Below are 144,179 nucleotides of genomic sequence, written 5' to 3'. Positions count from 1 at the left end.
TAGGATATGAATTAACCCATAAAATAATATCATAGAAGACGCCCCTTGAGCCTGTTACCCTGAGCCGTTGTCCTTGTCAGGCTATAGGTTAATATACTGCGATGTCGAAGCTCATTATTGTCTGGCAAAACACCAAGTGTTACGTCTACCTACACCCCTTTTGAACTCATCATTAAATTAAACTATGGTATTTTCAACCTTGTCCCATTGTCTTAAGAGTTCTTAAAATTTTGATTGACTACTCGACAGTTGTTTTCATAGTGAAGTTTTGATACGAGTGTAACATGGATATTCGCAGTTGGTATTTGTTTAGGGACGATCATTTAATGTCTCGACTATTTGTTTGTTTTGTCTTGTTATGGACGTATTGAATTTTGTTATTATAGAATAATTTATTTTAGCGAGCGTCATTATCGGACGTATATATCATCATTTCGTGGACATCATGGACGCTGCGATACAAGCTTCGCTTAGTGCCAAGTACACAGCCAAACAAAAATTTAAATTGTCAATTCTACATACTACCTTAATGTATCTGTAATACTTTAATTATGTTGATAGATAATGTTTTATTTATTTATATGTGTACATAACATGATGGTGTAAATATAAAACTTACTTACAAATAACTTATAATAATAAATATAAATATATAATACATATATTAGGACAAATCACACAGATCGTCTCTGATACATAATATGAAGCATCTTCATATTATGTATCAGAGTTTGCATTTATTAACATTCCAGAAATATTTTCTCATTTAAAAATATGGATGTAATATACAATAATTTCACAGCTGTTCAGAGTCAGAGCTTATATAACGCTGATTAGGCATTTATATATAAGCATTACATAAATTTAAAAACATACAACGTGATTATTTATTTACTTATGTTGTATTATGTAAATAAGAACACGAAACAAAAAGTATTAATATTAAGTATTAGTGCATGTGTTGAATAGTAGAAAATATATTATTGAATATATAATAATAATAAATATATATATATTATACAAATCACACAGATTGAGCTAGCCCCAAAGTAAATTCGAGACTTGTGTTATAGGATACTAACTCAACGATAGTATATTTTATAATTAATGCATATATAGATAAACATCCAAGACCCGGGCCAATCAGAAAAAAGATCATTTTCCATCATGACCTGACCGGGGACCGAACCCGGGACCTCTCGGTTTAGAGGCAAGCACTTTACCACTGCGCCACCGAGGTCGTCAATCATCTGTACATGTTCAGAGTTTTATGAAATGCTACATCCTAAATTGGGATGATGTGTTTAATAAAGGTTTAGCTTTAGACATCATATAGTATATAAGCTTGCTTATGAAAAATGTTATCTTTCAACACAATCTCGGTGCCAAAACAAGTTTTTCAAATTAAATCGTCAGTCAAAGCATCCTAATGGGTAACCATGGAAATACCAGGCTCCCGTTATTGCTACTCCACTTTATCCGTCCTTAATCAGAACATCTGAAGAAATATAAAACTTTCAAGTGTAATTTCGACGTGGATTTGAATTTATTAATGTTGTTCTTGTTGACCCCCGACTACATAAGCAGGTATTAGTTTAACGTATCTATATAATCTGTATGTCTGTTTAGTTTTCTTTATTTGAAAGTGATTTTAATCGAGAGTGTTCCTTACTACGGCAAAATGTATGTTAAGCTGTTTGGAAACCGTCAGTTCTTTTCTAGCGGATGAGAGGATGCCAGCAACTTAGAAGTCAGGGGTTTTTAAAATTTCTAATTTAATTGTTATTTATTGTCACATTATTTATTGCATCAGAGAAAAAGATAATATTTTGAGTAGTGGATCCATGGTTCCGACGTTCAACGGCTGAGGAAGTAATCGGGAAAACGCTCAGATGAGAGATAGAGAGGAAGAGATAAATAGAAAAGATAAAAACTTATTTACTATGGTTAGAAAATTTTAAAATTTACCCACGCATGTCATTGTTCTATTCTCAGTAACATACAATAATATAAATAGTAGAAAGTAGTCCCGAAATTAATAATTAATTTAAAGAGAAAATCAATTATTTGCTATACGCTTGAATCAATCGAAATTTATTTAAAATCACATTGATATTACAAACAAATATTAGGGACTACAATTTATAGTATTAATTTGATTATTGATCATGCTTAATATATGTTAATTAGGCCGAAATATTTTCAATATCATTGTAATCAATCACGATAATTTTGTAGCTTCGATAACAATTTCTATATGGCCATTATAATAATGATATTTTATGGGGGATTAAGTTCAATAACTCACGAGATTAACATCATTGGTACAGCTACGTTTTATTGATTTGTACTTTTTAATTCATTTCATATGGATTGCAATTACTTTAAATTTTTATTGTTTTTGATGTTACGTTTGATACATTTATGGATAAAAATGTTCGTTTTCATAGTGAAACTAATTCGGCTTTGATTTTTCGAAGTCAAACTAGAAACTAGTGATTATGTATTTGTAGAAAGAAACTACCGATTGTGTTTTATAAGAATGAGATCGTATGTTGTTGTACGAGGCGACTAAGGGACGAGAACAGCCGTTATTACTGATAGGTAAAAAAAGCATTCCTTATCCATTCTCTGATCTGCCTGATTGATATCGGGCAGAGCCGAATCTGCTCAAATTTAAAGATTCACTTTTACACGGACCCGGCCTTTATTTTCCAGGATTTGTAGCTTTAACTAATTTCATAAATTGTTCTTTAAACTCTCGTTACTACCTCAGTTCGTAACTCGTACATTTTCTTTAGGAAATTGCTGACAAAGATGTGTGACGTGAAAATTCCTTGTTTACTGCCCCCTCACCCAAATTAGGTCCCAAACGGGTGTCCCGAGTAATCAGCGCCCTACAAACAAGTCAATCTTAAACCCTGTTTGCATAGATTAGCGCGACACTCGCTTTTAGAACACATTAGACTATGGTACAAGTTATGAGCAGATTATCAGTAATGTTCTAAAGGTATAAGAAATGATTATTAGTTATACGGTGTACTTGTTATGTTGTTAATCTATACTATTATTATAAAGAGGTAAGCGTTTATGAGTTTGTATGTTTGAGGCGGGTAATCTCTGAAACTACTGGACTTCAAAAATTATTTTATAATTAGAAAGGTATATATCAAAGATTGCTATAGGCTATATTTTATCTCAGACTTCCCACGGGAGCGAAGCCCCGGGCAACATCTAGTAAACTCCTAAATGTAATAATAATATCGTTTGGCGAAATTTAACTATGTTAATATGTGAGTAATTTTTGTAACTTTTCGAAACTATCATTTCCAATTTATTCAGTAAATGTCAAGTGAGAGTGGAACTCGTGCACCAAGTATAAAGTTCTTTTTTTTGTTATACTACTTGAAAATTTACAGTTTCGTAATTTTTTCCCTTAATTCTTATCTAATTTCATATGTTACTGATGGTCATATATTTCGATCGTGTTTACTTCCAAGTTTGAGTGTCCACTATAAATTGCAGATGCGATGTTTCACCTTTTGAGATAGGAAACCATAAAAATGATTGAATTGATATTCTTCAGAGAACGCACAAGCTGAGCGACAGTAAAATTTATCAGAAAAATCGCTGTCGCTCACAACACGATCCTAACTCCTTAGTCGTTACGAGACGTGCCAATTTGCATAATACGCAGACAAACTGCTATAAAAATGGTAATGCAACAACTCGGCTTTCTGTACAGGGTAATAGGTCGCACGTACAGCCCTTGGGCTGCGCAGAATTATGCAGAACTTATCACTGTGATAGAGAACACGTTTAATTGTTAAACACATTAAAAAACCCCCGACTTTCAATATTCATTTCGCTACAACTTTGAACGGCTGAATCGATTTTCATGAAACATGGCTTAGAACACTCGGGATAAAATTATAGACGACACAAAAAAAAATTACGAATTTCGGTTCATCCGTTTGGGAGCTACGATGCCACAGACAGATACACAGATACACAGACAGACACGTTTAACTTATAACACCCCTCTTTTTGCGTCGGGGTTTAATAAATAGTTGTCCATATGAAGATACCACAAATACTGTTGTACTAGCTTTTGCCCGAGGCTTCGCCCGTGAGATTTTCCCACGGGAACAGTATTTTTCCGCGATAAACACGGTCTATGACCTACTCCATACTTCAAATATGTATACAAAATTTCAAGAAGGTAGATAATATAATTATAATTGCTTTTATTTAACGCAATGAAAAACAATCAAAGTATGCCGAATCCGTCAAAGTTCGGCGAACTTTACCACCACTCTCTTTTTTTGTGTTTTATTCCCTTTTTTTGTGGAGCCGGTATTACAAATCATCGACTTGCCGAGTCGATATTCTTTGAAGAAGAGAAAAAAACTATTTTTTTTTTTTACATAAAATTACCATTAACCATTAATATAAAATATCTTAAGCGCCTACTACTTCAAGACAGTCCATTTGTTTATCGCAATATTAATTGAGGCAAAAGTTACTGCTTCCACATCATTAGGTGCAATGCAAAACAAACTTAAGTATTTGATTAATGACTTGTTGTTTGAACCTGCTGATATCTAAGTATTTTTCATGATTGATGATGAACCAATGATTTTAGGATTGGGTGAAAGAGTTGCTAATGAATACAACATGGCGCTTTGCACACTAACGCCACCATCACATATTCATCAATTTGTTTTATTACGAAGTGAAAAAATAAAAAATAAACTTAACAGATTATACCACACTGGATTCACAATTTTATTAGAAAGTACCTATAGTAAAGTACCACATTTTGTTAGGTTCAAAGACATATGTTACATGACTTACGTATGAGAACACAAAATACAAGAATAAATATTCGTTGTCACACTAACAAGCTTAACACAACAGTTCAATAAATTGAAATTATATGTTTGGCTAATTGTTTCTTGAATACATCGAAAGAGTTAATATTATCGATATCAAAGATCGACGATCGACGCGCACCTTAGCATTTTATTGTCGACCGGCCGTAGCATTTTGTCCGTGTCTTAGGCAAAACTTAGGCAAAACAATTTTTGTTATAGAAAACTACCTATAGGTAAGGTTGGACGGGACGAGCGTCTTTCCACACGAAAAAAAAAGGTAATAAAATGTGGACTAAAAGGATTTTGAAGGTCACCGTTTTCGATTTAATTGTGGTCAACAATGAGTATATTGTGTCAATGAATAACTTTCTTCTTCATAGTCGTATTCCTCATGGCTGAGGGTCGTGGTCATTACGTGGAATGAAACACACACAACAACTTTCTTGGCATTATTAAAGGAGTGGTTTGCCATTGCCTTCTCCATTTCATGCACAAGTTTATAATAATCAACTAGTGTGCAGCTTTCCTCACGATGTTTTCCTTCACCAGAAGCAAGTGGTGGTCGATGAAAACTACTATATAAGTTTGAGTCAGATTTGAATACAAACTCATATGGCACGAGTAGGATTCGAACCTGGGACCTTTAGATCTATAGGCGGGCGTCTTAACCATTACACCACCACCGCTTCCACTTTAACTGTAATATTTTATATTTTTTTTTAATCTAGCGTGGCATTAGTTAAGAAATAAAATAAATTGATAAAAATGTGATTTTGGCGCTAGTGTAAGTGTACAAAGCGCCTTAACTAAAATCAATACGGGAAATAAAATGTTTACATAAAAAAGTTGTTTTGCCTATCAACTTCTAGAAAAAAAAATATTTTTGTTTTGTGTTATTGTGTAATTATATAACTGTGTTATTCATATCCTCTATTAATATCCGACGAATTGTCGCTAGTTAAACCCATATTACGGCACTTTCCAACATAATCCGGCCATTATAAGCATGTTTACAATAAGACGACCCGTTATCATAATGTTCTCGTTGGTACTATATTTTAAATTGGTTCCGTAGTTTCAGAGATTACCCGCCATTCAAACGATTCAAACATACAACGCTTACAAACGCTTATAATTTATGATCGACCGCTGTCAGACGTCAAATCTCCTCGGGAACGCTATTGTTGCCAGGGATGTTAGTGCTCTTTTCCCTTAGTCGCCTCGTACGACATCCATGGCAGGACATGGAGTGGGCGTATTCTAGGGCGGAACCACACACCGATACATCCTTACCTTTTTTGTGACTCGAAAGTTCAAACACCCTAATCTCTGAAATTCAGTATAGAACAATTCAGTGCAAGAGTCTCTTTTTAACCCCCGACGCAAAAAGAGTGTGTACCTATCTATCTGTGCCATCCTATTTTCGTTTAGTTTTTCTTGTGTCGTAGATAATTTTATCCCGAGTGTTTTTAGCCGTGTTTCATGAAAATCGGTTCAGCCGTTCAAAAGTTGTAGCAAAATGAATATTGAAAGTCGGGGATTTATAAATTTGTCTAACATATAAACTTGTTTCTTTTCTAAATTCTAAATACCAGTAGTATATTTAGTAGAAAAAAAATTTTTGAGAAAAATTTCAAATTTAATCACATTACCCAAACAATTCAAATCGAGGATGAAATTTTCGAAACACAAATACAGGAGTCAACCTAAAAGATCCAACAAGAACATCGAATGACATGTACAGTACATCTATTTGATACAGTGTGACAAGGGTGGGTATTTCCCATTATTTATAGCCTTAGGAGAATTTATGGAAGCCACCATGCTTTTATTAGTGGGATTTAGAAGGACTGCGAGTGTGTCATTGTGTTAGTATACTAGGCTAATGTTATGTTAGGCTGTGGATCGAAAGGTCTCAGGTTCGTATTCTACTTGTGCCATATGAGTTTGTATACCAATCTCACTCTGAATCTGACCGGTGAAGCAAAACATCGTGAGGAAAACTGCACACTGGTGGATAGTTTAGTTCACTAGTGTCTATGCGACTACCTGCCACTAGATGGCGTTAAGTAGTAGTAAGTCATGTCAGATGTCCCAATAAAATCTGTCACTAGTGTTAGCAATAACACACTCGATATTGATGATTAGGCTAATGTTATTTTAGGATGGCAGAATCACACTTTCTATTAGTGAAAACCGCATTTAAATCTGTGCAGTACTGTTTGAGTTTATCGTGAACAGACAGACAGACGTGGTAAGGGACTTAAACAATAAATAATACAGAGTAGTAAAGTTAAATTGGTTTTCTGCTATCAATAAATAAGATAATCTCTGCCCAATAGTATATTTCGTTATGTCTATTAAAAAGCTCTTGTAAAAATATCACAATATTGCTTATTTTTTTTGTAACATTCAACTGTTTCAAATTTAATTTTATTGCGTCTCAATAAGAGCTATGTACTATTGAAAAGCATTTTCGGCTCAAAGTTAGTAGAATGGACACCAAAATCTAAATTGTACAGACGTTGATGGCCCCCAATTGCATAATATTACAATTACCAGCCATCGCAGCCCGGGAAATGCAACGGAAGCCGTTACTGTTAAGAACAGTGGGAACCGGAAGGAAGTCAATAAAGATACAAACAAAACGGCACTATAACAAAAGCGGGGATATTATGAACAAAGTTCAGATAATAAAAATAAATTACAGTAAGCTAAGCTGGCTAGATTTTCGTAGCCGTGAAAATTTCTAGGGAATTTTTACTGACAAAGCATGTACTAGTATCATCAAAATTTAAATTAGTCCCTACAATTAAGAGCCCTGTCCCATTGTTCCGTTGTTTTCTATAGATTTTGATATTGACGTGCTTTGATGTACGTCGAAACTTCATACAATAACTGCGTCTGCATTGTCTGTCGACGGACCAACTGAGCAATGTGACATAGCCCTTACTAGACGATTTACTGTTTCTGGTCACGTCCTGTTTCAAAAATGGTATTTTTGTTATGAGTATATTTTTGTGTTTAAAAATTTGTGTTTAAAAGTTTGTAGTCGCAATGAACGCGAAATGGATTATTTCAAGTCTGAGGCTGTTGACGCTGTCGATTCTCTGTTGTCGGACCTCATGAACATTCAATGAAGACCCGAAGACCTGGCCTCAGGCTGGACAGGGAACTCGGGTCCTGGAGGAAAATAGCTGAAGGGAATTGGGTGGTTGTTTTGATTTTAAAATAATTTATACAATAACGCAGACGAGAGGAAGACATCGACAAAATTTTCCTTTTAATCTTAATTTTTAGATATATAGTAGATAGATATTTTAATCGAATTATTTAAATAAATTGTAGATGTCGTGCGAGACGATTAAGGAGCACTAGCTTTGGCGGAAGATAGGCAATAATGACATTACCAAAGAGGCGGGCAGGCAGGCGGCCAGTTGTAAAAACACACAGAAAGATATACTTATATAGCACCTAGAAAATTAGTGAATTAATGATACCTTTTTTCTATATCTACTCTAGTGTTTTCATATATTGTATTGAGATCTGACGTTTTACGAAAAACCGTATAACTATTTTTACAAAATGCTACCTACTAATATTATAAAATGCAAAAGTTTGTGACGATGTGTATGTATGTTTGTTACTCTTTCACGCAAAATCTACTGGAGCGATTGTTATGAAATTTAGTACACGGGTAGAATATAACCTGGAATAACACATACGGTTTATATGAAATTTCCACGGGAGCGAAGCCCCGGGACTCAGCTATTAATATAACTTACATAAATCATGTCAAGTAAATGTTAAACAATCTTGGTAAAAACAATTATCTCAAACACAATCCAGCTAAATATAAAATTTGCAGCATAGACCTGCACACAACATAAAAGAATTAAAAGCGACATCCACGGCTTGGCTTAATATGAAAATAACACTTGGCCGCAACTCAGAAGTAAGCCGTTGCAAATAAAGCCGCTGCAGGATATTTGCAGCGCTTTATGATTATTGCTTCCTTAACTCTGCGCTTGTTCAAATGGAGTTTGAATTGCTTATTCTATTAATGTCTTTGAACAAAAATGTTGAGTATTTCTAGTTCATGAATTCTTCTTATACAAATGTTAGCTTAGGACGGTTTTAAAATTCAAATTAGGTTTTAAAATCAGTACGTATAAACTGCCTATATTTTGTAAAAAAAACTGATGATATGAATAATGAATTTAAATTTTGTAAAATATTTAATTAAAAAACTGAATAATATTGCCGCTTACGTTCAACAAAATAAAAACTTGTGCAGTAAGTAGGTACGAGTGAATTAGGAAAAATAATACTAGTTTTAATATATAGTATAGATAGAAAATACGATTATAAAACATAAAAGGTTAGTTCCAATAAATAAATAGGTATACAATATTAGTAAAGGGGTAGTTCTATTCACGACTTCAAGAACTGTAAGCTTGTTAGAAAATAACGGCTGTTTTTTCGTTTATGGATTTTTTCACTTATGATGTCAATGTTTGAGCAAAGTTTTTATATTTACATAAATTATATTTATATAATATGTAGCTTATAGAAATTTTTATCAAAATTCGCCCAACAACGGTTTTCACGTGAAAGCGTGATAGAAAATATTTCGTATCTAAAAAACTAATAAATCTTAGTAATAAATCCGAGGGATATAACCGTGGCAGCTCCGGCAACAACAGCATTCTCAAGGGAGGTTGACGTCATGAAGGCGGTCGTAAGATCACAGAAATTATTACTATCTTTTTCAGATTGACCTTGGTATTGAATATTTATCTATATAAGTATTATGTTAAAAAATATAATATCGCTGAGTTAGTATCCCATAACGCAAGTTTCGATCTTCCTGTGAGACTAATTCAATCTGTGTGAATTTTGTTTCAATCTATGCCCTCAATTTTTAGATGTAATGAATCGGACCCTTTGCTACTTGTCCGTGTATCGCTCCCACACTCGAGTCGTAAGGGCTGTTATCGATAATATGCGATCCGAATACTCGATACGAGTGGATGTATCGATGCATGTTCGATGGCACGAGGACTGCCTTGATTAGTAGTTAATTGTTAAACCGTTTAGTCGAGCATGTATTAGGTAGTCCTAAAACAAAGATTTTATGATTTTATGGAAACTTCCTCATTTCTTAGTATGTTAGAGGAGTATAAGGAGGAGGAGAGAATAAAGAAATAACTCGATTTAAAGGAGGCCATCCTTTAAATCGAGTTATTTCTTTATTCTTATATAGCTTTATAATAATTTTTTTTTATACTATTTAGCAAGAATACAGACATGCAGCTTACTTGATGGAAAGTGGTCACCACAGCCTATGTACGCTTGTAAAACCAGGTGTATCACGTGCGCGTTGCTTGCCGTGAATGAATTTTTCATGTCTTTATCGAAGAGCTTCATGTCTTTAGGGAAAATCATACCATGTTGTGTTAAATTGTTTATAAAATTGTATTTGATTTATTCTCTGATCTTTTGTATTGGTTTGTGTATCTTGTTAGATAAACACAATTACTAAATTGTTTAATTGGTCTCATAGTTGAAATGAAATGAAAAATGATATCAGACTGTGCGTGCATATATATACAACACAAACCCATATTATACTAGCTTTTGCCCACAACTTCGTATGTGGGTAAACATCTGTTACCCGTGCATTTCAAGAAATTAGTGCTCCCCTTCACTGTCCTAGAAACGTACACACCAAATTTCAGCTTTCTACGCCCAGTAGTTTTGGCTGTGCGTTGTTTGTCAGTCAGTCACTCAGTAACACTAGAGTTTTATATATATAGAATAGTAAAGAGACTTAAACCGACTTTTTGTAAAATTAAAAATGCGAGTTATTATTTTAGGTACTATACCTACTTACGTACCAAGCAAAGTATACTATATACTGCAAAGATCTTCGGCCTTAAAATCTCCAAATATAAAATTAGCAGTTTTTATGAGCTAAATAAGTACTAAAAAGCAGTGCATATTTGTGCGCAGCGGAATGACTAACAAAACGCATTATCCTAGACTGCATTTATCACAAGTTGCATTAAAAAGCAAATAAACAGCCACCACCGACCATAGCCAATAAATTAAATGCTGGACAGTGTACCAGTGCTGTAAATTAGAGCTTTAATGAACCATTAGCTAGAATTAGGTAAATAACATGACGCCCAGCGCGTTTAGCTGGCCAACCCACTACAATGGAACTTTATTATGCTGTGGCAATATTTGGTAGCTTGGGTAATGTGCGCATGTTGTGTTTTTAGACAGGTAGAATATGACTTGACTGAAAGCCTGCGGTTTTCTACGAGAACAGTTCTTAAGATAAGCTATTTGTCTTCCAAACTCTTAGGAGTTAAATTAAAATTAAAATCTTCTTAAATTCTGGACATGATGACGTCATAATTTCGCCTAGTTATGCATTCTTCGAGAAATACCCGTTCGTGTTTTGTTTACTTTATAAATCATTCTCCCCAGTCAACACTTCATTAGTTTTTCATCCATAGACTATACTTACCACAGACCCGTCACTTGTAATTACAATTTACATGAAAACCGCTTTGTTTCCGTCGCAAACAGTGAGAAAATGACATTTGATGTTTAAAACTGCATGAAGGTAAGCAAACGTACTGTAATGAAACGTTTTATTAAAGTGAGTCTCAAATTGTAGGGCTTGTAAGTGGAAGCTAGGCTGTGGTGGAGGTATACTTAGGAAATTAGCAGGGGAAGGCTTCTTTAGAATTGTTGACCCTTTAATAAGACAATGACCTCTTGGTAAGAGTGTTTTAGAATTTCTTAATAATAATAATTTGATGTGAATGCGATCAGATGAGAGAAAAGTGTGAATTTTTTATTCCTATAGCTATACTTCCTTACAAAATGCGAATTTGGTTTTAAACACATTAAAAATTTTATCTACCTATATACCTAGGCATTGTGAAAATATTAGATACTATTTTAATCCTAAAAATATACATTAGCCTTTTGTCTAATGTCTTACATACATTCGTGTTTTGTCTATAATGTGCCTATAGGCTGAAGAAACAAAGAATAAATTCTTGAATCATAAAAAGCGGGAAAACGACAGCCGGTACTCAATAAAATACGGAACCCTAATAAATGAACTAGTCTATCTGCCGGGCACCGGATCGGATCCGGTTAACATAATCCGGTTAACCGTGTCACCGCCCGTGCCGGATTCATTATGTAAATTGATGATGTTCCTATCTTGCTTTATATTAATGTGCTTATTAAATGTTTTATAAATTATTAAGGTATTAATGTTTAATGATCACATATTTGTTTCGCTTCGTCTACTCTTGTTTTTCTCGGCAAATTTTTATTTGTCATTCCATTTGAAGTCGATCGCTGACACATGTAAAAAAAAAATATTATCGCTGAAAACGTTCGTAACTAGTTTGTACTGAAAGTCGTTGAAGAAAAAACTTTGTATGATAAGTTTTTTTTTTTTTAATAAAAATATCTCTTTTGAAATACAAGCTTTTATTTTCGTCAAAGGAATTATGTTACATTCAACTTCTGATAAATAATCCCTCTTTGAAAGTCGATGTTGGTCAACTATCAGGTCCAAATCATAATAGTGCATTTCAATCGGAACTAAGGCCACGTGTAAAATTGCATGATCGTGTTATTGAGGAATTCCCTAATCGGGAGCTGACCTTGGATGCATCATCAGGTCATGCATATCATTAGAAAAGATTCCACCCTAACAAACATAGTTAACCTTATACATAATATCGCAAGTTGAATAAAAGCATGTAAAACATTTAATTTGAATTAATTTTAAACTCAGCGGAGTTTAAAATTAATTCAGTCTCATAAAAAAATCTTGGAAAAAAATCTTGTGAACCAACTCAACCGTAGCAGGAAAACCTCGCAATATTTTCTTTGAAAATAAACCCGGAGCCAATCAATATCTCCCCTAATTTCAATTAGTCTGAATGCACCTTGCTCACGCCGAAACCTCCCTACATCTCCCGGGTTACCTTAAACGATTGGGGATTCCCCACTAAATGAAATCCAGGGGAGTAATGACGATTTAATATAACACGGGCTTTGAATGGTAATTTATATGATGGATTCGATTTGATCACAAAAATATTGCTTGTCTCCGGTTTTGTAAATTTAGTTTTCCATTTTTGTATAAGTTTTATTAACTGTTTTATCCTTCTTGTTATCTTACTTACTGTTCGTTGGAAACTATGTATATAAAAATATATTTGGTGCGTGTAAATTACCTGATTCAGCTCGTTGAGTATTTTATATTTTACCATTAAAATATAAACATCTAAACGTACATCTAAACTTTTACAATTGCAATACTAACTACCTAGTGTGACGAAATGGCATTATGATAATGCTTGGTCTGACAACTAGGATCGCCCACGTGCGATGTGGAGAGGAAAAAGTAGGAAAGCGTACCCTGGGCTTCGACGCTCAATGGCTGAGGAAGAAACCGTGACATCGCTCAGAGAGAGCGAGTCGGCACCTCTAATCCAGTAAGTCATAATAAGATTAATCAATGGCGGCAAAAATGGCGGAGTCCATTCAGCATCAATCCTGCGTGTAATTTTCGTGTACACAAAGGCGTCGGTGTGAGGTGCGAGATTTGGCAAGCAAATTGGAGAGTGGACTTAATCGGCTTATGACAGCTCGGACTCGGAGATATATGAGCTTGGGAAGACTAGTATATAGTATAACGAATACCTGTGTTTCGCGGCGTGGCTTGCCTGGAAACGTAGGTAAATTGCATATAATTGTTGATATGATATTTAAATAAAAAAGTGGCCTATGTTTGAACGGGGATATTTAACTACGTGCATACAAAATTGATCCAGGTATTTAGCCGTGAAAGCGGGGCAGACTGACTGACAGACAGACAGAATTTTTCGCATTGATTATATTACTTTATAAAGTTTATAATATTAGTATGGAAGAATAAATTTGTTATTTTTAAGTAATTCTAGTCTCTAAATAAATCACAGAAGCCTTTAATAACTAACTAATCAATTTCCTGGACAGTACCTAGCTTTATCACACAAACCATGTCAATTTAAATTACGTATCATTACGAGGTCATCACGCGACGTTTCAAGAATCACTCTGAAGACATCGACTCATTAAATAGGTACCTATCTATTTTAAAATAGCTAAGTATATACTGAATTAGTATAGATCCTATCATTTTTGGAAACATCAAATTAGAATAAATAAATATATTAGGACAAATCACACAGATTGCGCTAGCCCCAAAGTAAGTTCGAGATTTGTGTTATGGGATACTAACTCAACGATACTATATTTTATAACAGAGATACATATATTGATAAATATCCAAGACGCAGGCCAATCAGAAAAATATCATTGTCCATCATGACCCGACCGGGGATCGAACCCGGGTAAAGTGCTTGCCTCTGAACCACTCGGTTCAGAGGCAAGAACTTTACCACTGCGCCACCGAGATCGTAGAACAGATTAATATTACGTTAAAGTTAGTTGAAGTTAGCTAAATAATTTAACAAGCTTTTGTTCGCAGCGTCGCCTGCGTCCACTCCAAAAATGCAGTTTTAGCAAATGTCACCTTCCTGCTTGAACCTACCGGGGATCGAACCCGGGACCTCTCGATTCAGTGGCAAGAGCTTTACCACTGCGCCACCGAGGCCGTCAATAGATATAGATAATATAAATATTTTAAATTAATACGATTAGATAATATAAATAAAGCTAATTTCAAATTTGTTTTGAAAACCCTAATTCTTTATAAAATAAATAATATTTACGACAAAATATTTCAAAACAAATAGTTATGGGAGTGAGCCATTTTAATTTAATGCAAAAACAATCGCAAATTTTATCTTTGTTATAACTTGATTAAAGTTGATTTTCCATTGGCTTTAGTTAATTTACGTTTATAATTAACCTACGTTATGAGATCTATAATTAACTTGCACGAATTCGCTTCAGTTAGTTCAGTTTGGAATGTGCTATAATTGGCTTATGTAGTTATTTAAAACAGATATTAAATATTTTAACGAAAATACACAGGAGGTCTTATCATTACGCCACCAACACTTCCAAAGAAAGATAGTTTATTACATATCAAAAATTTGACAAATTTGATAACTTCTATTATTTAAAAAAAATTGTCTGATCGATAGCTACAGAATATACCTACTCTTCAACTTTACAAATATTAGTATTAGAAGTACATATATGTGACGTTCCAAGCATTTAGGTATTTAGATAAATAGTTGGTTGATCATATGGAATAAAAAAACAATTTACTTTATTCACATCTATTGAAAGAAAAAGCCAAGTTCACACTTACAAAAATCTAATTGTTGGGAAACAGACATTTAAAGTTTAAACTGTACTAAACTTTACAAAACATACAATTGCAATTTTCCAACATTGTTTACATGATTTAAAGACGTTTATTGTATGAAAACATAGCCCTTCGCAAAATGCCAATTTACCACATCTCGGATACTAGAATCTACCAAGTGGTACCGTTTTGCTTGGAACGTTACGTATATTGTCGATATACTGTAAAGTGTCTGCAGCTAAAAGATTATCTTTCACAAAGAAAATATGAGCAATTTGTCAGGAAACCCTCCCGTCGCTATAATCCTGCCACGTGAGACAGAAAGCTGGACACACCGACGTTTCCTAATAGACGTAATCCGCAATTTGAGACAATAAAATAATAATAAATACACTGTTGCTCAGCTTCCATGATGGAGACCAACATGTTTAAATTTCTTGTAACATTTTATCTCAGATATGCTGCAAGTTTGTAGCTTTGATAAATATCATTTTTGGAATATGACATGAAAATTGCCTGTGAAGGTGTAGTAAATAAATAAATGGAATAAATGGCTACCTTATGTATTTTTATGTTTGGATATATTTAAAGTAGGATCAATTTAACAGGTCACATATGACACTTCGTCAAAATTCATAAATGTAACCTTGTAACGGAGGGCATACAATATTTATTGTTACAAAATCAGAACTACAAAAACTATTAAATTACTACCTATATAAATTAATCAAAGATTTTGGATAAGGCGGGTTTATCCAAAAATCTTTGAAATTAATAATACTAACAAAAAAAGATTTTTTTTGACAATTCTATCTATAGACAGACAGATGTCAAATGTGACTTATTAAATTGGTCCCACTTTAAGTAGGAGGTAATGCAGGAATCAGAGTAGAATGGAAAATACTCCATCGGCAAGAACCTCGAAGAATTTATTGATGATGATATTTATGTGGATAGTGGATATATTTTGGATATATTGAAGCGATGGTGGTGTAATGGTTAAGATGTCCGCCTGTGGATCCAAAGGTCTCCGATTCGAATCCTACTCGTGCCACATGAGTTTGTATACCAATTTGGGTCATGTATAGTAGTTTTCATAGACACTTGCTTCCGGTGAAGGAAATTAATTATAGTTTAAATTTTATTTTAATCAAGTAAATCATGTATTTGATGGTGTATATAAGTATGAAAGTTTTGAACAGAATGAAAAAGTTGGAATGGACTATATTTTTTTATTATACTTTAAAATATAGCTTCTCAGAAATGCATACAATAAAAATAACTACTACCTAATAACATTTTTAAAACCACACGTGTTTTATGACACACACATAAATGGTGGCCAGTTGAACTTTATGGCCTACCTTTCATACATTTTTTTTTAAATTGTATACTATAAAGTTTTAAAATATAAAATGATATACTTGTAAATTGTAGACATTTCCTTCGAGACAAAGTTTGTAAGGTATCATGATATAAAAATTAAAAGCAACGATTAGCTTATGAAATTGTAACTTAATTTCTTATTCAAAGAAACGCGGAAAAACATGAAAATTAAAAATACGAAAATGCAATTTGCGAAACAATTTCATAACGAATCGGAAACTCAAGTTTCTCAGAATATAAGAACTTTAAAAGGTGACAAAAGAGCTCATTAAGAGTACTAGTAAATAAAACGGGAGATAAATTGCCAACAGGCGACGAAATATTAAAAAGAGGGTGGATTTATGAACGGCAAGAAGACGGGACCTAAAGTATCAGTAACACAGGGAAAAAACTTAAGGAAAAATGTTTGTGTACGCTGAAAGATTGTGTCTTATCATGATAAATTTTATGCCGTCTGAAAATAAAATAGTTGTTAAGATATTATGAAGGACAATTTGTATGGCTATTCTGGCCGCATATTTCCATATAGTATCTTCTCAGTCTAACTAAAATAATACGTACTAAAATCACAGCTGAATCTTCAAATTTAAGTTTTATATTCCAAGATGACCTTGGGACTTGGGGTGTCATAAAAATTTTTTAGCAGTTTTTTCGGCATTATGCAGTAGCTCTACAATTTTGAGGTTTAAACGTAAAAGGATAAAGGTGAAATTCGCCAACGCGAAAGTCCGACGCAACGTAATTATTACGGGCTTTGGAACACAGCCTCTTAATATTATATTAATATTAAGATTATATTAAATTGAAATTTGTCACCCAAAAGATATGTTTTACTCATGTTTCAAATATTTACCGAAGAAAAAAATATCTTGTAAGACTTTCTCATTTTCGTAAGAAAAACGTTATAAGACAAGATTTTATTTCATCAGCTACGAAGGAAAAATTACCAAGAAAAGTGATGACACTCAAGTAATCCGATATTTTTGCCACGAAATGGAATTATTTGTATATATTTGCCCATTCATGCTAACTTGTTGTTTTATATTATCTTTGTGACATAATTAATGGTCGTATTTATAAAAATATGTAGAATGCATACTATTTGCGTTTCAAATCATTCGTTGTTTTTATGAAAATAGACTTATGTTGTTTGTATTACTAAATATAATTATCATATTTAAATATAATTACGTGGCATACTTAGGTGGAATTGCACCGTCAAATTAATTTGACATTGATTTTAACTGACCGTATACCATGGAACCTACTTATTCCATGCCGTATACCGGTCACAAATTGGCGTATTTTGCGTTTTACTGCGCAGGTTAAAGTTAACGTCGAAGGTGCGAAATGCAGTTAAACTTGCCCATTGAGAGTTCCGAAAAATAGCTTTTCTTTTGTTTTTTTTTGTACTACACTTACACATTTACCGTTATGAGTAATGCATGTTCTGCAAGAATAGGCTTCTGATAATTCTTACTCAACAGGATGTACACTCTATATTTTGATTCCCTTGATATTTAGATCACATTGATTTTTTTACAACCAACAGAGACCATTGTATATTTCTCATATAAGTCCGAAACCCATGTTTGTTCACATTATGAGTTACGGAACCCTGAACAGAAAAAGGCAATAGCATTGACAGTTTACGATTGTTCAAACAGTAACAGAAGTGATGTAAAATGAACATTGTCTCTGCAAACGGACAGGGAGAACTGTAACTAATATATTCATAATCACGCTCCTATTCTGAAACTCAAATGAGTTGTTAAACGGTCGTGAAGGGAAAGCTGCTATTAAATTCACAACGCCTTTTCATGACATTATTAATACAGTTTTTTAACATTTATGTTAAAAAAATGTACCTACCGCGATTATTGAAGGCTTTCTGTCCGTGTTCTTCTTTTCGAGGTGGTCACTGGATACTGGTGTCAGATTGTATTCAAATCACCTAAAGTCATCTGACATGACTTTTACGACTACCTACCGCATCTAGTAACAAGTCGTCGCATACACACTAGTGAACGTAAACTGTCTGTCTGTCAGGTTTCCTCACGATGTTATTTCTTCACCGTTTTTTGTCCATTAGACGCCTCATACGACAACCACGGTACATTATATGGATTGGTCCTATTCTATGGCGCCACACGCCTCGACAAACGCTCTATTTATGAATTTGAATTATGATTCCGCCATTTTGGAAAAAAACGTTACACCTCCACTAGCGTCACGGCGCAAATCAATTACGCGCGGCTGCCGTTTAATACGAAACAAATGGAAATGTTAGCAGATTACATGCAAATTTATTCAATTAATCCGCCAGTCTGTATTGGGTGTCGCTGAGCCCTGATTGGCGTTAAGTCGCAGGCGAAAGTGGTTTGGCGTTTGCTGTCTAGTTTACAATTTACGATCATTTCACGATCACATTAACGTGAGTTTCCAACAAGAACTCTCACTTCTTTACTTCCCATAACAATTGGTAATTTGGGTAATTTGCAGTTGGGCCTTTCGATTGGAGATCCTGTTTACACGCGACAACCAAACACATTGAGGCGTTGTTATCGGCGCAATATAACAGTGATTGGTGAATGTGTGTGAATTTATCAACATGTCTCTTTATTATAATTATTTCATATCTTAGGTATAATCAATTTCATGGATATTTTATTGAATGTAATAAAAAATATATTTTGTATGTTTTATAAAGCAAATGTACTCAATTTAAACAATTCATTTTAAACATTATCTAAGATATTCTTGAAAATACATAAAAACCGTTTACGTCATACTTGATTCAAATTTATATCATTTTCTCCACAATATTATAACTATACATATAATCAGTAAAGGTAATTTTTTTTAAAGATTGTGAAAGTATGGTTCCTGAACTATGCAATGCAGTGCTTGTATCTCAGTACACCAGAATTTCCTCACATAGTGCAACAAAATAACCAATAAGATTTAACAGATATTGTAAATTTGAAGAGTAAAACGTGAAAGCGTTAATGGCAGTATATTAGTGATTGACTTTAAGGACTACAAGAACCGAGCAATGTATTGCTACGAGCGCTACAGTCTACGACACTGCTACGGTCTACGAGTGCTACGAAAACTTATTACGGGTCGAAAATTAAAAGTAGTATCGTCGCATCTCACAGCCTTGTTCTTATATCCGTGTCGTTTCTATGTCGAATCGTACACTATAAATTAAACCAACAAAGATGCGGATATGATAATGTCCCGGTGCATCCCAAATTTGTTTGCTTATTATTGGAATTCCCGTGCATAATGTGTCACTGCGTTTGCTAAAACCTTATTGAGTTGGGTGTAGTGTTTATATAGGCTTTTGGGCGTCAGGGCACGCCTAGTTTTATGTGTTTCAAAGTTAGTTTCGAATCCCTCATAAAATAATTTAGGGTGTCTTTACGTATATAGCGTATGTAAATACGTTGGTACTTTTTGATGCAATAGGTATTATCAAATTTGCAATCTGTTATTTTATCTATCAACTATTATAAATTACTCACTAGCTGCAGTTTGCGATAAGATTTTATTATGATTTTGATTTTATTTTGGAATAAAAAAAAATGTTTTTTTTTTGAGTTTTGAACCTTGATTTAGCTTTAAAAGGGATTATAACTAAAATATATATATATATATAATTTACACATGCTTGCATTATGCTTATGCTACATGAAATGCTTTTAGTGACAAACCATATAGACGATACTCGGTCGACAACGGAAATTTTCATCTCTTTTTGAAGTATTAAACTATTTTATTTACGTTCTCTCCGTATACTATACGGGAAATGTTGCCCAATGGTCCAATTCACAACTTATTGTAGTTTAAAATAACACAAACTTTATTTCAGTAAAAAAAGAACTATTTAGTCATAAATATTTATCTGGCCAGTACCCGGTCCAAAGGTTTCTATTACACTGCCGCATTTCCTATCCGAATAGCCTTGGAATAAAAAAATATTTTGACAACTAGAATTAGTAATTAGTATTAAGTTAATTTTATTGAAAGAAACGTATTCCACCAAAACACACGTCCCAGAAGTAATTATCAATATCGTCTTCCATCTACGACGAATATTCCATATTTTATGGTACAGTCCCGATCTCTGTCATCGTGCAAATAGGAAAAAAAGGCAATATTGTAACAATATTTAACACCCAGATAATATTTATATAAGTATTGAATATTTATATAAAAACTGTATCATATATAATGTCATAAATGTAAATTATGTGTCCTCGATATAAATAAATAATTTATCTATCTATCTATCTATTTATTTAGTGAATATTTATATATTCAAGAGAAAATTCTCTTATGTTTTAACCCACAACCAAAACTCCGACGTCTGTGCAATTTATGACGTCTAACTCGGACGGACCTGTCCTTTTGTGGCACAACTATATTTATACATGTATATGTGCATTTAGACATCCAGCACTAGTTAATAACTCCGTATATTGCGGTTATAACTCGCTTTTCGTAGCTTCGCCTTTGTGAGTTGACACTTTAATTTAAACCACCATGCATGTGATGCAACCAGTCTTCTCATAAACAGGAAATATATGAAAATGTTATGAATTTATATGAAAACGTTCGCTATGATTACGATTTTGCATTTTGAAGTTTCTTTTAAAAGTCGAAGCATTTGTTTTTGTCTGGATTTAATATTGAATATTTTTTTATGTACCTATCAGTAAAATGGCTTAATCCACTTTGATCACCTGTTGACGTCAATATACATAAATAATGTTTACAATATATTTTTTTTTAGCAAATTAAGTCCCACTGCTGGACAGTAGTTATAAATTATAAAAATAATACCTAATAAACATAAACATTTCAGACAATAAAATGAACAAATTAATGGAATATACTTCAAAGTGTAATTCCATCAAAAAGAAATCTCAAACACTGGCGTATTACAATTTGGCTTTGCGGATCTGCGCAGGGTGATTCTGCAGCAAATTATCCTCGATGTAACGAACCGGATTACGCCAGTAATATCTCCGAGAAAGTGATTTTTTGCCCTTTATCCTGCCTCCTAATTTGAATATATTACCGTGTGGTTTTCGTCTCTTACATATATATATATATATATACGAGTATACATGTCGTATTTTGTACTATTAACTCTACCAACGCCAATGTATTTTTTACGAGCATCTAGATAGTTTTACTTTTAAGATTTAAGAGTGCGTTGCCCCAGTCAAGTTTGACGTTAACTTTAACCTGCGTGCCACCATAGTTTCGATAAAATGGCGTAAGTGCATTGCGTTGTTCTGTTCAGGTGAATGTTTAACGTCAAAGTAAACTGATCCCGAACTAACCGTGTTTATTTTTTTTTACAAATAAATTTTCATACATTTACAACAAATTTTTTTGGCTCAACCGTATAAGTTTAAAGTTGTATTGTATAATATATTTTGCATGTATACAGTAATGCGTAAATGAGTTGTATTTATTATATTATATTTATTTAAAAAGAACAGGTTATGAAAAAATAACATACGGCACTACAAACACGGCTTGTTTGATTCAAACACACCTCTCTCGTGTGTCAAACGGTATTTTTACACGACTGCTCAAAAAAGGAGTGTTACATTTTTTTCTCTTTACCGTCGGCACGTGCCGAAACAAACTAGACACGATTTAACTTCTGAATGTACACAATTGTCGGACTCTCCCCTGCAGGCTGCATTGACGCGATGCACAATGCGTCCAAAATTTGCATACAGATACAATCCATGTTTGAATACAGACACACAGGAACCCTTCCGATACGGCCGTATATTGCGGAGACAATGTATATCATATCGTGTCTTTTGTGTCACATTGTTGCTGGGAGATGGAAGTACCCAAGCGATCAAATCGACTTCGCAAATAAATTAAGTACAATTTTAACAGTTGTTTAACTGCCTTATTGATGAGACAGATGCCAAGATTAGCACCGCCTGTACGCATTCGTCATGCAGTGGCGAAAGTGCACTAAAGTGTATACTTTCGTCAATAACACAAAAGTGACGAAAGTGGTTTAAATACTGATTTGAAAAATAAGTAGTTGGGGACGTCGGGAGGGATATGTATTTATAGTTCGTATATACTTTATAGTGCGATAATAGACTGCATTGGGTCCACACCGTTGTTCATGGTCCATCCTCCTCCATCCATATTAGAAGATCAGTGGGGACAGGGTTCATAATCAGTTATGATGATGAATCCATGGACTCATCGGGATGAAAATATCTTCTGGGCTAAACCAAAAATTACAACATTTTATCAAAAATTAATACATTCGATTTTATAAAAAGTAGCTTACAATTATTTTAACTACTGCACGAATTTTCATGCGGTTTTCACCAATTGTTAATGTGGTTCCTGAGGAAGGTTTAGGTCTATAATTTATTATATTTTTACCCGAGCGAAGCCGGGACGGGCCGTTGGTACTTTTATAAAAGCAAATATTATTATTTGTCCGTGTAAGAAAAGCTTTACTAAAAGCAAGCATTATTTTAAGCGTATTTACCAAAGTAACCTTGTTTTCTCGTGGCTAAAACAAAATACAGAAAACAAATAGAGAAAGCAGTGCTTCTTGCGTGAGACACTCAATCGTATAGCACCAACGCCCGTGGGACCAAATGCAACAGTAACCACGCTTTGTTCCATTTACAACTTTAGATTTGTCCCAGTTATTTTATTATTATATTAGTCTATTTTATAAATAAGGACGCTCAAGTTTTTGCCACGTATGAATTAAAAGGATAGGTAGGTATCTAGAAAACTCTTTATCAATATAATGAAATAATTTATTACTTGAAATGTGTATGCGTCGTATGCATAGAATGAGACAAATTAATAATCTCTGACATGCAACAGATTATATAACAAAAACAAAGTTAAAAAACAATTCATACACTCTTTAACATTTCATAACATTTTTAATCGATTGTATTCCTTTTAAATAATTTAAGGCTACTTATGTTATACGCGGTTTATGACAGATATTTTGACTAAAATTTCATGTGTGAAATTTTGATGTTTATAATAGATACAGCTGGAATTGAGAGGTGCGTGAGAGAACATACCAAAAACAGAGCCGCAATCTACTAGATTAAACTGTGATTAAATGTGTTTCAGCGAACAAAACTGTAGGTGTTTTTGCAATCTTTTGTTTTTCATAATTGTTCTGTCGGAAACACCTTTGCTCGGAAAAATGTTATTTTGAAATTGTTGTTGTTTAAACTTTAATGAAATGATGGCTAAGAAAATTAAAGAGCTTAGTTGTTAGCTGGAACAATCGAGAAATAAAGTTTTCAGCATTTTAATCGAAGTGGAAAGTTTTAAAATTCAAATTAATGTTATTTGCAGAGAACGTTTTAAAAGTTAACACAATATTACAATTTTACCAGTATGTAATTGTAAAGCTTGACCGATATTTTCATCTTTTAAAAATTTTTAGTTTTAATTCTTCTCAAAGTCAATTTACAATTTACTTATTTTTTTAATTGCTTAAATATGGAGGAAAGGCCTATTAGATAAGACCACCAATATTTCAAATATTATAATTACATGCGTTTGGGTATAAGGATTTAGTTATTTAAAAATGGAATTAATAATATAATTTAAAAAATATGGTATAGGTACTTTAATTTACAAAAAATCCATTTCGTATCTCTCTGTCATGTGAGTGTTTTCCCGATTTCTTCATCAGCCGCCTCAATTTCGAATCTTATAGTATACTAGCTATTACCCGCGGCTTCGTTCGCACGAATTTATAAAGAACAAAATATTGTATAAATATTCCTCTTTAAGAAGGGATGAAAATCACGTCACTCAAAGGGCATTAAAGATGGAAGTAAAGGGTTCCAGGAGTAGAGGAAGACCTAAGAAGAAATGGATGGAGTGTGTCAAGGATAGTATGAACAGGAAAGGAGTATCAATGGATATGGCAAATGACAGAAGGAAATGGAAGGAACTTACATACTGTGCCGACCCCACATGAATGGGATAAGGTTAAGAAGAAGAAGATTCTTTCGTAGGTCTATAAGTGCACGATGGCATATATTTTTATTTGATGTCGGATCCACACTATCGGCAAACAGTTCGCCAAAATTGTTATTTAAGATTAAGTTTAAGTGTTCAACTAGCAGAGTATGACGCAATGGCCAAGTTCGCGAATTCAATAAAATCAAGAAGGCGAATTTCGCAAGTGAAGCGAAATCCAATAAACGCAGTGCTACGTCCCGGCTAGGAATGCGAGGTACGCCGTTCATTACGTCACCAAATAAAGAAACTACAGAACGGGAATCATTGCTGGCTATAAATTATCGTGAAACAATTGCTCGAACTTTGGCGGATTCGGCATACATTGCTGACTTTTCATTGCGTTCGAATGCGCGACGTTCAAGTTTAGTTTGCGTGTAGTTTGCAGACATTTGAGAATTACATTGCGCCATTGTGACGCAACGACAACCACACTGCAATGTGATTGGTTAGCACTGATAACTATCAGTGCTAACCAATTCAGCCGTTTTTTAAAGAACACAAAATTCTTACACTTCCGTCACTTTACATACTTGAGGTAGCAACATTTGTGAAAACCAATGCTCATTTATTCCCTCGTCTTGCTGATGTTGTATTGAGGAATCATCGAGATATCTATCGATTATGCATGCACCCATCAAAAACTGCTTTACTCGATAATAGCATAATATGTATGGCACCGAAAATTTACAACAAAATTCCAAATCAATATAAAATCTTAAATTTTAATCTATTTAAAAAGCACCCCAAGCCTTTATTAACTGATAAATGTTATTATACTTTAAATGATTTCTTTAATGATAGACTCGGATAGAATTTGGTGCTAGTATACATTATAATTCTTTTTTTTGTTATTTGTACTGGATAGCATGCTCCTCTTTATTTATTTATATTTGCATACCTATATTCGGTAAAACATGTAGGTTTCATTCATTTTGACATCAATTTGTATATTTGTACTCATGTTTTTGGCAAATAAATGTTTTCTTTCTTTCTCGGCAGAGTACTTTGTTTTATAATAAGTAAGCATGATATTCGTTATTTACCCTTCTGTGTATGCTTTAGTCTCTGGTCACGCCTCAGTTCCTACTTGTTACCTATCCAATTTATATCCGAGTTTTAACTATATATATATATTAAGAATTCGGAAGCCGATTTATATGAAATTTCTTGGAGTTTCGAGGAATGTCCGGACGGATGAAGACAAGATGTTAGTACCCAAATTGTATATGATTCATTTTGTTTATAGTTTTTTTTACATACTTATATCGAATTTTGTTCCGAAAACATATAAGGTATCGATTAGAACTGTCGACTCGACGAAGAATAAGAAGACATAATATATGGAACATTTTATGTTGGAAAATAATATAGATATGTTGTTATCATAAACAAAATTTAACAAAAAGAATAAAGACCTTACATAATAGGTACTGAGTTAACAACATTATAATCATATCCGATTTAATTGGGATAATTAGGTTTAATTTTACCATCATCAGTCTACATATTTCTACAGATTTGTGTACCTGCTGGAAATTACATCCTTGTTTGTTTATTGGGTCGAAACTCACAAATGAAGTAGGCTTTGGATGTGTTCACACTTGTGGGACGCACACAATAATTAATAACATCATAAACTATACTATATGAATACATGATGATTATAAATATTTGTTTATTCGTACATATAATGAAAAACTAATGTCAGTTCCACATGGTCGTTGAATAGTTTGGCAAACTTTGGCGGATTGTTATATTGTTAAATGTTATACTAACCTGAACCTCTTCGTTTCTGATTCTTTATTTCCATTTAACTATCCGCCAACATCATAATAAGAATACACATACATTAATGAACAATTAGTTATAATCTTAAAATTTTTCGCAAATTTAGTATTGTTTTTTTTCATATTTTTGATATTTAAACCAAAAGTTTCTTCGTATATGAACAAATAGTAAAATTTCGTTCAAGACGATTAGGCAGCACTGAACTCAATTACCAATTTTTATTATCATGATGTCATACAGCTAACGTGTCCTTAGAGCTTCGCAACTTTTGACTCTGTCTAGGCCGTAAGGGAGATCGATTTGATTCGTTACATATATTTGAATTCATAAAATTAGGTGTAGTACCAATTTTTTTTATAATCTGGAGGTTTTTTTAAAGTACATTCGAAACCGACCTTTCTGTGTAACCTACACTTTAGTGTCATCACAGCCGAGGTATTGTGTATCCAATTAAAATTTCCCCTTTACCCCGCGAGATGTCGTTTTTTCACGCGTCCAACTTTTCTAATTACGGTGGTGTCCCCGATCTTGTCTTTTTTATGGAAAATTCTAATGATCGTGTACATTAATTCTAACGAATGTTTTTTTTATTATTCTGTATTTATTAAGGTGTTCCTTAATAACAAAGTTAAAAAAAAACTAAGGCAATAATGTGATGAGAAATATAAATAAAAAAATGAAAATAAAATTCTAAGACCGAAATTACTTTCACTTTCACACTAACTTTTCTAAAACCCTGGAAGTTCGAAAGAGACCATTTTCCATCTCTATTCTATAACGACTATGAAATAAACTATTGAGGAACGGATACAAAGAAGTTAGGTAAGAAATAATAAGATACTAAACACTAAACTAAGACTCTAATTTTATTCTGTGATTCGCTCTTGTAGAAAATTTGATACCAAAAGTTATAAATTATCAGGTCTACCTGTGTACTTCATTCATAGAAATCCTTTCACTGGAATCGAGGACTTAGGTAATAATATTCACAATCACTTTACTTTCTTTATTGCCTTCAAAATTCACTGTGGTGAAAAAACTCACTGTGATTTGGTCATATTTTTGTATACATTCTACGCAGGTGATTTGGTTACCTCGATAGGTGGTGTAAAAGTAGTGAATAACATACTCTGAAACAGTTACTTGTGTAATAATTTTAGAGAACAAAGCGACAATTTACCCTTATGAGAAATATGAAGTCGTCAAAGGAGGAAAATTGCGCGACAGCACAAATAATGCGCCAAACAACACGGCAATAAAGATTTATTGGTGTGATTTTTTACGGAGCGTAGTGTGGTGTAAGTTAGAAGAGTCGATGTTCATTGAAAGCTTGATATTAAATGAAATTGGGCGTTCTAAACCTTATAATAGTAGCACATTTTTGTTTTATGATACCAACACAGATTTGTGTATCCCAGAGTTGGTGTCGTGCAATAAAATTAAGCTATATATTTAAAATTTTGAATGACATAAGCCCAATTTGATACAGCTTGGGTAAAAATGCCGATTTTCCTTTTCGAAGAAGATTATCGTTTAGTTTTTATTTTCGTTCAAACTAATTGAAATGAGTTGGGCAATATAAAATTTAAAGAAAAATTTTGCAAGGCCAAAATGGGTTCAAGGAGTAATTACAAAGAGGTTAAGACGATGTAGTGTAAGTGAATACAGGAAAAATAACAAGATCATTGCACTTAAATGATAATTTTGATGAGTCAATGTGCGATGTTACAGAACTTCATACATTTTTAGTCGATTTTGTAAAACTCTGAATCTGCTTCTGACTTGGGACATACCTATGGAGTGAAACGAAAAAAGTTAATGAACTGACAATAGACGGCGCACTCGTCACCATGGTGATTTGCAAGGAAAGATTCTCATGTTTGATTGAAGTTAAGTTTTATTGAGCTGATACAAGACTTCAGTAAATAGCAAATGATAGATAAACAGGTAAAAGCGTTTATTTGATACATACATATGTATACATACATACCAAGAAATTATACAGAAAATATAAGAAAAGCGTGAAAAATAATATTAGTGTGTGTTGCAGCAACATTACAATATTTCAAACATGTATACACCTACTATACTCTGGTATATCCGGGAGTAATAAATGACAATTAAGGACCATCTCAACATACAAGCAAACGCATTCGAATTGCACCGGAGCGAGTGGCAGAGGCTAACGAGGAATTTATGTCCTTAGCCCTCGTTGGGAAGAGCTGGGCTGTGGATATCTAGGTATACTCAAATGTCTGCATTAGCTGGTCTGCTTGTCTATTCGATACAGTTCTACTACTTCAGTACAGTTCAGGATTTTATTAATATTATAAATGCAGGTTGTAAGGATGTGTGTATGTTTGGTTACTCATTTACGCAAAATTTACTAGACCGATTGTTATGAAATTTGGTACACGGGTAGAATATAACCTGGAATATTACATAGGGTACTTTTTATTCCGAAATTCCTACGAAGCCCCTGGGCGCAGCTGGTTTTACATAAAACTAATAGTTTATAATTAAGTTATAATAAATTATTAATCATCAAACTAACATCAGACAGAAAAAAACATATAACGAATTTATGAATTAGAAATATCAATGTTGAGATTTCAGTAATTTATGTTTATTATCTTTTTTTTACATTAAAAAATACATAAAATTCCTGGTGGGGAAGCTAAGTAAGACCATAGTTGATCAGTGATATGAGAAAAAGCTTCACTTGTTTTCCTTCTTCACATAAGTTTATCGAATAAACCTAATGACAACTAATATAAAAGTGACTTTATGAAATCCTTGTATTATTGGATTATGACGAAAGGACACAGTAGGGGTGGGGTACCCATTACGTCCACAGTATACACACAAAATTCGCGATTATATAAAAACAGAATTATTCATATTTATGTCATTCAACTAGACAAATGTCCCTGGCACATAAGTATATTTATTTAAGGTACGCACATACGTTACGGAGAACAAAAGCATCGCAACCCAAAGTAAAGTCTTATGTTTAGATATATTTCACGTAAATACCCGTTTCTTGCACAATAACATGACTGATTGCGTGTTTCTCCTAAACAAATGGTGAGGCGTTACCGCTGGAATGAATTGTTTTTTTTTTGTTTATTAAAAAAAACATTTCGGTATTCTAAGCAATGATAAATTAATTTTCACACAGCAAGCTTAGTAATTTATTATTGGTAATTATTCAGTTGACTTTCTATTTTAATTGAATATCAATTTGCATAGCAGTAGCAATAGTGAGGTTATTATTAAAACATAAATATTTGATTCGAAGTCTAGAAAGCTGGCTTATCTATAAAAAATGAACACAACGAATTATTTTAATTGCATTCGTTTGCTACTATTTTAACAATATTTATAAACATTAAAATGAGTTTGTTAGTTCATTTTTCACGCAAAACCGAAGCAATGGATTGTTGTTCGGAGACTGACTGGAGGTTGTGTGTGGTTCCGCCCTAGAATGAGGTTTTATAATTAATGTGTGGAAATCGTACGAGGCGACTAAGGGCGTAGGCAGCTGATATGTAAGAATAGCAATCCCAAGGAGTTGTAAGATCACAGCTGAATCTTCAAAATGTTAAAGTAATATTTTACTCTAACTAGGAATTTGTGCGTGTAACGCGGAGATAAAAGATATTGTTCTGAATATAAAGTGATTTTTATTTTTTTATTTTATTTGGAAAACTAACAGTTCTATAGAAAAAACAATAAAATGTAACTATTACAAAAACCAATCAAGGTTCTAAAATACATTATGTTGAATATTTGTTATTGATATAGGCTTTTACTCCCGACGAAGTTGCGGGTATCAGGTAGTGAGAAACGACTTAGAAACCGATGGTAAGGTCCTCATACGTGACATAATAAGTAAGAATTTCCACCGCGCGGCCGTCACGTTTTCGATAGGAACAGTTTTTGCCGTTTGACAACACATCAAAGTGTACAGAATGTTTGATATTCGTAATTTACATGTCTTATGAAGGCACTCGTAATATGTCAAGTTAAACTGGCTTCCATGTCAATCTTTATCAAAGTTATGTATGAATATGCCTTGGAAATATGCGAGGTAGCAATATAATGAATTCGAATAATTTTATTAAAAACGTACACAGATATATAATTTTTTTTTTCAATAATTTTGTTAACTATCGACCTTTATTTTATACAAACTTTTATATTTCACACACATACGCATATTAATTACACAGGTATATCGTGATAGTGACTGACTTTTTTTTCAAATGTATATTTAAGAAATTAATATGCCCAATCTCTGTATAGGCTAAATTGCATTATTTTTAGGAACTATAAAATATTAAAATAAAAAGTACATGTAAGAATTATGATGAAGAAATAAATATTTTGATTTAATAAATAATATAAAAATAAAAAATATTAATATCTATATGTCGTCATGCGCGCCAATGGTCTGACAACTAGGGATCCCGACCACCGAACGAAGCGGAAACGAAAAAGCAGGCAAACGGAGCCTGGGCTCCGAAGCTTAATATCTCAGCAAGGAACCGAAAAACGCTCCAATCAGAGATAGAGAAAGAGAAAGAATGTGAACATCTATCTGTATGCAACTAGTAAATCCTATACACTTTGACCTCAGATGATTTTACGATTTACGCCGTGTAAGCCGGATCTGAATTGTAAATACAGGTTACAAGCCTACGTGTAAGCTGCTGGATTTTCATATTAATCTTTGGGGCTTTGACACAATTTGTCTCTAATTTAATATATAGGATAGGATGATCTATCATACAATTTTCATAGACAACATTATATCGATGCTGAACACTCGTAAATGCCTTTTTTATCATTTATTATTTTATCATTTATTATTTTATCTCTCTTTCTTGCATTATTTTATCTCTCTTTCTTGCATACTTTTGTCAACTGCCAAAAATTTATATGTTTAAGCTTTATATGTTCTTGTGAAAAGAACACAATAAAGAAAAAATATATTAAAACGTATTTCTTTAAAATCTTTTATTTGCAAAAATACTTATAAAAAATAAATCAAATGTAAGAATATAACGAAATATAAACCAATTATCTCGTCAATGAAATCCTTTTTGTATTTGCATCAACAACACTATAGTGCAAAATAAAGTAGCTTCACGTTGTCTTTCTGTCTGTCCCTATGTACTAGATCTTGATACCTATGCCACAGATTTTGATGGGAATTTGTAAAATAGGTTTTATAATGCACCCGTGCGAAGCTGAGTCAAGAAAGAAAGAAAACATTTATTTGCCAAAAACATGAGTACAAATAGACAAATTGATGTCAAATTGTATTAAACCTACATGTTTTACCGAATATAGCTATGCAAATATAAATTAATAAAGAGGAGCATGCTATCCACTACAAATCCAAAACAAAAAAGAATTATAATGTATACTAGCCCTAAATTCTATCCGAGTCTATCATCAAGTCGCTGGTTATTAATAAAAGATATTACCTACTAATATAGAAAAATTTTATGTGTGTCTAACTTGTCACTAAATGACAATAAAATTCACTACACAAAATATAAGGCTTATTTCATATGAACTAAACAAAGCCAGCTTTTGCATACGCAGTTCCTGTGACGCCAGAATCGCGTAAGATTGCCAAATAGCCGGCGAGTTGGCGTTAAGTGCCAAAACAACTGAACTGGATGCCAAAACCAGTGCCAAATATTCATGTGTTCTCGCCCTAATGAAGGCTGAGTATTTGGCGTCTCTTTTTATGAGTATGGACGACGGTGAATATTCGTAAATACCTTCTATTGTTTTCTTCATGTCTTGGATTCGATATCGGTACAGTGATCGAAGTTGAAAAGGCTAATAATTAATATTGTTTCAGGCTATATCATGTGTGTAATTCTTTTTACTTGATATTCAGTTCTTCTTCATAGTCGTATTCCTCATGGCTGAGGGTCGTGGTGATTACGTGGAATGAAACACACACAACAACTTTCTTGGCATTGTTAATGGAGTGGTTTGCCATTGCCTTCTACATTTCACACACAAGTTAATAATAATCAACCGGTGTGCAGGTTTGCTCACGATATTTTCCTGCACCGCGGAAGCAAGTGGTGGTCGATGAAAACTAGGTACTGTACTCGTACATCAGTCAGATTGGTATACAAACTCATGTGACACGAGTAGGATTCGAACCGTGGACCTTTAGATGTGGATCCACAGGCGGGCGTCTTGACCATAACACCATCACAGTTTCGATATTCAGTTACAGAAGCAAAATAGATTCATGCCTGGAAACTATTTTAAATACATTTTGAGTTTAGTCTATTCCAATTCGATTGCTGTGTACCTGCCCATATAAAGAATTTATAGCATTAATCAGAAATGTTCTTCTTAAACCATATATTATTTTGGGGGTTGATTTTAGAAAAAATAATTGCCTATGTTTAAACGGGTACTTTAATTTTTAGCATTGAAAGCGGAATTTTAAACATGGCCACACAGACAGACAGATAGACAGACAGATATTTGAATTTATAATATTAGTATGGAAGTAATGGATAGTATCTATTAGTGGGATTTATAATAAATAGTACAGTTAGAATCCCCTAACACAAGTCTTCTCTCAGTAGTTTGTCATATTTTATAATAGATTCCCATATACTAGAAATTGCCGTAGGCTTGACCAGCTTATAGAGCTTACAGGATTCAGACTAGCGTGATATCGGGATCCTACAACAATAAACAGCTGACGTATTCAGAATTCTCATTTACATACTATACGTATAGTACATATATCTGTTTACAAATATACGAGAATCATACGTTAAATTTCCATAATATATGTACATATTTCCTTGAGACCGTAAGCAAATTAAGCCCATATTATTCACCCCACAGAATTGGTGCTAATAACCGGATCTCGGATCGAACACGGGACCTCGTCCCGGTGGCAGAAGGGACAATGTGTTTTTGGTCTTTTTTTTGTTTTGTGTGGTCACGCCCTAGAATATGACTACTCTATATAATTCTGCGATGACTACGGGATATAAGAAAAATACCACTCCATTTTTTTGGTGGAAGTCGCATTAGGCGACGAAAGGACAACTAATAGGTAAAAATAATATTCGGATTATGTTTCATATCGGGCAGGCATGGTTTATTTTTACCCCCACTTCGGTTTTTACTTCCTCACAGCCCCGAATGCGAGAATGAATAAATAATAAAGACTTACTTTCGCTCAAGGAAAACATCGTGAGGAAACCTGCACACTGGTTGACAATTTAAGTTCACTAGTGTGTAAGCGACTACTTGCTTCTAAGTTTCGGTCGGTAATTAGCCGTAAATGTCAAGTCAAATGCTTGTTCATGTTTAGGCGACTTGAATAAAATTGGACACCAGTGTTAGCAATAACACAATCGAAAAGAAAAATGAATAGGGTAAAAAAAATAATGACCTTGACCCTGACTTGAGCCATGAGTAAAAAATAAATAAATATGTAATGGTCAAATCACACAGATCGAGTTAGCCCCAAAGTAAGTTCGAGGCTTGTATTATGGGATACTAACTCAACTATAATTTTATAACATATAAGTACATACATAATATAGATAAACATCCAAGACCTGTCCAAGTTGACCTGACCGGGGTTCGAACCCGGGACCCCAAGTGTAGCAGTCCGGCACGGAGGTCGTCGAATCGAAACATTAGTATGCCGGGATACAACAATCATCGCCAACAATACAATACAGCTATCTCATCATCAACAATGCAATATCACAAAATAACATCAAAAGGGAATGTTTTACATGATAAATAATTATAACTTGGACAAACGCAAAACTTCTCCACCTCTCGCCTTAAATCAAGGCGTCGCTGAAACCGCTTCTAACAAATTAATTTTGAAAACTTTCTGTTTGCTTCCTTGTTTTTGTGCCTGAATGATTGTTTGTTTTCATTTTTGCATAGTTTTTGTTCGTAGTTAGAAGTTTTAATTAATATTGTGAAGTTTAGTTGTGACGTTTTGTTAGAAACTAGATTTTTGTTCTTGTTCCTGTGTTTTGTTTTTGTGGTTTTAAATTTGCGTACTGCTGTTTTTCTGCTTAAAAGAGAAAAATCGGAAAGATTTGTAAATACAAAATATAGTTCATTGCTTGCACATTACAGGAAAATCTATAAGAGTTTTATAAATCGTACGTAACCCTCTTCACACGAGTTGAACCCGCACTTGACCGGTTTTTCAATATATAAAAATCGGTGCTGACTCTCAACAATTAAACCGATCCAATTCAATATCAACTCTTGGAGCAACAAAGGAAAAAGCAATAACCTTTCTCTTAACCAAAACCTTCATAATCCAGCATCCACGACTGAAAAAAAAACTATTTGCCGACCAGCACCCTGCGGCGATAATAAACCCACAACTGCAATAAAAAAATCGGCGACAAATCTCTAAATCCCTCCAACAGCCAACTAGGCACGCCTTCAAAATTATTAAGCTCTTTAAATTACACAAAAATAAAAATATAACCTTAAAACTATTTAGCAAAAGATTCAGATTCCTCTGAAGAATTAGACGTGAGTTACATCCTGTTAATTTTAAAACCACGTTTATTATGTCATGGAATTTTACGCTGCGGGATTTAATAGTCGACATGTTTTGTGCGTCTCTTTCGTTGCGAATATTGTTGTCCCGCTCTTCAGTCCGTCTCATACGATCTGACTTCGTATAATCCAATACAAGACTGGACTGAAGGGATTTGTGAAGCTATATGGGACTTGAAAAGCGGATCATACGTTGGTCTCGGCCAGGCGATTACGCTACAGTACTTTATTGTTATTTCTTTTCAAAATATTCCATCATACATTATTGCTAAATTGTATTCAGAGAATACTAAACTTACTTTATGAGAAGCAATATTGATTCAATGTGAATGATATTAAGTTCCGTCTATGATTTAACCGTCTTGTCGAGCCCGGAGATAATAAAGACAATCAAATAACAATAGGATCGCAGTCTGATCGGGCCGAGATCGTGCGAGAACTGACAGGTCAATCTCTCGAATATTCTAAAGGGGTATAATAACCTATATATATATCGTCTCGTATCTTACCAATGAAAATCTTCGAAAATTGGTATATTTAAGTTTCTTCGTAATTTTAGCGTCCTGTTTTTTGTAAGAACGACAGGACCTTTCCTAATATCAATGATTATAGTCATAAAGATATCTAAGAATAATAGATGATTTAAAAACGATACTGCATTGATGCAATTTGTTGCGGACAAAGCTACCGCCATTGAAAAATTCATCTCTAATACAGTTGTGTGACAAGTTGGACATAATCCTGTGTCCAATTGAAACAATAACGGTTGTTCATCATCGCAGTGTCGGACAAACAGCGTGATAAATCAATCTGCACGTTCGACAGTGTAATCAGGATTAAAGTTATAGACTTAGATTAATGTTCTAGTAACGTTGTTGTATCGAATATTGCTTTAGGCGTTTTTGATGGAAAACAAACTTGGTAAACCACGAATATTGAACCTAGAGTATCATTGTAAACACTTCTTACAAAAAGGTCATTTTTGCCACAACTTTTTTATTGTCGTCAGAAAGATCTCGTTTATTCGTGACAAAAAATCATGTTCGAGCGGTTCGTTGAGGAGTTTTTTCATCGGTGGTCGATCCAGGGTGCACCACCAGACGATGATTATCATAATAATGCATTGTCATAGAAACGGAAGAAAAGTGAAAGATTTCAAATCTGTCGGACAAGCAAAAGTAGGTAACTTGCAAAATTTGATTACAGCAAGGGCCACACAGGTAAATTAAACGAAAAATAAGGACACTGTCAGTGTCTATTGTGACGGTACTTGGCGGAGAAATAATATGGCGGTAGAAGAAGATTCTACCGGACAGACGGCGTCGCCGTAGCCTGCTGAGTCAGTCGCCCAGTGACCACGGACATTTGTAACAAGGTCCAATACGTCTAGGAAATAAAAAGGTATGTGCGCGTTTAACCAGGTGTTAAACGCGCACATATCACTAAGTATATAGATAGTTACAATAATATGCAATTCTTTGTGATAGTATTTTCTCACCCGTGCGTTTTTTCGTACTAGGCCGCGACACATTTGAAGACATCAAAAACAAACTGCTCTTGTCAAGTATATTAGTACGTTCACTATGTTATTATCTTTAAATTTAGAATCTTTTGATTTAGTAATTCAAATGCAGTTTTTATAATATTTTATAAAAATGTTATACAAAGAAACTAATAATTTTGAAATGATTTTTTTATCGCAATGAAAAAAGGCCGGGGCCATCTCAATATTTACATTACAACGAATCCAATCATTGTTTTATTCCTCGAAAAGAAATAGAGAATTTTCCTTTAAAATTCAATATTGTATTTCAGTTCATAGCAATCTGTGACGCCATGCAGTAATCCTGTCATGGCGCGAGCACATCGAAGGGATTATAGCTTCTGTTGCAGTTAGGTAGCCTCTGTCGTACACTTCTATCGTATGTATGACATCCTAGTATTTATTATATTTTTGTTTAACTCAAAGTTTGACTGTTAGATATTGCTTATAGCAACCACTCTATCCATGTATGTTTACATGGTATTTTATATAATATAGGTTAAATAAATCAATAAATCCTAACTAATATTATAAAAGTTAAGTTTGTTTGTTACCTCCCATACAGTATCTGATCAACCAATTTTTTTGAAATTTTGGATACATGTAGTCTCAAGTGTGGAGAAGGACATAGGGTACATTTTCCAGTAAAAATTAATTACGCTATTTTATCTTCAAACCTTACAGTTAAAGTCACATTTTAAATTTTAATTTTGAATAAAAAAAAATCTTAATCTGCTTGCACAATTGATTTATGCTTGTAGATGAAAAAACCAACTTCATACTCTGAAAAATTCAAAAGACGTCGATGGGACGTAGAACTCTGAAAATATTCACGCGTGACGACCATCGCCATTTTTAACCAATCATAAAGAAGGCTAAATTAGGCCCCACAAAATAGCAAGGATGATAAAGAATATTCATAAAATATGTAATAATAAGTATCAGCACAGTGATTATGATAATCAACAAACAGTTTTGTGCACCCCGTATGATATCCTAGCTCGTTAGTGTCACGGAGAGAGCCCGAATAAAATATATACACAAATCTCACTAATAAAATGTTTGGAGACTGCGGAGGCTATTTTTAGATCGCTCGAAATTTTTTAAAGAATATTTGAAGAGATTTAGGAGTTGGTAAGTACGATTATATTAATTATATCCCAAATTTAATGGCTAATTCAATTGGTTAAAATATTGATTATAGTCACTACACAAATTAAATCAGTTTTATATTTACAAAATTCTTACTCTACTAAATCTAGGTACGAGATAATATATTTGGGTTATTCCATATATCATAAACTGCGTTAAAGCTGTTAAAGGTTACTAACAGCTTTTAACGCAATTTATGATATACCTTATATAATTTTTTTGTGAAGCACAGACTTTTTTTTTATAATGAAAGAAAATGTCTGTGTCTACGGTGTTTGGTATTTTCTTATCAAAAACTGTATAATACGTCATTACGTATTATACAGTTTTTGATAAGAAATTGTTAGGTTATGGTGACATTTCACCATAACCTAACAATTATAGAGAGTGAAATTATTCATTATTATTATTATTTTCAGCTTACATCTACCCACTACTATAGGCTTTTTTTTTTCACGCCATTTCCTAGGGTCCTGTACCAGTCTCATTCATTGCTTTCCCGTGACTCAAACAATATGATCTAAACAGTGGAAAATAGAAATATCGCACGGTAATTTCGAACACTGAAATTAGAGTATTTAGTATATCATTTTTATTCGGGGATAAAAGCAGGATTTGGACAGTATCCAAATTAACTCTTACGCAGAGCCGCAATTATGTGCACCGAAACTATTATTGCGAGTATTTTTGTGATTGTTTTAGGATTTGTGAATCTGAAAGGACGGAGTTTTGTAGTATTTTTACAATCATTGTTTACCATTCAATGTTTCACTATTTTTATTTAATTACTTCACTCTGGGCCTGACTTCCTTTGTCCTGCCGGTTCGGACCGGCATGAACTTTTTTTCTTTTTATAACTTGTGTTAAAGCGCAATCTTATACATCTTGAGGTTGGATAAAGATCCAATCAGTGTTGTTCAAACTGTCACCTGTCAAATATTAGAGGAACTTGCAGAATATCAGCGCTGCAGTGCACCGTTGTGGCTTTCATCTGAGCAAAGCCCTATTGGCATCCATTGCGACATGCATTTATGTATGAGAATAATTTATTATTTATAGGTTAAGTCTTTATTATCTATAGGTTGAGTCACAATATATGCATTGTTGTTTATCAGACTACAAGGAATTGCAATTTCACTATAACCTCCCGATCGGGCGACCCTCCTATGACCAGCTTGAACATATTTACTCAGGATGTTCAATTATGGCGGAACCGTACTGGCGTACGGTTCCGCCATAGATTACGTGGTTGAACATATTTACTCAGGATGTTCAATCTATGGCGGAACCGTACTGGCGTACGGTTCCGCCATAGATTACGTGGGTCGTACGAGGCAACTAAGGGACGTATAACCTTGACAGCTGATAGGCAACTACCGCATTCCCAAAGAAGCTTGACGTCAAGCATACGGCGGATCATAAATTCAGAGCCAACTCTTCAAAATTTTAAGGTTAATTTTTTTATCGGTTCCCAGACTTTAGACGTCACAGTCCCGAATGAAACTGAGAACATGCGAAGAAGAGAGACAGCAGTTATAATTACTATACTAACATGTCCCATTTACACCGTTCTCGTGCAAGCCTCTAAGCCTTTTTGACAAGGGTGCTATTATTTATAGCACCGTAACTTGAAACACTTAATAAATTAATCGTATTTAATACCGTTTGGCAAGGTATATTGTGTATTAAACAAATTGGCTATATGTGAAATAGGCTACTTGACAAATGTTTGTTTTGATGACTATTAAAATACCTATTTATATTAATAGAAACACCAGTGAAAAAATTACTGTGATAATCACAATGCATTCAAAGATATGAAAAATAAGATCACACATCCAATTATTATAATAACACAGAATTACTGAATGCTAATTAATTAACTAGCTGTTGTCAGCAGCTCCACCCATGGTAGCCTATGTTTGAACTCTTGTCCTTAATTGCGCTCGGGCGATTTAGAACAGATAATAGACAAATAGACATGAGATCACCTCATGAGAGAGAGATCATAGTCATGACACCCCTACTCTTGAAATATTAGTTACAATAACCAGCCAGTGTTTTTTTAAACAAAAAAAAAACACTAGTCGATTTTTAATAAGAAATAACTGAAAAACCCGCCAGTATTTTTTCATACAAAATTTTTAAATTAAAATAATCTCTGGTCGATTTTTAAAAAGAAATAACGGCAGTTCTCTTTACTATATTTCCTAGATGCAGGAATTGCAGTATTGCAGGTGGCTGGCTTACATCCAAGGCTATTGTCGCGAAATATTATTGCCTTTTGAGATTGTCGCATTGATGAGATTCGCTGTGATCGACATTTTGCTATTTGGATATATATATTAAATGGAAATAAATAATCTTATTAATATTATGAATGCTAAAATATGGATTATGTGAATGTTTGTTCTCAATCTCGTATAAACTTCAGGATGGATTTCGATGAAATTTAACATGGAACAGGATATAAAGTATTTTTTTTTTTGAAATTTTCAGAGCCAAGCTCAGAAACTTAGCAAGTCTATTATAAAATATTGCTTAGTATCTACTTAATTTTACATAAATGTATATTTATTGAAGATTTCACTTTATATATGATCACAGACTAATATATTAACCTCAATTAGATGGTATACATAAGTCAGATTTGAATATAAACTCATGTGGCAAGAGTATGATTCGAATTTGGGACCTTTTGGTTTACAGGCCACATCTGGACCAGTTCGTAGTGATTACGTTGTTCAAAGATTTACATAGCAAAGTAAACAGGCGTTCATTTCTGATTCAAAACTTAATTACATTAGATTAATGAGTACGCTTGATGATTAAGCCAAACAACTATTAATTTGAACCGACGACGCGCGCATTTGTAATTAAATTCACTACAAATTAATGACAAATTACGCGAATTGCTTGAAATGGTTTTGACGAAAGTGAGGCCTGGGCGCAGTAGATGCGATCGAAAACCTTATTTTTTAACCTTATTATAAAAAATACTAATAATTTAATTAAAAACTAATCATTACTAATCCATACTAATGCGGATGTCTGTCTATATATCTGTTCCGCTTTCACGGCTAAACCGCTGGACGGTTTTTGATGAAATTTGGTATGTATGTAGTTAGAGACCCCCGTCCAAATATAGGCAATTTTCTTTCAAAAATCAACCCCCCCCAATTGATTACAATGGGAGGTGAAAGTTTGTATGAACGGGCAGAGAAAGCGGACGAAGCCTCGAGCGAAAGCTAGTAACATTATAAAAAAAATAAATAAAATATATATAAAATATCTATATCCTCACACAATCTTACTCAGTGATGGCAGATGGCAGTTTAGGATAAATAAAATTATTTTCAACAAACATACTTATATCCATAATATCTACTATTATAGGAAAATCATTTTTTTCCATTAATCCATAAAGGCATTGAGTTATTATTTGTACTGTTAACTTAAACTTGTTTATATTTTCTGACTTTTACCCACCACACAAACAGTGGGGTGTTATGAATTTGACGAGCCTATTATTTCTGTATCATGATAATTCCTGAACAGAAATAACTGATTTTAATCTAGTTTCCTTTTTAAACACATTAAATAATACTAAATTTAAAATTTAAGACACTTCCCTCCAAAGTTGCTGGCATCCTCTTGTCTGCTAGAAAAGTGCTAATCGTTTCCGAACGGCTGAATACACGTTTCCCAAACATAGCTAAGAACACTCTTGATTAAATTGTCTTTCAAATAACAAAAACTAGATCAAAATCGGTTCAGCCGTTTGGCTGCTACGATGCCACGGCCAGACATACACATTCGCGTTAAACTATATATATAACTCGTCCTTCTGTCGTAGGGGATTAAAAACAACATGTTTCAAATCTGTATTTTATTTTTTTTCCGCTGACACAGACACTCGACCCTTCGCCAAAGGTATTGCGATGTTGCCATGGCAACCAAACTTGTGGTTTATTCTATTAATCTTAATTATGTCCTGATTCCAGCAACACTTGTAACTACCAGTTTCGATTGTCAGGTATTTTACACGCATTTTATAAAGCATGAAACTTAGTTATTTCTATCATGTTTAGCATTTGAATGACCACCATGGCGTAGTGGTAAAAACGACCGCCCGCTATCTGGAGGTCCTGGGTTCGATTCCCAGCACGGGCAAACATCTGTACTTTGATCACACATTTTGTCTACGGTTCTGGGTGTGACGTCTCCCTTTCAGTGTATGTGAAAAATCGGACTTGTCATACAAGCTTAGTACATAGTGTGGGCCGTTGAGTTGTCCATTTATTTTATTAAAATTATGTATTCCCAAGGAGGCAGGCGACCGGTTATACAATCACAGCCAATTCTTTATAGTTTTATGATTTATATTTTACTCCTGGCTTTGCGGCGTAACGGTCCCGGATGATACAGGCAACTTGCAAAGTTGCGATAAAGAGGGTTATTATATGTTTTTGGGATGAGAATTTCGGGATAAATAGTAACCTATATGTTATTCCATTATGCCAAATTTCGGTCCGATTTTGCGTGAAAGAGTCACAAACATACACACATAGAACCTCACAAACTTTCGCACTTCTAATATTGGTAGGATCATATTTATTTTATCTATGTTTTTAAATTTATTAATACTACTTACTAGTTAAAGAATTTTGGGAAACTGTTGAGTATTTACAACGCACGAATTTCAAAATGTATTTACGAACACATTCTCCTTATAATATTAGTGTAGAAGCACAGTCAAGTATAAAATTATGTGGTAAAATAGCTCTCAAAGGGTATGTGATTTCTCTGACATCGATCTACTGGGAGACCAGAAACTTTATGATTGATTTCAAATTATCCCTTAGTTTCGCTGATAAACGGACTTAATCAACAAATATTTTGATTTACAATACGGGTTTCTATTAATTAGATTATAAATTTTCCATTTCAACCCCTACTATATACGTATTAGAGGTGATATTTCTATGCGTCTTGTTAGTTATCCGAGGCCTTTCATTAAAGTGCTCTGTCAAGGACCTCTAAAGTTTAATTGAGTTGTGTATTTCGCTCAACAACTATCGGAAACTAACAAAGTGAATTAAGAAATTTTACGTTTAAATATAAACAAATATTACAATTAGGACAAATCACACAGATTGAAGTATGTTCGTGACTTGTGTTATGGGATACTAACTCAACGATACTATATTTTATAATAAATACATGTATAGATAAACATCCAAGACCCGGGCCAATTAGAAAAAGATCATTTTCCATCATGACCCGACCGGGGATCGGACCCGGGACCTCTCGGTTCAGTGGCAAGCACTTTACCACTGCGCCATCTAGGTCATCAACTGGTCCAAAACAGTTATCATATGCAATGAATTATACCTATTTTAAATATATTGTCCCAATTTTTAGTTTAATTAGGTCAAGAAAAGCGTATTTTCTTTAATTTTAAAATCTACATGCCACCAGTAACAGTAAATGACTCAATGAGAAAAGTTTTTTACAAAAAAATATATTTTTGACTAATTTTTTATTATTGTCAGAGAGATCTTATTGCATTCATTCATTGTGAGACAAAAAAAACATGTCAGTACAGTAAACCATTGAGGAATTTCCAAGTTTGGAGCCGTTTCCCGGTGCACCATCAGGTCATGCTTATCATAATAATATATTGAATGACAATTCAAACGGTGTGTAAAAATTTCAGCTCAATCTATTGAAGATATATGCTTCAAAATTGAGTTGCAAGATTGCACCCAAGACATAATGACGTAAAAAAATATAATATGTGTATAGTGAAATATATTTATTATAGATAATTGATTGAGTAAATTGACGAGTAGATTGAGTAGACTCAAAATACGTCAAAAGTGCTAAATCATTTAATTATTTTCAGTGATCAGCGTAACACAACTTGGATAATTGAAAATTATTTTTATCAAAAAAAACAAATCCACTTTAGTAGTTGGCTAAGCTACGACAAAACCAATTACTAGTCACCATTTATTTGCTACGACTTGCTACGAGCTACGCCGTAGCTCCAATCCTTTTAGCGGCTCTGCAAGCTACGAAAATTTTAATAACGATCTACGATAATGGTATCGCTTTTGCGCTGAAAATTTTTATTTGGAACAAAATATTTTTTTCTTTGTGTTATCACATGGCCACGAGTGAATTTTACTTTTGTCTACCAATTTAATTATATTTCTATCATTAATAGATTTATCGATTTAAAAAATATGTAAGATTAAATTTAATTCATTTTGTAATATTATCTTCTATGTTATTGTGTCAATCCTACACTTGAGACCAATAATAGTTTAAAATTAATTTGTATTTGCTATTATCGTAAAAAATTACGTGTTCCTACTTTATGCGTAAGGATAACGCCTTAAAATATTTTATATCTTAAATTTATATTTGATTAATATATCTCAATAAAATTACAGTTTTCTAGTACTAATAGTCTCTGAGTTAAGCCGGGGATAGACGGACGGATAGATATAATGAAACTATATGTATAATTTTACTTCAGAACCCTAAAACAAAGCGAAAAAAAATCTTAAAAATTAAACATGAAAATTCATTTCATGAAAATACAATCATATTAAGCTGTATAATAACGACCCGCCGCCATCTTGAGAGTTCAACTCAAACATCTGCAATCTGAGTTTGTTTTTCTCAAATATATTCAAAGGAAACAGTTGACTTGGCGCAGACAAGTCACTCAAGAAATAATAGAAATGCAGTTATTTCCAGAAGAATGCTGACTTGGGTGAATATTTTCATTTCAATCATAGTATTTAAAAACCCACGTGTACTGGCACGAGGATTCAATGCGGATTGGATTGGTAGTTTTTAAATAATAATTATCATTACCCATTTTTGTCATTTTCCCCACAGTAGAGGTACTGACCTCAACTGGGTAATGATAATTATTACAAATAGACTATTTTCTTTGTAGTGTTGCATATTGGCGCTCACCCGTAATGAACAGATAAAAATATGTGTGTTCCACTTACGTAGTGCTGGAAATAGTAAACGAAAAAATAAGACTGCTGACAGAAATAGAAAATAGAAGGGGAAGAATGATTGGCCACTTGATACGACACGACGCCTTATTTAAAACTATTTTTGAAGGAAAGGTGAAAGGAAAAAGAAGCTATACTAACGGAAAGTGTAGCTGTAGTGTAACTATGTAACTATGGATAAAAAATGAAAAAATATTTTTCTGCGTCTGCGTAATTACATACCGGTATAGTCAACAGCACATCGAACTACCCAAATTCATTACAAATTCGCCGCCGTTACCGCGCCATAGAGGTTCATGCAGGGTAAGTGTTGCTGTTGACTGTACGTGATTTGATAAAGAAGGGACCCTTCACTGAAGCTTAAGCTAGGAAATACCTTTTATAACTCCAGGACATTCTCTCACATTACGTATGATTTAATGATTTTGTTGGAAAATGGTAGGATAGTTTGTTATATGTTGATGATTTCTGTGATACCTATCACATGTGTCAATTGTTAACCCTCTTTGGAAATGCTGTTGATGCTTTTTAGCTGTCAACTTTATCCCATAGTCGCCTCATACGACATCCACGGACGGTAAAATATAGAGTGGTCCACACTTCAAATTATTAACATTGTATAACCTAAAAGTATTTGTCATGTCGACAAAGACCACCGAAAACCTTAATTTTACGTTATAGCGTTATAAAAAAAGAAAAACTTATCTTTGCACAAGAAGAAGGCTTTTAAGGAGAATTTGCTGACACAGTTTCCACAAACAACGAGCTGATGGAAATTTTAATTCCATCCCGGCTGGTATTTGTTTTGTGAAGAATGGAGTGTTACGATATTCCACGTGATGCTGTTGCCAAGGAATGTTTCAATTTAAGATATCTTTATGGATGTTAGATTTTGAGAAATGGAATGATTGAATATAGTAATCTATTATATATAATTTATTTAGAGGTATTTGTTATTTTTAACATATTAGCTGCGCACCGGGGCATCGCTGCTCAAGCTAACACAGCTGAACCGTTGGCCAGATTTTTCAAAATCAAAATCAAATCATTTATTCAGAAATTAGGCCTTTACAGGCATTTTTTCCACGTCATATTATAAATTAAATGATATTTGACAATTTTTTGAATATATAATATGTGACCGGAGGCTAAACATAAGCTAGCTACCGCGTGTGGAGCTGCTCTAGTGTTATATATGGCCACAAAGTAGTCTTACTAACAATGCGCCTCAACTTGCCTACATTCAATTATATGCCGGCAAATAAGGAGCGGAATAAGCAGAGAACTACGGCTAAACAGCGGAACCAATTCCGAACTCATCCGTGTTTGTCAGAATGCTTCCTGGATGTTACTAATGTTTCAAATTTATTTTTTATTTTATTTATTTCATAACCAGCTGCGCCCCAGATCTTCGTTCTCGTGGGAGTTTCGGCATAAAAAGTACCATATGTGTTATTCCAGGTTATATTCGAACAGTGTATCAAATTTCATAACAATCGGTCCAATAGATTTTGCATGAAAAAGGTCTTATTTCTGAATAAATGATTTGACTTTGTTCTATTTAGACGAAAAATAAGACCTAATATTGTAAGAAGCTTTCGAGAATCCATTGTACTGCCCACGAAGGTACAGGGCGTCCTACCGCGCTTCTTTGAAACTAAAAACCGGAAATTGCGTCGCGTGGTGACGTCGTTCCCTAGCTGACGTTGTTCACTAGATGACGCTCTCTTCATTAGTGGCTGAATTAAAACGCTGTGAGCTTTTAATTTTAATTGTTGTTGAGGAAAATTGTGAAGCTTCAAGCTGTTTTTGGAAGGTGTTTCTCGTAAACAGATTCCGTAATTTTTAATGTCGTTTGGTTAATTGTGTTCTTGATTCAGTTTACGGTGAGAGAAGAGCGATAAGAAATGTTTTATAGGACACTAACGGCCTATCCCAGCTTCGCTTGTGTAAAAATGTAATGAATTATTCACCTACACCCATCTCAGGAATCACCTATCTATTGGTGAAAGGCGCATGAAAATCTATGCTAGACTTAGTTTTATGATATGTAAGAACAGGTGAAGAAGCGGTGGTGGTGTAATGGTTTAGACGCCCGCCTGTGGATCGAAAAAATGTGACTCGTATATAGTAGTTTTCATCGACTACCACTTGCTTCCGGTGAAGGAAAACATCATGAGGAAACCTGCACACTGATTGTTTATCATTAACTTGTGTGTGAAATGGAGAAGGCAATGGCAAAGCACTCCATTAATAATGCCAAGAAAGTTGTTGTGTGTGTTTCATTCCACGTAATGACCACGACCCTCAGCCATGACAAATACGACTATGAAGAAGAAGAATAGGTAAATAATGCCAAAATGTTTTTGCCAAAACGTCGAAGTATATGACTTCGACGTTTATTTGTTTAAAAACCTCCTTGTAAAATAGAATAATATTTGACACATATCAACCAAAATAACTTAATTATATGGATGTAAGTGTATAAAAATAAACACAAGCGCCGGCATAAATATAAAAACGGGAAATTATAAAACAAAAAATAATCTTAAAAGTTCAAAGGGATAAAGGGAAAAATATATTATTAAACTTTACCTAATGTCGAAATTGTATCATGTTACACCAAGTTAAACATCGTACGCTTTGAGAGTTAATAATAAATCTGACATAAAGCAAACAGACATTACCCTTCGAGCAAGCGGGCGGATATCCGGCCTTTTTAAGACTCCATATTTCCAATAAGTCAATAACAATTGTATGTCGCTTGATTTCGCGTATCTAAAAGGAAAATTAAGCGGAAGTCGTAGCAATAGAATCTTCGAGGTTTCCACAGAATAAAAAATATCGAGAAGGCGAGCTAGTTGTAAACTGTAGTTATGGTTCCTATACAAAAATAAGTGTTGCAGCTCAAGTCATTGCATAAAAAAAACTGTTCTTCGTTCTGTTTCATCCATTTCAATTGATAGATGGTGGTATCTTAGGGTGGCTTGCACCGTCAATTTTTACTTTCACTTTAACCAGCGTGCCGCTGTCGTACATTGCATTTTTCAGTGCACGTCAAAGTCGATGGTGCAACCCATCCCAATTCCCACCCTGATTCCAAATTTCAATGGTGTCAACAGATTTAAAAAAACATTTCACACAACAGATGTATTTTCTATACAATCAACAGTTACCCTGCGTGAACCTCTATGGCGCGGTAATAGCGAAGTTTAAGACATAATAAATATTTTGAATTCCTAATTCAAAAATATTTTTTCATCTTTTAAAAGTAATAATCAAAGAAAAAATAATAAACAAATAATAGACCTTTTTTCTTTACCCTCTCCATGCTGTGGCATCTTGAAGAGGTCGGTAATAGGAGGAATGATAAAAATTGGCAACGTCTCTTTGTTTTCCATTTCAATCTGAAGGAAATCGATCGCCCCGGGCGTCAAGATTACAAGGGGCGCTGTATCGGGTGAAACCCCTGTTTTTAATAAATGAGAATTGCCCAGGGCAACTCATATTGCCGATCAACGCTGATTTTGATGTTTATTATCACATTGAAGTGGCCTTGGCGGATAGGGTTTTCGAATTTTGTATACGAAATTAAAGCTGGTTAGAATCTCAGCCATTCTAGGTAGACCAAGGAATGCTTACTACACATTATTACGCTGTGCATCAGTGAGTCATTATGGTTTTTATGTTGACATATAGCGTGACGTTCTGCCTAGCTGTATTTGTTGCTCACCTAGGACATCGTAGAAAGGGTTACGTGCAAAACACAACCCATAGAACTAGGAAGCAGATATAATAAACAACGCTTGTTCTACGAGTTATGACAAAATACATTAGATAAAAAAATATATTTTCAAGTTAGGTGATCTGTCCCGACTCTCATTCGTTTGCATTAGACCTTTGATAAGGCAATTTTTATAAATGTATCATTTAGTTTAACGTGTAAATGATGGACTATGAACTAGTCAGAATAAATTGGATTTTATTTTATTTATTTATTAAGCCATCGAAAGAATAAAAGAGAGATCAACTATGTGTATATTTATAAGTAATAGTATATGTGAGCGTCACGTATTAGGCCAAAAAAATATCCAATAAACTATTTAATAGAACCATAGATAACTATAACGAAAGAATAATTAAATATATAACGGTACAAACAAACTTGTTATTCAGTCAACACAGAATATTGATGAAGTTAAAAAAAAAAAAACAATTAATTTTTTGGGACTAATTGCTCGAATATTCCAGTTTATTGAATATATTAGCATTAATATTTTATTAATATCCTGTGGTTTTCCATCTCGTCCCCCAGCGAAGTCTGTATCGAAAATTTCATTAACCATCGAATGAATGGAATGAAAGCGAATTTTACACTTGAAAAAATTTCAAAAGCTCGCAACTGAATACTCAATATTGCGATAAAAAATACCGCAGGATAAAATTGTTGCTACTTTCTGGACGACAACTTCTTCTTAGGACTTATATTTTTTGTTTAAGATGTTACTCGATGTCCTTACTGAGCGACAAATACGTCAAGGCACCGCCACGTAATGTGTCGATGTCTAATAAAATTCATATTTACCTATATCGTCGCCGTAAACTACAACAAATCATGCGATGCGGCGCGATACGTCATTATGTATGTGCTTAATTTTGGTTTAATTTGTCTCGTTTAAAAACTGGTAAAATAGTCGACGAGATCTCTCTCGTCGACTATTTCACCAGTTGCGAGAGAGAAGTGTACCTACTACCTAATTACAGGACATTCTCCGTCGCGTTGTGCAGCATTTGGCCATCACCTAGGATGGCAAAAGTAGACGTGGCTGGTTATGTTACAGCAGCACTGTATATACTGATTCTTTGGGGACTGTGTAGAGGAGCACTAATAAATGATTTTCCAAAATTCGAAACGGAAAACAGCGTGTATTATCACGTTGTCAATTATTCTTGTAATTGGTAATGGACATTAAGATTTTTGAAACGAAAACTTCTTTAGCGGCGTTATGCACTTTTTGTGATGTGCCAAATACAGTCAGAAAAAAAATCATATAGCTCAAGAAGAAACCATTAATGCACGCAGATTAGAGAGAAACTATTTATTTTACGAAAACCTATGTAAGATTTAGTTTTGTCGTATTGTCTTTATTCTCGTACCCTACTAAATACTAATTTGCGTGAAATGCACATGTGTGGTACCAAACGTCCACATTCAAATCCCAGTTTGATAGGAGTCCGGTAAGTTCGGTAATATCGTAAGGAAGACATGTGGCGTTTCTTTCCACAACTTCGCAAATGCTAATGCTGGGATAAACCGTTCAGATGTTGGGAAACTTTGTGCCTATCCAACTTTTCTGGCCTGGATTTATTGGCTTTCGACTATTTTATAGTTATACATGACATTCTAATGTCCTTATTAGGTACTATTGAGTTTGTAAGAGAATTTGTAATGTTCATATATCTGTGGTTTTTTCAATCTGAAAAAGCGGCGTGAAAATAGTCTATGGCTACTGGCCATATTGGCCGAAAATGATGACTATTTTAAGCAGTAACTTAACGTAACTTGGCTTCGCACGATCTAATAGTTGTACCTATGTGAACAATAATTTATATACTCGTACAACAGGGAAACTTGTATACCGATAGCCGCAACAACTTTGTTTTAAACTATTTAGAGTGAGATGCACCGTAAAAATTGACGTTGAGTTTAACCGTCGCATCAGCTGGTGTTTAGACGAAATGGCGTACTATGCGTTTTTCTGCGCACGTTAAAGTTAATGGTGCAACCCTTAGTGATTAGTTATTAATGAATCAAAATATATAAATCTTAATTCAAGCTGATAATCTCCAAAGTCTTATCGATATAGTGAGACCTATTAGAAATAGAAAAAACGTTATAGTCAAAGCTAAGAAACAACTTGAGTATTCATTATTTCTTACGTCAAGATCTCTCGACGTAAATGAATAGCGATGTTTTTAACAAAACACTGTTTATTTACACAAAATAGGTTGCTGAATATACGAAATCTAAAACAAACTTTCCTCTCAACGTTACTAAATTATTATAATATTGAAATGAATGGAAATGCTTTTAAATTGTTGTTGCAAGATGACGCCCATGAATAATTAAAACTGGAAGTTTTGGCGAGTTATTAACGGCGAACAAGTAAATAATAAACAATGTATTATGAAGATTCTCAGATTTATATATTCCTAGTAATTAATTTGGCACTTTAGGAACAATTTGATTAGATTTATTGAATGGGATTTTAAAGCCAGTTTATCTTCAAGCATTATAATTTTTACAGATAAATTTAGTTGTGTCTAAGAGAGACATATAAATGTATATCTGTCCTTGTCATTACTCCCAAATGGATGAACAAATTTTCGAGATTTTTTGTCAGCAATGATGGTGGTTTAATAAAACGAATTAAAGGTAACCACTGATAAAATAATCAAGTAGTCGCATGACGTAATTTTAATGATGTGAAACGGATTAAATTTATTTAGTAAATTTAACGTAGTTAAAAAAGTAACGTAATTAAAAAATAAATGTCTATTTTAATTCGTATTACTATAACAACCTATAATAATAAAAGTTTCGTTAGATGCGTATGAACTAATGACGTCATCATTAACCTTCTCAGTATTAGCACTATATTATATCAAATTCCTCGTTGTTCCGTTGCAGAAAAACCCATATGCAATATCCCACTACGCAATTATTACATTAAGCCATCCGATCGGGTGACAGACAAGACAAACAGAGAGAGGGTCGTTGTATAAATTAAGGAGAAAGCAGATGTGAAGCATCATCGTCTATATCCCCATATTATCGCCGAACTCGGACTGATGCCAACGCGAACGCAAACATTATATAGTTTGTATGAGTGCTTTTATTTACCGCAATGAAAAATCAGCAATGTATTTTGAGTCCGCCAAAGTTTGTCGAATTCTTTGCGGAAAATGTTGTATGTATTAGGAATTTAGGAAACGTTAGGCGATCCACACACTGCTCCGCGCAACCACGCGAAGTAAGTGTGCAATTTTCTTAAAGGGCCGTGCGACGACGTGAGGCCCGCATTGTGCGGTCGCGCGGCACGTAAGAACTTCGCTTTACATGCTCAGAATTTAGATTTTTGGGTTTTATTTCAAAATAAATAACAATAAATATATTAGGACAAATTACATAGATTGAGCTGAAGAAAATCAATGAATGCAAAAGTTTAAATACCACAAATTAGCTTACCCGTAATGACTCTGTCAAATGCATGCCACCTTTCTGAGATACACTATATAATTTAAAATTTGGCATGAAGCAAAAACAGTGAAGATCTAATTTCTGATTAATTTAACGCTGGTACAGCCGCGACTTGCCTAGACCGGCAATTCACGTAGGGAACAAATGTCTGGCTATGCCTCTACCGCCTGGCCCAGGCAGAAGGGGCAAAGGGCAACAGCGATGCTGGCTTGATATCAAGGATGATATGCGTACCAATGGTCTGACAACCACGGTGCGAAGTAGAGACGAAAAAGTAGGGTCCCTGGGCTTCTATGCGGAGGAAGAAACTGGGAAGACGCCGCTCTATCTGAGCGTTTTCCCGCGAGAGAGAAAGAGAGAGCTTTTCTGTAGTTTAAACGTTTTGTGTCTGTGGACTCTCGGTGATTCATCATCACGCCCCGCTGTTTGACGACGCCTTTGACTTGTCATATTTTATACGTAGATATCACGTTGTATACAGGGTGTCTGGCCAAATGTTTTAATGACATAATGAGGGTTAAAAATTAAGGTGATGTTTTTGTAGAAAATAACAAAGTACCTAACTTGGTAAAACGGCATTTGTCTTAGCAAAGTTCAATTGTGAAAAAATGTCGTTTCCATAATATTATTATAAATGCGATATATTTTGCCAAGAACCCCTTCAAGTCAAATCAAGTTTATGGGAAGTTTCCTGGCTCTCTCAATGGCTGATGATGTAACTGAGAAAACACAGAGATTTTTTCATCAAGTACAAGATTATATATAAATGAATTGCTTGCCGTTCTGATAATGCGTGCATTTCTGATAAACTGTATCGCAAAGGAAATAATTAGATAACATTCCCAAGGACGGTTGACGTCAGGCAGACGACTGGTTGTAAAATTACAGCCGAGTCATTAAAATTTAAAGGTTTCTTGTTTACGCTGAAATCCTGAACGCATCCAGGATGCCAGAGCAGAGATGAATATAGAAGAATTATTGCTATTTCATAATGCATTTCTGTATACAATACAAAAACATGTCACGAACTAAATCGATTCTATAATACAAAGTTTTCTTAAACATATTCTCGACGAGTATATGGCTAAGTGGCTATCTGGACCACGGGAGAAGTGCTGTTGTGGACCCAAGGTAATGATATTTACCCAGACCAGTACCCCTGAAACTAAAACATCTTAAATCCACAAAAATGTCAAAGGATTTTCGACTTTATTTCTTGCGCGTTAAGTACCAATTCGAGTATTTACGAGCTGAAACAGTGCATCGCCTTAGTACCAGCCGTGCACTTTAAAGATTTCCCGAAGAACTCTACAATTTACTTGTTTGAAATTCATTCTGATAACTATTTACGTATTTTATTTGATAAAGTGGGTTTTAATTTTACTGGAATGGATTTGTTGAATTGGTTTTCGCGATTGTGTCATTCAATTCAGTAACAACATTACGTTATAGTATATAGTTGATAAAAATGTATGAAAATACCTGAAATAGTTGTTAAAATCTAATCGAAATTTCAAATAAGAGAAAATACGTTTACTTTAACGTTAAACAAAATAGTACTAGAAACCTATGTACTAAAATTATAAAGGCGAAAGTCTATCTATTGTCTGTCAGTCAATGTTTCACAGCTCGTTTCTAATAATATACTTTTAAATTGTTATAAGAAATAATTGTATATAAAAATATTTAAAACAATATATATGCTTAATCTAACTACAATATTTGATTAATAAAAGTGTTACACCTTCGATCCTGGTGATAATAAAAACAATTGAACAAAAATAGGATCCACTCGGGATCCCATTGATGGGTTAAAGAAATACTTTGACATTGTTAAGTTCTTTCTTACGCTCCCTTCGTGTACATAAACACTTAACACGTCGTTTACCAAAAGCCGAATTTCCTATTCAGCCAGCATTATTTATTTAAAAAACTAACTTACAGACCCCACTATTATCCGGCCACGAATAGAGGTGTCGGCCTCTAACGACTTCCGTTGATGTGGTGTGATATTTTAAATTGCCTGATGTGCACTCATGTCGATGTTGTTTAGCTAGAAAATGTGAAATATTGTTTTTTTTATCATACTCGTATAACTCACATCAAGTGGGATAAGGATAGGCTGATGATGATGATGATTCCTCATGGCTGAGGGTCCGTCTTGGCGCAAAATGTCCTTTTCTCACAATGTCCTTTTCTCGAAATGTCCTTTCTCAAAATGCCCTTTTCGCAAAATCTCCTTTTCTAATAATATCCTTTTCTCAAAATGTGCTTGTGTGTTTTTGATGATAATTTAGATAAGCAACTGATTAAAACAGTTTTTTTATTAAAAGGACATTATGAGAAAAGACATTACGAGAAAGGACATTATGAGAAAGGACATTGTAAGAAAAGGACATTTTGCGCCAATAATTTGGTCAATACGTGGAATAGAACACCTATAACGACTTTCTTGGAACTATAATGGTGGTTTGTCTTTACCTTCTCCATTACATTACCTCACGATGTTTTAATTAACTCGAAGCTGTGGTGATCGATGAAAACTACTACACACGAGTCAGATTAGTATACAAACTCATGTGGCACGTGTAGGATTCGAACTTGGGACCTTTCCGTTCACAGGCTTAACCATCACCATTTCTAATATTAATGCATTAAATTATGTCGTTGAGTATATATCGATATGTACTCCAGAATAATCCTATATATACAATACAATATTGAAACATATATATAAACTACCAGCGTGACATAATCTATATAAAAATGTATGAAAGAAACGTTATAACACGTAATTCCCAAGTCACAAGCATTTAAAGAATTCAAAAGGAGCCTATTCACAATGTTTCTCTTTAACGCCATTTCTCAAAAACCCTTTAAAATGCAAAGTCACTCCATTGAAGGCTTTCACGCAATATTTTTATAGAAAACAGCTCGGAATACACCGCATGAATATCGAATATCGTGGTTCCGCCCTAGAATAGGACCAATCCATACTCTCCTGTGGATGTCGTATGAGGTGACTAAAGGATTGATGACTGTGCAAGTGGTAAAAATCACACAATTTAGAAATTATATAAAAGAAGTACTTTGTAAAAAGGCATATTACAAGTCTGATGATTATGTGAACGACAATAATGTCTGGCCCAAGCGTGGTGCAGTATCCTCATAACATATGTAATTGATTTATGACATTATTACGTACGTTTTGTACATTTAGCTTTTTATTTATATATATATTTTGTGTGACAATTTTCAATAATTTTATTGGAAATACAACTTTTATTTTATTTATTCATTTAAATTTTGACATTTTTAATAATAATGTAAATTCGTCCTCCTAATTTTTAATATATGTATAAGACCTATATTTGTTAATTGACGTCCTTGGAGAAAAGGCTGCGGTAAAGTTTGTTGCGCGCTTCTTCTTCACTTGCGCTTTGGAAGCCGGCAGTAGACTTAGTTTAAGTAATTTTTTTGACGTCAATAAGTGACGTACGTCATCCTAAATTGAATAAAGAATTTTGAATTTGAATTTGAATTTGACCGCTGAACTTAAATAGGTAGTAAATAAGAGGGCCTTCAGACCACGCGCACGTTGCAATTATTGTTTGTGGATAGTACGTGGAATGAAACACACACACAACAACTTTATTAGCATTATTAATGGAGTGGTTTATCATTGCCTTCTCCATTGGACATACAAGTTGATATTAACAAGAGTGCAGGCTTTATCACGATGTTTTCCTTCACCGGAAGCAAATGGCGGCCGATAAAAACTATTATACATGACTCAGATTGGTATATATGATCATGTGGCATGAGTAGGATTCGAACTTGGGACCTTTCGGTTCACAAGCGAGAGTCTTTACCATACAACCACCACCGCTTCATTCATCTTCTTGAAATTTCGCATGCATATTAAAAAAATATATATATATGGTTTAATGTTGGAGAAGAACATAGGGTACCTTTTATCCCGGAAGAAAAATTATTCCCGTGGGAAATTCATGCGGAAGACGCCGCGGACAAAAGCTATTATTTCAATATGCTTATATTAATAAAAAGTAATTTAACATTACCGTAAACGCAAACAGAAAATATCTTTGAAAATTATCGGTAAAGTATCTTGTCATTTCCATCGTCACGTTTCGCTATCATAAGGTCGTTGACCTCACCCCACCCCCCAATTTTCGACTCTGTCGCCCTTTCGTAATTAGTGATCGTAAGGAAAAAATTACAGCCGTAAAAATAAAGTTTGATTATTTCTCTTGTCAGTGTGAACAAAAATAATTATATTTTTAAATAGAAACAAAAAAACATTTGCCAAAAGAAAACTTCATAAATTTTAATCTCTTTTGGTTTAAAGTTGGCAAAGAAAATGTGTCTTATTTTTATATTGATCAAGTTACCTTCCTTTTATCAAATAAGTGCAAGCATACTGGCAGGCCACCCAACTGATGGTAAGTGGTTACCGTAACTCAAGGAGTGTCACAGGTGCATATGTTTCTCGGTCTTACTATGTCAAAAACAATAAGTTTTAAAATTTTGTAGAAGATAGTTTATATTCGTCTGTTATCTAAGTGCATGCCCAGTTTCTTCCACAGGCATAGACCGTTGGAGCTCAAGGTCCGCTTTTCTACTTTATATATAAAAGGTTATTATCCTACTAATATTATAAATGCGAAAGTTTATGAGGATGCGTGTATGTATGTTTGTTACTCTTTTATGCAAAATCCACTAGATGGATTGTTATGAAAATATAACCTGGAATAACACATAGGATAATTTTTATTCCGAAATTCCCACGGGAGCTAAATAATCTAATTAAGAACTTATTTTTAAAATTGTCTAAATATACCCCACAAAATTCTTTAAAATAATCTAAGATTGGAAACAAAAGGTTTTAATTACGATGAAACAAGAGAAAAGAAACTAATTCCTATTGGGAAGACGCGGGAAAGTCCCCTGAAAGTAGGATAAACACTTTAAGGCTTGTATCCATTGCATTAAATTGTCATTAAGTAAAAGCTCGGTGGAACACAGGACTTAATTAGGTCGCCACAGGTCTCGAATTGAGATAAATTGTATTTATCCAGTGCCATTATTTAAACTTACGATACTTTCATTTATTAGAAAATAAATGAACTAAGTACCTGAAAAACAGAGTTCTATTCTCATCAGATGTATTTAATTAGGCTTAGGTCGCAGGTTTATGATGAAAGAATAAACATTAAACTAGCTTTAGGCTGCAGCATCGTCCGCGTTAATTTCCCACGAGAACATTCCTTTTTTCCAAGATAAATCATATATCCTTCTCCGTACTATTTAACACATGTTTGCAAAATTTCAAAAATATTAGTTGAGTATATTAAGAGTGAAGATGTAACAAACCAACTGTCGCATTTATAATATTACAAGCTTCGCTCCCGTGGAAATTTCGGAACAAAAAGTATTATCCCAGGTTATATTCATATATAGCAAATTTCATAACAATCCGTACAGTTCATTTTGCATGAAAGAATAACAAACATACAAACAATACATCCTCATAAACTTTCGCATATATAATATTAGTAGTATTTGGGATGTGACAAACTGTTATCACCTATTATCGAGCTCATAATTATGGAATAGGCAAATATTCTGTAGACTAGTGTTCCTAACAATATTATTGTATGTATTACTTTAGGTGTGAGTGTCACATTGCATCACAACAAGCCAAAACGCAATGCACTCGCATTGCATTCAAATGCGGTGGTTTCAAAGCGGTTAATTACAAAATTAAATTACGGTGCCAGCAACAACACCTCACAGACATCTGTCTATGTCGTCCTATGTATTTACGACTAAGCGACTGGGACCACAACAAAATGGGACCGCGGTCACAGTTAAACAACTATTTGGGATTGGTTGATCGGAACTCCATTCTTTTGGAGAAGATTACACATTTATTTATTACACATTTCCTATATTATCCCGAAATTCCCAAACCGATTCCCCAATCCCTCGGGCGGAGCTTACTTAATTAATATAAATGTATGAACCATTACAGTCAGCTACAGCCTGAAATAACTGAATTATCCTTCTATATTATAAAAAAAAGTCCTCTGTCTATCTATCTATTCTTAATAAACTCAATAACTACGGATTTTCATGCGGTTTTCACAAATAGAGTGATTTCAGAAGAAGGTTTAGGGATTTGTGTTTTTACCCGATCGAAGCCGGGACGGGCGGTTAATTCTTATTAAGTTAGTGTGTTTATTATTAATACATTTAGATTAACCTAAATTTATTTATGAAATGCATAATAAATTATTTTTATATATTATATTATTAAATTCCTTATTTTAACCAAAAACGTCAACCCATTACCTTAAGAAATCACCAAACATTACTTTAATCGCGGTTTCATTATATCCCAGATTAAATCCTCAGTAGGGTAAAGGTGCCAATAGCGGGTCGCTCCACATTGTATCGAGGGGGCGATCAGTGCGTTCCAAGATAAATAGTTTCATTATGGCCGTCTTTTGGTCTTCAGTATTTTATGTAGTATATGTAATGATAGCAGATAATTAATTTTAAAAAAAGCAATATAGGAATGTGGTACAGATAGCTCACATCTCTTTGAATAATCTGAAAGTCACACTTTCTCGGTTAAACCGTTGATGGAGCGATTTTTATGAAATTTGGTATAGAAAGCTGAGAAGGAGGATACCTAGGCTATCGCAGGGAGAGCTACTTGCAAAAGCTGTAGATGTAATTAAGTATTTTTATTTTCATTTCATACATATATTGTTTTTAAAGTTTATGTCATAACTAGCTGTTACGTGCACATATAAAAGCGGGTTTTTCTAGTGTTTTTTAAAGTATGAATTTATTAATAATTGTAATATGCGCCTGGGAAATGAAAGCATTTTTTTTTAAGAGGTTCTGTGTTTTATATTCATTTTTAGTTCGAGGGGGACCATTAAGTAACGTTAACCTAAATTTAATATTTACGTACAGCTGGCTCAGTCTTCCAGTCAAAATTCGAAAAAGATGTATCAAAACAGCTGTTCAAAGTCACATACCTATTACAATTACCGATTTGTCTCAATTCTAGAATATACTATCCCAAGCAAAGGCGAAGCATACCAGACGGAGTCATTATTTTGCCAACAGATGGCAGCACAATCGATTACGATGGCGCCGGGAGCGAGCTGCGCAATTTGCGATTCTCTCACCCGTAAAATCTACTGAAATGAATAAAACTATCTCAGAATCGAACACTCATCATGCTCGATTTTTATTTCGATGCTTCGAAGGAATCGCTTCGATGAATCGATCTTTCAGTTAAATTATTTGCCTAATTTTGCTTTAAATATTTCGTGAAATATTGGTATCATTTTATTGCCAGAAAATCTTATGAGCAACATAATATACTCAATGTGAAAACGACAACATTTTTTCCGAGACCAGTTTAACTTTGTAAATATAAAAACACACTTTTCATTAAAACTTTACTTGTTTTTTTTTTAATCATTGATGTGCCTTTAATAGCCCCACTCCATTACGCCTCCAGGCCAAACGAATAAATGATTAAAAACCAATCACAGACACCTCCAAAAAGGCAACCACTAATTCCAGATATTATTCCAGTGATCAGACTCCATTAAGGGATTGGCATCTGTGTTAGCAGACGATCAAAGCTACATTCATGTGATATTTATTTATATAACTGAATTTCATTGTAAATATAGAACTCATCATGACATAAAAGTATTATGTTCGTTTTAAAAAAGAAAATCCTCACAAAAAAACGACATAATGTTAGAAAAGTGGACCCTGAGCTTCTACGCTATACAGCTGAAGAAGGTACCATGAAGATGTTTAGATGAGTGATAAACTTAATCGAAAAGAAAATGCTCCTCACTACTCCTCCGGAAATACTCTTCCGGACATCAAAAATAGGCTACATTCCACTCTAAATACCAAGCTTGCATCTTTATGGTTGTTCATGATTTATTATGTCGACCTCTGTGGCGCAGTGGTAAAGTGCTTGCCTCTGAACCGAGAGGTCCCGGGTTCGATCCCCGGTCCGGTCATGATGGAAAATTATCTTTTTCTGATTGGCCCGGGTCTTGGATGTCTATCTATGTATTTGTTATAAAATATAGTATCGTTGAGTTAGTATCTCAATCTAGGCTCTCTCAATCTATCTAGGCTAGCTCAATTTGTGTGATTTGTGCTAATATAGTGATTTGTATAACATCGCTGTAACTGAGAGCACACCCTTAATCCTAATTGGATGGAAAGGACCCCGGGTGTGTGTGTATATGTGTGTATGTATACACACACATGTATATATTTACATGTAATTGAAACAGTGACATGATGGTGTCACTGTTTCGGTTTGCGCCATGTGCAAATATTGCCCTGTGAATGTGCATGTTTGCACATAATTTGTGCAGCTGATGCAGTTGCGTTTGGAAGGTGTTATTTGGTAATAACATGTATGGTGAATGCATGACAGGCTACTTAATTAATTGAATTTTAAGTCTTTAAGCTCTATATAATTATGTTCCACGTAAATAAATATATTTTAAAAATTTTATTAAATGAAACAGGATGTGCAAGTCTTTTAACAATTTATTTTGTTTTAATTAATTTCTGCATAACATATTTTTTCATAAAGAAAATATTTAACATATTATATTTACAAAATACACATGTAATTTAAAACTGAATGTGAATACTTTAAATTTATTAATTCACATTTAATTAATAAAAATATTATTTTATCTGAAAAAGTATTAAATAGATGGGGCATTCTTCTTCGAAGCTTACCTTTTTACAAACTTTTATTTAGCTTCACCTGTCCCGTTGTCTGTAATCAAATCTTGCAAGTTATATTTCTCCTACTTCCAGTTGTCCTACGGAGTTGAAATTCACGTTGCTTCAGTTTCCATGTCAATTTATTATTATGATTATGATATGCTCCTAACGAGAGAACTCACAAACGGTTTACAGCACGAAAATGGGGTTTTTATCAAGGGTTAAAGCCATAAGATCTCTCTGAGGACAATAAAAGCTTGCGGTAAAATTTACATTCTTTGTTAAAAACTTGTACCTATCAACTAAAGGTGCGCTTCGACGAATACCTCTAATAAATAGATGATACCAAAGATCAGTTATAAGTAGTATTTAAACATGTGAACGGAAATTAAGTGTAGAATTTTTATTATCTCAAAGTATATTATGCAAAACCAATTTCCAACAAATCCGAACTTCGATAATGACGTTTATCCGCGCGCCGTGTTCCTGTTCCAGTTAATTTCCCTCCATAACGGCAATTTAAAATGTTATTCCATTGTCAAACACATTATGTGCTACATTTAACTTATCCTTACATACATAGGTATTAAGAAGTCCCTTATCTCGTCTGTCGATCTGTATGAACGCGATGAACTCCAAAAATAACTGGTTGGATTTTTGTACGATTTTCACTAAATGATAATTGTGATTTTTGAGGAAAATTTAGGTGTATAATTTATTATAGTTTTGCCTGAACAATGCCATAAGTGTACACGTCTTTTTTTTAAATACCTGTTTAAGTCCCACTACTGGGCAAAAGCCCCCCCAACTTCCTCCACGCGTTCCTATCCTAGGTGTTCTCTTGCCATTCTTTGTCGAATTATTTCAACAAGAATTGATAACAATTTTTACAATTCTATATATTCGATAAATAGTGGCCCGTCCCGGCTTCGCTCGGGTAAAACCATAATAAAATAATAGCTATATACTCCTAAACATTTCGTCTATCTCTGTGCCTAATTTCATCAAAATCGATCGATTATTTTATGCGTATTTATTTTATGCGTTACAAATAAAAAAAATAGAAATCTTTTTTTCTTTAATAAGTCGATATTGCCCCCAAACTTGATTAACCTATAGAAAATAACGGAGCACACACGACATACCTATAACGTGGTGCATCGTTACAACGGAGCATGACCGAGTAATGAGATAGCTCTAACGTGTTACCTGTTTTAGAGCAAGCGGTTGTGTTTTGTAACAGCATAAGTTCACCAACCAATTGAGTTCATAAAACTTAAATGGCACGTGTCACATCTACACCATTACCTTTAAAGTGCTTGTGACAGTTATAAGTTTAGACTATCAATAGAAAAAATGATAGTTAAACTTTTTGCCAATTAACTTTTCCTTTCTCGATGAGGATGAGGCACGTGATATTTACAATTTTATTGATTTTTGTGTTGACTACTAATGTTAAATTATAATCTATCTTATTAACTATATCTAATCAAACTTTCATAAAAAACATCTCAGCAGTTTAGCCGTGAAAACGTGAGACAGAAAGACAAACTTGCGCATTTATAATATTAGTATAGATGTACGTAAGCTTAGTAAATATCACAAACATTTATCTAAGACAACAAACAGCACAGCACTTCATTATGCAAATACTGACATAAACAAATTACAAGACACCCAACTATTTAGTTATTAACGCGAAATAAGATGTAAATTGTATCCGATCGGGAATCAAGTCGCTCTCAATGATGGTTAAAAGCGGTTAGAGCCGCTTTAAACCGCTTTAAACCGGATTACACCGCTCCGAGGCGGAGGCGTTCATTTATTATGTAAATACACGACAAATTAAATCCAATGGGAATTTCGTTTGACAAACGGTTGGGCCGTTAAATGTACCTATTGCGTTAGTTGTGAGGTGAAAAATTATCGGCGTTTGTTTTTGATGTACAAATATTTTTACACAAGTAAATGGATCCGTCAGTTATGTTGATTTAAATTGAATTTTCTATGTAAATATTTCTGCTGAATGGAATATTTCACTAAAAATTATACAATTACTGATTGAGTTTTACAGTTTATTTCTACACTAAGCGATTTGTTCCTTGTAAATACACTGCAATGGTATTTTTTTATTACGCTTACATGGGCTTTGAAAAAATCTTAATGGATTAAAGTCATAATATTATAGTATTGAGAGTTTCATGCAAAAGTAGTTAATTTTTTTTATTTTATTTGTAAATGTACATTCATATTTTAAACATAAAATGTTAATCGTAGCTAACTAGATAGAACGCTAACTCGTAGAGGGGCTACGAAATGCTACGAATGTTTTTAGTGCTACGAACTACATAAAATAATTTCCTTTGTACTTAGGCAGTTTTGTTATTTTTACTTTTTCTGTATCTAATAATACAGATTTTTATTTGCAACATATTAAAAAATAAATCAAGCTTCCCTTGACAAACCAGTTTTTCAGATTCGTTTCCATTTCTCAATGCAATTTTCCGTACAATAAAAAACTTATGCAAACTCGAGTACTTCATCAAAACAATAGAATTATTCGATAATTGACACGATACTCTATCTTCACTGAAATTTCTCCCTTATCCCTCCGACTTAGGGTTCAAATTTGAGTGTGCGGGCAAGTAATTGTGTTGTTTACAAGAACTTGGTTAAAGTTTAATTGTATCGATCCTATGGACGAGCGGGCCCGACTTGATGGCGAATTAACGATTCTGTTATGGGGACACTCGTTGTTTACACGTCTGCACTATCGCCAAATTTTGGGGGGAAACATTGCAAATATACGTAGGCTTAATGCCTTAGCTCCTCGGTACAAAATCTTTTTTAATTCTATTGGAGTGATCATGAAATCCCATGCATATTTTCATAGAATTTCAATAAGTGGACCACACGCACATTAATTTGTTTACAATTTATACGAAAAAACTGACGAATTCTAGAAATAACGAATGCACGAATTTCATATACTTTTGATCCAGAATTTCTTCAAAGTGGAGCCCGAAGTCGGCAACCGGTCCTATGTTACGTTACCTACCAAATTTCTCTGAATCACAAAACACGTGTGTCTATCAAATTACCAATAAATATCACAGGGTGAAATGCGAGCTGTCTGAAGACATAGCAACGTTTGATGTTCGGAGGTTCGCGAGACGATCGCGCGGGCCACGAAATATTATTGGATTAGACCCAATAGTGTTTGGATTAGAAATTTGCAGCTTTGAGTGAAATATTAAATTTTAATAGAAAAGCATAATAAAGTTATACAATACAAGTATAATTTATATTTTACAAGTGTATGTAAAGGCTTAAATCCTAACTAATATTATAAATGCGAAAGTAAGTTTGTTTGTTTGTTACTTCTTCACGCTCTATCAACTCAACCAATCTTCTTGAAATTTTGCATACATATAGTTTGAATTATGGACAAGGACATAGGGGACCATTCAACCTGGAAAATTAAAGCGGGCGAAGCCGCAGGCAAAAGCTAGTTCTTTATAAATGCTTTGCCATAGACATAATATTTATGTATTAGTTGTGCCCTGGGAACTTTGGTCCTTTGCGTTCATCTTTTTCGGTAACTGTTGTAGTCCATGCGGTCAATATGTGTCGAACTCCTACCAGCTATACACAATTGCGGTATATTTCACCGAAATTTAGGGGATTCAGCATACATTGCAGAATTTTCATTGAAATAAATAAAAGCTCTCATGCAAACTACGCAATGTTTGTTCGTGCATTCGCCTCGATTCGTGGGTTCGGCGATAGAATGTTGCCATCTTTAAAATATAGGTACAAAAAGCTATATAAAGTGTTAAATCTCCTGGCCATACCTAAACCAGTTTTGTCCTTTGTCTCCGCCGCCTGGTTACCGCTGATTATTCTCAATCTCAGCATTTTGACTGTATTCACTCAAATCTGACCCCTTTCGTAGCAATTCCTTAATTAAAACCTTCAAGGCGTGAATTATCGACATATAATTTGTGAGAGATTTCCCTTTTACGGCTTTACAAATGATACAATTGCTTTTAGAATAGCGATATCTGTGTGTTGAAGGGATAAAATTCGTTTTTCGTTCGTCGTTTTCACTAAATGAGTTACTTATTTAGATAACTAGCCGCCCGTCCCGGATTCGCGCGGGTAAAAATATAAAAAATATACACCTTAGGAATCGTAATATCAATGATGAAAACCGCATAAAAATCTGCGCAGTCGTATCTGAGTTTATCGCGAACAGATAAACAGACAGATAGACGCAGAAGAGGACTTTTTTATAATATGTAAGGATTTATTAATCTACATTAATATTTATTATTACCTAGAATTACCAGACCTAAGCCAGTAAAAGGTAATGTTTAGAGGTTTTTTCTAAATGATTATCAACTTATTTCACTTTTTTTTTCTTTTAACCTAAAGAATATTAAAACATAAAAGAAAAACTGAAATAAAGGAATTGTATTACTGTGAATTCCTAACGTTCGACTTGACCTTTCATCCAATTCAATAGTTTAAGTAGGTAGTTTAGCTTGTGTTGTTATTTGGGTAGTATCGTAAGTTCTCACAACCATACAAACACACACAAGCTAGTTCAAAATGGTTGAAGTTGTGACTATGAAATCAGTCGGACATCATCATTATCATCGAAAGTTAAAATAAGGTTGAACATTTACAGTTATAGTAATTGATGCAAACATTAACTATCTATTGATAAAAACCAGAAAAGCATTACTCTTTTTTATCTAATAGATTTGTAAACTGGTTGCAGGCAGTTTGAACAATCTACTACGAGCGAACACAATGTGCTCAAACATATATTACTCGCTTAAACTTGAAATTAAATTTAACAAAAAAATGAAGACTCTCAAGAAAACTGAATGTCAATTACACTGAAAATGTTTTTGCAATGTGAGCACATCAGAGGAGCACATGCGAATTAATTTCGAGTGATTACGATAATTTGCATGACAAGGAACGGAACTTAAAGTCATTAAAAAAGTAGATAACTATCCAGTCATAATGAATGTGAGGTTTGACAATTTCAGTAGGTAAATATTTTTTTTTTGTATTCATTCTTTTGGACCTAGTATGTTCTCCGTTGTGTTTTTTTTCAACTACCTAACCGATTGCACTCCGGTAAATCCAGTTGGATAACGCAGGGTGCTGTTTACGACAATGGGTTTCGAATTTATGATACAATGGTTCACAGAGCATATGTGTATCCGATTTTTCTCGTCAATTAACGGACTTTTTTATTAATATCGATTTAGGTAGGTAAAATATTTGTACTAATGGTGATTGCGAACTAGATAGTGATATCGTTTTGTGAAAGAGATAAATGTTTATTTGCAAAAAAAAACATTAGTAATACAAATTGGTGTTAAAAGTAAAAGTTAAACCGACTATTTGTACGCAAAAATATAAAACTCATTTTACCCAGTATTTGTACGCAAAAATTAATAAATGAGAAGCATGCTATATACTAAATATATACTAAATAATAACAAAAATAATAGTAATTTATACTGACTCCGTCATCAGTTTAAAAATAACCTTAAAAACTTTGAAGATTCCGCTGTGATTTTACAACCGGCCGTCTGCCTGACGTAAACTCTCTTTGGGAATAACACCTTTAATCTAACAATTAACCCATTATCATCTTTCCGAACAAACGTCAAGTCGATCATAAGTATAATTATATCCTCATAACCTCTGACGTCTGGCAGCTCCTGGGAACAGTAACCGTAAAACTTAATCCAACTGTTAACTTTGACTGAGACTTCGAAGTTACTCCTTTATAATATTTCATTTCCGGTATAGCAATTTTCGTATAAAATACGTCTTAATTTTAATTTCGCAAATCATAGTCTAATTTCATGACAGTCGTCTATTCAATTCGAATAAAAAACACTCGGTAAACACGAAAGTTATTCGACTGTAAAAAAATTAAGCAGAATCAAAACAAATCATTTTGAACTCTTTCATTTCCATTGAACTGAACATAATTTTTAGAATTTTTTTAACACAGAAATTTGATTTCAAAACACCCTTATCACATATAAAATAAAGACTTTAGGAAATATTTATACTTTTAGACGTAGTAAAACGATCAGCAGGAGGCAAAAGCGACAAAGTGGCAATATTGTATCTCAACGGGGCTCCTCAAACAAGGGGACTAGGCAGAGATGCCAATATACGATAGAAAATAAGAGTAAAAGAGACAGCGATAAGTTATTAATTGGAGAGAATTGACGGAAGTGCACGCAGAACGGTGTTTTTGACAAATTTCTCTTTGATACGGTGATTACTTTCGCATCGCTTGGGGTCGTCACGGATGCTGAGAAAATGACTTAACTTTGGAAAAAATAAATAGGTGTCTCGAGAACTTTGATGGATGTTTATGAGGTCAATAACCCATGTTTTGATAAGGAATCTCTTTATTTTCCTTCTTCCTTTAAACTATCTTTTTCTAGCGTTTTCACGGAGTTTGCGACTGTGACGCCTCGGTGCTCAAGGTCAACGTAAAAATTAAGCTTTAAACATTCGAAGATTCGACTGTGATTTTACAACCAGCCGGCTACCTGACTTCTACCCTCCTTGAGAATATTGTTGTTGCTGCTGCCAAATAACCATCCTCAACTTTGACGTTAATTATAACGTGCGCACAAAATTTGATGGTGCAACTCAGCCTATGTGTTACAGGGTAGCTCCACATGTCTTTAGTATAGGCAACACAGGTACAATATCATTTAAAGTTGATATTGACATCCGTCTTGCCTCTTTGTCTGTTTAATCGCTCACTCATCGACACCGGCTTAGATATTCCACTTTATAAAGGAGAGAGTATATATGTTTGTTACTTAATCACGCTCAAACAGCTGGGCCAATTTTTATGGAATTTGGTTTTGAAGTAGCTCGGCTGATACCTTTGATTAACACATTGGCTATCGCGCATCGCGCAAAATTTACTGTATGGAATTTTATGCGTTTTACAGTTGTATAGCGGAAGGTCTCACTTAAATTCTGCTATAGGTTTCAACGCGATACTAAGCTTAGAACCCGAGATATTGAAAATAATAATATTGAAGGACGCATGAAACAAACGCGAGCGGAGCCGCGGGCAAAAGCTAGTGCTTAATAAATTAAAAATCTGTCACGCGGTAAAACGGATCAACTGTAACCCGTTGCTGCGACGCGAAAAATTCCAACCAAATAAAATTTAACCCGTCCGATTCGAGCCAAATTAATTGAATTTGATAGACAAAGGTATTTTTCGTTTGTTCGCGTATTCGACATCGTTCGCGTAATCTGATTATTTTGATTGCGATGGCACACTTTAGTTAATAAATTCACATTTTTTGTTGCTTGTATTAGTTTGAAATAAGGTATCGTATAGCTTGATATTTAATTCGTGTTTTATAAAATGAGACATCAATTATTGTAGTATAGATTTTTGAGTCCAATCCGTCCGTCGAACAGTTTGCCAAGTTTTGGCGGATTCGGTATAAATATAATATAAATATATTAGGACAAATCACACAGATTGAGCTAGCCCCAAAGTAAGTTCGAGACTTGTGGTGACGAGACGATACTATATTTAATAACAAACATCCAAGACCCGGACCAATCAGAAAAAGATCATTTTCCATCCGGGAATCGAACCCGGGACCTCTCGGTTCAGAGGCAAGCACTTTATCACTGCGCCAACGAGGTCGCCATACATTGCTGGTTTTTCATTGCAGTAAATAAAAGCTCTAATACAAATTACGCAATGTTCATGCACCGTGTCGGCATGTGTCTGAGTTCGGCGACAGTGTGGATCTGGAATTAGGTTTTCTATTATATTAGTAATATATTTACTTCATGTAATTGATCAAAACTTTAAAAGAAACCACGCTACTTTTATTTTATAAACTTCAGAACGAATGCATTGTTGGTGCATGTCCATTATTAATATAAACTTTATACCGCATCGTTTCGTATCACTAAAGAAACTATAAACTTGGACACAGAGTAATTTCAAGCAGTTTTGTGAGGCACAATCGCGTATATACTCAATAAAACGGCGTTTATGACCCCACGAACAGTAGCCTTTTACGTCCACTGCGGCTACATAGAATGGACCTACTTCTTGAATTGTCAAGTTAATATCTGGACCACAGGGACTACATTGTATGCAGCTCATATTGTCGCAGTTGCGAAAGTTTCGCTCTAAAGTTGTAGTAAATGCATTTGAAATTATTATTATTGTACAGTCAACAGCACATCCACAATCAAACTCGTCGCTATTACCGCGCCATAGTGGTTCATGCAGGGTAACTTGATGTGCTGTTATATGTACTTTGTATGTGCATTAGATATTGTTACAATGCCTTTTGTTAAGGAAATAAACTTAGATGGTTTAAAATTATGTCATACATTTTGGTATGACAATGTTGTTTAAAGAAAAACCTAATACTAATATTACTAGTTGTTAGCCGCGAACTTAAACCTCGCGAACACAATACATTTTTGATGAGTTTTTCCAAAATTGTGAATATTTCAAAAACGACTTAACAGATTTTTATGCCCAACGAACTTTTAAAAATTATATTGACAGATCCTACATACCTAAATTTCATCAAAATCGGACCAACACGGTACGAAAATTATCGCGTTACAAACATACATACATACAAAAAATGTATTTTTGCTCCAAGTTGACTTAGTAGATGTAATAAACTAGGGGCCCGTCCCGGCTTCACTCGGGTAAAATCACAAAAAATTATACACTTGAACCTTTTTCAGGAATCACGCTATTTATTAATAAAGCCGTACAAAAATGCATCTGGTAGAAAATACAGTGATAATGATGTCAAATTTTGTCGTACGAGTACATAACACTATTTAAATTGTGATGAGCGTTACACATCTAGATTTAAATAAATAAATAAATATATTAGGACAAATCACACAGATTGAGCTAGCCCCAAAGTAAGTTCGAGACTTGTGTTATGGGATACTAACTCAACGATACTATATTTTATAACATATACATATATAGATAAACATCCAAGACCCGGGCCAATCAGAAAAAGATCATTTTCCATCATGACCCGACCGGGTCATGATGAATTGAATCCGGGACCTCTCGGTTCAGTGGCACGAACTTTACCACTGTGCCACCGAGGTCGTCAATTTACATATGACTATTCGGAAATTCCCAGAAATCACAAAAATATAGCCAAAGATTGATACTCTTTCATTACAGGCCATCAGCGCGCCTATAACAATCTTTACGCTTATCTTCAAAGCAATCACACACTTTCTCACCTTTGTTATAGTAACACGTGTCCTAAATGTTACCTTTAAACTATCCTAAAACACCCTATATCTCATTGGCAAATAACGAAATTCCAACTTTATTTATAAGCAGTCAAGGTAGAATTTAGAATGAAAATGATTTAGCGGGTATTGCGAAACATTTGTGGAGTAAGCAACTTTTTGTTTTTATGCCCTCTCATCCATTTTAGAAGCGAGTATGTTGACCAGCGTTGACCTGTTTGTTAGGATATGTGTGAATCTTTCCTTTTTACTGTTTGCTTATTTATGTTGTAGTCGAATTGTTAAACTTTGCTTTATTTGTTACTGCGGTAAGTCACGGGTTCTGTCTTATTATATTCTGAAATATCAGTTGCTTTCCAATGCTTTGACATTTACATAGGTATCCTATATAATATTATAAAGAGAAAAGAGGAAATGATTTGTTTTTTCTGTTTCTTTGTGTTTTTGTTTGTAATGAATTAACTCAAAATCGGCCCAGATTTTGATGAAATTTGGCAGAAAAATAGATGAAACCTTGGAGTAACAAAGGCTAATTTATTATGATTTTACCCGAACGAAGCCGGGGCAGGCCTTCAGCAGTAATTATTAATTTTCCTTAAATTACCTTAAATTTTTTTAAATTACCACAATAAGTTACCCAAGTTACCTAAAATGTACTGTGATGTATCATATGAATGCATCAAATAAATGTTTTTTTTAATATGCGTTGCATTTTTGGCGTTAACATTAATCTGCACACCGCTGCCGCCGCCTAATATATAAAAATGTCGTTCATTGCGTTGTTCTACGCCAGATTAAAGTTAACATCAAAGTTGACTGATGTTACCCACTCTTGGAAATTTAGAAATAATTTTTACTCAAATAAAAAAAATAAACATCGGTTAAATAAAAACAAAAACTGTTTCAATTTGCAAAGCACAGAGAACTTAAAGCTGCAAGCATGTGTTGCCTTTGAAAGGCACGAGCCACTCAACAGGAAGTAGCCCCAAAGCTTTGCCCTCTTTCATATCCGGTAGCTTTCAGTCCGAAATGGCGCTTTCACTGCATTTTGACTGCTTCCGCAAACTTTTTGAATCCGATTGTTTCAAAACCACCTATGTTTTTATTTGTTATTGGATTCAAAAAAGTTATTATTTTATAGCTAGATACGAGTACTTTACTAAACGCAGGAGTGTTTTTAACTACATTTTATGCGAATTGACATGATGAAACATGATAACTTATAACTAATAATCGATACAAACAATCGCAACATTCACGTCGTCGGTACATCTGTCTATTATTCAGCGATGGTGTGTACCCGGCATAATTTAATAATTTTGTCTGAGAGAGAGAGAGAGTCAGACAGACAGAGAGAGCGAGAAGTAAAACATCGTTTAAAAATTCCTTTAGATACTGCCTGGCGGTAGTTGTGATAATTATGTCATATTCCAATAGGTATTGGAAATTGAAAATATTAAAAGTGTTTGGCCTAGATGGCGGTAGTCGTAATAGGTATGGTCATGTCAAACTGCACTCTGCAACTGTAAAGGAACCTCCCATTAGACACTTAATACTTCCATATTATATAGGGTGATTTCTTAAACATTGGCATTATTTTATCTACATGCTCAGTCGATGGTACTGAACAACTTATAGTAGGGAAGCAAACTTGAATCGCGAAAAAATTAAATCAGCTGGAAAATGTATGGACATACATTTTCTTCACAACTTAGGTACTTACCTATTTAATTGAACAGCAGATTTTTTTGCGATATAGGAGTTACTCTGTACGGACTGCGCATGTAAACAAAAAAAGTCACCCTGTATAATCTATGCGATAAAAACATAAATAACATGAAAGAATACTGAAAATACGGAAATACAGATTTTCTTTTCAGTATTATTTGTTTTCATACTTTGTTGATCCAACAGAAGTAAACAACGAGCTGAGTCGTTTTAATTGTTTCTTTGTAACTTCGCTGACAATTAACGAACTTGGACATTTCAGCTCACAAATACGACGATATTAATCGTGGACAGTAGCACGAAGTTTGTTCACGGAAGTTTTGTTTTATTTCTATAGACAATGTTACTTTACCTTAAAGTATTTACTTTGGGAGTTTACTTGAATTTTGATTACCTCTCGCCTTTCTGTGTCTCTTATCAACGCGTGCTCAGGTTACATTCGAGGCTGTGATCCATGAAAGCCGGGGGTCAAGCTCAGCGTTGAACCAAATTTTATAAATATAATGAATTAACAAATGTAGGTTTTTATAATACCTACATTTGTTAACTCCACTATCCACCTATATAAATGAATATCCTTAATTCCACTTTGTAGTAAAAGCTGTGGTGAAGTTCGTTCCGCCGCTTCTTCTTCAATTGCGCATTTAGCAGCAGTTTTAAGTCTTTTTTTTTACTTCAATAAGTGACGTTCGGTTGTTCCGTCAACTTTAACGTTAATATTAACGTGCGCAGAAAGACGGATAGTACGCCATTTTGTCTCAACAACAGAGGCAGGTTAAAGTCAATGTTAAAATTTACTGTTGCAACTCGCCCTAAGTTGAAAAAATAATTTGAATTTGATCAATATAAATGTTGATGATATCTTTATCAGTCTTTATCAATCTTTTATTCATAGTCATAGAACAGACTATGCGACCTTTACACTCAAAATTCAGCTTCCACTCATGAGAGCAAAGGTCGTCGCCCTAGAGCGGGACGTAAGATAGTGGAATTTATGAGAGCAGCGCAGTGACCAACCATCTATCCCGGTTACCGTGTACCTAATAGCTGATCGTATATTTGTCAGGACACGGTATTAAGCGGCGTTCTAAGTGAATCGCGAAACTGTGGACGCAATGCGACGTTGTGTGTGAATTCATGCAGGACGAAAACAAAGGCTTCAAATAATTAGGTATAAATCATCTGACGACCTCGGTGGCGCAGTGGTAAAGTTCTTGCCACTGAACCGAGAGGTCCCGGGTTCGATCCCCGGTCGGGTCATGATGGAAAATGATCTTTTTCTGACTGTCCCGGGTCTTGGATGTTTATCTATATTTGTATTTGTTATAAAATATAGTATCGTTGAGTTAGTATCCCATAACACAAGTCTCGAACTTACTTTGGGGCTAGCTCAATCTGTGTGATTTGTCCTAATATATTTATTTATTTATATTTATTTGTATGTGTGTGTGTGTGTGTGTGTGTCATTTGTTTCGTGTGCCATTTTAGAGATTTTTGAGGAGATTTGTAAGGAATTATCTGAGCGGAAATGGTCGAGGAAGTTGTAGAATATAAAATTATATATTTTGAAATTCATTGTTGTGACGGTACTTGGCGGAGAAATAATATGGTGGTAGAAGAAGATTCTACCGGACAGACGGCGTCACCGTAGCCTGCTGAGTCAGTCGCCCAGTGACCACGGACATTTGTAACAAGGTCCGAAATGTCTGGAAAAAAAGGTATGTGCACGTTTAATACCTATTGTTTAGTATATAACAGTATAGTTACTCAATTTCATTGAATCAAAGATCTCAGGAGCGAATCATTTTCGAAATATGTAAAAAATTCTAGAGCACAGATAATTTTCTACGGCGAACAGTAATAGCGACGCATCGCACTGCTTTGCCGCTTTTGTCGATAACCTAGTACTCTGGGTTAGTTCTAAGGACCCGTGACGAAGACATAGTATTCCTCCATTAGATATGTTAATATGTTTGTTCGGAAGAGGACAAATAAGGGCCTAAAAAGGGAAGCAATCTCACTTGATTCAAAAATATAGTTGCTTCGTGTGGAATTATATTTTATTCCATAGATTAAAACAATATTTAAGTTACTAAAATTTATAAAAACGCTAAAAGCCCGCATCGGAGTCGCACGGCTGCTAAATTATGCTTATAAACCTTCCTCTTAAATCACCAAATAACCAAATAAATATTTATTTTAAAAAGCCGCGTGTAAATCCGTTACAAATTTTTAAAGATAAGAACAGACAAGGGGGAGCAACTTAGTTATATTAGTATATAACTAAGTTGTAATGATACTTTAATGTAGGCTTTGAAATGTTTATTACTTAGTTTTGAACTTATTAGATTATAAAAACAAGAACATTCAATTTGTAATATTTAATTCACACATTGACCATACTTTAATATTCTTAAATTTTCACATCCCTAAAAGTGGCTTATATTTTTCTTCCACGTAAAATGTTTATTGCATAAAATATGTTAGGTATTCCAAAGATCTCTAAACATGGACTTTACACGTAACAAATCTTCGTGTCCCTTACTCCTACATAATTACAGTAAAAAGTGACACCCAACTTTTAGGTCGAGGGTATATATTAAGTGAAGTTAATGCCGCAATCCATCGACCGTAAAACATTACTTGTTTTTGTTTGTTGTTGGCGGCGAAGAATTATAGGCATCCGCTGTTTGTTTAAAGTTTGGTATATTGACTATTTATTTCTAATTTCATACTGTAATGAAGCATCAACCGCTAGCTTAACTAATTAAGAACTAAGCTAAGCTAGGAAATATTAGTATCTAAGCTAAAAAAATGGGTTAGTGATGGTCAGACGGATCGATCTTCACAACTAAGTTAGTTCGACTTAAGTTTTGTTATTTTATGTTTAGCTGCCATTGTTTGCGGTGGACGCACATGTATGAAAAACTGTCTGAACTATGTGAGTTAAACTGGGTTCGAAAGCCGTGTGCCCGATGGCTGGTTAACCGAAATCGTTGGCTCGAGTCTCCGGGTTGCCGATGTTCCATGTCATCGATGTACCACAGTTTCGCCTGGCCATTGGTTCGGGCGTCCGCATGACTGAAGAGCCATTGCGGCGGTCCTGTCCTTCGAGTGTCTATTGGCTCGACGTGCCAGCAAGTCAAGAGCTATTTTACATAAATAAAATATTCAAGAAGAGAAAAAAATAAATGGGGAAAAAAAAGACAAACCAGCAGGGTTTAATTGATGATTAAACGAAATTACCTGTATGTGAAGTTCAACAGGACCAGCCCGAAGGCTCGAACCAACGGTTTCGGTGAACCAGCCCGTCGGGCACACGGCTTTCGAAATCATGCAGTAAACCCAGATAAACTATATACTAACTTAGTTTAGTTGGCGGTGGATGATCCGTTTTATTGAAAGTATACAATACAAATTTGAAAATTAAATTATTAGCCTATTGATTTTGGATTAGTTAATAAAATGGTTTGTGCTATTCCTGAATCGTTCGGATTCAGTATTTTGAAAATCGAATAGATATAATTTAAAACATAATGTGTAGTAGTAGGTAGTGTAACCAGAAAGCTTAGTGCGGGTTTGCACTTCACCATGTTTCACTTCTCACCATCGAATCGTTTCGAAGTGAGACGCAACGAACCAATCACATTGCAGTTTGGTTGCCGTTGTGTCTCAATGGCGCAATTTGATTGGCTCGCTGCGTCTCACTTCGAATCGACTCTGTAGTGAGATATTCAGGACAATTTTTAGGTGAAATAGGCTGAAGGTATTTGAAAATGAAACTCAATTTTATTGTAAAATAACGTTATATTTCGTTTCTCGTAATTATCATTGAAGCCATACAGAGTACATACATTTTACATACATCCACTTAGTTTGTTAAACAGTTACTTATTCAACATTTAAACATACATTAACATACAATCACATTCATCTGGCACTCATTTTATCATGTGTGACGTATTTTACAATTCCACATTTTCTTAATAATATTTCCCTCCCGTACTTCCTAACTATAAAAAAAAAATAACCACACAAATATAATTTTTTAAATGAATAATATACAGAAAGTGATCCATATAATTTTATTTTTCAATTGAAAAAATATCAAGTCAGTAAAATTTAAATAAAGTGAATAATGAAATTTGTTACAAACCATTAGGTATATACTCCAAAATAATAAAAATTACAAGACAATTTCTTGGTTTGTTAATTTTCAAATGTTAGTTGAGAATATTTTTAGGGTGCTTATATAATTTTACAAGAACACCAATTTTGCATTAAGATTTATATAGATACAAGCTAGTATTGAAAAAGCGCAAATTATTTCCAAATAAATTTTAATCGCATATCATGCCTAAGAGTTTAACACCCTGTTTAATCCATATGTGTTTTAATACAATTATATATTAGTAAATAGCGTAAGTATTAATGCTAATAGTATATAAATAAAGGTTAAGATTACAGGAGTTAATGATAGGTAACATGCCAATTATTTCAAGATAGCAAAAATGATGGGCTCGATTTACCTTCAACTTACAAAGCGTCTGTTAGAAGCTTATTAACGGATTGTCTTTGTTTAAAAAATATTAATATTCTATAAATGTATGGTTCAAATTATTAGTGGTATATACCGTAGTGTTTGGAATACGAATTGGGTGTATTAAAAGTTAAAACCAATATTTTTCACGATGGCAAATGTATGTGTGAAATAATAAATATTTTCTTGATAGTAAACTCTTACAATCTATGATTTAGGTAAGTAATATAATTGAATAGGTACTGACAAACAAACAACAGAAACAATAACATATTTGTTTTAAATAACTGGTAAGTAATGTATAAGAAGTAACAGATGTAAAAGATTACGTGTAAATGAAAACCATATTTATTTGCTGTCGACAAAGTTGCTAAAACGTAAAAATGATTTAACTGGACACAAATCAACACAACATTTCATACATACTATATGGACAATAGTGTCGGATCGGAGACTATCATATTCACTTTTAATGTAATTTTCTGTCTGGACTAGGTATGTAATTTATTATATACAACAATAATACTTATTTCATATTTTTCTAATTTTAAAACCTATGCATATTCTTATATACGTTTTGTACGCACATAGTATCGTTTTCTATGAATATATGTGGTATAATAGACAAATATTCTGATCATGGATATCATTGTATCTGGCTTCAAGAAACAAAAAACAAAATCAATTCCATATACGAATATTTACAAGCCTCCTATTATTTAAAAATTAAATTAAAAATCGAACAATTTGCGTAAACAATTAAACAAAAGCATTAATTATTACCATAACTAATATACCGTTCTAATATTTCAAATTAATGAAAACAGTTTGTCGAAGCCACATCGCTGACTTTCCATGAATAACTACTGTTTTGGTGTTTGATCCTTTTTGTGGGCCTGTACGGACCGAGTGTCCTCAGGAACTCTATTCTAACTTATAATAGACATCAATATACTGGAAGGACAATTTATACTACACAATTTCGGACGTCGCCGGAAACAGATAGACCTGAATTTGAATTAGTTTGAAGATCAGAAATTCAAGGCATCTTTGCTTGCATTTCGGTGTATGCGTGTTTTTATGATTACATAGATTTTATATATTAAGTATATATATGTGGATGCTGCAGGAGGGGACTAAGTTTAGACAACAATAAAATTCTTAAGAATGTTTGACGTCAGGCAGGCGGCCGGTTGTAAAACCATTATTCTTTGATTTCTTTCGACTCTTTCTTTCATTTTTTTTTATTTTAAGGCAATAGCCGCTTCGGCTACGATCTAAGAAATTAGAGATTTTGTTTGTGCGACCGTAACCAGAACAAATCGAATCAGCATATTTACGAGTCACGCATATCCGAGCGCAGTTTTGTATTCATATCCAATCCATTTTAAGTTTAAATACTGTTTCCATTTCTATATCTACTTTCAGTAGAAAAAAATTGTGAAGTAGAAATTGTCCCGTATTATCCGATATAAGCATATTAGCTGACTAGCAGTATAGCTTTATTAAAAATTAAATTCCTTTGCATCCATTTCAATTATAAAAATGTACATCTTAATTTAATAATTTATTCGGTTCTAAATCTCACTAGTTACTATTTACAATTGATCTTTGGTTTATATTTAAAATACTAATTATAAATATAAATACAAATAACCGTTAATAGTTTTACAACATTGCGAAAATTTGGTCTAATGATGATACCTTATAGGAAATCATTTTATATTTGTTTTCGGTCCAATAATTTAGTTTTACATCAAACTTTTCAAATTTCAGGGATTTTAATACTTAATATTAAAATTTGTTTGATTGTCGTATATATTAAATGGTTATCGATATTGTAATATCGATAATTGATTTTTATAGTTAGCGGGACGCTTATTAATTAAAGTAAAGATTCAATTATAAAATGACATCTATTTGTTTATGTTTATCTTATATAACTTATTGCTAGCTTTCTAAATCTTATAAATAAACATTTTTCCATTGAAATGACGATATACCTTTTATTATAACTGTTTTAATCAGAAATATTCAATAGCACGTTTTTATAATGTTCTGGCTAAGTTAAAAAAAAACTATATTTATCATAATATTGGAAATAGCCCTAAGAATTTTTTAGTTCTTTTATTCGTAAAACAATACAAATTTTGTTTGTAATTACATACATTAAAATATACTTACCTAAATATATCAATGTTACAATGGAAAAAGGAAAAGACACATATTGGACAATTACTTTTTTTTAACATTTACTAAATTTTTTTTGTTTCGGTTAACTTTTTTCATAATAATATTTTATAGAACAAAAATTGACTTCAAATAAATTCGCTCTGGTCGAACACAATGCATGAGCCAAAAACGTATGAATCATGTAGCTAATAATTATTATCAACGCTAATTGATAAAATCAAATTACGTATTGAATGTATAATCATAAACTTTTTGTTTCATTGTGGCTAAATTCATTGTTATACAATTTCAACCTATCGACTTATATAATATAAACTCATACTCACTCACTCAATTGGTTATCGATAATTGATTTTTATAGTTAGCGGGACGCTTATTAATTCAAGTAAAGATTCAAAGTATAAACTCAAAGCTACTTATTATTATCATTACATATTCGGATGTAGTTCTCTATTATGTACAATAGAAACATTTTTATACTGAATTTTTACATTTGATGTCTTCAAAATCAAAATTGCTGTATACAACTTCCAAATAAAAATTGTGTCCTAACAGATATGTAAAACATCAGCACTGTACTAATATACAGTCAACGATATAATATTGTAGCTATGAGTTTCCCTTACTAGTTACTAACGTCGTATATATAACATAAAAATTGGAAAAATGTAAAGTAACTACTTGTTTTAGGTTTGGGCTAGCATGCAAAATTGTTAAAATACGCAATTACAATTACTAAATTATATTTACATGTTACTAGAAGAAAAAGTTACGTTTATTTAATTTACCCTATCAAGCAAATAATATATTTAATTCGTTTTATATTAATTATGTAATTAGAGTAATATAACAAATATATTAGGACAAATCACACAGATTGAGCTAGCCCCAAAGTAAGTTCGAGACTTGTGTTATGGGATACTAACTCAACGATACTATATTTTATAATTTACAAATACATATATAGATAAATATCCAAGACCCGGGCCAATCAGAAAAAGATCATTTTCCATCATGACCCGACCGGAGATCGAACCTCGCGGTTCAAAGGCAAGCACTTTACCACTGCGCCACCGAGGTCGTCAAAATATAAAACAAAACACAACATAGGTATATTACAAAACGGTCGTCTTTAACGCAGGCACTTTGGACTAAGAAAAAAGAGAAAGTACAGTTAAATATGAGAGAATTGACCAAGTTGAAATTGAGGGTTTAGGTAAACAATTTTATAAAAAAAAATCATCGATTTCAAACTAAAATTATTCTTAAAAGCTTTAAGTAATATAGCTATATAAGTATATATATTTAAACGTGGTATAAACGTATAAAGTTTAAAATTAAACCGCAGAACATAGAAGTTAAGTATAGAAGTGGTACAACATTTAATTTTATGAAGTATATTAGATGTAAGTACTAAGAGCTTGCCTAAAGTCGTGGAGAGCGGCGAGCAGCTGAGGAGCAGTGGGTCTCGCTGAGGGAGGGATGGCCCAACACCAGGACATTAGGCCGTACCTGTTATTATATTAAGTGTTACATAATATTAATAAGAAAATCTTAATAAAGTTCTAATCGGATATAATAATACATTTAGCATTTCATTCGTCCAAAGTTGTTGAGAGACTTTGTCGAGATTTGAGTTGGTGTCCTTATTTTTTTTATTTTACGGGCATTATTAATATTAATTATTAATAATAGTACTATTATTGAGATATTGTTGGAAAAAAAAGACTCGCTATTTAATATTAGACAAAATGTGGACCGTGTAATGTGATAAAGAGTGATGAATATTTTTAAACTCCAATCAGCAAATTGTGATTAATATGTAACATGTTTGATTTGGAACTCTGGACTTTTCTAAAAGAAAGACAAATGACACAACGATTGGTTTTACTAGATTTTTATTATATTAATTACGAGTATATTGTCGTATGTGATTGCATGAATTAATATCGCAAATTAAATTTCGTATGCTCAAAGATAAGTAATCGATTATTTTATTTTTATGTATAACATCTGCTTGTTCACGAAATAAACGAATTGATTTGAAATAAAATTAAAGTTAACAAAACACTCACAGCTCATCAGGACAGTTGTGGGGTTGTGAAGGTCGGTAGCCACCACTGAGGAAAGCGCCCACGTCGGCTGCGTCTAATTCAGCCAATGGCGAAGAACCAAGTGTGGCCAGCTCCCATAAAGTCACTCCCAGGGACCACTGATGGCAAATAACGATATTGAGTTATGGCATACATTTTATATTCTTTAGTATAAAAAAAAACTGGTTGCACTCCGGAAGTGCCGGCAGAAGTGAAAATTTGAATATTAACGTTGTGCATTTTTTTATTCTTACAAATTTTCGATCAGGTCATGTGTCATGACGTGAGTTTAGCATTTTTCACCCATCACAAAAAGTGCACAACGCCACTAAACAAGTTATCCGCTAAAAAACTTATGCGTTAAACACCTCTTATAATCTTTGTTAAAGATTAAAAATTGACTACCATTCAATATATACATATTATGAAAGGACAGTAACAGCTCGTTGTCCATTAAAGCCACGAATATACTAGGAAACATTTGACGGTCAACATTTCATTCTTTCCTTTTAATTATAATTTCCACGAGTGAGATCCGCGATGCGCTGTTTCACTAGAGTCAATGGAAAAGAGTGAGAAAGAGCGATACGTTGCTCGTTAATTGTTCCCTAGTGTATTCTTGGCTTAAATCTCAATTCCTCGTCATCTTACTCACCACATCAGATGCGGTGGTGTATTGGTTCTGCATCAGGGTCTCCGGCGCCATCCACTTGACCGGGCGGTTCTCGTTGTCTCCCAGACAGTGGTAGTCATCAGGGAACAGGTCACGTGACAGCCCGTTGTCTGTCACCTTCAGTCTCAATTTCTCATCAACTCTACGAATGAAATGAAACTATCATTTTGACACCTTTAAATAATTTATTCAAGAACGATTTTCAGAACCAATATTTGAGATTAGACCCCGACTTATGAAAATATTTTATTAGGCATCCTTTCTTTTCATAGAATTGTGTTTTTTTTTTTTACTTCGGCACAACATTGTTGGGGTAACGTTTTTTTTACATAACAGTACTTTCGCATAACTCGATTTTGGTTTTTTTTTTCTACTACATAACTTTTTTGCAGATTTTTAAGTTAGATTTTATTCATAAGCTTTTCTGGATAAACAAAAATATGCCATGTTATAATGATATAGAATGAAACGCAAACCATTATAATTACTACACTCAAACTTACATGCAATTCCTAGCCGCAACGTCAGCATGTACCAGCCTCTGAACATGCAAGTACGACAGTCCACAGGCCGCTTGTGCCCCCAGGTCTACCAGTTCCCTGGTGGCCGGGGACGCTTGGTGACCCAGGCGACAAGAGGTCAAGAACCTACACAATTACAATTCACTTTGATTACAAACATCTTATGAAAATTAAAAGACAGAGTAATTATTTCAGAAACTTTGAAATAGAAGTCAAAAATAAACATTTATGCTAAAGAAGGAAATGAACAACGTTTATCTAAAACTTTTTTTATAACCTGTATTAGGCTGGAAAAAGGTCTCCCCTTTTGCCTTCCAAAAGTTTGTTGGTAACCACGCTGAAACTTAAACTAGTTTTAATAGAAGATTGAGATGAATTACAGCCGTTTCGAGAAAACATATCTACAATCACTATCATGATACTTAGACCCACCAGACTGACGATATCGGAAACCACTAACCTCTTAAGATTGGAAGAGTGAGAAGCACAGCAATAGACTAATAAAGGCCTTCTTGCTTCTTCAGCGCATGCGGCCATGGGAGCTAGCACATTGGCATGGGATAAACCACACAGCCGGAGACCTTCCGCTACTAATAAGGCTGCTTGCATAGCTGAAGCTGCATCTGTATAGAAAATTATTTCCGCTTCAAGTGATACATAACACTTACTTTCCCAAAATCATCTAGAACTGAAATGCTACTTCATATAGGTTGCATTTTAATTCGGGATAAAAATACCCTATGTTATTCTGGGTTAAATTCTACCCGTGTACCAAATTTCATAACAATTTGTCCAGTAGATTGTGCGTGAAAGAGTAACAAATATACGTCCTGACATACTTTCTCATTTGTAATATTAGTAGATATTCTAGTGATGAGTCGTAAAAAAGTATTAAACTGACGTTTATTTGTTGAGGTTTCATAAAAAATGATTTTATCAAACTTAAATACCTGTGGAAGGAAGAAATGTATAAATATTTATTGTTTACTGGTTCTGTCACTAGCTGTACAATTTTAATATGTATATAAGATATAAATAAAACAATACAATACCTGAGACAGTTTTCACCATGACTTCTTCATATGTATCACCTTTCTTGAACACTCCTTTATATACTCTACCAAAGGTACCTTCATGTACCAAGATTTCTAGACGGATGTTCGACCGAGCTGTGGTCAGGAACTGCAGTTGCTCTGCTGGATCCGTGATGCGGTCTTTGGTAATAGTTTGCTAAAACAAACAGAATATTTAATCGTATAATCTAGGTAAATCATCTAGGTAAGCCTGTAGAATTTCTCTGTATAGTATATAATGTATAGTGGAGTAAAATAATGCAGAGCGTTTCCCATACAGTATATTTGTACACACATATTTCTTATATTAGGAACAGAAATTGATCAAATAAAATGGCTGAAAATTAATGATTTCCATCATTGCCAAGTTTGTCAGAAAACGTAGAGTGAAAGACATAATTCAGAAACATCAGAGTAGACTGATTCGTGATAGTCGAAATTAATCAGATTCTCTGAATAAAATTACCTATAAAATAAAAATAAATTTAAGGTGCTTGCGGCCACTATTCAGTAAATAAAAATAATAGATTAGATAAAAAAGTAAATTGTTTAGATTAACATGTGTATTTATAACATCACCCAGTAATTGTCGATATTCTTAAACGTACTTTCAATCAATATCGTACTAACAATTTAAAAATCATAGAATCAATCAGACACATCACATACAATTTTAAATACAAAGTGCTGCACTGTGAAATTTATGACGTCACAGACCGAAGTAACAAAAGAGTCATCTATAAAAGTTTCCAATTCCATAAGTCTTTTGTGCGATGCAGGTGTAGGACATAATTGCATTGAGCCGTCCGCCGACGGCGATATCCGTTAATCAAGTTCTGCAAAGTGCTGTCGTAGAAATGGCTTTTTACAGCGGTGCTAAAAGCGAATAGTGCAGGCAGATGGGCAAGAGTTAGAATATAGAAATCTGTAATGACGCGTTTTCGTCTAACAGAAGTCTCATAGGTTCAGAAGTTCTGAAGCGTAAACTGAGAAAACGAATGGTAAGCCACATTAGCCACATAGGATAGAATATTATTTCATATAAGTTTAAGTACCTAATCGGTTCAACGCTATAGGATGGACATAGTAAAATCGCGTGGGGACAAAACACAGCACTCTGTTCCGAATTTCCTTGTGTATTTCTAATGGGTGTTTCTCTTTCTTTCTTGAAAGGAATGGAATGAGCAAAGGAATATGTCTTTGTCTATGTTCAGTAGAATTCCCGTTTAATTGATTTTTTAATTACGTAAATTAGAAGTTACATTAGAATCCAAGTAGAATTTACTTCCACCGGCAGGCAGCAGGCTGGTTGTGGTCTGACAATTAAGGATGCCTTGCCGGGATGAATTGGAAAAAGTAGGAAAACGGACGAAACTGTGTGCAGTGGAAGAAACGGGAAAACGCTCAGGTGAGAGGTTGTAAAATGACGGCCGAATCTTTAAAAATTTTAAGGTTATTTTTTTTAGCTGTGTCACAGCCCCAAGTAACACAAAGACGAGAGATAGATTATAGTTGTTGTATAATTGTTTTTATTGAGCGAAAATCTAAAAAGTTACTCTATTGTATCTTATAAAATCAAGGTATCTACGATAGTACATTATATTATTTAGATCGCTTAGATTTTGTTTATTTGTTGAGGTTTCATAAAAAAATATTTTATCAAACTTAAACATCTGTGGAAGGAAGAAATTTGTAAAGATTCTACTGATTCTACTGGTTCTGTCACTAGCTGATGTTCTGTCACTGTCTATGCTAGCGTATTCTAAGAGTATAGATTTAATTCGAATTAGGTATATAATTTTAGAAGTTAGTTATGATCGCCTGTTCTTCGGAGAAATTAGGTTTATAGGAGCTAACTTTACGCTCCTCGGTTTACTGTGAATACAAGGATGAATATGCAGTACTAAATTAATAAATTATGGTTTCACTATCTGTATTCTGCAACTCAGTCCGGGGCATTATTTGAAAACCGTTTGTCATACAGTTGTCACCTTCATTATTTGGTCTGCCGAAGTAAGAATTTGAAAATGTTTGAGCTCGGGTATTTTAACTACCAAATTTTATCGAAATCGGTTCAGTGTTGAAACTTGACAGGCAAGCAGTTCGCATTTATAATATTGTGTTAGTAAATTTTTCTTCCAGTTGGAAAGTAATAATTGCGTCTCCTTTCAGAATAGAATTTACTATGCAATTACAAGAATCCATTTACATCGGTAGGGTAGGGTCGTTAGCACCTTTTTTCTGGAGAATACTAATTCATATTTCCTTAGGAAAGACTAACGGAGCGATAAATTTGAGGACAAAGGGGTTTCAAATTAAAAACTGTTCTGTTACAGAGAATTAGAGGAGTGGAAGTCCCTTGTAATTTGACATTTCTAATTTCTATTCGAGTTGTAATTTTATTTATATAAAAAAACTTAAGGCTCTGCAAACCAGCCTACTAACACCACCATCACAACTTTTTTTAAATTTATCACCGGAACGCTACACTAGATAAAGTATTTAATTATAACGTGTCTATCAAAAATATTACAAAAATAAATTCAAGATTTCTGAGTTGGACCAGACAGCTTTAACAGCGCGCCGCTTAAGCTTAGACAAAATGTCGTAGGTACCTACTTTGCGTTTTCTGTGCAGGCTAAAGGTAGTGTCAAAGCTGATTAGTGCAACCCATTCTAAATTTATCAGTTCTTTTGTAGATTTTGAACAAAATCATTTTGATCTACGAATTTTTGTACTGTATAGTCGAAGATCAATCAATAAGAATATATTCACGAAAATTAATAGAGTTTCATTATTTTTTTTTGCTAATTCATAAAAAAAAAATATTTATTACACAAACACTGACTACCAGTTCAAATTTAAGATGGAACTCTTCCAGCGGAACTAGATCTTTGTAGTCAATACTTGAACTTAGGGTCGCTAATTGCATTACCCCAGTATCACCTGAGGAAAGGAATGAGGCAACTCTTTTCAAATTGTCCTCTTAATGAGGAACTTAATGCACAACCCATTCGTCTTCAGGTTTGGGGAGATCTGTCCCTAATTACAAAGAATTCTTTTCATCTTCCTTTTTGCAGTCGGATTTTTTTATTGCGGACTGTTTTTGTTTTTTCCTTCAGAAATCAGAACGGTTTATTTGCCTGTTTGTTAAATAAAGTATTTTGTAATATAAAAAATAATATATAAGAACATTCATAAAGAAAACACGTTTGATGATTTTTTGACCAAGACGAAAATAAAAGCTTTGACAAAAATATAAATGTAGGTAGTAATTTTCATAACTCCACTGCCGTCAAGATTAACGTGAAGACGAATACTACTTGTTTGAATTATATATAACTAACAGATAGATTAACAAACATATATAGCCACTTAAATATACGATATAGCAGCATTAAAATGTTACATTGTGGGATTTGCTTAACTGAACATTAACGAAAACCGCGTAATGTGGGTTAATTTATATGTGGCGGTTGAATTTAGGGTAAACTGTAGCAACTTGCGGAATCTTTGTCCGAAATGTAGTTTTGTTGAAATGGACCAGTAGATCTATTGTCGTGTTAAATGTATTTCTACTATAGTTATTATTATCCAGTGGTGGGAGATACGAGAAGTGGGACTTGCCTAGCTACAATCTTTGCATTTGTGATACCGTCCAAACTGCTCACCTATTGTCGTATCCTAACTGTCCCACTTCATGTACCATGAAAGATCTCCACGAAGATCGAATTCAAATCGATAAAAATGGCCTAACTAATCTCATAATAACTTCAGTACGATTCGAAAAAAGGAAAATTTGTTATTTAGGAATTGCTACAGGCAAAAAGAGCGTATTGGTACATCAGAAGACAAAAAAAATGTAATAAAACTATTTTAATTTGAACGTTGTACTTACATTGTAATAACATTATAATGATGTTCTTATATCTGTGGTTTACATTATAACTACATTACTTTGACTTTATTGTTGGAAATCTCTCTAATAGTCCATTTTTAGACTGAAGGACATTTCAATTAGTTTTTGTTTCTAAAACTTTACTCCCTTCAAATTTACCAGCTGTATGCTAAAATTGGCTTTCTTTACCTTGGAGTTTCTCGCAAATTTGTTGCGTTAAATTAACTTTACTTTAAATTTCTTTAACATGAGAAAATTTTACTATATTGGCCACAAGGGAATTATTTAAAACGTTGTTTCTTCAAGTATTTTTTCACACCAAGCTTTATATTGTGAGATAAATAAACTTTTTATTTCCGTTTTTCTGTATGTTTGGCAAGCTAAAGAGATTAAATGTACATTGCTGTATAACTGAATGGTTTTATAAATTTTCACACCATATACTAACGACATCCGAACGCCTTGATTGATCACTAGCGTGACTCCAAAACTTGACTGTTTTAATTTGGACATGATCCAAGGTTTCACGTGATCTTATTTAATGGCTTAAGCCTAGAACAAATGAGAGGTATACGCCTACTCCGGTTAATTTATGCGGTAATTACATCCTGAACTTTACATATAGGTAAAACTAACTAAGCAAATATAGTAGTATACGCAGATAGATAGTTATACGCAGATTGTTAATTATGTGAATAAAGATAAAATTTTCAACATTAAATAAAAAGGCATTAGCAGTATTATTATAATATTATGTCAAAAAACATATTTTCGATACATTTTTATTATATATCATAGCCGAATCTTCAGTTTTAAGGTTTTTTTTTTTGCGCTAACCTCTGGTTTCGCGGGCACCCGGGAGCATGCAGAGATGAGTGAGTAAAAGATGGGTTACAAAATCGAGGCTCCAGACCGTGGAAGTAGCAACGGCACTAAATACATACCTGTGAAACGTGTGTTAGATTTGAAGCAGCATAATAAGAAACCCTCGACTCGGGCTTGGCATAAATGTGCTCTCCAATATGTGTGGTCGCATACGGTGACGGTGATCTTCGGCTACCTGTGAACAATTAGACTTTAGACAGTTGGACACATTCATTGTATAACATTTTAATTTTTATTTATAGGATTTTAATCTTTAGATGTTCTATAGTTCTTTTTTTAACGAGTGTTTTATTTGCTCATAGTGCTAACAGTTTTATCTTAAAAGCATCATACTGCTTCAATTATAATGAATGAAATGAACGGAAATATCGTGTATGGTGTAATGGTTAAGACGCCTGCCTGTGGATCGAAAGGTCCCAGGTTCGAATCCTACTCGTGCCACATGAGTTTATATACCAATCTGACTCATGTATGGTAGTTTTCATCGACCATCACTTGCTTCCGGTGAAGGAAAACATCGTGAGGAAAACAACCTGCACACTGGTTGAATATTAACTTGTGTGTGAAATGGAGAAGGCAATGGCCAACCACCCCATTAATAATGCCAAGAAGGTTGTTGTGTGTGTTTCATTCCACGTAATAACCACGACCCTCAGGCATGAGGAAAGAGAACTATGAAGACTGTATCCAATTAATTTGGATTTTAAATAAAAAATAAATAAACGCAACGTTTTCATACAAAAAACGCTTACAGCAAACATGCTATGAAACCTTAAAATATATTCTGCCAAACACAATTATGTTATACTAAATTCTTCATCTAAGTCCTTCTTTAATTAACTTTTACGAGGTTCGGGAGAAATTTTAGCTAAAAATTCAAATTTATCTTTTTATTAATCTTTCGAGTTGTACACATAATTAATGATACGGTGTTTTAATGAATGGCGACTGATGTTTTAATGAAGTTTATTCAATGTTTTTTTTTTCGACGATTGTAATTGTTCATATCAAGAAAAGAAATGAAAAATCTAGCTATACACCCCGCACCCATGTTACAATGAAAATAGTTTCAACTTACAATTTAAAACATTTGCATGCAAAACATGCATGCCTGTGTAGTTCTAATTTCTGAATAAATGATTTTTATTCAGAAATTAGAACTACACAGGTACTTTTTCACGTCAAATTTAATATTATATAGTAATTTCTCTTTATAGGTCTTTAAAGGTTGCAACAAACCGGTCTCCACTCAGCATGAACACCACTAGAGTGAGCCAAAATGACGCAGGTTTTCCGCGTATTCCAGTGGAATTTATCCTTCCATTCATACATATTATATAACAAGGTCTGTTAAATCATAAACTGCGATAAACTCATAAACTACTTTTATGTGATTTTCACTAATAGATAGTGTGTGATTCCTGAGGTCGTGTATAATTTATTATTTTATACCCGAACGAAGTCGTTACGGACGCTAGTTATAAATAATCTTCTCTACACACACATAGGTACTTAAAAACTAAACGTCTAATATCTTTATGAGTTATCACAGAATATTCAGAGATACTGGCTGATACACGGAGATACTGGCTGTGTCGAGACTTCCTGTGGGATCGAGCTAGCTAGCTAATGCGTTGGATATGATAATAGTTGACTAGATAATGTATTCAAGTGCACTGGATAATCTTTAGCATTAGGTTAATGGAAAATTAAACGTTAAACCAAAAGATCACTATATGACTTTAGAGGTAGTCTGAGAGGTAAAACAATAAGAATAAGTACAGCAAGGAGACCAAGGGTTGTAACTTACCAAATGGAAATTTATGTAAGCTAGCTATGGTTGCATATGACCCCGTCGAGCTTGGCGGCCGACCGAGAGTGTCCAGCCTCAGTAGCACATTCTGATGGCTACCATATGCAGCTGTGGTGTACGATGTGCTAGGAATAAAGAAAAATATTTAACATAAAATTTTATAGTCTTGAAACTTGATAATAAACGATGCTTTTCCATTTTTCTTTCAAAGATCTACTAAAGAAGGTTCTATTGGAATAAATAGTACCTTTGTATAGCTTCCAAGATTTAAGTTTACACTGCTATGTTGTGTGTACATAAATTAATATTAAAATATTTAAAGTTAGGTAGGTATAGGTAGTAGCAAATTAGTTTATTATTATTATTTACTAGATGTTGCCCGGGGCTTCGCTCCCGTCAGAATTTTGAGATAAAATATAGCCTATAGCAATCTTGGATAATGTACCTTTCTAATGGTGAAAGAATTTTTGAAATCGGTTCCGTAGATTCGGAGATTACCCGCCTCAAACATACAAACTCATAAACGCTTACTTTTTTATATAGTATAGATAAGAATTTAAAAGCCTCATATTGGAAAATTACTCTAGATAGAGATTTTGACACAAAAGAAACAAATATGTTTTGAAAAAAAACATATGACCACTATCACTTCTGTAAGACAATTCGTCTTATTTCCCGGCTGACCTAGATCGTACCGCATCCATCACATTATCAAAGACTCCATACAAAATGATACATAGACAATGAACTATGAACGATAACAATCTGGCAATATCCCTATGACGTCAAAGATGTGAAAAGGAATTAAAAATAAATGTTTCCTTGTCTATCGAACCTTCGACGCCGCACCATCCATCAAAACGCAGACAAGGGCACTCCCCTAGGTTAGTCATGACCTGGCATAAATTGTAAGAGGTAGCGATTTTGCCATAAACATCATTTAATAATGTCTTGAAGACAGCCGTAGCTACTGGTTGTCACAATCTTGAAGATATATGTCCTCTGTGGTCATGACCCTTAGCCCTGAAGATACGACTAATGCTACAAGCTCCAATAAAGATAATAAAATAAAAGTTAATCTTATACAGTCTTATACATAAGCACGATGGAACTGACTTTTCAAAGAAAACAATATCAAGAAATGTCAAAATTTCAAGCATTTCCATAACAAATTATTGGTCGTTTGTGGAATTTATTTAATGTTACAAGGGCCTTGATGAAAATAAACAATATAATATATACCCTAAATTTGATTGTAATTATAACTATGTAAACCGCTATTATTCTATAAGTTGGACCAAGCTAAATTTTGGGTCAAACTCAATTCGATATTGTGTGAAAATTGATCCATTATTGAAAATTTTATAAAGGGCTAAAGGGGAAGGTAAAAATGTTGAACGTAGTCAGACAATGAACGTGTAGGAACGAATTTTTGTGAAACTAGTTGCGTTCTGGGGCTTCGCTCCAGCAGAAATAATGGAATAAAATCACTCGGAAATCAGATAGATTCGTCCTTATAAAAGAATTTTGAAAATAGATTGAGTGGTTCTCAAGATCACACTCTACAAAAAAAATACAAACAATTATTAGTTTGGATGGTAATGATGAAGGGGTATTTTTAGGTAAAAAATATAAGAATTTTCTCGATGCAAAAATAATCTTACAAATATCCACCTATTGAATGAAGCGATCTGAAAATTAGTAGTCATTTTTATTTAAATTAAAATTGCCACTCCTGGCAATTAGTAAGTATATTATATTATGTTGTATATATTGTGTATACAAATAATAATTTGTGAAAGAATTTAAAGAAAATTCTAGAAGTGTAACTGTGTTAATAATTAGAACGAGAAAGCAATAAAATTGTGTTAATGTGTATTTCTGTTCTCAGTGTAGCGTCGGGAATAATTTTTAGCGTTTATCCAGTTTATAATATACTTCAGTTTCATTACACAACTGTTATGATGCTTTGTTCAGTTGCAGACAATTATGTTTTAAATTGTTCCCGCAGTGATACTGATACCATATTAAATATATGTGTTTTGTTACAAATGAATCAATTATTACAAGCATATTAAAACGTTTTTGTTCCAGTATTTATATGGCCTTCTTTCGGTAACTGGTAAATTAATGAGCTACTCAAAAATTGAAACAAACAAAACACATATTATATACGACATAGCTGTGATATGTACAGGCTATAGCTAAAATTGCTCTGATACAATCGTAACAATAAAAATATCGAATCGTATCAATAAAAATATTTACAGGCTATAGCTAAAATTGCTCTGATACAATTTTTCATTACGAGATAGACACAGTCTAGAAGAGTACAGAGAGATAATAACAATTGATTCATTTCCCCAAGCAAACACCGCTCCTAACAACTAACACCGCTGCACAACTGCTGGCATAAAACGCTAGCCGCACTGAATATCGCCCTTATTGATATTAGATTAAAGGAGAAAAATATCAACTTACTGTATGGAATCATGATGCCTAGCCTTGCTGCCTCGTTTGTACAAAGTGCTCGCAGCAGCCGCCGCTCCTAGCAACGCTAAAGCCGCCGCTGCACAACCGCCCGCAACAAATAGAACGCCACTTGAGCCGCGCGTCGCGTCGCCCGCAAGCCGCGCAGTTTCGTTGTGCGTCACCACTGATGATAAGCCTTTGGTGAGAAAAGAAATACATTTTCAAAATTAACATAGGTAGTTTTAAAATTTTAAAGGTCAAAGTTTCGCAGTGAGTTTAGTTCAACACGCCGACACACCCGCAAACTCGAGTACTGGCGCTAGCCAATGCTCGAGTTTTACAGAATACTATTTAACCAACCAAAAAGGGTTGACGTCAGGCTGGCGTTCCGTCGTAAAATCACAAGTGAATCTTCAAATTAAAGGTTGAAAGTGGTATCACGAGTACCCCGGTTTTCAATTGCGCTATAGACAAAAATACACCCGAAAACTGGTGTACATGGCAACAGAAAGATTCTTCAACGTATCATTTTTAATTATTACTATATACATGTCATTCCTCTTTTATTTTATAGCGCTATTAAAGAACCGTAAACTTCACGACTACAACTAAATGGCCCCTACACTTAACAACCAATTTAACTAACGTGAAACATAATTCGACCAATTTCCGTTTCCGCTTTTACAATAAGGAACTGAAAACTATTTCAAATGGCCGTTTATTTCGTACAGTTAAAAAGAATATTACGAAAGCTTTTAATAAAAGCTTAAATGTTGTACCTGCCCCTATTATATCCCTGTTACATCCCCTCCTCAATCCCCCCTTTTGCTCACACAAAGTTTTTTTTTTCTATTACCCCTAATATTTCATTTAGCCGGCTTCATCTAATATCATTACAAGCCAGGGATTTTCCTGAACGATTTAAAATTTCGTATATTTACTTTGGAGGATAAATTTGCGGTAAACAAAGTTTGGCGTAATGATGAAATAAATCTAAACGTTAGGCCACGCCTCGCATTTCTAATTTAGAGAAGTGATTTCGCGCCAGATATAATAAAATGTTAGTATTTCAGCTAAATACCTTATAAAATAAAATGTTTTTAATTATGACTTTCGTCCATAGTGTTAGCAAACATTCGCAACTTAAAAAACATATATATCTTAAATAATCTATTTTATCTATTAGGCTAAAATGTAATCACCAAATAGGTAATAGATATTTTTAATACGATAACATTTTATGCTGCATTCTCATCCCATAATACTGAACAACTATTTGTGTGGGAATTAACCCGAAATCGGGAAAAAAAAGTTTGGTGATTCATAAATTTTCCTCAAGTTAAGGTTCGATTTTGTATGTATTTAACAGCTGACTTTTTTTCACGATTTCAGAGTTGCTCCCATACGAAAAATTGTTAAGTATCATAGACTAAGCTTGTAGTCAAAAAGTCGCCACATGTCGTACAATTCGAATCCTGACTAATATTGTAAATGCCAAAGGAAGTTTGTTACATCTTCACGCTCTATCTACACAGCCAATCATGTCAAAATTTTGCACACATGGAGTTTGAAGTGTGAAGAAAAACATAGGGTATATTCGATTCCGGAAAAGTGAAAGGCAAAAGCTACGGGCTACATTATTTTAACGCAAAACCTATGTTATTCTGTATAGCACATTTGTTTTTCAAAAAAAAAAAAGAAACAAATTGCATTGTCATCGTTTTATTTAAACAAAACGCAGCCATAAAGAACCCCGAATAGGAAATCTCAAAGCACTGAAAAGGTAATAATAAAACGCGATTCGCTGTAGGGAAACAAGAATTTACAAGTCAAATAAAAGTACAATAGAACAATCTATACTTGTAAACACATTAAGAAGGCGCCCGCGGGCTCCTGTTGCATCAACCCCAGCTTCGAAGTAGGGAGTGATTCAGAAATGTAACTATGAATAAGATATCCAAGAGTTTGTCTGCGTTGAAACAGTTTTACGATATAGGTTTTAACTTGAAATCGTATTCCGTGAAGTAAACTCGTAGTGGGACGTAAAGTGTTCTGTGAAATTTTATTATCTCCTAGTTCAATCTCGAAGCGGTCCGCGGTGGTGGTCCAGTGGCTAAGACGTCCTGTGAAGCGAAATGTCCCAGGTTCGAATCCAACTCGTGCCACTTGCATGTGTTTACCAAACTGACACATTTATAAGCAGTTTTTGTCAAACTACTTATAAATGTATCAGACACTAGCTTTCAATGAAGGAACACATCGTGAAGAAATTTGCTCTGTAGTCGGTGTGTTGATCAACTAATGTGTGAAATGGAGAATGCTATTAAGAAGATCGTTGCGTGTTTCATTCCACACAGTGGCCAGCTACTGTAAAACTAAGAGTGGGTTGCACCAGTCTTCTCTGACGTTATCTTTAAACAGCGCAGTGCGCCGACTACGTTTAAATAAAATGGTGAACTTTGCGTTTTTCTGCCCATGGATAAATTGTTAGTCTCTAATACGCCTTTCTTGAAGACATAGTATGAAAGAGCAACAAAGTTCTACTCAACTTTATTTAGCTTTGGCTTTTAAATTGTGTGGATTCTCGGCTTATATAGGGCTTTCCGAATGTCTTCTCATGGACGTCGTAAAACCCGATTATGGGATGAAAATGGAGTATATACATCTCAGGTACTGCTCTCGCTTCCTCGTATTCTGTTTATAGATAGTGAAATATATAAACCTAGCATCTTTTGCATTATTGCATTTGTATGCCGAATGTCAAATGCTAGTTGTAATTTTACGTTTTTTAGATATTTAGGTCTATAGAAATTTAAAAAGAGCAATACGCCATAATGCGTTTAATAAGAAAGATTTTAAAAAATATGCATTTCCGTGTTTTATCTTTGTTTTCTGTGACACAGATTGAAATAAGATTTATTACTTTGTGCTTATCTGTCTCCAAAATTTAATAAATAATTAAAAATCAATACAAAACATGACCGGTTAATTATCGGGAAAGAGAAAAATTACTTAAATATAGAAGCTACCTACATTCGCATTTCTGTTTAATTATTCCAATCTGCCAGTTCGGTTTGAAATTAACCACAGACAATATATTTTTAATTTTTAAATATCAATTTCTGTTTTTAAATTGGCGCAGACTTGAAATAAAAGCCATGCTAAATCAAATAAAACATTTACCGCTCCCTCTAGAAGCTCATAACCGAACCAATAGTTGAATTGAACCCCACCTCGTTGGTAAAATTTATTGTTATTATTATTGCAACCGCCAGGGAAAGTGTTATAACTTGGTCTTTATTGCTTTATGTGTTTTTAGTGTACCATCGTTCGCTTGATTTGTGGGTGGGAAAGTTCCACTGTGCAATTCCGATTGGGCTTTTCAGGGAATTTACGAGTATTAGATTTTAAATTTGACAATGGATTTTATTGTGAAAATAGAATATAATTTGGCAATTCATTTTGATGTTTTTCATTATTAGAATCAGTACTTGTTAATTGATTATCCACGTATCAGCTCAATGTCAAATTTAAAAAAAATGGCGCCTCTGTTTTATCTTGAAGAAGTATGAACAAACATTAAAACGTTGGCTTTTATAATATTAGTAGGATTTTCCTATTTTCTAAATGTTTAACAAATTTGGGCACATTTTTCGTAAATAACTACATAAATATTTAATGGCACACATTAAAAACGGACCAGCTATCACTTAACATGCATTATGTATCCGGGTGACACGGAATTTCCTTAGATACGTACAATGATAAAACGAAAATTCGTTTTATTTTTGGATATTTACTGTTTGAAACTAGATCACAGTTTTTCTAGAAATTTCATAATAAGGTAACACTTAAATTTTTAAATGTTATATTAAAATATAGTAGTACTGTCCTAAAAAAAACCGTGATATATATTTTTATTAATTATTTTATTATTTACATTACTTCTGTGTTAGCTGATCCATGATTTAAAAAATCTTCTTTGTGTATCCTCACTTTCCAACGATACTAGAGTTAAATTTTACCGGACAAGTGTTAGCCATAACTATGTCGGTAAAAAAAAATTAATATACTACGGGGTCCACAAATTACGTAAGACTGAATTCTAAAATTTTTCTTAAAATTTAACGGGACCGCACTCATATATTTTGCATTAGACACATATTTTGTAGACGATCCTACTGATATAAGATACTTCAATAATAAAATTCATCAATAAAATAAGGAAGAAATCCTTAAAACAGAGCACTAACCTTTCCAACATATCTTGTTCCTTTTAAAGAGCAGCCTGACGTCTTTATGGGCTCTGTCCGGGGAAGATATGTTTAGCTGCATAGTTACTAAGATTTCTGCGCTCCTGGTACCCGTGCACGGCAGACGGACCCTGGATAAGTGATTGTTGTAACTTTATTATATGAAAATGAAGTATATAAAGTAAAATATTTGAATACCTTGTTGTAACTTATGACTCATTTGTGAATAGTGCATTAAAGAGTTCATCTATCTAAGTAAAAATTCTAATTAATACAAGAAACGTAATTAACAAATAAATATGAGACTTAAAAATCTTATAAATCCTTGCATAGTGTAATGATCTGTATATAGATGGCGTTGTTAATAACATAACTGATACAATGTACCTATACAATAGCGGGTCGTGTAGGGTGCTCTTACAGTCAAACGGCGAGAATAGCATTTTATTCATTTGAATATTTAATTTGTATAATAACATTAGAACCATGCAGGTTTTATGGACTGAGCGCGTCGTAAGTCGCTTGTTTAGCTTTCGCAAAATCTAATTGTGACTTTCAACATTCTTTTGGAATGTTAATTAATTCCCAAGCACATTTTCATAGAATTTCAAGAAGTAGGCCCTCGGACCACACATACTTCACTATGAAATCATGGTATAAAAACACTAACATTGTCTTAAAAGGTTGGAATATATCAGTGATGTCTTTATTTTCAATTCAATAAAGGTAGTTTTATTTTTCGGTGTTAAACAATATTTCCAGACAGTTTATGTATTCATGGTCTAAACATTTCAATAAATAAATAACTTGAGATACATAAATAAATTAGTGTACCAAAGTAAACAAAAGTTTCTTGATAAATATACTCTGTAAACTTGTAGTAGCAAAAAATAAATGCTATTTTTTTCAAAAATCAATCAATCTCAGCTCAATGTTGCTCTAATATTCTTTTAAGAAGATTGTAATGTAAACCTTTATGAAATTATAATACGCGTGCCAATGCTTTAGATGCCAAAAACTTTGAATGTGCAAAGTTAAAGTGCAAGAACGGCTGATAAGCAATCAGGAAAACACTCGAAAGATATTTATAGATACTTTGAACGAAACACAAAAAACTTACCTAAACGTTTGCAAGGTAGTAGGAACAAAACCGCGCTCGGATATATTGACCTGAGGCGGCAGCATGGCGCCTCGGCTCTCGTAGTCTATGGCCATCACGTACGGCAACTGTATACAATACACAACCCTTTATTAAAAGTATCTTTGATATATTCCCGATCAATTGAACTATTTTCTTGGCATTCTTCTTAATCAATCTGAAATTATTTGAATGTTCCACGACAAAGAATATTTCTTACTTTCTTTATGCTTTTTCTCTACTTTTCTCCATTTCATATTCTCCACTTTTGACTTACACTTGTAGCAAGTTCGTAGCTCCGTCGAGCAATCTTAGCACGTCTACGAATTTATGTAGTAGTCCCATGAGTCCTTAATAGATTGTGTGAATAATTTATGAAATTAGTCGAACTTTATTACTTATCTCAAATAAATTATTCTAGAATGCACTTTTAAACCAATTATTTTAATTTAATTTTAATGGTCACTATGCCAGTCGGCTGCATCGGGACCTCCGTGTCCAAGATAAAAAAGTTTTTTTTTACATTGACCAGGGTCTTAGATGTCACTATATAGTGACAGGATTGCTCGTATCAAACGCAAAACCTCCTAAAGACACATGGGTACATCAAAACACTTTTATTCTACGACTTTTCGTGATTTGTAGTATTTTTTTTATATAAAAAAATCTAGACAATAGTCGTAGAACAAAAGATGTTAGTTAGTCTCTATGTACCTTCTGCGCCTTTTGAAGGTAATGCGTTGAATACCAATAACCTCGTATAATATAGCTTAATTTAGCTAGTGCCCACGAATTTACGTTGAGGATAATTTAAACTTTGTTTCAATTCAAGTACTTATGTTCTATAACATATACAATGAAAACCTATATTGATTAACGATTAATTTATTTAGTAAATCAGTTTATTGCAATCACTGATTTTTTTTTTTAATAAGGACAAACCACACATATTGAGCTAGCGCCCAAAGTAAGCTCGAGACTTGTGTTATGGGATGCTAACTCAACGATACTATATTTTATAACAAATACATATATAGATAAACATCCAAGACCCGAGATTCAAGTCAACTGAAGACTAAACAATAGTTTTTGTTTATTAGAACCAAGATAAGATAAATTAATCAAAGCGATACTGAAAGCCGTAAATATTCGTTAGACGTCAGTTGAAATGTCGACTTGTCTGACCTTTTGTTTAACTAAATGAAATCGCGTTTAAGTCGAATTGGGAAGTTAAGCTGCAACTCCAATGCTTATGTCTAGAGAGCGATACTATGTTGGTAAGTTAAAGGGTAGATACTAAAACTACTAAAAGCGACTATATGGCTACCAGTAAATACATACAATTCTTATTAATGAATTGTTTAGTCATATCTTAGATACTAGCGCAATCAAACCATTTTTCTAATGATAATAGAGTTCTAGCATATCCAGTTTCATGGCACACCACGAGTAATACTCTTATGTATTTATCGTATCGTATGTATAATAGTTTTTATAATAATAACAAGTTAAGCACAGCGATGGATTGGTACCTTTAGGGTCGCCACGGTCACAATTAAACACCCAGTAATTGACTGAGTATTTGCGAAAGGGAAACGACGGAATAAAACATATTCCAAAACATTCGATAATTATCAATTGGATTATTTTGGAAACAATGTGATATTTGTCTTGGTATGTAAAGTTAAAATTCGTAAACACATTTAAATTTGATTACTAGAAATCACTTTTAAACGTCGATTTTGTCATTCTATTTTTATATGATTATGATACTATGAATTAGTACCATACGATGTATTCTCTAGCTCTCCATAAGATCTTTTAGGGTTCCGCAACACACATTTATTGATATATCTAATCTATTATTATTTTTCACGTTTTGTTGTTTTGTCTATTTTCTTCATAAATATGTATTGGTAGCGTGAAATGAACGCTTTAATTTATCTATCTAAAGATAATATATACATACAGAACTTACCGGCTTTCTTCCAAGAGCTTGCCACATGAATTCCAGGTCAGCTATATGTGCAGGTATGGGTACTATGAAGCTAGTCGCGTAGGTGTTAACGACGCCTTCTCTCACGTAATACAACTCTGCGTCTAGACCTGTAACAATGATAAATAATTAAAATAATATACAAATAAACTTATTGTAGCTTTTATAATTTTAGTTAGAATTAAGACCCACGTTTGCTAATATGTCGAAAAGGCTGCGTCGCATCTTCTTCACCTGCGCTTTGGAAGTCGACAGTAGACAGTTTTAAAATACCTTATAATCTTTATTCACCAAACATAATAAAAGTATGATATAGGCGATTCGCATACTTCTTGAGGTTTATATAGAAGTCAGTGCGGGGAAAGCACTGAACTATGGACAATTGTTCGCTGGCGAATTTCGCATATTTTACAATTAAAATGTACAAGTTTTGAATAGTATTATTGGTGCAAACTGTACTGGAAATTGGGAAAAAGAAAAGAAAATTTTCATTTTAGGTGCACTGTGGACTAAGTTTAAAATACGTTTGTATCCTAGAGAATAAAACATTATATTGGTATATTGTGGAGTAGAACAGAACCCGTTTTATAATAGGACAAAATTTTGATCCTACCATGGATTTCGTTCGAAGTTACTAAGACAAACAAGCCTTGACAGCTAAAGGCAAGAACAGTATTTCCAAAGCAGTTTGACGTCAGGTAAGTGGCCGGTTATAAGGGTAAATCCGAATATTTAAAGTTTATTTTAAATCTTCATTGCCTTTTATTTGGGGGACGGCAAAAATTTTGCAAATATATTAAAATTAAATATGGAACTAAAAAAGCAACAATTGAGGTACATCAATATTCCGAACGCATATCTAGACATATAAAATTGTATTATTCTAATTTTCGCACCATTACGGCCGATTGCATAGCGAACAGATGGATGCTCCCCTAGATGCAGGTTCGGTTCCCGGGGGAGGTGGCGCAGCGTCAAATTATCCAACTAACTCTATTTGCTTAGCCGAAAAAGTGCATTTCGAGAGGTAGTTACTACGACTGATAAATTTGATACTTTAAAAATACCTTTTTATTGCATATATAACAATATCAAAATTAGAAATTAATTGTGTTACATATATATTTTTACAAGGATAATGAGCAGTTAAAAATATTTAGTTCTTATTAGGTAAAAGATATTAACTTCGAAATTAGCTTAATGAAAAAGTGTAATTGAAATACATATTGCTAATTATATAATAAAATAAAGAAAATGTGTTTCCTTCATTTACAATATCATACATTTTAAGCATTTTCCTCTGTAGTTACCTTGCTGCTTAGATAACATACTTATATCAGGAAAGCTTCGTATCATTAAGTACTGCTTCAAACACAAAGTACACAAAATACAGTCGACAAAGTAATTTCATGCGAATACGAAAACAAATTGCTAGCCAGTATCACGAACGCACAAAAAGGCAATCAACTCTGAATACAAGTAATCAGCTTTTGAATGTCGAATAGAAACACACACCAAAAAAAAAACATTAAAAAAGTTAAAAACGCTCGAGACTGTTCAATCGGCGTTGGTTTTTAGGCGGCAAAATGGTTGAGAGTGAAATGGACAGAATTTGAAGTGGCACTTTGCACAATTGATGAATCACTACCCTCACTCCCTGTATGTCATCTTTGGGCCCCCTAGCCCTTGGGCTATCTTGGATTAAAACGTGATATCATTTCAACTTGGAAAATTGCTTTGGAAAAACAATGTTCCTTTACTATTATTTCTCTATTTGAGTACTTTAGTCAGATAACATTTTATCACAATCATGAGGTACTATTAAAAGCGTAATAGGTATGTACATGAAAATATTATTTATAAAGTTAAGATACGTTCGTGCCATATTTATGTATGTGTAATATTTAAAATCCTAATCCTAACCGCGTTATGCGTGCGAAAATAAGTTTGTTTATGTATTCACGCTCAATCTACTCAACCAATCTTCTTGAAATTTTGCATACATATAGTTGGAAGTACGGAATAGGACATAAGATACCGGAAAAAAACTGCTCCCGTGAAAAATCACGCGGGCAAAGCCGTGGGCAAAAGCTAGTTTTCATATAAACATGTCTATGAGCAAGGCTGAAAAAAAATTACAATGATAAACAAGCTAAATGTTTCGTTATCATTATTCCAAATAGATAACGGATCAGTTTTTTTTATAGTTCGCCATTGAACTATAAAAATAGGACATATAAATTGAACAAACTATTTATCAGTAAAACAAAAGATGTCTGCTAACGAATTGCTCATCTTTTGTGTATCCCTCATAATGAATAAAACGTAATGAGTACGTGCGAAGCCCGGGGCGAGACTTTGTATTAATAAAAGGCGTGAATATTCTGTTACATGAGACGATTCAGCTCATTAAGATGGTTTGAATTTTACACTACCTTTGTGTACAAGTTTGAAGCTTGTGCACAATAGTCTTTAGTCGCAGCTCATAATCTAGAAAAATGTTAAGTAACCTGGCGAGATCTCTTCCAGTCAACTATTTTCAGTCAGATTTGAATATGGTTTTTACTATTTGATCACAATATTTTTCAAGAAGATTCATGTTAAACTTTATTTTTTTTTAAGATGAATTTTGCATTAATGAAAAGCATGTTACAGCAAGGGTGAAATAACATTACAAAAAATATTATATTTTGTGGAACTTTTAAAAAAATCGTTTTGTTGATTTCGATGCGATTTCCACTGTATTATAGCAATATTTTATTGGGAAATACTAAAATAATTCGGGCTGTTAACATATATAAGATTTAACATATGAACATTATGTTAAATCTTAGCTTTAACCACCCTAAAAGACAAACCGCGAAGCGTCAAAGTAAACGTTTGGTTAACTAGAATAATGAGGAGTAAGGTTTCATAAACGTGCGTTTGTGGTTCATTACTCTGGTAAATTTGTAACTACGAGGGCGACTCAATGCAGTTTGATTAATTTTCAAAAGGTTAATTGTATTCCTATCTTATATCCAATGGTGCCGAGACACGGACTCTTCCAAATGGAACCATGTACAAGATTGCAGTTGCGCAAAGGGCCATGGAACGAGCAATGCTCTGCATCAAATTACAAGATCGAGTTCGCAGCATGGAGATACGTCGTCGAACGAAAGTTCAAGTCGTGGTCTCCAGAGACGCGACATTAAAATGGAATTGGGCTGGGCACCTGGCTAGAAGGAATGATGGAAGGTGGAGTATAGCTGTAACTGAGTGGTACCCCACAATTGGAAAACGGAGCGTAGGACATCCAGCGGCTAGATGGGTCGACGATGTAAAGGAAATTGCTGGCAACAACTGGATGGGGATGGCCCAGGACAGAGATGGCTGGCGGAGACGGAAGGAGGCCTATGCCCAGCAGTGGGTCACGGAGGGCTGCAGATGATGATGGTGATGATTCCAATCTTAGAAGTAAATTGTAACTTACATCGTAATAGTTGTTCTATTCTATATGCCATGTAGGATAGGTTAAGTTGGATTATTAAGATTTGTTATTTGGCTTATTACTGATCTTTTACTTTTTTACATAAGTTCGATTGGTATACAAACACTTGTGGCATCTTGGATTCAAACCTGGGGCCTTTGGATCAGGTGGGCATCTTAACCATTAAACCACCACCGCTTCATCTATTATTTACAAAAATATATTGAAAATGAAGACTTTGTTTTCAATATTTTTGGAAAAAATATTAGAAACTTGTCACATTAAAAAAACAGAGGACTACCTAGCTACATACAAAGTTACGTTATCATTAAATTCTCCATAAAGTATCAATTAAATGGTAATACCAACTGAAAAACCTAATTTGAATACGACCACGCCATCTTGTGGCCGTGTTACGCATGTTTTCAGAGCTAATGGACCTTTTCGACTGCCAAATGCCGATGGGACAATATCATAAAGACTCCTCTTCACTATCTGCGAACTCAGATAGATGCCGACAAGAATAAACATACACTGCACAGTGGCTACGAGAGCTTTTATTTACCGCTAAGAAAAGCAGGCAATGTATGCTGAATCCGCTAAAATTTGGCGAACTGTTCAGCAATAGTATAGCCGACATAATATAGATACACGCCTGTAGGACTGGTTCGTCGTGTATGTGCCTATGGACCGAGAACTGGTAGTATAGGCAAACTAAATAAGGTTAGTTTAGTAGTATCTAGTTTGATGTGAGAGAGAAGCTAATTTTATATTCTTTAATCGATACTATTATTATGAAGAAGTAAGCGTATGTGAGTTTGTATGTTTGATGCGGGTAATCTCCGAAACTACCGAACCTATTTCAAAAAATATTTCACCATTAGAAATGTACATTATCCAAGATTGCTGTAGGCTATATTTTCTCAAAATTCCCACGGGTGCGAAGCTCTGGGCAACATCTAGAAAAAAATAAACGGACTAGCTAAACAGCCACTTTAGCCTCTCCATTTCGATGACGATGGTATCGCGTGCCACTTGAAGCACGCAATTATCAAATCAGCTCGAAAATATGTCACTCATGATCATGTCAAATGGCTTTCCTTATATACCGCTTATATACCACGTGGACCAATTGACTACTAGATTGGGTAAAAAAATACTTAAATAGGTACATAAAGACAAATAACCAAACATAATAATTAAATGTCACTTTTACTTACTTTAATTGATCAGTTTTTTGAATTAAATTAGAAATGCATTTTCACTTGGTCCTCCTGGGCTCCTTCTCCCTCCTTCTGCAATATATCTAACTAGCGACTCGTTTCGGCTTCGTACGGGTGCAATATTATGCATGTTTTATACATACAAACCTTCCTTTTGAATCATTCTATCTATTTAAAAAACCCGCATCGAAATCCGTTGCGTAGTTTCAAAGATCTAAGCTTACATAGGGACAGACAGCGGAAAGCGGCTTTGTTTTATACTATGGAATGAATAAAGCTCCTAATTTTTTTCTCCAATCATAACAGAATTACCGCCGCCTTACAAGAACATAATTCTCGATCCAGGGGCGTACTCAGGGTTTAATGGTCCATTAACAGAAACTGCCAAACGATGCGGACTAGTGATTGCGGTTTTTGGGAACTTAACTACTTTGGGAACTAAACCAGTGTTTAAAATACCTGTTTTAGCGAGATTGGATTCCGAAATATACACTTAATGTGTTTCATGTATTTAATTAGGTTAAGTAGAGTTAGATTAGTTTATATAATTACCTATATCGCTAAGGTATATACATACATACCTCGCATAGTTTTCTTTTTTCAATCCCATCCAATAAAATCTTACTACTTATATGTAGAAATCACAGTACAGCAGCGATTTCATTTCTTTTACAGAGAAACAAACAGCTTCATCGAAACTTGGCTAGTTTTTTACAGAATGCTCTTGTTGGTATTTAATATTTTGAGACAACAAAAGGTCTATTTTTTGTCAGTAACTATTAAATAGTCTGGAACTAAAATACCTACTCGGCTTGTATCTATCGACTAGGTCGTGGCTTTCAAAGTATTTTAATATGAAATAAACGTTCGTTCATTTGAATTGTAAAATAATTGGCTCCATTCTCTGTCAACGTTGACATAATGAAGGTTGTAATTGGTACGTTTTCAATAACGACACACCATCATCCAATTTCTTGTAATTTATAGTAATCTCACTCAATTCCCTTCTCGCTTGTAATTAAATGGTTTGTTCTTCATTAATTTTGTATTAAAGCTTAATTATCGCGTTCGCAGGTACATAATCACACTTTAATTGCACATTTAATTCATATGGTATGAGAAGGGCGTGTCAATATAACAATACGTTAACTCGAGGCTATAGTTCGCTTATTCATCGATGTAAACATGCCTAATATAACCTGGCCTTAAATAAATAAATAATAAATAAATAAATATTAGGACTAATCACACAGATTGAGCTAGCTCCAAAGTAAGTTCGAGACTTGTGTTATGGGATACTAACTCAACGATACTATATTTTATAACAAATGCTTATATAGATAAACATCCAAGAAAAAGGCCCCGGGCCAATCAGAAAAAGATCATTTTCAATCATGACCCGACCGGGGATCGAACCCGGGACCTCTCGGTTCAGTGGCAAGAACTTGACCACTGCGCCACCGAGGTCGTCAAATACAAAAATCATATCAATTCATAGTTTTTGCTTCATTTTGACGTGACAGAAGCACACACTTTCACGTTTATAATTATAATGTATTAAGCATATATTTGTGTGAAAGTGAAAGATGAAAAAAAAAAAGAAATTATTCAGTATTTTCTTTCTTAAAGTTAAATTCGACTTGGTAACATGGATATCACAACTTTTTACGGTAGAAAACCTGAGCTGCGAGACTTGGGTTTTTTACAGCATGTTTTTGATGACATATATTTGTGTGAAAGTAGTTAATAGGAAATACAGAATACTGTATTTCCTTTCTTCAAGACAAATCAATGATATATAACTGCGCAGATATCCCATGAATATGTAAACACAATTGTTCCATGAGTATTCATAAAGGGCCATAATAAACCTTCCTGTCTTTTTGTCGCGCACGGAAATTCTCAAGATAACGCTTTTATTGCCTTACTGGTGGCTTATTTATTCTTTGAAAGTTCCTTGCGCATTTATTAAAATGGCGATAAAGGTATATTTATTGTCTCTCTTCCGAGCGGTAACACGCGAGTCAAAGTCGGCTTTTTGCCAACTTGCCCAAATAAAGGGTATTATTATTATGTACAAGTATGAAGACCATATTGGATTATTTTTCTGGAATTCGAAGCTCGAAATTAAGAAGAAACGTATTTTTATACATAAATATTTAGAATATTTAACTGCTATTGAATCTGTTAATTAATATTATAAATAAGTAAGTTTGTCTTCACAGCTGAATCGCTGAACCGATACTGATGAAATTCGGTATGCATATAGTGAAAGACCCGATTTCAAATATAGGTTACATATTTTTCAAATTTCTACCGTAGACCAGAAATTGGGGATAAAAGTTTATATAACAAATCCATCAATCCATTTTGCTACCGAAACAGATAGTAAAAATAAATATTTAATAGAAATAATGACGGCATTTTTTTGTTTCAGTGCCGATCAAACGATTTAACTTACAGAAGTTACTGACATAATTCCGAAGATATAAATAGAAATTGACATAAAAAAAGTGAAGTGGTATAAAAAGTGGCAGAACTAAACTTTAAAATATTTTTTAAAAAGAACCAATAAAGTTCCCTTCATGCTCCGTATCAATACTATCAATAGATCTTGCGCAAGGAAGGAATAGCGGAAGTGCTGCGTAGTGAATGTCAATGCTGGCTCTATGCATCGGCGAAGTAGTTTGTCAATATGTCAGATTTATATGTCTACTAGCTTTTGCCTGTGAATTTATCTGCGAAAGCGGAACAGACGATTCTCATACAAAATTTCACCCCTATTATGGTCATTTGGGGGTTGATTTTTGGAAAAAAAGTAGCCAATTGTTTGAACGGGGTTGTTTAACTACATGCATACCAAATTTAAGAAAAGACAGATAGATAGACAGACGGACTTTCGCATTTATAATATTAGTATGATTCTCTCTTTCTCATATGTTCCCGGTTACATTCAGGGCTATCAGGCCACGAATTCCGAGGCTGTCAGCAACATTATAAAAAATAAATCATGCATACCAAACTTCAAAATCAGTCCAGCGGTTTGGCCGTGAAAGCGTAACGGACAGACAGATAAACAGACAGACTTTCGCATTTATAATATTAGTATAGATATGAATAAATGAATTGAATCGGTTTTGCAGACCTGGTTGTTGTTTATACGAATTAAGTATATTATATATGGGTATCTCTTTTTTTGGACAGTCGTGTAAAAATAATATAGTTCTTTACTTTCTAAGCGCGTTATCAGAGATATTGTAGATAATTTATTTTCTGTGCCTCATCAGAATAATACACTAAAAAGAGAAATAAAAAAAAATCAAGCCAGCCCTTCTCATGACACAATCAGCTTCGTTACATAGCATTTTAATTATCACCTTTCTGAAAGAATTTCCTTTGATAACTTTTACATCATTATATTCGTAATTGACTCGTCTCGCTTCGCCATTTCTTTTCTCCTTTTGGGGTTGTGTTTTCTTTTTGTTTTAATTTTATTTAAAAATGTTTAACAAAATTTTTTATGGCGGTAAAATTTGCCGTTTGAGAAAACATTTTTTTTTGTTGGGCTCTTCTATATAGACTCTAAAAATATATCTATTTTTTGTGCGTCATAGTACCACATTCATTGTAGTTCCACCCTAAAATAGAACCAGTCCATATTCTCCATGGATATCTTATGAACGGCGACTACACCCTTTCTTACCTCAGGCACAGCTCTGTGGCACTAATAGTAGTATCGTGGGGAACAACTGCTAATTTGGGCACAACTAGGTGTGCCAAAGATAATTCTTTATTCACTATAACACTAATTGTACTATTATTTGGTATAAATACTAGTAATGTCTCAACGACCTGTTATTCCCCAGGTAAAAATTTAATGTTTCTTCTTTATAACACACCTAGACACAACCGTTATAATAAACCTCTTTAGAGATGCATATAATGTTTATATATATATAACTAGCTTTTGCCCATGTAAGCCATGGGCAAAAGCTAGTTATATATACCGCCCGCATGAATTTATCTGCGAAAGCGGGTCAGACTTGATTTACATATAAAATTTCACCCACCAATGTAGTCATTTTGAGTTGGGGGTTGATTTCTGAAATAAAATTAGCCTATGTTTGAACGGTATTTCAGTATACGAATATCAAATTTCGATTCTATATATAATATAGTATTTTAATTTTTTTTTATATATAATTTTTATATATATAATATTTTTTATATAATTTTAGTATTTTTTTTAACGCGTGACACATAACCTCGGTTACAATCGCAATCCTAAAGATAGTTCAGTTTTCTGTGGACATGCGGTTTTCACACACAAAGAAGCATGCGCTAGTACAGTCAACAGCACATCAAGTTACTCTGCATGAACCTCTTAATGGCGCGGTAATAGCAGCTTACAATCAATTTGTGTAGATTGACTGTACTAATACAAAATTCGACGGAAAATGACTTGCAATTTCCGCAACGCTAATACCGCTTAATATCATATTTCATTACATCGGTGACTTGTTAATTTTTGTAGGAAGCCTGTCAACGCGTCGCGCGCCGCTCGCCTGCAGGCGGCGTTTTTAATATTTCCACGAAATTACGACACCTCACAATACAGGCTTGGTCGACAAATGTGATTTATTTTTATGAATCGTTTGAAGAGTTTTACTTTTTGTTTAAAGCTTTGATCATTATGCAAATTGTACTTAGACACAGTCTGTAGATATGATAGATAATAGATTTTATGCGAACATTAAGATCACATAAAATGTGTTATCTATCTGATATTCTGATGACGCATTATTTTGATGAGGAGGTTACACGGTTTTCACTTCAGAAATAGGTATTTAAAACCTTGAAGAGAAAACACATGGCTGAGTATTTCATAATGTTTTTAAATAAATCACATCCAATTATAATCGAAGAAAATACACATACTTTATAATGTATTACTGCGGTGGGATTAAATTAATAATCATCAGATGAATCATCGTTAATACAATGATTACCATTTAAAATTTGATGTTCTAGTCTATATCATATAATAAAACTGTAAGACAGATAGACAAAAATTTTTTTTTCAGAATTCTTGTCTGTCTGTTTATATGTTTGTTTGGTAGATACTACTGGATAGAATTTGATGCGGTGTTCACAGTTGATGGTCAAATTAAAATCTGATATAGGTTTCATCGCGATACATTACTTGGAACCCGAGATATTGACAAAAATAAATTGGCGGACAGACGTAATAAATGGGGGCGAAGTCGTGGGCAAAAGCTAGTATTCAAATAAAATAAAAATTATTCATCCAAGCCACCAAAGTCATTTAAAAGTAATATAATTTAACCAAAAAGCTCATTCCTAAATAAACAACAGAAAATTTAATGGAATTACGTCCATTGCCTTTCCTAAATAAAGGCTTGTACAGACTAGTATACATATTTTATAAAGGTGAACATTTAGACGACTTTAGTTTTTAACAATAACCGAAAATAACCGAAATAAAAAAAATCATACATGAAACATATTTTTTTGAAAAAAGTACAATTTTGATAGTTTCCACAGGAATAGATTTTGACGCTGATAATGTACACTAATTCTAATTATTGCATGGCTTATGATGTCAGAAGCCCGGGGTCAAAACAAAATAAACCTTTAAGTTTTGAAGATTCACATTATGACGATAATCGTCTCACGGAATGCTGATATTTCCTAATCAGCTATCAAGGTTTTTTCATAATTTTATAGTTATTGCACCAAACATTCCGCATTGTACACCAACCCTTATAGCAGGCTGTTTTTGCCGGTCACAAGATTTGACTAATGGTGCACTTGTCGGCTGCACGCGGAGGTTCTCACGGACCCTTGTGATGTACAGTCAACAACACATCAAGCTATCCCAAATCATTGCTAATTCACCCTTATTACCTCCACATAAAGATACATGCAGAGTAGATGGACAAGCAGTACATTGTGGCTGCTATTTTGATGTGAAACATCGTACTGAGCCTGTTTCGAAAACCAATAGGCAACCATTTACATGTTGCTTTAAAAAGCCCATTTTGTACGATGAATTTCAATCGTAATTGTTTTAAGCGATACATTGGTTGTCTCTCAAATAAATTCATTCAAAATGTTTTCTTGTAAGACTTTTGCTAATTCTGTGTTATTGATATAATTTTAGTTAGGTATGAAGCGGTGGTGGTTTGATGGTTAAGACCGGGTGTCTTCTGTGAACAGAAATATCCTATAGCCATGACAAAGGTACCTGAATCTTGTATGTATACCATCACTATATACCTAATTACTTATAGCTACAACTATGTCTTTGGTCACTGTGTAAATGTGCAAATTGTTCCATTCATAACATGATTACGAGTATGTTGTATTATTTTCATAAAATCAAATAGGATTTGATCATGCATAAATATCCGAAAAATATAATTTTAACAATATCCCAAAATATATTGAACCCAAGTTACTTTTACAACCAATAAGCAACTACAAATAAACCAAAAATAGAACAGATTAAGATCGACGATATAGAAAAATATCCAATATCAACTATCGGAGTTCCAGCTAATTTGCCGACAATGATGGACGTCCCCCATGAACAGGCGATCATTCGCCGTAAACACAATGACATTATTTTGGGACCGTCGGCGGCTGGCGTTAACAAGCCCCTTTCAAAAGGTCTAGTTTTATCCCGGCTCCACATTGTCGTCGAACAGTTTGACAACTTTGGCGGGTTCGGTATACATTGCTAGTTTTTTATTGCGGTAAATAAAAATACTTATACCAACTAAGCAAGGTTCACGCTTTCGCGTCGGCATGTGTCGGAGTTCGACGACAGTGTGGAACTATAATTGGCATTAAAATTAGCCTCGTTAAAAAGGTCTAGGTTTGGGCCCTGTCCCGCTTCAAATTTTGAACTATATAGCCTGCTCCAATCCTAAAAAGGTTTCTTTTATGCCAATTTATACCGGCTAATGATTTACAATTACAAGCAATTGAACTATTACTGTTCCTATACCAATTCTCACACCAAAGAATCAGTTACATAGTAGCCTTCCTTCCACAGTCAAATTGGCTATTTACTGAGTAGAAATTAACATATATGAAAGTATTTACAAAACATTGTCATCAGTTCTATTAATTACGAGATTTACGGTTTCATTAAAGAATATTAGATAAACTTCTTGACTGCAAAATCCGTGACGTCACAATAAATTAATATAAACCAATATATACAATTTTATTTTTGACATTACAAAAAAGTATTTGATTTGACTATGTGGAAGAGTATCCAATTATGTGATACTAGTATTATCAGTCAATATGATCATAAATCAGTCAAATTTATTGATAAAACCTGCAAACACTCGTACACCATCATCTTAACACTACTGCTTCAATTTAGACTCAACATCATCATAATCGTCGACCATTTTAACGTCCCCACGGCTGCCTTCCTTATGCATAAGGAAGGTATAAAATATGAACAGATATAAATTCTATTTAGACCCATAAAACTAGATATTTTGAGAAGTCGGACTTTTTCCCCATCTATTTTTCTCTCAGACTGTACGCACGTATAACACCGCAACAAGTGGCCGAAACAATGTTTTGGGGGGGAATTTTATTGAGTTGCTAATATTGCGTTATCTGGAGAATATTGTGTGGCCGTCACTGGTATTTCGGTGGATAATTATCTGATTCACACATGTGTGAATTGTGTGATTGTTATCTTTGACGTGAGGTTTAATTACGTTTCTTTTTTGTCGTTTTTATATTTTGTCTTAAATGTAGTTGTTTTATCATTATCCGAAATTATTTAGCCTTGATTGTACCTTAGCTTTTGACCTTAGCTTGAGAACAAAATCAAAATAAAAAAAACTCTCAATCCTAATTTAAAGGAAAAAAAGGACACGTTTTATTTTATTCTCCTAGTGACTCTGATATCTGATTTTTTATTTTAGTCATCCAAAATACTGTTACTAACACTATCTAGAAAAGCTGAACGCTCCTAACTTGTATAGGGTACATTTTACAAAATACAAGTACAATCTATCAAAATGATTCATGCTCAAACTGGAGTGTTGACATAATAATGTTACAAATGAGTAATTTTGAGATAAATTAAGCATCGTTGTAACGTTCTCGACCGGACACTTAGGGTTGTGAGTAAACGAACCGTAACCTGTTTACGTTACGTGAGCCCGTGAGAGCAAACCCTTTTAGTAGGGCTGCCACAAACATTTTCGAAGTCGAAAACTTCTTTAGCGGCGTTGTGCACTTTTTGTGATGGGTAAAAAATGTTACATTCGCGTCAGGTCATGTGATCTGAAAGACATTTCTGCCAATCGGCAATCTCGAATTACAACGCGTTTTTATTTTGGTAAATTTAGCAATAAAGTAATATATATCATTTTCAAACTTTAAGTTTCAAGATACAAACTGAGAACACGAACTTAAATTCATTTCCAAAGAATTTGTACTTGAGTTCACTTATGAACTAAATATTATCTAGCGATAAAATTTCTTCACTGCCCTTTCATTATTGATCATCTGCATATTGGAAAAATAGCTACTAATAAAAATAATAAGGCTGTATCAGTAGTATGATACAGTTCTCACAATTATTTTCTACGTCGATAACAACAATAACACTGCTAGTAAACACTTCTGAACTATTCTAGTGACGTAGGAATATTTCATTTAATTAAAAAAAGGATAAAATGAAAACTATTTAAAAAAACTTGTAAGTGACAACCCTGGCTGAAGTTGTCCGGAGTGGCCGTGCGTGATAGACTTATAGCTTGTTTACAGAATACAGATACGCAGAAAGAGATCACGTCGTTCGAATATAAATCCAACCAGACTTCAAATTAGTGTGCCGTGTGCACAATATATGGCACTCGCCTAATATGTAATCGGTGATGTATTTTGAACCAATTTATTATTGAGTCATTCTGCATTATTAAATATAGGAAGACGTGTGACAATCTTATTATTTGGAATCCCTACACTCTCACACAAGCCTCAGCTGCAAATTCAGAGTAGCCACACAGTATGCTACATTAGATTATAACTTTCTGGTTTTATTTTTAAAAATATTAAAAAAAAAAACTCTAGTTTTAAGTAGAGATTTTTTTTAATAATCTTAAAAATAAAACTAAAACTAAAACCTAGATGGCTCATTGAATTTGTTTCTAGAAACTTACAAAGAAAAATATTAGAAATGATATTTATTTACTAGGGAATATTCTTGCTCTCAGCGGTGTTGCCAAATAGGCTCAACAATGTATTGCAAGTAGGCTTCTAATTAATTAGCATAAATATCTATGAGAGTATAAAGTCTAAATTCGTCTGTTATGATAGTTATTCCTATTTACTTGTATATTATGTTGCATATGTTTTAAATAAATTTTAGAGTTATAATATTTTGTACTTTTAAATTTGACGAGAAAATATGCTCGTTTTTTTAAATAAGAAATATTTCGATTTTAAAACCACTCTAGGATTTCGACGCTTTTTCCATTAATAAGAAATAGAGTAAATTAATAGACTTTTGATATTATTTATTTGTCACATAAAATGTATTCGTATAATATTTTTAAAGAACAATATATTATAAGAAACTAAAAATCGAATAGATTCAACTAGACATTAACTTCTAATACTGTCCTCTCCCGAGACCTTCCCAAGAATCCATAGATTTATCGCAAACAGAAAAATATGGACCTTTTCCAACTTTAAGATAAAAAAAGTGAAACTACATCGTTCCAACAAACAGATGTGGAACTTTTGTAAGATACTGTGCGCTAGTTCGAGTTGAGTTCATCTTCACAAAGTATGAACTGCAAGACAAACAGTGTGGAATTATTTATGTAACTAGCATAGAAACGCGTGTTGATAGATCACAGTAAGTTGTTACCTGCAAATTTATTAGATTTTTATTATTTTACTCAAGTATAAAAATAGGCGAATAAAAATATTTTCAAAACTATGCATTAATTTTTAAGTATATGTTCAATATTTCGCTGGATTTCTAGAAACTGTAAATACCTCATTATTAGTAAATAATTTAAATATAATTAGTGACAAAGCAGTAGCTTTGTCACTAATTTATTGCTGTGAAGAAAAGTGTCTATTTAACATTCAGGAAAATCCATACACTAATATCATAAATGCGAAAGTCTGTCTGTCTGTTCCACTTTCACCGCGATTTTGATGAAAGTGGATATGCCTATAGTTAAAGACCCGCGTTCAAACATAAGCTACTTTTTTCAAAAATCGAACCCCATATGATAATCATTGGGGGATGAAAGTTTTAAAAATCAAATTAATGTCAAATTAAAATAAACGTCAAAATCAATAATTTTCCCTTTAATGCTTATTACTTATTCTGGGATAGTGCTACGAGCAATCATAAGTTGTCTAGAAACCTAGCCTTCTTTAACTAGTAATACTATCATTATACCATAATCTACCCTTAGCAATAATACCATAATAACATAAACGCATGTCTGTTCACACATCAGAGTTGATATAAAATTAATCTACCGTGGCTCCAGTCCATTACAGACCGCCTATTAGTTGGCGAAGCTATTCCAAGACATTCAATTTTCAGACGCTTAATAGAAATGGGATTAAGTCGTCCGACGTTATCTTATAAGACAGAGTAATTAATAACTAATAAATAATGTGTGTGCACGCGTGTGTGCACGTGTGTGTGTGTGTGTTGTACTGTAAAATATAATATATCAGTTATATATTTAATTTTAAAGTGCACTTATAACCCACCGGTCGTGGAAATATTTTGATCAAACATACTTTTATTGCAAACTAGCTTTTGCCAGCCGCTTCGTCTGCGTAAATTTCCCACGGAAACAGTTGTTTTTCCCAGATAAAAATTCTACGTCCTTGTGCACACTTTAAACTACATACATGTATATAAAATTTCAAGACGATTTGTAGAGTAGCAAGAGCCTGAAGCGGTAACAAACAAACAAAAAATTAAATGAAATTGCTCCAAAAAAATAACTCGTGTGGTTAAAAATAGAAATGAATAAAACGCGTTTATATCCCCTTGCAGCAAAGATTCTGTGAAATTGTACGCAATGGGCACGATTCAATTAATTTATCTATACGCATTAGTTCTGGTCTTAAATCTTTGTGACTCGATACAAATTTCACTATTTTACAGTGCCAATTTTGAGTTAAATCTACTTTCTTACGAGTAACCAAGAGTATGCGTTCGAGCATGGACTATAAGAAGAAAATCTTCAATCAAAATATTATTCTAGTTGATTATACATTGCGATTGAAAAAAGAACAAAATTTAACAAATTCTTACGTAGCCAAGAAGTTCTTACAAACTGCCAGGATTGAACAGTAATTGCTAGGGTTGACAAACGGTTAGCGTCACATCTGCTGCCCGCAGCTACAACCATTTGTATTTATAGCATTCCCTGTTTTCTGGTCGTTTTGTGTTATCAGTTTGATTTATCGATATTATAGGTACTGAGGAAATCGATTATTGTATAGGAGCCATGAGCCTGAATTCAATTTAGAACCTAATATCAGAAATTTAAAGAAGTAATAAATTTGGTCGTCCAAATCAAAAGAGATCTTATGGCGTCCGGCACTTACGCCATTGTTGTCGTTATTTTGTGTTCGAACAACTGCATTGAAGGGCTAAGTGACAGCCGCTATAAGGTCCCTTTTGATTTGGTAGACCACAAATAATTAAATATGTCAAAAGATTTCCAATTTTATATATAAATAAAGTAAAAATATATTTTTTATGCTATCCAATTGCAATGAAAGTTCTTATACTTTTCGTGGATATAGAGAAAAACATATTTAAATAAGCAGATAATCTCCACACAAATATTAAAGCTAACACAGCACAATATGTTTTCACCAACACGTCAATAAATTGCGTCGAAATCAAACCCAAGCGACCTATCACAGCGCCCCCGGTGGCCGAAAAACGCAAATTCCCGCCAAAAATGATAACAACCGAAATTTACGCTTCACATTCATCCCATCCCTATCAAGTTTGTGATACAAAATGCCGTTGGCAAAGAAGTTAAGCTTTGTAAAATTTGTGGCCTAGTTAGTAATTGTAGGTATTTAACTCTTGTGTTGAGTGATATATCCACTGATATTGAGAAATTCGTATAAATATGTGCCCCACTAATATGATCATAAAAATTTACCATAGGTATAAACAATAGCAGCGGCTAACATCGAAAATTGATTAATGTATTCATGGACGTATATAAAAAGACGGACGGCGTTTTACAAAGCAGCGCTACGAAGCAAGTCATAGTGTGTCGGACTCCTGTACAGACAGTACGGCACGCACACACTCTCACCCTTCTCTCACCATAGTGTGTCGGACGGCCGCCATTACGCAGCGAGCTACCATCAAGAAAACCGCGTTTCGATATCACGCGATCTTATTTTCGAGCACAGCTAGAATTATTATATCTATTCATAGCTTAGCACAACAATTAAATACATAGATGAAATAAATAAATATAAAAAGCTAGCATGGGGGAAAAATCTGCATTGTGGCAATATTTCTGGCACGCACACAAAGAAGGTCAGCCGCCATTACTATGCTTCACCGTTTGTTTAGGTCGTACTCCGTCCGTCTTTTTTTATACGTCCATGAATGTATTTTATATGAAACAGGAAACGGAATTTGGACAAAATATAGGTAAACAAGATAAAAGCAAGTTATAACTTCGCGATATTTACGGATATTTTTAAATGACGTCTTAAATTTTATTAGCTTTAGTTCTCAACACACCCTATTCTGTATTTGTGGTTCCCTCGGGACGAGCTATCTGATCGTCCTGCGGGAGATGTTATCGGTGATTGCAATTGTGCTCGAATTGTCGGATGAGATGATAATTCGAAAACGGAATAGCCCCCATAAACATTGTTGGCTAAACAAACTTTAGTGTCGTTAGACAAAGTTTCAACCTTATTACATTAGATCGAAAAAAAGTACCTAAGTGGAATGAATGGAAACTTTAATATCGGAATTTTTTAGATACCTACCTACTGTCAGACGGAATGTATGCGGAAGTGTGGGACATCACTACGAAAAAAATGTGGTGGAGTCGGTGGAGTGGTTGTCATTGTCAAAAACAATACGTTAAGTTACGTCAGGACATGAAAAATGGATATCTCATTTCGGTTGCGCTCGAAAATTAAATAAAAGGTGTGTAATTCTTATTGCTTTTAGTGATTATATTATTGTAAAGTTATTACTACTAAATACTGCGATCACTATACCTATCATTTCTCGTTGTTTCTGGATTATATTATTGACGCAATTAAGTATATGGAATTGTAAATTACCTATAAGTAACCATACACATGTTACACACTCGCTTCTATGGTCACAAAGTTTTACAATTCAATATGCTCCATTGCATCAATAATATAAAATAATATAAACAACAAATACAATAACAATTTCAAAGTCTAAATAAAACTGAAACTGATAGTAATTTTTTGAAGACATATCAAGTAATGACATCCCACATTGTGAAATCAGAGATAAAAGTGTTCCGATTTTAAATGGTTGCTAACAACCTCAGTTTCGGCCGAAAATCTAATTTCGGTCGGACACCGTAGTTAACACTGCATCTTAAACCAATTTACAGGTAATCTGAAGACTTAACTAATTCCCCAACACGTCGCCTATTTATCAAACTCTAAAGTTCCTTATTAAATTTCAACATGGAAATTTATGAGCGCGTACTAAATCCGTGAGAGTAATTTATTATCTTACAGTCATATCAATTTGTATTGAGGAGCAGCTCATCGTTCCGTGTATTATGATATTAGGGCTCGTATAGGGGTAATCTTGTATTTTTTTAACAAAATCAAAATCAGAAATCATTTATTCAGAAATTAGGCCTTCACAGGCACTTTTTCACGTCATATTCTAAATTAAATGATATTTACCAAAACTAGCATAGCACTAGCATTTCGGAACGACCACTGCTGAGAAGAAATGCCGAAAGAAACTCATTCAAACAGTGTTGGTCCCTATTATTCTAGAAGGGTTTACTATTTTTAAAATATATTTTCTTTTATGTATAATTATATATTTATTTTTATCAGTAGGTAATGTCAAAAGGTATACTGAAACATATTATGGTTGTCATCAAGTGCTGATGAAAGGAAAAAAAAAATAAAAAAAATAAATATAAAAATATTATATACCTATATTACAATATTTTATTTATTTAGTAACACTTTCGAAGAAATAATTAGAACTCAAATCGTCAAAGAATATTTTAGACTGTTTTTCCGTAATTGCATTATTATCTTTAAATATTCACTCTTCGATTGTTAGTATGAATGGATGAATATGTCTAAGATCTGTTAAACATCTAAAATTTTTAGTCACTATTTCGCACTAAATCCAGGACCAGGCTATGGCCGTCCCTCCCTTTCCGTCGTCAGAGGCGGCTAAGGGCGGCTAAGACGTATAGACTTGGCTGGTCATAGAGAATAACAGCATTCCCAAGTAGGGGTTATCAGTCTTCAATACTTAAATATTTATTTTTTATTAAAACAGGTGTCGCGGCATCACAACCCTGAATAAAATTGGAAACACGCGAAGGTGTGAAAGGGAGATTTAAACACAAATATCATTATACACAAACAATTTTTTCAGGCCATGTGAACGCGCCCTTAGTATCACGGAACGTCGTGAAAAATGTAACGACCACTCCTAATTAAAATGAAACAGGAGCAGTGCAAATGGACAGATATTAGTAACATAGTATTATGGTTATGACGGCTCGCATCAATTTCACTGAAACTAGAGTTGAATGAGTGATGTATGTTAGAGTGTACCTTGTGTGATGAGTATTCTAATTAGGGAGATGGCAAAAAATTAATATGTTGCGGACGTATTCTTTCTTTTAACTATTTTTTTGGAAGATACATTACTATGACATTAGTAACTCTATCCTAACTAATAATAATAATAAATGTGAAATTAAGTTTTTTTTAATTCCGGAAAAAATAAATTTTGCCGTCGGAAATTCACGCGGGCGAAGTCGCGCCGGTAAAAGCTAGTTTTCAATAAAGGTTAAGAGCGGAGGAAGGTTAAGGAGCGAAGCCCCGAGGCGCAGCTAGTATAACAAAAGAAGAAACACGTTCGTCAAAGCTCCACCCAGTAAACATTAATTAAGATCCAAATACAATCTGACCCACACAAAAAGCACAATTATGTGTGCATCTAGTTCGTTAGATGTGAAACACGTAAAATAATGACAGTGCAGAAGAGTAACGTATGACAATATTAAAATAGATATTATAAATTTAGAAAAGTAATAGATTTATTATTGAAATGTAAATATAACGCAGAATATAACAAATCATTTGACAAACAAAATAACAAACAACGACTTTTATAATCGCATTTTTAATATTTTATAGAATAAGTAAAATATTGGTTGATAGTACTTAAAAGAAGAAATGTGTCTAATTAGTAATATTTGAAACATAAGAAATTTGTATACTACTATAACACTAATAATTATTTAGGTATACTCTCTCATCAGAGCGTTTTTCCGGTACTTCCTCAGCCATTTAGCTTTGGAGTCCTAGATCCGCTTTATTATAATTATCCATGTATCATACACATCGTAGAAAACTTTGACTTGACGCCTCACTCTCAAACTGACTTGGAAAGTTGCGGGATCTATCTAATTTGCAGTACTAACAAAACTGCATAAGAGTATTTTCTACGCTATCCTTATTCTGTTTAAATAGTGAACCCTCACTGCTGTACCACGATGATAAGGCCCCGTCCAAATTGATGTTTGAACTGTCATTAATTCCCGGCCCGACAGATGTCGCTTTAGCCTATTATTTTTGACACATACGACTGTCATTTGTCATTAGAATGATTTATTTTCTTCGTAATCGAATGAAGGATTGAGTTGTTGAACTTTTGTGTATTTTTAATTTTTGATATTAACTTTAAAGTACTCATAAATTTTCAACGCTAGAAAAATATACTTAAAATATGAAAAAGAGAAAGGTCATGGTATTTATCGTAATTTTAATTTATAATATTTTTGGATTGACATAAACATTATTAACCAATTGAAATGAAAAAATAAAAACTTTGCAATATTATAAAATTGCAATATTATATAATATGTTTTTATTATATTATGTAGTATGCTTATGCTTTTTTATAATAGTTATTAGAAATATTATTTTTAGTAGCGTGAGAATAAAAATACATTAAGTTTGTTATGTTCTTTTGTCTGTTGAAAACGAATCGATCGTTTTGATAGATCTAGACTCCAATGACCTTTTGTCTTTGATATTGTATAATAATAAATATATAACTTAGCCCTAATGTGTTTATACATCTATACAGATTGTAATATAAAAATCCTAATAAACTAAAACTCACTCATTATGAAATTTTGAAAATTTAGAAAATTCCAGCCCTAAGGTATGTATGTTTTACTTCGATTTTTTTTGGAAGCCAAATTATTGCGGTTAATCTGACTCATATATAATAAGTAGTAATTTTTATCCCGAGATTACGCGGTATCGAAGCTCCGGGGCGCAGCTATTAATTATATATTTGATTAAAAATATTAATAATTGTTTTGTCTGTTTTGAATTAGGCAGTGTACTACGTCGATGAAGATAAATAAAAGTTACACATTTATTTTAAAAAAATCTAAGTACAAAAGTGTTCAAAGATCCATGATTTATTTCAATTAATTTGGCAATAGTTGTAGATTTTTTTCTCAAAACTGACAGATGGGTTTATGAGTCAATTCAAGCACTTGTGTATTCATTGCACGGATGAAGTTTCTTTTATCTCTAATAAGATTCCAATTCGGATGGCTGATGTCTCGAACCCCTCAAGTAATAAACTACTTGTAGTGCTATTTGTGACTGTTTCCATTGCTCCATGTAGAGACGTCACATGATTTTTTAACACGATTGTTCTAGGACGTTTGTAAGATGATATTATATATAATAATAGGATTGCTGTATAAAATAGTCCCCGATTGTGAGAACCAATCGCCAGTCATTCCCCAATTATTGTATAAATATAATGATAAAAGTAATCTACATATTCAAATTCCAACACGACCAAAATTAAAACTAAAATGGCTACTACAAATCAAGTAGACAGGTAATGATATATTTATTGAAACTAATAAAAAATACAGCCGTAACAGTTTTCAATTTCAATCAAAATCAAAACAAAATTATTATTTTAGAGACAAAAATCCGAACGAAAAAAATGTTTTAAGGTAAATCTTATATTTGATGATAGTTGATTGTCTGCAAACCGTACGACAATGGAGACAAGCCCAATTGCGTATACGAAATACGTCGAATTTGTAGAACAAATATAAATGGTTGGGGGTAGATCGGGGGTAGATAATTACATTTTTTGATCTTCGGAAGCTGGGGCAGAGACGTCAGTGTTCTTTGTATTATGTTTTGATAGTGTCAAAGATAACGTACAAATGAATGGCGATGTTTGTGACACACCCGCCGTGAATAGTGAGGTAAATAGTAAATCATATGTGGTGTCTGTATATTATTATTGTATTGGTTTTGTCAGAGTTTGTTATGGGAAAATTCCCTGTATATTGTTCACCGTTGATTTTGATGGAATCAAGCGTTTCATGTAAGGACGGCGTGTGGTTCCGCCCTGGAATAGAACCACTTTATATCCTCCCGTGAATGTCGTCTATAGGACATAAAGCCTTAATAGCTGATACGAAACGATAGCATTCCCAATGAGGTATATGCGGCCGGTTATAAATTTAATGGTTTTTTTTTTACACTTTGGGACAGCACAGCTCCAAATGTAATCGGAAACACGTGAAGATGAGAGAAAGAGACAAAACTCCAAGTGTATCCTTACATATTATAAAGAGAAGTCTGTATGAACGTGATACACTCAAAACTACTCGACGGATGTTCGTACGGTTTCCACCAATAGATAATATGATTCCTGAAGAAGATTTAGATGTATAGTTTATTATGGTTTTACCCGAGCAAAGCCGGAGCGGGTCGCTAGTTTATATATAAATATAACCCTTTTATTTAGCAGTCAGCCTAGCTAGAGTTAAGCCCGTCTCGAACTTCGCTGATCGATTGCTATCCGAACTTCGTGTTTAGTGGTTTTTCCTTACCGAGCAGATCAGGCGGGTATCTGATTAAACTTGGTTCATAAAGATCTGTATATACGACCACATACATTCAAAAATAAATAAATTAAATTCTTTTAATCAAAATGCTCATCTTATTTTAAAGAATCAATTTTAATATTCAATATTCAAAAATTCTTCATTACCTTAACAATTTTTTTAGATTTTTTGTCTGTCTGTCTGTCTGTCTGTCTGTCTGTATGTTTGTTCGTGCATCACGTAATAAACTACTTTATAGAATTTGATGCGGTTTTGACAATTGTATAGCGGAAGGTCTAACTTAAAATCTGGTACAGGTTTCATCGCGATATGTTGCTTAGATACCAAGATATCAATGAGTGGACGCACGAAATAAACGCTGGCGAAGCCGTGGACAATAGCCAGTCATATATAAAATATTGCGGCGAATTGGGGCCCATTCTGAAGTTGTTGAAAAGGATAAAATGGTTCTCAACGTTATTTCAGTTAACGCGTTTCATTATTTATTAATGTGACTACTATTTTTTAATTTGTCTTTAACTAAGGGATTTAGTCGTGTCGCTAAAGAAAACTTTTTAAACAGAATGAATCGGTAACTAAAATAAAACTATTTTTAAACGGAAAAGCAGTGTGCTCGTCTTGTCAACTTGCCCTTGTTGAAAGGGCAAAAAATCCCCACACAAAATTCCGTAGGGAAATCAACGGATAAGTAGTAGAAACTTTATGTATCAATTATGTACTAATATATAATGTAAACTGATTTTATACTCGTTACTTATTATTATCAATATCTCGGATTTTAACGTATCACGATGCTATACCATATTTTTGGTTAATCTATCCTCAATACAATCGAATCTAATTCCACCCTGTAAATTTCGCGTGACGCGCGAGCAAATATTATCTACATACAGAGTGAAAGACTAAAGTTTTTTTGGCTGTCGAGACCAAGCCCACTTAATAGTTTTATTATATGTGTAGATTTTATAGAATTCGGATAAGATTAGATTAGATGAATTTAGATATGAAAAATATAAATAAATAAAAATATATTAGGACAAATCATACAGATTGAGGTAGTGCCCAAAGTAAGTTCGAGACTTGTGTTATGGGATACTAACTCAACGATACTATATTTTATAACAAATACATATATAGATAAACATCCAAGATCCGGGCCAATCAGAAAAATATCATTTTTCATTGGTTCAGAGGCAAGCACTCAGAGCAAGCACCACTGAGCCACCGAGGTCGTCAAAAACTTTATTTTTATAGTAAGAATATAAAATGGTCACATACTATCTAAATCTATTTATTTATACGTAGTGTGAATATTTTGACACCCTTAATAAAGTTCTCAACGCAAGTCTTATAAAATATATATACGTACTGGCAATTTGTTTTTGTTTGCGAGATATTAAACCCTCCTCTATCTGCGGGTGGGGCAAGCCAACTTTTTGGGGTGAATTCGTGATGTACCCATTTTTTGGCACATTTGTTAGACGCCTAACGTGACAGGTAGCGTAACTTTGCGCATTTCATAAAGGCTTGGGGATTGCCTGCCTTATTTCATGACAAAACTAGTGACTAAAGTTCTGACGTGCGTGAAAAAGCTAAAATTTTTCTGCTTTTAAAATTTTATTATACAAAGCATAGTAGTTTTTGGTTAGTAGCTTGGACTAGAAATTTCCATGACTAACTATAATATTTCCCGATCACATTACCTTCATAGTAAATGCCTTATTATGAAAAAAAGTTGTAATATTAAAAACACAGATGTTACCGTATTTATTCCTCACGATTAAAGAAAAGGTAGTTCGTTTTTTATAGTGGAAAAAAATGGCCAGTAATTTCAAAATATCTTCGCTAGGTACTCCGAGAACAAATCTAAGAATGGTTTTAATTTTTTTTTAAATATATTTCGAACACAAGACTTTCGTTATTTTATTATAGAACAGAACCAAAAATAAATTGGTAGAATATTAGCCAGCTCTCGACAAACTCACGTCTTATTAATAGAGTACTCTTATATCACAAGATCAATGTCAATGACAGACCATTATTTTCTTTTGTCCACCCTCCGTAGCCTAAGGGATGAGGGCTAGATCTTAGAAAAAATGTAATCTGCCAAGGGTTAACTTAGTTTTTGTTCTTGAGAGCGTTAGATTATCTCGTTGCGTTGGGAAATTTATAAAAGACTAGCTTAGGCCCGCAGATTTGCCCGCGTGTTTCCAACGGAATTACTTTTTCCGAGATAAAGTAGTCGTAGTATATCTTTTTCCATATGTTTATACGAAACAGAAAAAATAATGAGTTGATTATAATAATGGAAATAAAATATGATTAATATAGTTTGGAATATATATTTTTTAACACATATATTTTAACAAATATTTAAGCTGCTAAATAAACCTTATGTTTGCCAATTTCAAGTCGCATAACTGACAATACACCGGCTCTATGTCGATGTCTACTCTATCGTTATACTAAATTCCATTAAAATGCAATCTAGAAGCCGAGAATGAATTTAATAATTTGAAAACGTATAGCAAAAAGGTTTTTTGCATTATCTTTACTTTAGAATAGCAGAAATTTATCGTGGGATGGAAAAATGTAACTATTTATATTATTAAGTAGGTGATAGCGTCCTACAAGATTACCTACTATAGACTTACCATAGATATGCAAAGGCATAAAGATTTCATGACTAATATTTTAATATAGTTATGTAGAGTCATAAACAATTTTAATTTCACCTAACAATTTCATCTCTACTATCTTAACATAGATATGTAGAGTCGTAAAAATAATAATTAAATCTTACCTAATAGCTTCATCACTTCAGCTTTGCTGATGAGGACATTGAGATGGCCCGTTGCCAACGGCAACGCGAGCCATACAGCCCACGCAATAACAAATCTTCTTGCAGCCATCGCACTCCAAAATCCAGTCATTTCAATTTCACTTTTAAGTACATCTTTACACTATTCCGAGGACAATGTCACTGGTTACGTGGTATCCATGTAGATTTATTTTTAATTTGTATGTGTTTAATAGTTATTTTTTTTTAAATAACAATAATAGTGCCCAAAAAATAGTTTTTATAATATGTATCTGGCTGATTGTAGAAATAAATCTGAAATTAAATTCGAAATTCGAATTCAAATGAATCAACGAAAGTCAGCCCGGAATAATTTACTGAAATGAAAAAATATCTCGTTTCCGTATCGTTTCGGAATCCGTTCAAAAATCGAACGTAGGCACACGCGTCGGGCGCCCGCGGAACCGCGCCGCACTGCCGTTCGGATACACATCCGAGAGCCAACAAGTTACTGACATGCGCCCTAGCACCCAGCGATACATCGACGACTTTATTCAGCACTTTCCCATCTCCTCTAATCAAATACTCAATGTATCGCAAACTTCTTTCAAAACTTACTTCAAAATGTGTTTAAATTTTAAAAGGCTTTCATTCTCAGTTTTAAAGGGAATTAATTGAGTTTGTCTCAAGGGACTGGCGTTTCCGTTTTACATTAGACCCGTTCGAGAGTACTAATGAAATTACTCTTCTATAGAGCGGGTTTTAGACTTAATACGTTGTTGATAATAGAATTATGTTATAGGACCCGTTTGCTGAGATAAAATAATTCAGTTGGTACGCCCCGTTTCTGAACTAAAGTTTGTTAGCACCAATTAATCTCGAATTAATTGAATTATACTTCTTAGTTCTTTCCACATTGAGATATATAGAAAATGTCGATGGGGAAGAATCACTATCATTTTTGGGTGGAAAATAAACTTTATAAAAGTTAATATTCTTTTTTAGCAAAATTATTTATTACTAGCGATCCATCCAGACTTTGCACGGGTAAAGTCATAATTGATTATACACCTAAATCTTCGGGAATCACAACATTATTTAAAAAACGGTCAAAATTTCGTTATTTTAAAGAGCTCACTTCTTTTTTTGATCCTGCTAGTGGAGGAGATCCTATTATTTTTTATCAACATTAATTTAGATTTTTGGACATCCAGAAGTTTATATTTTAATTTTACCCGGATTTGGAATAATTTCTCATATTATTTCCCAAGAAAGTGGTAAAAAAGAAACATTTGGTTCTTTGGGAATAATTTATTCTATAATAGCAAGCATACAGTTTGGACAGCGGGGAGCTACTTTGTTTTATGCTATGTATATCACAGCCGAGAAATACTACAATATTACTTTTTCTATACTATTATTATAAAGAGGTAAGCGTTTGTGAGTTTGTATGTTTAATCTCCAAACTACCGAACCGATTTCAAAAATTCTTTCAGCATTAGAAAGTTACATTATATATTTTATCTCAAAATTCCTACGGCAGCGAAGCCCCGGGCAACATATTTTGAACACATTTATCAACAAGGTAATGTAGACATGAACAATGAACATGTTTGTGGTAAATGTGCAGACAAATGCGGAGGATTTTTTATGATTAGTAATGATGTAATGAACTATCATTATTTACGATGTATCATTATCAAATAAAATATTATACACTAGCCCGCCCGCCTTGCCCGCGGCTTCGCCCGCGTCAATTTTCCGGTATGAACGGTACCTTGTGTCCTTCACGTATGCAAAATTTCAAGAAGATTTATTTAGAAGAGGTAACAAACAAACTTTCGCATTTGTTAGAACACATCGTAGACCGAAGTCCGCTATAAAGTCCCTAAAGCACCAAATTATAAAGTGACCTTCCACGAGAAAAGGTACCAGATGGAGGGAAGTCGCTTAAGACGTACTAGATACTGTATCGTAAGCGAACATCCTCTATAAGAAACCTGTCTTCATGGAACGTCACTCATACACAATACATCGCTCATATTTAGCCGAAAAAGAAAACTAATCCACCAGCGCAACCGAGCGGAAACAACCTGAAAACTTGTAGCTCCCCATATGTAGCTCCCCATATGTAGCTCCCCATACATCAAACAGGTTGCAGTGTAGATTAGTTCCACGAATGCATAAGTAATCTACCTACACCCTGATGGATGATGGCACAAACAGCTGCTTCTGAAACACCTCATTACTGGATCATTTATAATCGTATACAGTACAGGTACATACGAACTTGATTAACGGAATGGAACAAGGATTTTAATTTATTGGTCTAGAGTTAAAAGAAACGCTTCGTACAGACCGCGCGAAAGAGAGATAAAAACAAGTAATTTTGAGAAATTCGCGTTCAAAGGCAATGTTCTATTGTCTTAAAAAGTTTCAATTTGTTATATTATTTGAATGATTTATTATTTATATACAAGACATATTTTTTTCAAATTACTTTGGGCACTGATTTCAATACTCAAATCGATGTTTTTAATTGTGTTTGTACTCAAAACACCTATTTATATCACCGAATTCTATCATTGCTATTCTATAAATTACCCCAATGTAAAATATAATTACCTATATTGTAATAAAAGAAAGAATAAATATCGATTTTGCCAGCTCCTCTCAGTAGAGAGGAGTGTCTAAAGTATTAGACACACCAATGTCTACAGAAAGACATGATATTTCATACACATTAGAGCTGCATCTCGAGACTGCAAGCGCACTCTGGCGGAAAATTCCGGAAACTCACAGACGCGTGGACCGTGCGCGCGGAACTTTCCGCTTTTTTATTTTACGGAATTTCTCCGGAATATACTGCGTCTGGCTCATAGCGCGATTTGCTCAGTAAACCGGCATATCGAAAACTTATAGAAGTTTGTATTCGTACATATTATATATATATAGTTTTCTTGTATGCAGCTCTGTGGGAAAAAGGAACGAAACAAACGAAATGAACTTTGTTAACACAAATGCATTTTGGATCTCATTAATTCATAAAACGATTATAAAAAGAAATTATTTGTATTTTTATTTGTAATGAGTAAACTTACAAACTAATGGGCGGACTTTCATGAAATTTGGCACAGAAATAGATGAAACCTTTTGGAGTGACATCGGCTACATATTTTATTATGGTTTTACCCGAGCGAAGCCGGAACGGATCTCTAGTAAAAATAATAAATACGGAGTTCTTTTTTTGTAGTAAGGGAACTTAGTAAGTGAAAATATTTTAATGCCAGCTCCACTTGTCACCAAACTCGGTGAGGTACCGACTCGAATGCATGAACATTGCCTAGTTTATACGAGTGTTTTAATTTACCGTAATAAAATATTTAGCAATGTATACCGAATCCGCCAAATTTTGCCGAACCGTTCGCGGTTGGAGTCGGTATAATACACAAATACAATGTGTTTCCTCACGATGTTTCCCTTCACGCGGAAGTAAGAAAAAATTTTCTCGTTGTACATAGAATAAATCGTGAATCTCATACATAAAATAATTCATAAGTTCACATAGGTATATTGCAATATCTGAACAAGAGAAAAATAATTGTTCCCATACGCACAGATTGCGTTAAAAAAAGAAAAAAAAACATACAATAAACGCGACCAGCCAGCAATATAGAACTGCAACGTTCGAACAATATTGCGAATTTTTTTCATGTGTTTTTGCTGCGAAACAAGCCTGTGATATCTGTGATTTTAACGTGTCCACTAATGTAGTTAACTAGGTTTAACCTGCGACTCCGCCTACGTGATTTTCCTACAGGAGAAGTTATTTTAAGGGAAAAATGGTACTTTATGTCCTTATAGTTGTGTTATATTTGTGTCAGTGTTAAGATGTATAATAAATTATTCTTCATAGTCGTATTCCTCATGGCTGAGGATCGTGGTCATTACGTGGAATGAAACACACACAACAACTTTCTTGGCATTCTCCATTTCACACACAAGTTAATAAGAATCAACCAGTGTGTAGGTTTCCTCACGATGTTTTCCTTCACCGGAAGCAAGTGGTGGTCGATGAAAACTACTATAATATGAGTCAGATTTATACAAACTCATGTGGCACGAGTAGGATTCGAACCTGGGACCTTTTGATCCACAGACGGCCGTCTTAACCATTACACCACCACCGCTTCACTAATAAATTATATAGGTACCTAAACCTTTCTCAGGAATCACATTATCTATTGCTGACAACCGCATGAAGTTTTTGTTTATCGCGAACAGACAGATAGCGGCAGATGACGTTGTTTTGTAATATGTATGGATAAACCCAGCATGGCAACACTTGTACCCGCAGTCCTCACACAATATATTCGGATCCGATATCCGGCATCCGGCGCGCATCCGTTACAAGAACCGAGTATCCAAGATTATCATAAAACAAGCTGCTAACCTGAAGATTGTTTACCAAGCTCGTCTTATAAAGATGTTGGTATTTTTCATCGTTCTCTTAGTTTTCTTGTAATATAGCTGCTGTACAATATTATCTACGGGACAAAGTGAGTGAAAAACCTGAAAGTGGGAGCGAGAAAGCATACGTAACACAATGCAACTCTAATAAAATGTATTATTTATGTTACCTTCCCACAGTCAATATGCCATGTATTTGTAAGTTTTATAAAGTTCAGTACACGGACACTACGGAGATATCTCTCTCTGACGTGTTCTCGGTTGCATCTGCGGCTGGAATTGGCTTGGCAGCGATTTTACGACTGGCGTCTTTCTCTTTGACAACGTAACGAATTGACAATGGCAAATTGACTAAATTGTATTTGCTTACGACCTCGTGAAAAGCGTTTCACCGCGTCGCGAAGCTTTCAGTTGCTCACCTAGGACTAGTAAGAAGTTTCTTGAGTAAAGTCTGTCGATGTTTGTTTTTAAGATAATGTGTTGTTTTTCCAAGGAAGCCAATCTTCGCTCGCACTATTAAGTATAGAGCTGAAACTTCGTTTATTTGTTTAGTATAAAATTGTCTAATCTTCTAAACTACTACTGAGCGGAATTATTATTTTTTAACATCTGAAAATATGAAAACAATAATTTTCTACTTTAAAAACCATATGATTTGTATCAGATAGATGTTTGTATCATTACAATATATCTTGCGTGATAGAGAATATATCACTTATACACGCAAGAATTACTCAATGAAATTTGATGAAATTTGGTACACATTTAGTATAAAAACTGCAATAACGCCAAAAGTAATTTTTATCAAGAAATATTCTCAAGAAATAGGTCAGCTACTTAATAAAAGTTTGTTACAAATATTTAATTTTCAAAAATTCTTATCTATATATATATACTTATACCTATAACTTTTCCGTTACTGACTGACTGACAGACAACGCACAGCCGAAACTTCTGGGCGTAGAAAGCTGAAATTTGGTGTGTAGGTTCCTAAGACAGTGTAGGGGAGCACTAAGATGGGATTTCCTGAAATTCCCACGGGAAACGGATTTTTACTCACATACGAAGTTATGGGCAAAAGCTAGTATAATATATGCCACTGATGTCTATCGGGAAATCCTGTAGTGACAAATATAGGTAGGATGGATAAATAGCATGGTGTGCGGTAGGGTAGAAATAGGATACATATTCTGTGGTTCCGGCCGTCACAAACACGAGGTTTGCCCCTAATTTAGATTGCATTTTGCGGTATTCCTGCGCCTAACGGAATGTCCGATGTTGGTTACCTGTAGTTAATTATATAAACTGAAAAGTAGAAATTGATATTTTTATTCTGTGTAAAGTGGATTTCACGGGAGAGTATTTATAGGAAATTATAGCTGAACAAGTTACAACGATTCCCGTTATAACTTAATGATTGTCACTTTGTTGTATATCTGTTTATCGTTGATAAATTAAAATTAATTTATGAACGACTGCCAAAAATAATAAATAAATGCCATTCGATTAAATAATTGATAGACGATTAGTTCTTAGACTTAGTTCTAGTTTTCAATAATATAGAATAGACGGCTTTTGTCAACTGTTAAACAATCTCATATGACGCTCATTTTTGCTTTCTGCTATACGGAAGTTAGCGAAGTAGGAAATATAGGTTTTTATATAAACCTATAAACCTATAATCTTGTTGACTCAGATTCACGTACAGTTTTGAGACGCGATTAACAAAGATAGAAGCTTATCCCACAGTTGTATTTGTAGGAGTTTTTGTAACAAACTTGTTTTAAGTAATATGCTGAACTGTACATAATCGAGGTCCTACGCAAACAAAATCTAAATATCAATCCAAACGCATTATCTCATATTGCGGAGAAGCCTGCAAATATTAGGGAAGCCTTAAATCTCCGGACCCGGATAGATTTCCGAACAAGCCGTGACCAGAAATGGGATTACGCCCAGTTTCTTGCCAAAAAGTCGATCGCAAATCCAAGTTGGGTTTGCGCCCGACTTTTTGGGAAGAAACTAGGTGTAAGTAAACCCATCTCTGGCCATGACGAATATTTGATAATCGATACTATTATCTATGTCTATACATTGAATAAAATATCAAGTTTTGATATCGAGGAAAATCTGATATTTAGGAAAATGAAACTGGTGTGATTTTCAAATATTCGTCACTGTCAGAACATTGAATTTATTATGAAATTTTGACCTGATGTATAGAAAAATGTTGGAACTGAAGGATACAGAGTGTGCAATATAAGTCCATAGATTTAAGCGTCAAGGATGCGATTTAGTCACCATGTAACATTTTAATATGGATGGACCAGTTGTATGGTTATATACCAAGTATTAAGTGGATTCAATGTGGAATGGAGGATTTTAACAACTGTCAATTTAACGGAAATTACTGGTATTGGATAATACCAGGACCAATAGCTAGTTAAATAACACATTAAACAAAAATACCGTATGACATACATATCACGCCTGTTTCCAATGGGGTAGCCAGAGACAGATTTCCACTTGTAAAACAATTTTCTTTAAAAACCTTTTTTTACACATATAATAAGACATCAAGCAAGATACAGGAATCTCAAACTAAAGTAAGGCACGCATTGTTTAGCTTAACCGGTAGCCGCTCAATGGGAGGCAGACTAAGACAAAGTTGGCAAAAGTTCGCGAACTTCGCTTAATCTGGAGACGTCAACCGCCATAGTTCAGACTTGTATCGGAACCATAGATGAGTTTAAGCCCACTATTTTCCCAGGTTATACTCAAAAAGTCTGACACAAACACATCTTGGGTTGGGTTTTTGTCGGCCTTTTTCGGAAGAAATCCGGAAAATACTGGACGGAGGCCCAGCTCTAAATTTGGAACGCGAATCTAGATTGTACCTGAGCTGAAAGTGTCTGTATAATACGATAAAATTTGTAATTATAAAGACAACAAGATTTTAATCTGCACAGAATTGCAAATTGGCATCTAGTATATGTATGTATATATTACAAAAAAGTCTCTGCCGATTGACGCTCACTAAAAATCAAGTACTTGCTTCGTAGTTCATGAAATTGTACAGTAACAAAAAAAATGTTTTAATTTTCAGTATGGAAAACAAACAAGACATTATACGTGGAAAAAATCTATGAACTAGCATTGTGCTTAGTTAAAATTTTGTTAACATTTTTTAAAAACCGTACGCCGAAAAGGGATACCTACTTTATACTATATAAACGGCCAAGAACTCTTTGCACCATGAAATTCGCAAACTTTAAACAAGCTCACATGTATGTAACTATTATTTGCCTTTTCGTACGTTTATTTCCTGAATTCCGCCACATAAGGGTAGTTTTCCACCGAGTTGGACTCGAAGAGTGTGTAATAACAAAGCAAGACTTGACACATTTACTGTGTTTAGCTCGTCGTTATAAAGTCGTAAACCTAGAAAGTACTAATGCCTTGGGTGTTATATTTTATGGCTCATATTACGAGTGACGGCGGATTATGGCTGAGTGGAAAGGAGTTTGTAACTTTATTATATTAATTTTATTCGGTCGTAGCTTTATAGGAAATGGTGTTAAGATATGGTTTATATTTTTATATCGATATAAATAGAGTGATATCATAAGTTTGAAACATGTATTTATGTCTGACTATACTAACATAGGAACTCCTAATTAGATTTATTGTTGTCGATACATAGATACTCATACAAAATGTCATAGCACTTAAATATTGAGAAGAAATAAAATAAATTATTTTATTACTTTTAAACAATTACAATTGAATCAGAGTCCGAAGAAAGGAAGCAATACGATAATGCTTTCCTTTCATGGCTGCCATCTTCGAAAATAGAAATAAAGAGAATGTATCACTATTTTCTTCTTACCTATATATTTTAAATTGGTATTAGTTTAATTTTGCTATACATTAAAGCCTTCGAAATGTGCTATATTCTATCACTCACCACACTTTCGGCATTAAGTTTATACCTCAATATGATATAAATATTTTAAATTGTTTTCAGTTCCAATATATAACCTTCAAAATTCCTTTCAATAACTCACACCTTTTCTTTGTATACACCTGTAAAAAATCAGTTCCAGAATATAGCTTTCGCAATTCGCTATCGTTTATTATCTTAGACCACACCTCTCTGTGTACATGTACCTATATACCTATTTTAAATTATTTTCAGTTCCACTATTATAGCCTTCGAAATTCGCTATTATTGATCATTTAGACCACACATCCAGCATTGAATCAAACGGTTGACAGTCATGCGAGTGGCTAGCATGTCCTCCGAACATAAACCAAACCTGGTTCGTTCGCGACCACATTTTATATTATCGGGCCTGCGTTGCCTACCTTACACTGATAAAACTTGAATGTTTCAGCTTGAAATATTTTAAGCGAAATTTCGCTTGCGCTAATTTTGTTGAAGTAAAAGGTTGCTTTGGTTTTAAAAATCTCTAATAATTTTATAGCATTTTTGAAATTCTAATTAGAAATAATTTAATATATAAATAGATTCAAGATTTATATATTTTTGAAAATGTATTTTTGCTGTTAATTTTTTCGTGGCCTGTGGTTCCGCCCTAGAATTGGACCACCCCATATCCTCCTGTGGATGGTCTATGCGGCGACTAAGAGACTTTGGCAGCTGATAAGCAACAACCGCATTCCCAAAGAGGGTAAACGTCTGGAAGGCAGTCAGTCATAAAATCGGAGTCGTATAGAAGCTACCGCATACATCAGATACAGAAAGTAGTCAGTAAAGGTTTTCTTTGGTTTCCTTCACCGGGAATAAAAGGTGGCGTATAAAAACGACTAACGTGAGTTAGATTGGTATGAAACTCATGCGGAACGAATCGCATTCGAAACAGGGATTTTCCAGATAGACCATCGTCAAACACCGCTTAAATAAACGCAGGAATAATTTGTAACATTTAAAATATCCGCTAATGTGACGAAAACATCCAAAAGCGTTATACTATCCACTTGACGGCAACTCCGACCATTTACCGAGTTCAACCGACCTCACCTGCGACGTAAACTTCGGCAATCTAAGAAGTTTTCCACTCGGGCGAGCCAAAACTAAAATAATTGTAAAGGAACGCACCACTGCGCTTCCACTGTGGCGATATTCACAGGAAACGATTTCCGAGAATTGAAACCTTTGCGAAAAATACTTACCTATTTATTCTCGGAGAAACGAAAATTTTTTTATCGAGTTCTAAAAATTGTTTGTGAATAAAACTCTATACTTATATTGATCTCGAAACTAAGGATATGTGTACAAGATAAAGTAGGAGAGCAGAGTCTAGATTCGACGCTTAGCGGCTCAGGAAGTAACCAAGACATCATCGCTCAGATGACAGTGAGATATTCATACTAATTTATAAACGTGAAGAGAGTTCGTATGTTTAAATATGATAATCTCTAGAACTGATGGACATATGCGGAAAATTTTGTATGCGATGGCTAGTTTCATGAGAAAGTTTATTTGATATTAATAATAATAATAATTGTATTCTAATTTCATAGATAATTCGTATTGTGTTTGGTATGTACTAATATTTTCATATTTGGACACTGTATGACGAAACATATGAAATGAATAAATTGAATTCTAAATATGAAAATTAAAGAAAAAAACATAAATTAAAAAAAACAATCACAAATGTTAAACGAAATGAATGCACTTCACAAATTAGCGTTACAATATGTGTACTGGCATGTTGATTTTTTTTGTACTGTCAGCCATCTGGTGTAACAGAGGGACTGTAGGTGGAATTTTAAAATGTACAAAGAGAAAGGGGACTAAGTGGCTGGAATAGAGAGCATCTACCCTTTGTTATGTGCAAAACGGTTCACCCATAGAGTTTGTGTAGCTTTCTTTGTCTATAATAGAGGGGGCGATTATCAATCAGAATGGAGTATAATGTAACAAAATTGTAAATTATTTTCTAATACAAGAAAAGAATATGCGGTTTCTATCGCGTGGGATTTTCAAAATTCGGATCACATATGAATTTAAAAAAAAATAAGGTTATTTTTCACATTGACCCCGGGATTCGCGGAGGCTAAAACTTTTAAATCCAAAAATTATATTAAATCTAAAAGTAATATAATCCAAACTCCTTTATCGCGTCTTTGTGTGTGTCTGTCTGTTTACGTTAAACTTAAAAACTACTCCACGTATTACCATGAGGATTTCAACAATATATAGTGTCATTTCTGAAGGTTTAGGTGTGTAATTTAATTATGAATATACCGGAGCGAAGCCGGGATGAGTACTAAATAAATAAGTGGCGCGTGCTTTACAGTTATAGTCACACTAAGGGCCCACCCCTGTCGGTAATTGGAAAGTGCGAGAATTGGCCCGTGAGACAAGATACTGTCCTTTAGCTTTGAAGTTACGTTTCGCATATTTCTGTTATTTTCCTAGACAAAATATTAATAGTTTCACTGCTTTTTATCCGACTGCAAAGGAAGGGTATTGTTTTTCGCGGGTATCTTGTATGTACGTAATATTATTTATTACCACTTTATCTCCAAAACCGTTGAATGGATTTAGATAAATGTGGTTATTTTATCGTTACATTCATCTTAGCTGCCCGAGTGTTCTTAGATAGATGAATTTATTAGAATTTTTTTTCGAATACTACCCATACATAAGGGTATCAAATTAAAGGCCAAGGATTCTTAAGCAGACGGGTTTTTATTTCTTTTATTTTTTGTTTGTTTGTACCTATTTCGTTGCGATGAGAAATTTTTTTAGATGGGGAAGAAAGGTTTTATATTATTCCGCGTAAGTTCACAAAATAATGTGTAAATCTAAAGAAAAACTTAGATAAAAATGTAAGAAAGTTCCTAAAAATATAATGGTTTAGAAGTTATTACAAAAACGAGCATCAATATATTTATTTTGTGTTGCCAGTTCTTCATAGTCTCTGCAAAGAAAAGAGTGAAGATATCAAACGTAATTATACGATATTTAAAAAGAATTCAATATAATTTCCCAGAATAAGTTCCGTAATACACGATAAAAGTTATTTCCTGTCGCAACCAGCAAAAAGTTACATACAGAAACGCTTGAATGTAATATTTCTCATTACCTTCGTAAGATATGGTAAATATTTCCTGTTCGTGTTGCCACAAGTGGACAAAAATGATTAAAACCCACGATTAGAGTAAACCAGTCATGCTATGAATGTCATTATTAGTTTTGAGGTTAGTAGACACTTTCTTAACGTTTGTTTGTTGTAATAACTTTATTGCACGAAAACAAGTACATTAATCAAAATTAATACAAGAAAGATACATTGTACAACGGCGGACTTATCCCATGTAGGGATCTCTTACAGTCAACCGGCGATAGGTTGAGAGGACGTGTATACAGTAGCAGGCTCGTCAGAAGTAATAACGCACAACATGAACAGAGAAGACTATAAATTGTAAGAAAATAAATAAATATACTTAGGAAAAGTAAAATCTAAATAAATAAATACATAAATATAAATAACAATAACAAAAAATACATAAAATAGATATGAATACATATTAGAAATAATATACAATTATAAATACATATTAATACTTACATACAAATATAAATACATAATATAATAGCCTAAATGTTAGACGTGACAAGAGAGGACTTAAGAAGTCTTTCAGGATGTTTAAGTAATCGTTATTACAAACATTTAAATTGTGTTGCCGATAGGGGATTTTATTTTTACGCCGTGATTTTGAATAAAATTGTATAAAGTGCAGGTAAAAAAAAACCAACTTCGGAGAAACCTGAATTAAAAATTTAATACAATTTAAATACCAATAAATGAGATAGAATGAGTTGTGAATTGAGTTCCTACCTTATAATAGGACCTTTTCACATTATCCTGTGGATCCCATATAAGGTAACTCAACATAAAGCCATGATAGTTGATTTCCTCATAATAATTGTCGTAACAAAATCTCATGTACCTAAATAAAAATATTTTCTAAGTTTGCTTTGAATGTGGATACACATTCAAAGCAAACTTAGAAAATACACCTGTTTTGCTCACAAGCGTTTGCATCAGGAAGCCAGACAGACTGACGTTAGAATACCAACAAGAGGTCTCATAGAGAAAATAAAGCGACAAATTTGAAAAGTGCACTCCGTCTACACTCCACGGGAAATGATTTCCACTTTTAAAGTTTCCCGGCCATGCGTTCAGTTCATCGGTGCAGAAAAGTGAAACTATTCTGTATAATATCCTCGTGCTATGCTGCGCTTTGGTCCAAGTGAAAGAGATAGCGTGTATAGACAGACATACACACTGAACGGATATTCCGAATAAAACTGTACAGTTTTTCAAATTATCTGTTCGGATTTTTCCCTTATATGTACTTTGAACCCTTGCTTCTTATCAAGTTTAATGATTTTTGGTCAACGACGGAAACGGTTTGGAAAACTATTTAAAAATATGTTGCAATATACAATGTTAGAGAAAATAGCTATAAAATATTACGTTTATTCCGAAATATCTTCACCAGGTAAATCCTTTTACCACTTAAATGAAAGAAAGCAAAACTTCGAAATAATTTGTTGAAATTGTTGAGTTGGCAATACCAACTTGCACCACACAGAAATGATACAAGAATGTTTAAGGTTCGAGCAAATATTCCATCGGATATGTTGTTTGATCGGCGAGACATGTTTGCCGACAAATATGGGGTACGGTTTTTGCTGTCACAGACCTTTAGATGGCATATTTTTATGTTCATATATCCTGTCCGGTTACTTACTTCAAGTCGAAGTGTTTCATTAAATGTGTGATATGTCAAAGAAATTAGGTCTATGCAGACACTTTTTCACGTCAAATTAATATTATATACCACGGGACAAAAAAAAAAACAACAAATTCTTTTTTTTTCTGTTCTGTTCTTTCTGTGTATTATAAAACACTTATATTTTTCTCAAAAACTCGAGTTGCCGGTATATATTATGGGATGCAATATTTGCTTGCCATTAGGAAACTTGTATGCTCGTATGTCGCTATACTATAAAAACTATCCTGTAATATAGATACGAGATACTATAGATTACCAGAGATCATGTTTGATGAGTGATGAGTAATAAAAACAAAATAGGCTAGCGACCCCAATTATAATAAAATAAATTCTCCTTCTTAACCATGTTTTATTTATCAGAGCCAAAACTCTGCAATGTATGTCATTAGAAACTGTAAAAACGTAGGCATTCCGCCAGAGAAGGCTTACATCCGCAGCCCCTTGACCCACATGGCATTGCGGCTGGCAGCGGTTTGAACCGGCTCAAAGCGGTTCAAACTAGTAAATCTGATACTACTTTTATTTGTTTAAAAAGTAAGTACTCATATCCTTACAATATAACATTGATATTGTTATTACGTTACTACTTCTGGATAATTTACAAAAAATAGTTTAAATTATATGCAAAGTAGATAGATATAACATGAATCAGATAGGTAAAAACTCATGTGGCACGAGTAGGATTCGAACCTGAGATCTTTCGATCACACTGATTGACGATTTAGTTCACTCGCGAGTAAGCGACTAATTGCCACTAGAAAGCATTAAGGTAAAGGCACCCAATTACGAGGGGTTCCAAAACTGGCACCATATTCCGATGTATTTAGAAAAGCAGTGTTTTTAAGTAATTTACAAGTTATTTTTGTCGGCAAAATATGTTATATGGTAAATAATTTATTTTATCATGTTTATATGAGCAAAGGATTGTTTTAGTGTGTGTACAATTCAAAATAAACGATCTGTTAGACGCTAGCAGCTAACTCGGAAGCTCGCTCCTACATTTCGGACCTAATTCACGTGAGTTATACGATTTTTTAAATAGTGTTTTTTACGTGAGTTTTATACTAATGAGTATTTGTTTAATTTGAAACATGTAAAGGGTTATGTTTTTTATCGAATACCCTTAACATTGGAGTATTTTCTTCTGAAGTTGAGGAGAAAATAATATTATAAAATATCGCGGCATTAGGTTCCAAATATTTAAATTGGTTCCTAAATGCCGATGTATACCACGGAAATGCAATTTCATATAGGTTAATTTTTTTACAAAAACTTAATGAATTATTATGATTAGGAATTTAGTGTTTTAGTACTGATCACTTGAATAACCAATACACGTAAAAATGTAATTCCGAGGTATATTTTAGAGTCGCATTTATTAGTTATATTAGGTCAAACAATATCCATTGACGACCTCGGTGGCGCAGTGGTAAAGTTCTTGCCACTGAACCGAGAGGTCCCGGGTTCGATCCCCGGTCGGGCCATGATGGAAAATGATCTTTTTCTGATTGGCCCGGGTCTTGGATGTTTATCTATATATGTATATGTTATAAAATATAGTATCGTTGAGTTAGTATCCCATAATACAAGTCTCGAACTTACTTTGGGGCTAGCTCAATCTGTGTGATTTGTCCTAATATATCCATTCATGTACTTTATTGATTTAATGTATGGAAAAATAAAGTCGAAAAAATTTAGTTATTGATATGTTCTGATTAAACCTGGCTATGTTTTCTATATGTTTCGAAAGATATAGCAATTTAGGTTTAATTTACTTACAGTATATTGACAAATATGTTATTTTTTATCACTCGGAATAAAAAACTTGTTTGAGAGTTAGAAAACGCAATTCCGATGTATTTAAGACGGAAAAAGGTTATATGAATACCTAATTCTGTGGTATTCATACAGCAAAATACAGGGTGTTCATTTTCTCATGCAGTTTGTAAAGCACTTATTATATAGTTTCAGTTATTAAGTATAATAGCTTTGAAACATTTAAAATACCTAAGTTTGATTATTCGATATACTCAGACTTACTAACGCACAATTACAATCACTTACAATTTACTGTTTTGTTCTAGAATAATGAACCCAAGAAAAAAATACACAAAAGAAGACGTTCAAAATGCTATCATGGCAATTAATAATGGCAGTAGCGTTTATAAAGTTTCTCGACAATATAATATTCCAGAAACTACATTGAGAGATAAACGTGATAAAAAATATTGAGGTGACGTTGCCGGCAGAAAAACGATACTCTCCAAATCTGAAGAAATAAATATTGTTTACTGGTCTTTAGGGGATTATATGATTAGCCATTTTTGATTATGTTCCTATTACCTATTTCTAAATCATAGCAACTGTTATGTTACCTATATTTTTGCTTGCTTTTGATTGCTGTTGTTTTGATCTCATAATTTATAAGAAATAGTTAACATTTTTGAACTATTTTCATTTATACGTATGTTGTATAATTTTTAGGTCATAATATTTTTGATTTTACTTATACGAAATTATAAGTATCCCGTCCAAAATATAGTTTAAATAATTATGTTTTGCGTTGTTTTCAGTATAATCTGTTTTTAGTTTTAGATTTTTAATTTTCATATTGTTCATTACTAGAAAGTAAATGTATAACTAAATAAAACAAAAAATATACATTTGTAAATAAAGTACATACTGCGATGCCGTTTTAATAATCATATAACAAAGAGAATAAGACTGATTTAAAATCCAAAGACAATTAATACACTTGATTTTTGAACATCATGTATCATCACCCCCACCTCCATTCCCTTATATTTTGTACACTCGGATTTAGGATCAATATAAGTCGGAATTAAGATTTTTAAATCGGAATAAGGGTCCTCGGACTCATTTACGTTTTTATATAATTTTACATTTATACAATTTGTTTTTTGTCAAACTTTAAGTATATTTTAAAACTAAGATAAATGTCACTGCTGATAAAAGTGGCCAATTCTACAAAAAGGTACATTAAATACTTAAATTGCGACGATCATCTAACTTTGGACGAAAATACCTCGGAATTAGGTGCCTTTACCTTATATAAGACATGTCTTTCAAAATTTTTTTTACCTGTTTTAAGAATATGTTGAAAAAATAAATTTCCTGCGACATAAAAATCGGATTTAAATTATTAGCTAAAATATATTCACCTGTACAAATTGCGTGTTTTCAATACTTTTTTACCGGATCATAATGATTCTCCTAATAACATCTTATGAACCATTTACCCGCTCAATACTCTGAATAACCTCCGCCAAACTTAATATTTCCGTGAGAATATTATACTCTAGGAGCCAATTTGGTAACTTTGACCCTCGACTCACGAGTTTTTCCGACTTCCAGCGGTTCGCTGTAACAAGCGGACGCACAAATTGGCTATATTTCAGATGAATTCTCAAATTGCGGTGATAACGAATGTGATAGCAAGTTTTTGAGATCATGGCAAGTTATATACTTTACTTGATTTTACTGCTATTCATTCTAACATCATGAATTGAGTCTGTTTGCTTTGCTTTCATTCATTATTTTACACTCAAGTACATATGCTATAGATAAGTGTTCAAACATAGGCTCTTTATCCTCAATCGCTTTGTACGACACCCACGGGAAAAAATGGTCGACCTTAAGCAATCGGGAATACATGACAATGAGAGAGGGCTGAGGAGTTGCGCTTGAATAGTGACCAGAAAAAGACCTCATTTCCTTCCTGACCGTCCAAGGTCGTTGATAATTGTAATCGCCTTAAAACCACATAGGGCCCGGCCCCATTGCTCCGTCATCCTCCGTCGCATTGACGTCCTAACGCTTGTGCCATGAGACCCCGAAATCATTGAAGAATAATGCAGAAATTGTATAATCACAGAAATGTGTCTACAGAATCAAACCTATGGAAAAATCGGAGCGGCCGGTACCGCGCTAGGTCTACCGTCCTTCAGAACACCGCGTCACCCCTTCCTAACAGGTATAGGGGATTCAATCCCAGTGGACCACATGCAATTCATAACCAATCAATGTATTGCAGACAACCTTTTTGATGCATCGCTATTACTTTAATGTGATTTGGATGTGTCCGGGTGATTTCTTGGTATTATTATCACGTAATATAAAATAGAAAATATTTTTTTTTATTTCAAGTAACCAATGACACATAAAATAATTCGTTAGTAAAAAAGGTGTTTGTAAAAAAAGAACAATACAAGACATGATATTATTATGTCGTAAACTTAATTAAGGCATGATTTTAATGGCGTTCGTTATACAAATTAAACAAACTTTGATAAGTATACATTACCAGTATGAAAGTTGAACCTTTATTCAATAATATAGAAAAATAAATCTCATTAGATATTAGTTAATAGATGAGAGTATTGATAAATTGTGTAGTTATATTTACTGTGATATTTCAAAAATGTACTAAAACAGGTTTAATTTTAAGAAAGTAGGTAAAATCATAAATATAATATTACGACCATCCATGCGGAGGTAATGCAGAGATAACATCGATTTTCCATTGCAATTCAACTGAAGTTTTGATGAATTTTTAACGATTGAACGCTGGCTAGTTACATGTACTGGCTAGTTACATGTGGTGAATAAAGTTTATTATCTATATATCTATGTTATCTATCATGTATAAAGGATTTATCGAAAAATATGAAAGTATCAATGACACGTGATTGACTAGAATTAAAAAGAACTCATGTTTTTTTTAAATTTATAACTATATACATAGTTATAACTATATACAATCTATATACATATATAGCCGGAACTGCTGGGCGTAGAAAAGTTGATGTGTAGGTCCTTAGACAGTGTAGGGGAGCACTATGAAGGGATTTCCTGAAATTCCCACGGGAAACGGGTTTTTATTCACATACGAAGTTGTGGGCAAAAGCTAGTGTAATAGATATATATTTATAATGAATATAAAGCAAAATTAAGAATTTAGGTATATCCTTATAATGAAGTCAACATAATTTCAAGACGCAAACCCATCCAAATAAAAAAGCTTCCATCGCCTCTCGGAAGTGATTATAAAGGGGCAGTTACAACTCGGCAAAGTTAAATAAAGACAGATGAGTTTTAAATTGGATCACTGAAACGAGTTCGCAGTAACTTGCTCTTGTTAATTATTGATATTGTTTACGAAAAGGAATACACCCTTGGAAATTTGCATTATGATTATAAAAAGTTTCGTGTAAATCTATACTATTATTATAAAGAGGTGAGCGTTAGTGAATTAGAAAATTCTTTCACTTTTAGAAAGGTACATTAGCCAAGATTGCTATAGGCTATATTTTATCTCAAAATTCTCACGGGAGCGAAGCCCCGGGCAGCATATAGTGTTATTATAATTTAGGACATAACAATTCGCTAAACCACTGTCCGCGAGAATTTACAAATAAAATAGAACAAATACAAAATTAGTTTCTTTATTTATTTCTTTGCTTGTGATTTGTAAATAAAATGGGACTATTTGAAATGTTTGAATTTCATGTATTATTTATGAGTTTTAGTTTTTATTTATTATTAAATTAACCATTTTATATGTAGATAATTAAAAAATAGAA

The 144,179-nt window shown here is 33.7% G+C and overlaps 1 protein-coding gene across 1 annotated transcript; it reads right to left on the bottom strand.

The window, feature by feature from the left end:
- Positions 1-79,959: 79,959 nt before the first annotated feature.
- Positions 79,960-125,728, bottom strand: LOC128680707 (tyrosine-protein kinase Drl-like). Its single transcript, XM_053764037.1, has 13 exons — positions 125,269-125,728; positions 99,511-99,638; positions 97,515-97,621; positions 96,395-96,525; positions 92,151-92,337; positions 89,667-89,794; positions 87,916-88,031; positions 83,053-83,230; positions 82,461-82,623; positions 81,983-82,126; positions 81,462-81,621; positions 80,789-80,925; positions 79,960-80,225 (listed from the first exon to the last, which is right to left on the bottom strand). The coding sequence occupies exons 1-13, from the start codon at positions 125,396-125,398 to the stop codon at positions 80,114-80,116; spliced, it is 1,821 nt and encodes a 606-aa protein (XP_053620012.1). The 5' UTR covers positions 125,399-125,728; the 3' UTR covers positions 79,960-80,113.
- Positions 125,729-144,179: the final 18,451 nt, after the last annotated feature.

Source organism: Plodia interpunctella, chromosome 2, assembly GCF_027563975.2.
Source record: "Plodia interpunctella isolate USDA-ARS_2022_Savannah chromosome 2, ilPloInte3.2, whole genome shotgun sequence".
NCBI lineage: Eukaryota > Metazoa > Arthropoda > Insecta > Lepidoptera > Pyralidae > Plodia > Plodia interpunctella.
This window is presented reverse-complemented; position numbering and strand designations above follow the sequence as displayed.

What these genes read in the sequence shown, in the direction of transcription:
- LOC128680707 (XM_053764037.1), bottom strand. Translation starts at nt 125,398, where the DNA reads ATGACTGGATTTTGGAGTGCGATGGCTGCAAGAAGATTTGTTATTGCG. An exon ending in ACTACCTTGCAAACGTTTAG is followed by an intron (nt 96,526 to 97,514) that starts GTAAGTTTTTTG and finishes TCACTTATCCAG; the next exon opens with GGTCCGTCTGCCGTGCACGG. An exon ending in GAACAAGATATGTTGGAAAG is followed by an intron (nt 92,338 to 96,394) that starts GTTAGTGCTCTG and finishes TTCTCACCAAAG; the next exon opens with GCTTATCATCAGTGGTGACG.